Source organism: Podarcis bocagei (assembly GCF_964188305.1).
Source record: "Podarcis bocagei genome assembly, chromosome: 6".
NCBI lineage: Eukaryota > Metazoa > Chordata > Lepidosauria > Squamata > Lacertidae > Podarcis > Podarcis bocagei.
The window spans coordinates 96,382,612-96,525,583 of NC_138130.1; the positions used below are offsets into that span (position 1 = coordinate 96,382,612).

Sequence of the window (142,972 nt, forward strand, 5' to 3'; positions counted from 1 at the left end):
CTACCGCTCTTAACCACTACACCACACTGGCTCTCTGGAAAGAATACTACTGTATCTGCTTCTACGGCACGAGGATGGCATCAGGCTTTCTAGAGGACTGTGGTAAGGAGCATTCAGCATATGGAAAACTGTGGAAAGAAAGCATCATTACTTGATAGTTATCCATGTTTTCTGCACATTAAAATCAAACCCTTCTAGTATGAAATTGTTGAGCATTAAATTAGCCACCAGGTTAAAATCTATCTTGTGTGTCAAGGAAGGGGAACCTATTGCCCCCCAGACTTCAGAGGGAAGCCAAATCCCATCGGACCAAGCCAGAATGGTCCATCAGCAGGGATGCTGGCAACTGTAGCTGAGTAAAGTCTGCAGGGACAAAGCCTCTTCACTCCTGATGTGCATAATGGGTGCAATGAAGCCTCTCCCTCCAGCAGTGTCAAACCCTTGTAAGCGGATAGGTCAGCAGCAGCACTGAATTGCTCCATTCTAAAAAAAGCAGCATCAGTGGCATGGATAATGCTAAGCAAAAGTATTGCTTTGGAAACCTGAAGGAGAGACTGAAAGAAGGTCCACCTGGAAATCAAATTCAACACGTATTTGGTTCCAAGGGATAAAATAGTTAAAGGTATATGTAAACATAGCTTAAGAAAAGAAATCAAAGTCATTTGACTAGGCGGTTTATAAGATCTGGCCACAAAAGCCATTTGAATTGTCTAATAAAATAGACCCAAGAAAATCTCAACTGGCCACTTCCTTGTACCTGGTAAACAGACCACTTTTAGGAGCAGGAACCAAGTCCCACTGTGCAACCAACTGGATTTACTTCTACGTAAGCTTGTTATGATCACCGCATGAGGCTGCAGCTCTTAACTACACCTGGACTTAAGCGATTCCAAGTTGAGAATAAGTAGAAAATATGAAGCGTGCAAAAAAAATTCAATCTCCAGTATGTCAACCCCTCTTGAGTTTATATCATCTTGCTGATCCACATACTATGTAGGTGCTTTTCACAGTATCGAGACCAAAGTGCAACCAGACTCATTTTTACCTGGTTCCTGCTGTCTCCTTTTGTAGAAGAAATCCTAAAAGTCCCGTCTCTAGGTCACAGGCAATTGCTGTGCAATTGGATCGGCAGTTCACACACTCCACTGTGCTCCTGTCCAAGTCAGAGCTTTAGTAATTGAGGTTAGAGGGCCATCTCTCCAAGCTGATGCCCCTATTCTGTGTAGACAGACCTGAACTCGTGGTCTGCAACTTACTGTGGGCTCAATTTGGTGCAGTCTTCAGTTGCAGATTCCTAGCACAATCCTTCCCCTCTTTAGATTTTTTGCCTTTCCTCCAAACCCACCCACAGCTGAAATTTGCTTTGCAAACTCTTTGGGGGTAAGCATCTGGCTGTTATTTTTTGCGAAGTCTCCTGTATAGTGCATCACTCTGCAGCAGACCGATGGGACTATTTATAATAGCACCATCCCAAAAATGTCGGAACAAAGTAACTCGGTTGTACAGGACATGCTTTGCATGCCCGAGGGTCCTGGGTTCATCTCTGGCATCCCCATTTCAAAGATCTCACACTGAAGGTTTTGTAAATACCTCTTAACCAGAGACCCTGGAGAACAACTGGCAGCCAGAGTAAACAATACACAGATCAAGGTTTGACTCTATAGAAGGCAGCAAAAAGCACCTAATTTGTCTGTAATAACATTTTGGTCAACGTTCAGTGAAACCTCTGTCAGATGCAGCTTTACAGAGACAAGATCCTGGCAGGGCTTTTCAAAATACTTACTGCCTTTTACCTATGAATGGATTTGTTGCTGTGGAGGAGATTCAATTTGACAAGTCTTAAAAACAGGATGTTCTGACACCCAGAAGAGAACATCCTGAGCCTACTCAGATTTTAAAGCCCTCAATAAACCATTTTCTTCAGGTGCTACAGATCTACCTGCTGTGAAGGGAAAGGGATTGAGGAGGAACGAACAAGGTTTGAGTGAAGTGTTTGCAGAAGGAAGAACTTTGAATACATTACCTCCACCCTCCCCTCCCAACTAGCCATGATAAAATGAATGCACTGTTGCTTCAATTCTTGCTGGGTCATGGGATAAGCAGCACGCCCTCGTCTTTCCAAGACATTGCCCAGAAACGGCAGATAAAGCCCAGATCACAGAAATCTCTAGTATGACCCCATTAAGAGACGAAGAGGAGGCGTAGAAGTCACATTCTCTGCGCTGGCAGCTCCTGAAAGAGAACGCAGAACTGAACATTAAGCACTTTGCATTTCTCATTAGTTGCTTACTTTACAAGGGATGGGGAGACTGTGGCCTACTACAAGCCATCATCCCTATGGTCCACTCTGGCTGGGGATGATCGGAGCTAGAGGCCAGCAACACCTGGTAGGCCACAGGTTTCCCATCATTGCTTTGACAGGGGCCAGCAAACTTGCTGCGTCTCGGGCTGGTGTCTCCAGCGCTGATCACACGGCGGGCAGAAGCACGTGCCCATATGCATGCGCACACGCTATTTCCGGCGCACTTCAGGGTCAGAGCAGCACAGAAAATAGCTTGTGCGCATGTGCAGGGGCCTCCTCCGACCCGGATGTGCACCGGAAATAACACTTGCACATGCGCAAATAACACTTGTGCATGCTCACAAGCTATTTCTGGTGCTCCTCTGGAAGTGGACAGCCGCACAGCGCAGGTAAGAGCGGGCGGCAGCAGTGGGAGTTGCCACGGGCTGGATAAACGAGTCCCTTGGGCCTTATCCGGCCCACGACCTTAGTTTGGGGACCCCTGCTTTATGTCCTCCCCAAGCCACTCACCTGGAAATAAACTTTTGCAAGTCGAAGCTGTCCACTCTGTCCCCCAACAGTGTCTGCCAATGTGTTGCAGCTAAATATTCCTAGATAGGCTGACTAGTAATTTTGGTGGGCTTAAGCTCAGCACCAACCCAGTGTCAATTCACTACTACATGCTTACTCAGAAGTAAGCCTCACTAAGGAAGCTTTCAGCATAAGGCTGAAACCCCAAGCACATCGATTTAGGAGAAAAGTCCCTTGGGACACAGCAGGGATTACTTCTGAGCAGTGCTTTTTCCTGGGGGTACGCATACCCCTAAACATTTTGTGAATGTAAGTTTGGCCTCATTGCGGGGAAATATTTCAACACGAGTAGGAAAATGAGAGTACCCCTAAGCATTTTTTTTAAAGAAAAAAAGCACTGCTTCTGAGTAAACACACATAAGACTGGGCTGCATTTCTGGTTTTATGTTTAGAACTAGGGTTTCCAACATGGCACCTGTAGGCACCAAGCAAAGGCTTTCACCTGGGCACATGCCCCAGACTTCACACTTTCATTCTTCTTTTTAGGCGTGTTTCCAGGCCTCCTAGAAATAATGTTATGGAGCAAAATGTTCAGCAGCAGGATCAGTGTACAGCATGTTTAAAATCAGTGCTGTTTGCATGGAGGTAGCCAGGATTCTTGTTGTGGGGGGAGAACTTTTGTTGAGGGGGGCAGAACAGATGTGATTGGTCAGTTAGTTAAGTATTCCTTTTGTTTTACTTGATCCAGGCTTGGGGGGGGGGAGTCCCCTTCCCGGCTACACCCATGGCTGTGTATCTCTACAATTGGGACAGGTAAGACTTCCCATGGAAAGCATAAAATTGTTGTGGGTGGCTGTGTCTCTAATTTTGCATGTCGCCACACTCCCTGTGGCAACCATTTCAGGTTATCCTCCACAATCACGTCCCCCTCAATTGCAATAGCAGCTATTTTGTGACTGGTGGCCTCAAACGTTAGAAATGGGCCCACTGGTCCAAAAGGAAGGCAACCTCTGGTTTAGAATGACCGTAACAAATGTTTATGTGACCAGATCAGAAGCCTTACCCCTGCTCCCATTTATTGACTCAGCCTGTGTATTAATATAATCTCAAACCCCAAATGTACGTTCAGGTGAAATTGCTTGGTGTGAACAAGGAACAGCTAGTCTTTTCTGGTCCAAGGGACACACTGACAGCCACACTTTTCTGAAGGCCACATGCCAGTGGTGAAAGTGGTCAGTGTACACATGCATGGACACACACACAGAGCTCAAACACTAGACACACTCTTACATAAATTTATCACACACAAAAGACAGGTGCTGATGCACACACAACCATCATTTCCAGCCCCCTCCCCACTACCCAGCACTTTGGAGGGCAATATCTGTGAAAAGTAAAATGCAAACTTTCTGATCTCAGCACTGTGGTGCTTAGCGCTAAGATCAGAGATAAAATAGCCCCCTGCCTGCTCTTTATAATGGCCCTTTCTAAAGATACGGTAATGCAGTACGCTTCATCTCCCTATAAAGCTGTGCTGGGGTAAGAACATTTCCTGGTGTTAGGAATATAAAAGGAATTAAAAAGTGGTCAAGCAGTGAGTTTTTCCCCTCCCTAAAATATACATGTGTGGGCAAAGCTGATTTTTCAAACACACACACTTATATTTCACAATGCTATATATGAAGAGTGAGTTTAACAATCCTTTTTTCCAGGGAACTCTGGGAATTGTAGTTCTGCAAAGCAAAGCAGTGGCCTAAATGTAGCATTTTGTAGTTCCACAGCAGCGATAGGAAAGCCAATGGACTCAAACTCTCTGAAGGATACACAGAACATGGTTAACACCAAAACTGGTAAGAGAACACAGCATGGAAATGCTTCTGAAGAGGCCCCTGTCCGTTTATTTATCCTCTGTTCAACAGCCCAGTCCTTCTGGTCTAGACAAACACTCACCTGCCCCAGGTAGCATGGCCATTGGTGAGGAATGATGGGAACTGAAGCCCAGCAAGATCTGCAGGGCCAAACCTCCCCCATTCCTGCTCTGGAAGAAGTATTCCCCCCATCAAAAGGGAACTAGCTTAACATCCACACATTGAGCTCCTTGACATCCGTCAATGATGCTCCATTTTTAGCCAACAATTCCCACAGAATAAGACCAATATCATAGAATCGTAGACTTGGGAGACCAAGAGTCATCTATTTCCTGCAACGCAATAATATCTTCGAGGCTTGATGGTTAAAGATGTGATTCTGCTGAATGCAAAACGAGGATGACCCTTATCGTTAATTTGTCCTTATACTTTCAGCTACTGCCCTGATGTGATATCTGTTTTCACCAGGGCTTTTATAACGCTTTGTAAACAAACTTTTTAGCCACCTGGAATGTTTGTTGTAGAACAAACAAACAGGCAGGATACTAGCATAATAGTATATGTAGCAGATTAAAACAGGAACGTTGAAACCTCGCCATTTTAGGACTATGCAAACTAGCACAATGGAGCTCCATAATATTGCTCTGAAATTCCAACACAATCTAAACTATCATAGGTATGATTTATTTGTTACAGAGATTTCTACCTCACCTTTCAAAGAAGATCCCACAGATCTTGTCAAGAAGGAGAAAATTATTTTTAAAGCTGCTGTCCTATACCCACTTACCTGCAAGTAAGCCCCACTGAACTCAGTGGGACCTTTTGAGTAAAGATTTACAGAGTTGCATTGTTAAGATATATCTTGAGTAGACCACAAAGTGCTTGGAAACAAGGGAAATCTGTAGTAGGAATTTTGGGCAGGGGCGGGGGAAGGGATTCCCAAAGTTAAAACTATTATAATTCTGCTGTCTTTCATCAACTTTATCGGGGAATTTGTCTAGATTAGGAAGCTGCCTTACCCTGAACTGCAATATTGGTTCTTCCAGCTCAACACTGTCTACACTGTCAGCAGATCCCCTGGGGATTCAACCTGGGGACTCCCTGCACGCAAGTAAGTGCTCTTATCACTTTGCTGTAATATTACAGCCGCAAGCTGGACAGATTCTCAGTACTACATGCCACTAGGACCAGCTCTCCTAGTTTTACGAAAAGCAGGATTTCCAGGCAGTGTGATGGTTTTGCAAGCAGGAGGGTTTGTAGGCTGCATTGGGGGAGAGGGAGAGAAATAAAAACCTGGTCATTCCCTAAACTCAGTGAAACTCTAGTCCACCCACCCCAAACAAAGCCACTCAACTCAAAAGTAAAATCCCATTACATTCAAGGGCTGAAAGCTCAGTCCTGGCCCGCTGCCAGCCAGTACAGACAATACTGAGCTAGATGGACCTAAAGTAAGTGTCTGGGGCAGCTTCCTATCCATGCCCAGTTTAAGTAGCAGGCGACACTAATGGGATTTCATGGCTCACGGCTTGCGCTCTGCACTGGCGCCGCAGCAACAGATTGCTTCGGTGTTCAAACTGCCATTAGGGGAACCCGGCCCGAGAGAGGCGCCCGGGAACCGAACGCGGGGCTCCCGGAGACGCCCGCAACGAGCGCTCTAACCTCTGCGCCACCCGCGGCAAAGCGCGGAACGCTGCGGTCTGGGGACACCTATGAAGGGGCGGGGAAGGCGCAGCCGCGCTCCGGTCGGGGGTTCCCAAGGCAACACGCCGCCCCCCGTCACTTAGCACGAAGGGGAGGGGAGGGGAGAGAGGCTCGCCAAACGCACCCCAGGACTTTTGACCTCCTCGCGCCCACCGTCGCTCCCCCCCCCTCCAGGTTGAAAAGCTCTCCTCAACCGCTCCGGTTCGCTTTATTCCCACCCACCCCCACTCGCTTCCTCAACCCCCTCCTCTCCCACCGCACCGCCACTTTAAACCCGGCTTCCTTAGGGCCGCTCCTCCTCTCCGCAGGGCGCCCGTCGAGAACCGCACTGCCACTGCCGCCGCCGCCGTCATCACCGCCGCCAATATGGCCGCTCTGAGGGAGCGAGCGGGCTCGGCTCCCGAAGCCTTAAGCCCCTCCCTCTTCTCCCTCAGCTCCTTTCTGAGGCCCCGCCGCGCGGGGCTTCACGGGAGTTGTAGTGCCGCGAACGACCAGACGCGACTGTAGTAGCCCGGGGCGGAACCGCGCCCCGGGACTACGTTTCCCAGGGACCCAAGGGACGCCTGCCCGGAGGGGCCAATGGGAAGGCTCTGTCTTTCCTTTTCCCCGCCCCCCTCCGCCTCCGCCCCCTACCGAGCCACAGAAGGATGATGTAATTGCAAAGCGGCTGAAGGGCGGGGCGGTCCTGCGCTGCAATTCATTGTGCCAGACCCAGATCGGTGTGCAGCCTCCTCCTCCCTCCCCCTGCTGTTGCTGCTTCCAGCAACCAGAGCAGCAGCAGCACCAGTGACTGAATCCCAAGCAAAAGGGGGCGGGAGTGGGTGGCTTGGTTGGTTGGGGAGGAAGCGGCGCACACACACGACCTTCTACAGTTTGCATCCCAAGGGAACTGCTTCGCAAGCTTTGCCCCGCTCATGTCTAATTAAGTGACTTGGTTTCCAACCTGGCCTCTTGGCTTATGTTCTTTGTAAAGGGCAGGGAGCAGCCGTCCCAAACCAGGTGAGTTGCGCGATGCTTTTTTAAAATTTTATTTAAAGCATGATTTCCCCTTCTTCATATATATCAGCTTGCTAGTCTGTCTAAAATCCGGAACGTGTTGTGGATGTATGCATCGGCGGCGGCGTGGGGAAGGAGGGGTGGGGGGTGAAAACACGCTTTGTCTCCTGGTTTCTCTCCCCTCCCTGCTGTTTGAATGCAACATCGCCCAAAGCAAAGTGATAATGATAATGAGCCGCCCTCCTAACTCCGAAGATTATTGATGAGCCCCAGCAACAAAGCCTTGGAGTTGTCTGCAAACCCGGTGTTTCCCCATCCTCCTCCTCCTGTCTTTTTTCTTTTTCTTTTTGGGAAAGGAAAGGTTACATGTGCGGAATCCCTACAGAGACGGGCTTGCTTGCTGAATGCTTATCAGACAGTGTTTCTGCCTGCCTCTCCTCTTTCTTCCCCTTACCAGATGTTGGGGTGTGAGTGCCTGGGACGGTTGAAGCACCTAATTGTGGCATTGACTGAACATAGCCGGGTGTGTTCGTGTTTTGGGGGGCTGCGGTGGAGAGTCTTTGGCACGTTGAACAATTACTGGGTGCGAAAGAGATGATTTAATGCAAGCTTCGAAGACTTGAGTCAGCTCCTTCCCCATCACTCTTTCTGCCTCCTTGTTTTGCAAGATCAGTAGAGGATATAAATGTGTGTGTGTGTTTAAATGTCAGATATGTTTACTATTGGAAATGGCTCTCGTCTTTTTTTAAAAAAATAATAATGACATAAGCAATAGTCATAGGGGTAGGCGAGTGGTGTTTAAAATAGAGAAAAGATAACAGTCCTCCAGGAACCCCACGCCCTGGATACATTTACTCAGAAGTAAGCTCCACTGAGTTTGATGGGGCTTAGGCTGCAGTCCTAAGCACCCTTGGACTTAGTGGAATTTACTTCTGAGCAAAGTGCATAGGATCACACTGCAATTTCCTATAGGGAGGGTGCAGTCCTGCTCTCACTTGGAAGTTTATCCTGTTGAATAAAATGGGACTTGCTTCCACCAAAAGTATTTGAAAAGATTGGTCTATAAGACGTACTTTTGCATGCATGTATGGTAAGGCTGAGATCCTAAGCGTGCTTACTAAGAAGTAAGTTTCATTCAGCTTGGTGGGACTTGTTTCTGAGGAAGCCTGCATCCTATCCCGCTACATAACCAATATGTTGCAATGAGTATTCCCACCTCCCAAAAAAGCCCACCCCATTCCCTACTCCTGTTTTTGCTTTTCCTTAGGATGGTTGCTAACAGGATTGGAATCTCTCTCTCTCTGTGTGCGTGTGTGCGTGTGTGTGTTTTCAACTCTGTAAAAACTTTGGCCACACACTAACGACAAATTCCAAATGACCATATGCAAGCCATAAATTGTCAGGGAAGCGGCTGTACTGGTCCAGTTTTATTCTCTTGGCAACCAGAATCAGTCACTCACTGTTCTGAATGCTGCCAAGATGCTCAGAGAGATGGAAGGCCCTGGGAATGTCGGGAGAAATGCCTGATTGGCGAGGAGGAAAGCAAACATTGACACAGCAAGGACTTGGGCTGTTCAGCTCTTTCTCCTGGGATGACTGGCGTCTTAAAATAGTCCGAAAGACTCCTATTGGTCCTCTTCATTTTTTTCAGGAGCCATCCTTAGTTTTGCGAAGGTGGGTCTATGTAGCCCGAGCCTCTGAATGTCAACTTGGGAAGTAAGCATCACTGAGTTCAGCAAGTTTGCATAGCTTGCAGCTGTGTTTCGGATGCTTGGGCACCCTGATGAATTGAGTGCAGTCTTGTCAAAAGCCATACAAGTTGCAATACTTGCGTTTCTGATAAGGCTGAATTTTAGTTGAAGGGTCATCATTGCTCACTCCCCCACCCCCAAATATTAATTTTGCGGACTGTGTGGGAATCTGCAAAACTAGATGTGACAGCTCTTTCTCTTCTTGAGGACTGAGAATCCAGTGTGTGGGGAGGAGATTAGAAGAGGCAAGTCACCTTCCCCCCATCCCCAGTATGAAGTTGTGTGTGGGTAAGGGAGAATGAGTTAGGTCTGCTCAGCCCAGCAGCTTAACATATGACAAATCAGTGTCTTAGTCCCAGCCCTACTACATTATAGCGATTGTGAGGGTTTATTATTCTAACTTGCAAGAAGTCCTGACTGCACATTCTGTGCTACCACCGGCAGAAATATGCTGCGCCGCAGGCGGATAAATGCTCCATGCACTGGGAAGGAGCTTTAAAAACATTGCGTTCCCTGCATACAGCGTTGTTCCTTAGGGAAGGGCTTTTCTACAGCCTACGTGCAGGGAGAGTAGCACCTCTATCAGCCCCATCACCTGTTGTTCCAGTGCAATCCGAAGGGGCTTATTTCCAAATAAACCTGCTTCGGATTGAGCCGTCAGTGCATTTGAGATGCGCTGGCTGCAGTGGGATTCTGCAGAACTGGCTCCAGGTTTCAGGGAGCTCTTGGCATAGTGCCCTCTGGGGGAACGCCTCATGTGTCATTAGCTTCCCCCTCACCTGGAGTGCTTCCCTCGCAGGGGTGGGCAGCCATGGCAATTTGGGCTGCTGCTTTTGAATTTCCCACAATGCTCCTGATGCAGCATCAGTCATAGGCAATGTGGGAAATTAAAATGGCAGCTCCCCACATCCAGCTGCCCAGCTGGGAGCAAAGGCATCCTGCTGGGGCCCTCTGAGCTACCCAGGACTTGACACTGGCTCTGGAGCCCTTATCCTAACTTGCGCTCTCACAATTTATTTGAGAGCAATCATAGGGGTTTTTTTTGGGGGGGGGGGTTATATGTTGCAAACATATACTCTGGCAGTATAAAATCCAAACCTATGATTGCTCCCAGATAAGGATAGCTCAGCATGAGACTTTTAATCTCAGGGTTGTGGGTTTGAGCCTTACATTGGGCGATTCCTGCAGTGCAGGGGGTTGGACTAGATGACCCTCAGGGTCCCTTCCAATTCTGCAGTACTGTGGTTCCATGGTTTAAGTGTATTCTGGACTGTGGTTGGAAGCAAGCTCACTGACAAGCAGCAGGACTTTCTATTCAGTGCCTCACCCCAATAGCTATTGGGTTTACAATGCCTTTGGGGAGGGTGTTAAGGGATTTGGCTAAAGAGTCAGGCAGTGGGGCTTGTGGCTTTTATTAAGAGACCCTTCCCTCCCCATCGCCTATAATTAATGCAATTGATGAAAGCACTATGTGGAAGAACAGTGGGATCCCAAGTTAAATCCCACTGATTTCAGCAGCTTGTCCAAGTAAAAACATACAGAGGAGAAAAACTGGTGCGTGTGTGTGAGTGAGTGAGTGAGTGAGTGAGTGAGACAGATAGTGTGAGTGTGATCTGTCTTAAGTGGTTTGTGGATTATAGGCCTGGCGTCATTGTGTTGGTTCCTGTACAGAGTTCCTTCCCTGGAAGGGAACGGCTCGAATTGAATCCATATGGCCGGCTAGCTGCCTCTCCTCCGCCGCTACTGCATAGATTTGTTCCTGTGCTTCCCTTGTGTAACTGACACTGTTTTGTCCTCTGGCAAACTTTCATTGGAATCGCATTGCCCTGCGTGACATGAGTTCGGGATGAACAATGAAACCCCCTGTTCCTTGAGATCAACGCGTTTGTAAACACTGACACAATGGCCACAAAAGCCGATATTGCAGCACATCCTATTTGATATCATTTTCTTTAATCTTGCAAGGGCCATTCCCTTCCCGAGGGATTGACATTCCTCAGCTCAACCGCCTTGCATTTATATTTTATCTGATCTCTTTTCCTTCCTTTCTTATTGTTGTCAAAGGAGAGCAACAATGCAGCCACAGCCCAGGTCCCTTCTGCTTGCCATAGATTTCTTTATTTCTTCTTTTATTTTACCCTCCTCATCTTCTCCACCCCCACCCCTTTTTCTTGGCAAGTTGGGGGTAAAGAAATATGCAGTTTCCTGCACTGGCTATAAAAGCGGAGGTTTTTCTAGGAGCGGTTTGCCTTGGCCCAGAAGGACGAGCTTTGAAAGTTCAGCCTGATAAGTTTGTGCTGGGGGCTTCCTTGGTGAACTGGTGATATGTGAGCTATGAGAAAACTATGCAAGGACTTTAGGAAAAAGGGCGTGTTGGAGTCTCCAATCCAAACATAGCGCTTTTGGAGCATATGTTGTTCATATAGTTGTTAAAGTCATTTGTGTTACTGTGGGCTTGTTCATTGTTGTTGCTGTTTTTATTTTTAAATGCCCTACAAACCATTGTTCCTAAGGTTTGGGATGGGTGGGGTAACAATGCCATTATCCAAAATACAAATTGTAAACAATAACAACAACCCTTCATAGTTTCAGTTCTGTGCACACTTAATTGGGGCAAATCACTTTTGGCCCCACGAAGTTCAATGTGATTTACCCAAAATATAAGCATGCAAACTTAATTTTAATAATGGTGTTGTCACCCAGCCACTGTAGCACTTTCCTGAACTTTGCAGTCTAGTCCAATGCCTGTTTGTTCCAAACAGCCATTGGACTGGACTGCAAAGTTCAGGAAAGCACTGTGTTGCTGTAAGGTAAAGGACCCCTGACCGTTAGGTCCAGTCGTGGCTGACTCTGGGGTTGCGGCGCTCATCTCGCTTTATTGGCCGAGGGAGCCGGCATACAGCTTCCGGGTCATGTGGCCAGCATGACTAAGCCGCTTCTGGCGAACCAGAGCAGCGCACGGAAACTCTGTTTACCTTCCCGTAGGAGTGGTACCTATTTATCTACTTGCACTTTGGCATGCTTTCGAACTGCTAGGTTGGCAGGAGCAGGAACCGAGCAACGGGAGCTCACCCCGTCACGGGGATTTGAACTGCCGACCTTCTGATCGGCAAGTCCTAGGCTCTGTGGTTTAACCCACAGCGCCAACCGCGTCCCGTGTGTTGCTGTAGGTAGTGCTTTATTCCAAGTGGAAAATCCACCCACTTAGATTCTGTAGAGAAGAAGAGCCCGTGAGGAAATAAGCTTTTGCAAGTGCAGCTGCTGTGGAGATACTTCTGGATGCTCATTTGGGCCCCATTGGATGGCACTTTGGGGTGTAGATGTGCTTCTCCATCTGGGCCTGCTGTTTATTGCAAGCTCATAGAGCTTGGTCAGAGACATGGGATTGCTGGTGATCTCCTTTATCTTAGGGCCATCTCAGTGATTTCAAGTGGACAGCAGATTTGCAGAATGGACCCTTTCCAAGCTGCTTCAGAAGTCAATTGAGCTGACTCACTGGGATTCAAACCAGCATGCCCACCCTGACATCTCAAAGACCAGACTCAGATTGCCTGATTCAATTATTTGTGGAACAGCCTAGTAGTCTTTTATTTTCTACCACTAAATAATTAGTATGGCAGTAATTGCTCTTTTTGGAGGGCCTTTAAAGCAGGCATAGGCAAACTCGGCCCTCCAGATGTTTTAGGACTACAACTCCCATCATCCCTGACCACTGGTCCTGTTAGCTAGGGATGATGGGAGTTGTAGTCCCAAAACATCTGGGGGGCTGAGTTTGCCTATGCCTGCTTTAAAGCATTTGAAGCAAAATATGTTATAAAGAATGGGTGGGGTGAGAACCTTTGCAATTCCTAAAGGTAGAGAGAGCTATAACTACAGACCCTCCAAGTGTCCCTATTTCCCCAGGACAGACCCGGATTTACAGAAGCTGTCCTAGTTTCCAATTTGATTCTGAAAGGTCCCACTTTTCCTTAGAACGTCCCTATTTTCGTCAAAGAAATATTGGAGGGTATGGTGTTAGGGAATCACCAAGCCAAGGAGATAAGTAATTATACATACAACCTTTAGAAGACATCTGTATAGGAAAGTTTTTTAATGTTTAATATTTTATTTTGTTTTTATACGTGTTGGAAGCCGCCCTGATTGGCTGGGGCAACCCAGTCAGATGGACGGGGTATGATGATGATTATTATTATGAAATAGGACGTCCCTATGTTCATCAAAGAAATGTTGGAGGGTATATAACTATAGCCAGCAAAAAATACATGCAAGTCATAGAGGAAATATGTTTATAGTTTGCGTTTAAAAGATATCCCAGACATTGAGTTGCCTAGGCATCTAAACTTGTTATTTTTCTTCTTCCCTGCACAGCACTAGCATATTGATTTTTGGTCTTGAGACTGGGGAATAAAAGGTTGTTTTTTAAAAAAATCAGTTCTTACCATCTTATGTGCAAAATAATATGGCTAGCCCTGATTAAAAAGCAGCCAGGAGATCCAGGACTGAATTCACTTTCAGTGAAACTAGAATGTTTGTGACATGGAACTGTTTGGCCAGCTAGGTTTAGACCGGGGAGGCCCTTTCCCATACAGCTGCCTGCTGGGTTGGTGGAACGTAGGTAGCACTCAGACCATTGGTCCATCTTGATTAGTATCGTCTACAGCACTAACTGTGAGACGCGGGTGGTGCTGTGGGTTAAACCACAGAGCCTAGGACTTGCCGATCAGATGGTCGGCGGTTCGAACCCCCCACGACGGAGTGAGCTCCCGTTGCTCGGTCCCAGTTCCTGCCAACCTAGCAGTTCGAAAGCACGTCAAAGTGCAATTAGATAAATAGGTACTGCTCCGGTGGGAAGGTAAACGGCATTTCCGTGCACTGCTCTGGTTCGCCAGAAGCAGCTTAGTCATGCTGGCCACATGGCCCGGAAGCTGTACGCTGGCTCCCTCAGCCAATAAAGCGAGATGAGCACCGCAACCCCAGAGTCGGCCACGACTGGACCTAATGGTCAGGGGTCCCTTTACCTTTACAGCACTAACTGTCAGCAGATCTCCAGAGTTTCAGGTAGGGATCTCTTCCAGCTTGTTCCTGGAGATGCTGGGGACTGAATCTGAGGCCTTTCTGCATGCAATGTAGATGTCTACTGCTGAACTACATCTGTTCCCCGGCAGTTCTAAGGCTTGCTTCATCTTCTGAGATGGTTGTTGGGTGGGATGGAAGCTGTATGTTGATCTATATCATAGAATCAGAGTTGGGACAGATCATCTAGTCCAACCCCCTGCAATGCAGTTGTCCCATACAGGGATTGAACTTGCAACCTTGGCGTTATCAGCACCACGCTCTTACCAACTGAGCTATCCAGGCTGATATAAGCCGCTGCATGTGAAGCCAGAGATTCTAGCCCTGTAGGCTTCTGTACCTGACTAACACATCAACTACTCACACTGTAAGCAAATTAACAGACAAGCAGTTTGGAAATAAATGTGGGAATTAGCAGCACCCTGGAGGATTCTGCGGTGGCCTTTCTTGATGAATAAGGAGTCTTCTTTGTTGTGCTGCCTCCTTTTAGTGCGATGATTTAAATGGCGAAACGATCCCTTTGCAGTAACTGTACCTTGTTGACAATCCTATGTAATTTTAACTGAAACCGGGGTTGCGGACTGCCAGTTTTGTTCAAGCGGCATAATGGGAAAGTTAAGCTATATGTAAGGTCTAATTTTGTCACTCACTGCCAGCACTGGGTTGTAGGCTTCAGCAGCAGGAACTAACACGAGCACCTGCTGGATTTTGGGGTGACGGGGCTGGCATTGGAGCTGTTGGCCTGAGGTTCATGCAGAACATTCATGGTTTGGGGTCTATGCTGCAGTGTCCTGAAGTGAGCAGGAGGCAGCTGCACGGAGATGGTCAGCCAGACAGGCATGGCTTAAAATAGGCCATTGGCACAGGCAACACTGCAGCCGTGACCTGGGAGTATTTATGGCTCAGCTAGGTTAGGGAAGGCCGTAGGCTGTCTGGTGAGGACCTGAGCAGGATAGTCCCACCCCTATTTATTCACTTGTCTGAGAAAACGTTTGGTCTGCTTAATACTAGGAGGGAAAGACTCTAAGCAGTGTACATATAAACTATAGAAATAGCATAAAATCATTAAAAACGTCAGGGGAATATTGGAAACGCAGAGGCACAGAATCCAGGGGATCAGGGAAGTCTGAGCACAGTCATGTTTTCAAGAGGAGATAAGTAGTCTTCAAGAACGTGCTGTAAGGAATGCCAAAATGCAGTCCATACCCAACCTGCTTCAAATCCTATTGCTAGTCATAAGGGCCGTATTGACCTCCAGGCTTGGGTAGTTTAAAATGTGTGCAATCTGTCCTTGATATACCCGCCTAAACATTTCACCCTCCAGAGGTTGCTGAGCTACAGTTCCCATCAGCCCCTGCAAGCATGGCCAATGGCTTGGGATGATGGGAGCCCAGCAACATCTGGCGGACCAAAGCTTCCCCACACATATCCTGAAAGGACCTGGGGCTTTAGAGCTCAGCACCAGCGTTGGCTGCAAGTTTGTTTCTGAAGATGCCAACAGTTTTGCTCCTACGCGGCAGACACCGTTTGAGCTGATTGCACTTGGTGAACTGTGTTTAAAGGCACTTCCAAGTGAAGCACTGTAATTGGATGTAGCAAGTTTGTGAGTCACTGATGGAATTTGACTCAGATAGGAAAGAAATGGTGTGTTCGTGAGGGAGTGGGTGATGCGTATTGGGGGCATAGTTGTCAACTTTTCCCTTTTCTTGCGAGGAATCCTATTCGGAATAAGGGAATTTCCCTTTAAAAATGGGAAACGTCGACAGCTATGATGGGGGGGGGTGTTGGTTGGGCAAAGGGGTAGATGGGGCCAGCGAGCGGAGCCCTTAGTGTGGGGCATGCGTGTAAAATCTTGGTGCAGTGGTTAACCACTGCTTCTTTCAAGGGGCCTTTAAATATGATGAACTTTATGATTAGTTGTGTTCAGTGCCTTGGGAAATCATCTGAAGCAGAGAACAAAGGACAAAGTACTTGCAGAGCGCCATATTTTTTGCATTAGCATAGGAAAGGGTGCCCTGAGTTCATTTTTTCCTCCCATCCTTCTCAACAGTTCATGAAATTTCATCCTGCAGTAAATAAGCAGTTCAGTTAGTGGCGCAACTGTGTTGACACGAAGTGAACACTTTAGTTTTATTTGTAGCAACGCCTGCAGTTCTAATAGCTGAGCTTTCTGCTTTAACACTTTCTTTAGACATCATTTCTCCCTAACAAGCTTGGCGTTATTCACCAACGGAGCTATCCCTGGTCATTCAAAATAGGAAGAGTCTTTCTGGTAGTTCTCCCATCCTGTGGGTCAGGGGTAGGGAACCTGCAACCCATGGGCCAGATCAGGCCCGTCAAGGTGTTTGGGATGGTCTGCCCGCCCCTTTGTAGTTGTGCCTCTTCCTTTCCTTGCAAAGAGACCTCCTCTTCCTCTTGTGCACTGGCATCGCTAACAGATTGACATGCTCTGGAAACAGAAAGGGCAAGGATGAGTAAGCAAGAGGAAGAAGAGGAGATTTTGCAAGGTTAGAATGGAAGACGTGGTTCTCTGAAATTTACACCCATTGGTTCCACTCCTACCCCCTGCAGCAACAATGCAAATCTGCCTCCTCTTCTATGTGGAATCCTTTTAGGTATTTGGAGGTCGCTATCTTGCCTCTCCTGAATCTTCTCTTCTCCCTGCTAAATGTACTCTTTCAGCTGTGCTTTGTAGGACTTGGTTTGCACACCCCTTACCATTCGGGTATCTCTCCTTTGAACACACTCCAGTTTGTCAATCTCCTCCTAAAAATGTGGCATCTAGAACGAGACACAGTACCCAGAGTGTCTCAGGAACTGCAGTTTGTGAAATGGCCTGTGGTGTGCTGTTTGGTATCCTATGGCTCATTGACGCCAGTGTTTGAAATTAGCCACGCGCCAGGTGCATTTTGCGCCCTGGCTGTCGCCCACTTGCAGCCAAGTGAAGATGCCCGGGTACCAGGATGGTGCCTAACATCTCCACCGTCTGGAGATGCATGCCTGGGGATCACTGGATCTTGGCTGATTTCACACACTAACACCACATCCTGTAGAATTCTATCAGTTATATTTTACCTGCACAATCGGAATGAATTTCAGGAACCAAAAAGCTTTTTCCTGTACATTCTGAGCAGAATTAGTCACCATTAAGAAAAAGAGGCTGGAATAGGCCAATATATATGTGGACTGTCCCGCTATCAAGTGACCTTTCTTTTTTAAGTTCCCAAAGTTCTTAACCTAGCTCATGGTTGTCATCTGAACTAGCCAACTGCTTTTAACTGATAATCACAGTCGGTCCATCATTGCAGTTAAGTCTGCAACAGGGAAATGCATGTATTGGGTCCTCCTGATGGCATTTGAGATTGAATTCATTTTCTTCTCCTTCCGCCATGCTGTTCCTGTGGCCTCCCTGCTGCTGCTTCTTTTTAAATAATCTTTTTAAAGAACCCAAACTTTTTGTGCTGCTTGCAGTCAGCAATTGCGACCACGCTTCAGCAGAGCAAATCTGTTGAGTAAGGCTGCGCTGTTTGTACATGGTTGCCCCCCACTGTGCTTTTTCAAACAGAACAGGTAAGGGAGGTCACACTTTTAACAGTTGTGGTTCCTTGTCATGAGTTGCTTGAGTGCCCTGTGAAACTTTTTTTGGCAGCAGAACCAGGAGGCCTAACTGCACCTCTGTTACATACAGCAGAGCTGCAGCTGGGCACCTTATCAATTGGAAGACCTGGTTTTGTTTACTTTTTGTTTTTGGCACATCCGCTATCTGTCAGTGAAAACTGGCTCCAAGTTATGGTACATGAACTTGCCTATTACATACAGGCCAGGAAATAGCAGACATGCCCCCAGGGAGCCGTCTCGCACCCATCAGACCCAATCCATTTCCTAATGAACCAGCCATCTGATAAGTGTCCATCTAAATGGATGTCATTAAGAAACTTCCCTCTCCTGATAGAACCATTTGCCTTGAGTCATTAACAACTCTTACCATCCCCATTGGCTGGGCCAGGAACAGCTTGTGATGTGGAAATCCCAGTTAAAAAGCAAAGGAAGCCTGATTGGCCCAAAAGAAAAATGACCATAGTATTGCAATACTTTGATCAGCTGAATATTCACAAAATTATGTGCAAGCTTTTGAGTTCTCCAGAACTCTTCGCATAGCTGTCAACTTTCAGATTTGAAAATAAGGGATCAGCAGCCTTGAAAATAATGGATCAGCAGCCTCACCTGTCCCGGGGACAGTCTACAGGAATATCTAACAATCCGGGATAGCAGCAGGAAGCAGCGGGGAAACAGCGCTGGAATAAGGGAATTTCCCACAAAAAAAGGGAAGGTTGACAGCTATGTCTTCAGTAGTAGATAGGTAGCCGTGTTGGTCTGCCATAGTCAAAATAAAAAAATTCCTTCCAGTAGCACCTTAAAGACCAACTAAGTTAGTTCTTGGTATGAGCTTTCGTGTGCATGCACACTTCTGAAGAAGTATCTGTCTTCATCAGGCTAGGCAGTAAACAAAAGGGGGAAAGCAGGGGATGAGAAGTTTATTAGTGCTTGTATGCCTATCATGTGGGACGTGGGTGGCGCTGTGGGTTAAACCACAGAGCCTAGGACTTGCCGATCAGAAGGTCGGCGGTTCGAATCCCCACAACAGGGTGAGCTCCCGTTGCTCGGTCTCTGATCCTGCCACCTAGCAGTTCGAAAGCACGTCAAAGTGCAAGAGATAAATAGGTATCACTCCGGCGGGAAGGTAAATGGCGTTTCCATGCACTGCTCTGGTTCGCCAGAAGCGGCTTAGTCCTGCTGGCCACATGACCCGGAAGCCAATAAACTGAGATGAGCGCCGCAACCCGAGAGTCGGTCATGACTGGACCTAATGGTCAGGGGTCCCTTTACCTTTATGCCTATCATATTTACACGATGGCACAAGTGACTACCTGCCAGACTAGCTGGCATGTATCGTATTTGCATGGCGCAATAGATATCTATCCTCTCCCATCTTGGTGAAGAGTTCTGGAGAACTCAAAAGCTTGCGCATGATTTAGAGACCTTTTAATTAGCCAGATAATGGCATTGCGCTGATACTGTATAAACGCTTAAACCCCAGTTGGTAATGCCTGAGGGCAGAGTCAGAAACTGGTCAACCTAAGATGATGTTGTCCACCATGATCCAGGTTTAAATAAGCTCATGATGATAGTACAATGATTTTTAATATAAAAAAATCTAGTCACTTCTATAGAGCGTGTACAGCTACAATCAGTGCAGTGCCAGTGTAGAGCTCGATGGACCAGCGGTTTGAGACAGCTTTGTAGGCTCAAAATCGGAAGAAGTCTGGCTGCCAATTAGCTGCCAGGCTAAGTTTAGGGTGCTGGTTTTGGCATATAAATCCCTATGTTTGTGTAATGGGTATGAGTTACTTGTGCGTAAACTGGTGCCTTTCTCGGTTAATTTGCCTTGTTAAACCTTTCTGACTACACAGCCCCTTCTCATGGTGGCTGCCTCAGTCACTGGCAGAATCCGTCAGTGGGCGTTTCTTGAACCTCTTCCAGCATAAAAGTTGTTTGACACCCAGTCTCCTCCTCCTCTCACTGCGCGGGAGTCTTCTGCGCAGGGTAGGCGTGGGTAGCGGAGGACCTGGGCTCTCCTCACTGATGTCCAGTGAAGAGTCCCTGAGCCCTCTCTCCACTTCCCCCGTCTGCCTCCCTTTATCCCTGGTGTTGCGCTGATTGGCTTCCCCCTCTACTGAGCTGTTTCTCCCCCTGCTGCTAGGTCCTTCGCCAGCATCATCTGGGAGCCTCCCCTTCGCCTCTCGCTTCGATGTCAGTTCCCTGACAGTTTGGGTACAGGATACCTGAAAGACCATCTCATATATCCCACTGATCACTGCACCCTGCAGATGAGGGCTCCCTCAGGTACCATCTTACCTAGAGGACCTTTAGTGTTGTGATATCTACCCTTTGAAATTCCGCTCCCCTTGAATATTAGCCAGGCGCTGTCTCTGTTGCTGTTTCGGTGCCCTACTAAAGACCTTCCTCTTTACCACAAGCCTTTTCGGTCGAGATTTATCCCAGTCTGCAGCTGCCTTGGAATTGTTTTTGGATGTTTTAAACCAGGGGTCAGCAACCTTTTTCAGCCCTGGGCTGGTCCAGCATCCCTCAGACCATGTGGTGGGCCGGACTATATTTTGGGGTGAAAAAATAATGAACGAATTCTTATGCCCCACAAATAACCCAGAGATGCATTTTAAATAAAAGCAAACATTCTACTCATGTAAGAACACCAGGCAGGCCCCACAAAGAACCCAGAGATGCATTTTAAATAAAAGGACACACTCTACTCATGTAAAAACGCGCTGATTCCCGGACCGTCCGTGGGCTGGATTGAGAAGGCGATTGGACCGCATCCGGCCCATGGGCCTTAGGTTGCCTACCCCTGTTTTAAATGGTTTTTAATAATTGAATTTATACTGTGCCCTTCCTCCCAGAGGAGTCCAGGGCAGCGTTTGTGCGTTTGCCTTCCTGGACCGCTTTTCGGGAGGGAAGGTGGGGGATATAAAATAAGTTAAGTAGGTAGTTTTTGCCTGGCAAGGGTTTGAAGGAACAGAAGCAACCGGGTGTGTGTGTGTGTGTGTGTGTGTGTGTGTGTAAGAATTGGGATTCCACATGTGTCTCATTCTGCCCATTTCTTCTCTCCCCCTAAACCCACCCTGCCAATGGAAGTTGACAGCTCTCAATTTTGATGCGCGAGGCAGCCAGCTGGGAGAGGCCTGGCATGCGCAGGGCTGCCTGGTTCTAGCGGGGGCCGGAGTAGCAGCTCTCTGGCCGGATCTTTGATTCTCTGTTCTCTGGGGTTGCAATTTAGCTGCTGCAGGAGCTGTCACGTGGTTCTGCTCCGTGTGGAATATATCGGTGGGCCGGTCTCCTGCCCCTTGAGCGGCAGGCGAAAGATGGGGAGCGGAGAGTGATTGTGTTTCCAGCACAAAGAGGGAAATCAAGAAATGGGCCGAGGAGCAGGGAGGACGTGGGAGAAAAGCTAAGAAGCAGCAAGCTGCACCCAGCTCTAGGGTTTTGTTTTGTGGGGTGGGGGGTGGCGGGCTGTATTTATTTAATAAATGTATATGCTTCCCATTGTTCCAGAGGCCGCAAAAGGCAGTTTGCAGTATGATGATTTAGTAAAACATGAGCTGCTTTGGGAGCAGAGGCAGGATATAAATTCTGCTAATAATGGGAATGATAAACACTGCACGTTCATAGGGTTGTGTTAAACGTAAATTCAGCTCAAAGTAGACCCACTGAAATAAAAGGATGTGAGTTCATCCTGCTGATTCATTTCGACAGCTATCCTGTGACTGGAGACGGCTCTCCATAACTCAAATAAAATTCAAACATTTAAAACACTTTTCATAAATACAGTTTGTAATAACGTGCAACACATAATAAGCATTTTAGCAAGGTGTTGTTGGGGAACCTTTTCCCCCTGATTTTCTACTGTCAAGGTTGTTACTAGCATATTTATATCCTTCTTTTTCCCCAGATGGAGACTCGAGGGGGCTTTAGCTGGGGCGGGTGCAGATTCTGTGGGATGTGTTTTTTATTTGTATAGGTATGGTTCTTAGGTTTTATTTTTCATCTGTATTGCAGCTGGCATTAGTGTTGACAGTTGTGTTTGTAAAGTCACTTTATGTCACTTTGTTGTGAGCGGTACCTCCGAAGGGGAGGCCAACAAATTCTGAAAAGAAATATTCTCCCTTATGTGCTGCATAGCTTGGGAAGCACAACTCTGGTTTCTAGTAGAAGGAATAGGATCTTGCAGCCTGGTGTGTGGGTTTATTTTTATTTTATTTTTTAAAGAAAAATTGGTTTTCCATTCACATGCTTCTAGCACTGTGAGTTCTTGTAAGCCTCTTCTGATTATTCAGCAATATTGTCCCATTACGGCTTTGAAACCTCATTTCAGCACAATCTTTTCAGCCTCGGGGTTTTCACATGCCATGAAAGCACAAGACAGTTTATTACATGTTTCTGTGCATCTGTGGAAGATTCCCCCCCCCCCTATTTTTTTCCTTTTCGGGACAGGCTGTAGCTATTGAATTTCAAGCAGTCCTGCATGAAGTCTAACTGATCCAGGAGAAAGAAGAGAAGCGTGTGTGTGTGTGTGTGTGTGTGCGCGTGCGCGTGTAACTATTTAGGAAGAAGAGGTTTAGAGCCTTGAGGATCACCTTTCAGCATGAGGCCAGATTTTATTTGTTTATTGATGTCTTATCCCTCTCTGCCTGGCAATGTATGGGGTGTTAGGGGAGAGGTAGTACCCCTGATGGGGGACACGTCGTGCTCCTTCTGGGGTAGTTTGTCTGGTCCCCATGCTGCACACAGCTCTCTCTTGCGACTCCTGGAAGCTGTCAGCATGTGACAGTGGCCATACCCCAGGAACAGCTTCTAAAAAAGGTAAAGGAACCCTAAGTTAAGTCCAGTCGTGAACGACTCTGGGGTTGCGGCGCTCGTCTCGCTTTACTGACTGAGGGAGCCGACGTTTGTCCGCAGACAGTTTTTCTGGGTCATGTGGCCAGCATGACTAAGCTGCTTCTGGCGAACCAGAGCAGCGCACGGAAACGCCTTTTACCTTCCCGCCGGAGCGGTATCTATTTATCTACTTGCACTTTGACGTGCTTTTGAACTGCTAGGTTGGCAGGAGCAGGGACCAAACAATGGGAGCTCATCCCGTCGTGGGGATTCGAACCGCCGACTTTCTGATCGGCAAGTCCTAGGCTCTGTGGTTTAGACCCCAGCTAAACCAGGTGAGGGTAGCCAAAGGGTCTCAAACTCTTAGTGAGTTAGGGGCTTCCCTTGCTTGTGAAGACAGGCTTCAGTGGATGGAGCAGATGAGATCTGTAGTGGGTCCAATGGTCAATAAGACAGTTTCTGTAAACTGTGGCAAGAGAAAGTGATGGACTATGCGGAATTGGCGAAACTGACACACAAACTACCACACACAGTTGTGACAAGGACAACTGTGACTTCAAAGAAGAATGGGAACCTTTTACAAAGTATTTAAAGAAACAACAAAATGAACTGGACTCCTTGGCAGGTTTTGAATAAACATTCACAAATTTTTCTTTATTGGCAATATATAGATAGATAAATCAAGGATTTATACATTTCTGTAATATGCAGAGAACAATATTGTTGAGAAATCAGAAAGAGGAGCTGAGGGAAGTCTAGGGGGTGGGCCTTTCTTTGGGGAGGGGGAAGGGGGGAAAGAAGATGATGATGTATTTTTGATAAATTCTTATGTTGAAATTCCTAATTTTTTTTTTTTAAAAAAAAGACCGTTTCTGCACATGCTGTAGAAGGAAGTGGGGGGCAGATGCAGCTCGCCCACCTGGCATGGGAGCCCATTTTAGAGAAGGGAAACTCTGACCCTAAACCTCCACTGCCTTGCGGGATATCTTTGGTAGAAGTAAAGGCCAAGGAGTAAACCCTACACAAATGCGGTGGAGTCCATCAGATGGTTGGATGGCATCTTGTACGCCTCCTTCCAGCAACTCCTGCAGCCAAGCTGGTGCCAAACGTCTTGCTTTGCTTTCCTTTGGACCAAGGTCGAGAGGGGGGTCTTGTTGACTGGGCAGCCCAGGACTTCCATACACACTGCCCAGGCTTGTGCCCCAGGGAGGTCACTTGGGTGCTGCTAATACAGCAGTTTGACGTCACCCCCAGAGGCACACTCCGTTGTCTCTTGAGACAGATACCAACAGTCCCTCTCTGCCTCCTCTCGGGGCAGTGCTGCTGGGTCTCTTGAGGTCTAGATTCAGGTTTCCAGAACCTCCTTGCTAAAGTGTCCCACTATTGGGCTGCCTGGCCTTTGCCTCACCTGGCAGCAGCAGGCCTCTGTTTAAATTTCCCATTATGCCCTAAGCTCAGCTGATTTCAAACCGTGCGCTGTTGTGAAGTCAGGCCATTGACAGGTTGGCAGACCTGCCGGCCTCTCAGATTTTGCCAGCAGAGGTGATGGGCGTGAAGAGGGGAAAGAGAAGCACCTGGCCAGCAGGCAAGATTCAAATTCCCACAATGCCCTAGAGCAACACTATGCCCCTGGCATTGTGGGAAATCAAAATGGCTGTGTGCTGCTGTTGCTGCCATCAGGTAAGCTGAAGGCAGGCATCGGTGCCAGTGCACCCTGCAGGTTGCAAGAAGGTGCAAGGGACTGATATCAGGCACAGCTGGTTGGCTGGAGTGCTGCACTTAACACTACAGCTGTCGGGAACACTGACCAGTAGCTCGGCTGAAAACAAAATGCTGGTTTAGGTGGACTGTGTATCTGAACCGGCAAAGATTCTTAAACCCACAAAACCATTTTTATTTTTTTTAACCAAAGAGAGATTGTGGTATCTATCTCCAAGGCAGTGCCTGTTTCCCCCCATTTTTTATCAGAAGGACTCCTTCCAAGTCCCTTAAAACTTATGGTCTGTAGCAGAGCTGGGATTAGACGTTGATGCCAGCCTTGATTTCCGCTTCCAAGAGCAGCGTGTGAGCCATGAAATGCTGCACGTTCCCTGTGTGCCAGAATGCAGTTGCATTAACACCTGTGCGTTTAATAGAGCTCTGCGGAGAAAAATTCCCCAGGGGGGTTGTCCTGCTTGCTTGCTCTGCGCTGGGCAGAGGCGTAAAATAAGCTCCGCCATGCATCCTAATTAAAGGGCCCGAGTCTGCTCCTTTTGAAGCCAGCGACATAATCAGACCAAGGACACTGAGCTAACACCTGCCACCCTATATTGCTGCCTATAAAATGCAACTTGCACCCACAGGGTTGGTAATGTGCTGGGTTTTGCCATCGAGGCATCAATTTTTTATGTCTTCCCTCACCCCGCCCCCTCTTGTTCTCATTCTTTCTTCCTCGTTTTTGTATCTATTTGCATTGCAAGTCTGCAGGAAGGAACTTTGGCTTTGAAATGAAAATACAGCCATTTATTTCAATTCAAAGGAAGTGACCACAAATCCCTTCCTTCACTCATTCACCACAGGCAAGCCTCGCTCCCTTCTCTTTCGTCTGCTGTCTGGGGATAAAACTGACCTTCCTCACAGGGCTGTTGTGAAAGATTGATGGGCGGGTTAAAAAGTAGGTGGGGGGGTTGTCTAGGGGGCATGGGGGCACGCATGCAATTGTCCCTTCTAACATCCCTGCCCTGCATGCAAACTCCTAACCTTCTTGGCCCGAAAGGGTCTTCTAAGAATGTTCATCTGAGTGCACTTGGAAGCTCCTTTCCAACCTTCATGATTCCATGTGCCAATATCTTCTGTGAGAGTAATGTGTGCCTGACTCCGCAGCTGTCTTCACACATTCACTTTGAACATGTATGTGCATGTAGAGGGCTTTGCTTCTCTGCATATCTGCTCACAATTAAGCCTCCTTTCCAGCTGTTGGCCTGTTGAGCAAGAATGCCTGGAGGGGAATTCTAAGCACATTGGGCTGGATGCACTTATGAGCCTCTCCGTACCTGAGCACCCCTGTTATGCTGGGTTCCCAATTGTGGGGAACGTTCAGACTTTTCTGCTCAATCTGGGGAGGTTGGTAGTACAGGGGGCAGGCTGGCATGTGTGTGGGGACATTTGGGGTAGGGCTGGCGCCTGGGGTCCTACACCACATGATTTGACATACCACCATAGCTCTGTTCCTGAGCAGAGCATTGCCATAGTGTGTGCTGCCAAATACAGCAGTTCTTTCCAAGGATATCAGGACAAAAGGAATGAGGAGGTGGAAGGGGAACCAAAACAGTTTTATTAACAAATAAACAGCAGGCATACAAAGCATAACATAAAACATACCCGACAGGGGCTACCCAATCTTCCCTTCAGCTGCCTGGAGCCCCAGGTAGAGCAGCAGGAGAAAGACCCTGCCCTTCGGTCTCCCAGCATCAGGTCCTTTGATCTGGGCAGAAGCTCCCCAGGCCCCTCCCACCTGTGGCTTTTATAGCTTGCCTTAATGTAATCAAGTGCACCTGGCATTACTCATGATTAGCCCAGGACCCTGAGATGGAATTAATACAGAGCGGCTGAGAGTCTCCCACTACCTGCAGCCGGGCATCCAGCCAGCACTTGCAACACGGAAGAACCCAAGAAACTCCCGACAGGTGTGCGAAACACAAGAATCAAACTGGGGGTGTTAAAGGGAAAGGGACATGCCACCTAACTCCTCGAAATACAGTCGTCTTCCGCATTTCCACTACATTGTGTCACATGTATCTTGAAGCCGATGCTGGAGAACGTGGATTCAGCATTTAAGTTGAAATGTGACTGCATTTGCTTGCACTCTTCCATAGCTACTCTCGCCCCTCCTGTTCCTCTCTGCTCTTCGTTGTTTTCTCCTAAGATTGTAAACTCCTTGAGGGCAGACAGCTTTTTGCATGCACACAAAACTTTGCCAACAACCCAGAATGCTTTGCATATTGACTGCGAGTGAGATTTGTATGTCAATAGTTCTGGCACTACCTTGTCCACAAAGATGCAGATGTTTTCTTGCTTTGGCTTTGCCCGCTAACAAGGAACATCTGCACAGCTTGCGGCCCACCAAGCGAGACAAGTCCACCACCCACAAATGGTGACCCAGAGGCTGTTTTTCCTGTCTGCTTTGGATTTCTAAAATCAGGATTGCAGGGGAGAAGGTGTTGGCAAGCACCTGGCCAGTCAAAATTGCGTGCACGCCTTGGTGCATCGCAAATTATGGCAGCCCACTTTAAGAGTCTAGCATTCAGCAGCACAATCCTATATTACATTACTTTCTGAAGACATCACACATTGAAAACTTCCCAATACAGGGCTGCCTTCAGATGTCTTTGGAAAGTAATGTAATTGGTTATCACTTGTGATTTCTCTTTGCGTTCTTATGTGGAAGCAAGTCCATTGAGATCATTGCTTCTTCCTTCCAGCACTGCAGGCTTGATCATGGTTTTTTGGCTGGTGGGTGGTGACCCACAACAGGGTCCAGCGGCCCCCAACCCAAGGTGGGTCAGGCCACTAGCTCCAGGACCATTTTCATTCTCACTTTCTTCAAATTGTTCCAAGGAGGAGGGGGGTAGCAGAAGGAGAGGGATGCAGAGGATGAGTTAAAAAGGTCTGGGAGTGGATTGGAAGAGATGGGAGAAAGACAAACATACAACTTAAAATCTTAAATGGGTCCCTTTTTGAATGTTAGGGGTAAAGATGAGGTCTTTGCCTGAAAAGGTTGAAGATGGCTATAACTGCATTCCTCAGTCTTTTACAGTGCAATCTTGGGTTTACTTTTCAGTAAGCCTTTCATCTCTCTCTCCTTTGAGAGCTAAAGACAGCCTCAGAGCCAGACTACATTTAGGATCCAAGTCGGGAGATATGGCGACTACAGAGAGAGCAGCTATCTCGATGTTTTAAGTTAATGGCTAGACCGTGTAATGGGTGGTTGCAGACATCTCATCTCTGATGTCCTTGGCTATGAGAGAACACATCTAGGCAGCATCTGTATCTGCTTGGCTGCCTTTTTGCTCCTGGCAAGGCTCCTGAGCTCAGGTAGAACGGCATCTACATTTTGAGAAAGGGACTATATTGCTCTTTGAGGAGGTGGGGTCATGCAGGAGCACAGCTAGATGATGAACAAACAGAGAGAAGAGCCACAGAGTCCTTGCAGGTTTGGAACCTGCAAATGCTGGGATGGGTGGCTGCGCAAGCAGGCTGGGACTTGTATATTGGGGGCGACTGAGGAGGAGGAAGAGGCAGGTGCCCAAACTCAAAGCCTGACTTGACAGTGAAGCTCACAAGGTGACTTTGGACTATCCTAGTCTACCTCCCAGGACTGTTGTGAGGATAAAATGGCGGGGGGTGGGGCCGATGGAAAGGACATAACCTCTTGGATATAAATCATGCAAACTGAGCAACTTTCCATCATTTCTCTTATTTTTGCATAAATTATGCTTTAATTTTTAACTAGTTTCCATGATTTATTCTGCATAACTTTGAACTCTCTTTCCCCTGCCTGTTGGAAAGCGCCACCAGTTACTTTAGACATCTTTGAAGATGCAACTTCATGGGTTTCTTTGATTATTAAGCTGTGCCCTGTCTTTTTATATAACAATGCTTTATTGCATTTTTGTATTTTGTCCTACTGTTTCTGTAGTTTGCACAGATGGTTTATATATAGCCAAGGCTGTGGCAATGGTTGAATCAAGACCCTCTTGGGGTACTAATGCTGTGAACCTCTCCATTGTAAGCTCAGGTTGTATATATGTGTAAATAAACCATATATCATAAAGACACCGCAGTCTCTACTGTCCCTTATTCTAATGGAAATACGAACCCTGGGTAAAAGCACCTGGAACCCCTGGAATTTTGCACCGCTTGGAGATTGGGATGGCATGCAGTAATATAAATCTCTAGTGTCAAAGGCCACAATAAAGATAAAGTGTCTTCAGCTGAAAGCTGTGTAGTGACGAAACCATAATTCCACAACTTTGGGGCTACCACAGAGAATGCCCTCTCTCTGCAGATGCCAAGGTTAAGAGGGTCTAAGAGGGTCCATAGGGAAGGAGATGCTTTTTTCAGATACTTGGGGGTCTTAGTTGTTTAAGGTTTTAAACGCTAATGTGAGCATATTGAATTGGCCCCGGGAACAAGCTGGGTTTCACTGTTGCTGTTTCAAAACTGGGGTTATGCGAATTCTAAACAGAACTCCAGCCAGGAATCTGGCTGCTCCATTTTGGACCCGTTGAAGTTTCTCGTTCTTAGGCTTCTCCCAATACAAACTCAGCCCGGCCATCCCTTCCAACAGACGACAGTCCTCTCTAAAGTTGGACATGTGGCCTCTCCTTGGCCCATGCCCAACTCTAACCACTGCACTGTGTTGGCTCTGTAAATAATCACTACCGTACGGGAGGAGATGTGGGTCAGTGGTGACCGTGTACTCCCCCCCTTTCCTGGACGTGTGTAGTTGGCCTTTAGCCTTGTGTTGGAACCAGGCCTGAGCTGATGATGCTCAGAAGCCAAGATTGAGGCTTGCAGTTTGCATTTTTCATTTTTCTGGCGGCTCAGACTGTGGAAGTGCCTCCTGTCACAGTATTTTTTTCCATTTTACTTTAAGACAGCAATGCACTCTTGGCTTCTCTTTCTGTGTGAAAAGGGCAAGATGGTTTTAGCTTTCACCTGGCTCTCTCTTCCCCTCTGTGCCGAGGCTAAATTGTCCTTCTGGGGTTTAAAAGATGTTTCCTCCTGTGGTTTTCTGCTGCTTCAGAAAATGGCTCCTCTGAGGCGTCTGTGGGTTGTCTCAAGCCACCCAGAGGAGGGGTCTGGCAACACTTCTCTCCTTTCAAGAAGTGAGTAGCAACTTTGCAAGTGATGCTTGTGAAGATGCAGGTGAGAATCAGGAATCCTGGAGACTGATGGAATTGTAGCATCATTTTGCCGTCCAGATGTTATCTGTCATTCAGTCTTCACACCAGCAAAATAATACTTTATTAGCTTAACTTAGGGTGTTGCAGAGCATTCACAGTGCTTCATCCTAGGGGTGTGGAGAAGATTTGGAGGGGTCCCAAATAAAGAACGGAAGCAGACATGCTTTGGACACAGATTCAGCGCTTGTCCCGGCCAAAGCACCATCTCTCCACAGGGCTTTGAACTGAAACAGAGACCTCCAAAGCACTTGCGACACTTGGAAATTCAGGTGCTGAAGAAACCCACACACACTACCTGTCTGCAAAACCTGGAACATTTCTCCCCAAGCTTGCTACACAGGCATCTCCCCATTTAAAGTGGTAAAGAGACCCCTGACCATTAGGTCCAGTCGTGGTCAACTCTGGGGTTGCGATGCTCATCTCACTTTACTGGCCAAGGGAGCTTCTGGGTCATGTGGCCAGCATGACTAAGCCGCTTTTGGCGAACCAGAGCAGTGCACGGAAACGCCATTTACTTTCCCACCGGAGCAGTACCTATTTATCTACTTGCACTTTGAGGTGCTTTCAAACTGCTAGGTTGGCAGGAGCAGGGACCGAGCAACGGGAGCTCACCCCGTTGCGGGGATTCGAACCGCCAACCTTCTGATCGTCAAGTCCTAGGCTCTGTGGTTTAACCCACAGCGCCACCCATGTCCCTAACTCCCCATTTACGTTCGCCCAATTGACGCACAACCCATGCATGCGTGCATCACGTCAAACCCAGAAGTGACTTTTAAAATGGTAGAAACCGCCCTAAAAGAGCCCAGAAAGGGCAAAAATAAAAAAATAAAAAAAATCATGTGTGGGTTGGGGAGAACCCTGTGTTCTGAGCGGAGCTCTTTGGAGTAAGTGTTGGGAGAGATGTAATAAATGAGTAAAAAAAGTTAAAGCCTGGCTAGTGTGTAGCCATAAAACCCCCCACAATTCTGCAAGAGATGTCCTCCCTCAGCAAAAAAAGCCACATTCCCATGGTGCTGCCGGCCCCCTTCCCTCTCTATCCCAGTGTTTCCCAACCTTTTTTGGGCAAAGGCACACTTGTTTGATGAAAAAAATCTCGAGGCACACCACCATTACAGCCCCGTGACGTCAGCGCGCAGCATCACGCCGGGAGGGACACACGAAAGTGTAAGTTTCAATTTTTTCCCCTCCCCCTTGCCGGGGAACCTCCAAGCTTTGGGGGTGGGGGGGGGAGGAGGCAGCAAAGCGAGGCAGGAAGGAGAGCGCGGCTTGGCTGGGTGAGCTTTGGCAGGGGCAGGGAATGAGAGCCGCGGGGCGGGCGCTGCGGACGGAGGCGCTGCCCGCCGAGCTCGCAGGCAGCCAGGCAGGCAGACGGCGAGAGCCCCGCGCTGGGCGGCCTCTCCTCGCCGCCGCCGCCCCGCCTCTCGCCGCCCGACTCGCCCGCCTCCCTCCAGGCAACATCTCGCGGCACACCAGGCAACATCTCGTGGCACACTAGTGTGCCGCGGAACAGTGGTTGGGAAACACTGCTCTATCCCACACACATAGTGAGTTAGCATTGCAGGCTCTATTACAGTGGTACCTCGGGTTAAGTACTTAATTCGTTCCGGAGGTCCGTACTTAACCTGAAACTGTTCTTAACCTGAAGCACCACTTTAGCTAATGGGGCCTCCTGCCGCCGCTGCGCCGCTGGAGCACGATTTCTGTTCTCATCCTGAAGCAAAGTTCTTAACCTGAAGCACTATTTCTGGGTTAGTGGAGTCTGTAACCTGAAGCGTATGTAACCTGAGGTACCACTCTACATCTGAAAACTTTATTTTCTACATTTCCCCCTCTCCTCCCTTTTCTGCAGCCAGCCACCTCAGAGCAGAATCAGAGATGCTCTGATGCTGCCTTTTCTCCACAAGCAGCATGCATGCTCTGGCTGACCGACAGCCTGGCTGCTCCCTCTGACTCCTCCTCTTTGCGTTCCTGTTCCTGGGCAGATATTTTGCACGCCGGCGTGTAGCCTGGTGAGGGACACGGAGCCCAGGTTCCTTCCTTCCCTGTACACGCCTGGGGTGCAAAGAGAGAGGGGAGGCATTCTGTTCCTTTGTCTAGACAACATCCTGGAGTAAGTCTGCCCAAACCGGGGAAATGTTTTGAGACGTGCTTTTTCTGACACCCTTGAGCCTCGGAGCTGCTGTGGTGGTTTGGAAGAGGCAAGGAGCAAGACTGCTCTGTTGTGTCCTGTTAGCAGCTGTTCATAGCCAAACATCTGGCCTCCTGACAACAGCAACATTCCAGGTGAAAGCTAGAAGAGATGGGGTTAGTCACTGCAGAGATCTCTGCAGCATAAGATCCCAGGGTGTGGTCTGAAGGCAGAGGAGGTGAACACCTTGCAGATGCTAAGAAGGTCCGGGTTGGGTCAGTGCCTGGATGGGAGACTGCATGGGAGAAACATGTACGTTGCCTTGGGTTCTTTGCTGGGAGAAACACGGTTTGCAAATGCAACAAAACGTACACAATCATAAATGGAGAGTGATGCTTACACTTTTCTGCAAGCACAGAATTTGACAGAGAGCGAGAGGGCACAAGTTCCTGGTCCTCACGACTGAAAACAAACTAATGAAAATCGAATGCTGAATCTGACCCCCAGCACTCAGCAGGTGGGATTCTATTGCTCTGCATAGCCAAACAGGGGGCAATAGCAGAATAATGGATTTCTGGAACAGCACATAATTTGGCTCTTATTGCAGAATTTTATGGCCATGTGATAGGGCTTATATTTATATAGCTTGAATTCGTCTAGTCCCTGACTTGCTTTGTAGGGGAGAAGAAATCTAAACTTGGCAGGGCCTTGCTCTTTCTTGCCCTCCCACCCCCGTTTTCTGAAGCAGTGCTTCAGCTGTTTTTATAGTATTCCCAAAAGCCAGTCTTTTCATCAGTATGCTTTGTAGCAATTGTCCAGCTGGGTCAAAGGGTCTGTTGGTTTTCTATTTGCCCTGGACCTTTGGCAATTTTTTCCAAGGGAGCTGATTGTTCTGGCCAGCTGTGAGCATTTGTAACAACCCTGACACCACACTCCAGAGGCCAGAAATGCGTCTGCAGCAGCCAGAAAGATTTCCAAGAAATATTTAGACTTTGCAGATGGGTGTTTCCATCTCTCTCTCTCTCTCTCTCTCTCTCTCTCTCTCTCTCTCTCTCTCCTCCCTTCTCCTTTTCAGAATGTGTTTTGGCTGCTCTTTGCCTTCTGCTTCCAATAAAACCAGCTTAGTCCTCCCACACCCCCTTAGTATTTTTGTTCTGGGTGTCCTTCCCCCCTGTGTCTGCACAGACAGGGACAAAGGATCATCCTTATCTGTGTGGCCCTGACACATGCAATAGCTGAAGAGAAGTCAGTCACGCACAGTCAAGGGGAAGGGTGGGAAAAAGCGCAAAGAGGCTCACGCGCAGCTGATGTAACATCCACATCAGATGTAAATTGTTGCCTGCATGCCATTCCTGTTCACCTTTGGCTACCAGTGCTGATAACGCCAAGGTTGCAAGTTCAATCCCTGTATGGGACAACTGCATTGCAGGGGACTAGATGATCTGTCCCAATTCTATGATTCAGATTCAGTCCCCAGCATCTCCAGGAACAAGCTGGAAGAGATCCCTGCCTGAAACTCTGGAGATTTGCTGACAGTTAGTGCTGTAAAGGTAAAGGTACCCCTGATCATTAGGTCCAGTCATGGCCGACTCTGGGGTTGCGGCGCTCATCTCGTTTTATTGGCCAAGGGAGCCGGCGTACAGCTTCTGGGTCATGTGGCCAGCATGACTAAGCCGCTTCTGGTGAACCAGAGCAGTGCACGGAAACGCCGTTTACCTTCCCGCCAGAGCGGTACCTATCTATCTACTTGCACTTTGATGTGCTTTTGAACTGCTAGGTTGGCAGGAGCAGGGACCGAGCAACGGGAGCTCACCCCGTCGTGGGGGATTCGAACCACTGACCTTCTGATCGGCAAGTCCTAGGCTCTGTGGTTTAACCCACAGCGCCACCCACATCCCATTTGGCTACCAGGCTAGTGCTTAAATGCAAGGCCAGTTCACAGAGGACAAGGCTCTCAATGGCTACTCAACATGGATGGCTGTGCTCTGCCCACTTGGCTGGAGGTAGTAATGCTTCTGAATGCAAGTTGCTGGAAACCACAGGAGGAGAGAGGGCTTTGGTGGGGCATCTGGTTGGCCACCGTGAGAACAGGACGCTGGAGTAGCTGGGCCATTGGTCCGATCCAGCAGGCTCTTCTTACCTTCTTAAGGCTTCTGCAAGCTATAATGATCTCTAATGTGATGCCCTGCAAATCCAGCTTTTGGCTTCAAAGGGTTGGGATTTTGCTGTACCCTAAGGCAGTGTTTCCCAACCTTTTTTGGGCAAAGGCACACTTGTTTGATGAAAAAAATCTCGAGGCACACCACCATTACAGCCCCGTGACGTCAGCGCGCAGCGTCACGCCGGGAGGGACGCACGGAAGTGTAAGTTTCAATTTTTTCCCCTCCCCCTTGCCGGGGAACCTCCAAGCTTTGGGGGTGGGGGGGGAGGAGGCAGCAAAGCGAGGCAGGAAGGAGAGCGCGGCTTGGCTGGGTGAGCTTTGGCAGGGAATGAGAGCCGCGAGGCGGGCGCTGCGGACGAGCTCGCAGGCAGCCAGGCAGGCAGACGGCGAGAGCCCCACGCTGGGTGGCCTCTCCTCGCCGCCGCCGCCCTGCCTCTCGCCGCCCGACTCGCCCGCCTCCCTCCAGGCAACATCTCGCGGCACACTAGTGTGCCGCGGAACAGTGGTTGGGAAACACTGCCCTAAGGACTTCTCCACCCTTGCTAATTTAATCTTGTTTACTGCAGTTGATTAACTCAGGCACAGCACTGCTGCTAGCAGTATGCTTCTACAGTGGTACCTTGGGTTACATATGCTTCAGGTTACAGACGCTTCAGGTTACAGACTCCGCTAACCCAGAAATAGTACCTCGGGTTAAGAACTTTGCTTCAGGATGAGAACAGAAATTGTGCTCCGGCGGCCCGGCGGCAGCATGAGGCCCCATGAGCTAAAGTGGTGCTTCAGGTTAAGAACAGTTTCAGGTTAAGTACGGACCTCTGGAACAAATTAAGTACTTAACCCGAGGTACCACTGTAAAAGCTTTTCCTCGCACATGATTGAATCTTCTTCACTATAGTTGATGGACTCACGGATGTTACCTGTGTTTATTTTTTGAAATCCCAGACCACGCTGAATTAGATCATTTCCCAAGTGCGCAAGACCCTATTGTTTTTATTTGTTAAAGCGGACTGGAAGTGGAGACAGGAAAGAGCAGTGAGGTTTTTTTGGTTTGTGGATAGCCCTAAATTATATGAAACTGTGAAGATCCAAGCAGACCACAGAGAGCTCCCAAAGGATCTCTCCAAAGTGGGCAAACGGGCCACGAAATGTCAAATGAGATTCGTTCTGTGTTCCAAGTGATTGTTTTTAGTAAAATAAAATAAATCCCTAATTTCACATGGCATTGATGGGGGGTCTGACCAGGAAAGAGATTTTGGCATCATGGTAGATTGCTCAATGAAAAAGTTGATCCAGTATGCAGGAACCGTGTGATGTCTTTCTATACATCTGTGGTCCTGACCTATTTGGAATATTGTGTCGTTCTGGTTCCCGCTTTTCCAATATATGCAGTGTTGGAAAAGGTGAAGAGAAGAGCAACCGAAATTCAGTTTAATTTATTGCATTTATGTTCCATGTTTTTCTCCAAAGATCTCAAAGCGGTCTGCATGGTTCTCCCCCATCCCATTTAAAGTTCTCAAGGGGTCAGAGCACATCATCCCAGAGCTATGGTTCCCAATTGGTGGTCTGTGGAGGCACGTCCCCATCAATGGGGACATCCTATTTTGGGGGGCTGTGATCTCGCACGGGTCATGTGACTCGCATGGGAACATGGCCCAGTTTTGCACTGGGGAATGTTGGAAGGTATGGTGGCACCATTCACATGATAAAAACTGGCAAAGAGATGTCAAGATTTTCAAAAGTAGGGGCTCCATAACCTGGCTTTTGAAAAACAGTGCTTAGCTAATTGAGAGCCGTTACCCTAGAGGAAACACTAAAGGCATTTGGTTTTTTCTAGTTTTGGGCTGACTAAGGCAGGGTTCACAGAGGGCTGGTATACAGTATATTGATATTTTACAATATTTATTTAACATTTTTTTAACACTCTGAGTGGTTTACATATTCATAATCTTTCTTATTTATTTTATTCATTCATAAAAGCATTCCTTTACTGCTGTATCATGAATTATCAGGGTGGTGTACAACAAATAATAATAGTAATAGTAATAATACTACAAATAATCATTAAAGTGACTGGCTAATTAAACAGCCACAAAGGCCTGCTGCCATTTAAATAAAAAATATTCAGGAGATGCCTAAAAGTCAAAAGTGATGTTGGCTTCTGGTTGAGGCTGTTATGACTGCAATACCAATAAAATCAAACAAGTAGACATAATAAAACAGAACATTCAAGATAATGGGCAGAGTGGATGAAGCGAACAGAGAGATTTCTTTTACAATATTAGAGCCCAGGGTCATTCAGTGATGCTGAACGTTGGCGGGAGTTCGGGATAGACCAAGAAGGAGGTGATCTTTACGCAGCCCATATGGAATTTGCTACCACAAGGTATGCGTGAACATCTCTGGGCTGCTTTGAACAGGGATTTAAGACATGGTTCTCACAATAACCCTGCAAGGTACCGTATTTTTTGCTCTATAAGACTCACTTTTTCCCTCCTAAAAAGTAAGGGGAAATGTGTGTGCGTCTTATGGAGCGAATGCAGGCTGCGCAGCTATCCCAGAAGCCAGAACAGCAAGAGGGATTGCTGCTTTCACTGCGCAGCGATCCCTCTTGCTGTTCTGGCTTCTGAGATTCAGAATATTTTTTTTCTTGTTTTCCTCCAGCAAAAACTAGGTGCCTCTTGTGGTCTGGTGCGTCTTATAGAGCGAAAAATACGGTAGTTTAGGCTGAGAGACAGTGGGTGGCCCAAGGTCACCCAGGGAGCTTCATGGTTGAGTGGGGATTTGAACCCTAATCTCTCAGGTCATAGCCAAACACTCTAACCATGATACCGTGCTGACTGTGCAGAATACTACTTCCAGAATCAGAGGCCGCATGCTTCCAAGTACTAAATGCTGGAGAAGAACAGCGAGAGAGGGTTTGCACCACTTCCTGCTTTTGGTCTTCCTGGAGGCATCTGGTTGGGGGCTGCTGTGGGAAGCAGACTAGATAGACCTTCAGCCTGAGCCACCAGGGTTCTTCTTACCGCTTTAAACACTGAATTCACTTCCTGTGTTTAGCAGAGGGAAACCGAAGGCCTTCTTCCAAAACTATCCCGTGGCTTCTGTGCAATTATAGACAGAAAGTTGAACGGCACCCAGGAGCTGCCGTCTGAGGTTTTATACCTCGAGCTGCCCGAGGGTCACTGAGCACTGAGTGTGACACAGGGCTGCATCTGTATTGCAGCACTGTTACTGAAGGATAGAAACAGCAACAGGCGAGAAGTGAGTTGGCTGTAGCCAAAGTCCAGTTGCAGTCATGTTCGTATGACGAGGTTGAGATGACAAAGTTGGCTCCAGAGGGGGGCTACCACGTGCTTTCCACATCCACCCCAGGGTTCGAAATTAGCAGGGCGCCAGGCGCATTTCACACCTAAAGATTCTTCATTTGCGAGCACCTCAAAAAGCCTGGGTGCCATTTTTTGCACCTGGCTGACAGTCAAGGATTACTGAAACGTATGTGCTTTGAAGCCTCAAAGTACCGTGGTACCTCGGGTTAAGAACTTAATTTGTTCTGGAGGTCCGTTCTTAACCTGAAGCACCACTTTAGCTAATGGGGCCTCCCACTGCCGCCACGTCGCCGCTGTGTGATTTCTGTTCCCATCCTGAAGCAAAGTTCTTAACCTGAGGTACTATTTCTGGGTTAGTGGAGTCTGTAACCTGAAGTGTCTGTAACCTGAAGCGTCTGTAACCCAAGGTACCACTGTATATGTTAAGGAGTTTAACAACAGAGAGTAGAGTGTTTTGGAAACTAAAGCATGGTACCAATATTTTTTGTGGTAAACACATTAAACATGTATTAACAATTTCTGTTAAAAATGTGATATTAACAATGTGTCACTTAGGTGAATTGCGTATTAGTTCATGCTTATCAAAATAATAAATAAAGCGTTGCTGACTCTCTCCCCCCTCCCAAAATGGCAACTAGACATTCTGTTTTGGTGCCCACAACCCAGCTCCCAGGAGCCATTTGGCTCCTAGCTTTTCTACAGTGGTGTCCCGCAAGACAAATGCCTCGCAAGATGGAAAACTCGCTAGACGAAAGAGTTTTCCGTTTTGGAGGTGCTTCGCAAAACGAATCTCCTATGGGCTTGCTTCGCAAGACGACAATGTCTTGCGAGTTCCTGCTGGTTTTTTCCCCTCCCCCCTTTTTCTAAGCCGCTAATCCGCTTATCAGCTGATCCGATCAGCAGATAAGCCGCTATAAGCCGCTATAAGCCGCTAATAGCGCTAATAGCGCTAATCCGCTAATCCGTCAATTGGCTTGCTTCGCAAGACGAAAAAACCGCTAGACAAAGAGAATCACAGAACGGATTCTTTTCATCTTGCGAGGCACCACTGTATTCCAGTTTCTAATACTGATCCATCCATGGGAACCTTTATAAATGTGTGATATGGCCCTTCGTACCACCTTCTCTCCCAGCATCTCTAGGTAAAAAGATCTCTGGTACCCTTGTACGCCTCCTTCTGGGAAATCCTGCATCCCAGCTGGTGCCAGACATCTTGCTCTGCTTTCCTTTGGACCATATCAGCGAGTCTGGGGTGTGTGTGGGTCTTGTCATCCGGGCTGCCCAGGACCTCCATACTCAATGCCCAGGCTTGTGCCCCGGGGAAATCACTTAGATGCTGCTAACGCAGTGGTTTGACTTCACCTCTGGAGGCGGACTCCATTGTCTGTTGAGGCAGTTGGAGGCCAACATAACCAGAGCTGTCAAAGACCTCTCTCTCCCTGAGAACCTGGGGCAGATTGAGGAGCCATTGCTGGCTAGGTGGCCCAATGGTCTGAATCAATGGTTCTCAAAGTGGGTGGGTGGGGATTACCTAGGGGGACGCTGGAGTTGTAAATGACTATCAGGCTTTGAAAAACTGGTATCAATGGATCAAGTTCACCAGTGTTGTTGAATTAATTAAACTTAGTAGTTTTAATTGGATTTTGAATAAAATGTGCAATCGCTTGTTACTGTTTTAATTTTTTAAAAATTGTGTTATCATCTTCCTTAGCAGGTTGTTCAGACTGCTATTCTGAATAATGCTTTTTGCAGGCTAGGGGGAACTGGGGATAGGTTCATGAAACCAAAGGGTTGGTGGCCCAAAGGAGTTTGGGAACTGTTGCTCTGATTGCTGTATAAGGGAACTATATTATTGTTTATTAGATTTGCATACCATCCCTCATCCACAGATCTCAGGGCAGTTCAAAATATAAAATTACAATACAGAAACCACGAAATTCGTAGTGAAAATAAGAACAACAAACAGCAATCCCTGCTCCCACAACACATTTAAAAGGGCATCGAATGTCATTTACTCAAGGCCATGTTGAAGAGGAACGTTTTCACCTGGAGCCTAAAGATGTATAATGAAGGCTGCAGACGAACCTCCCTGGGGAGCCACCACAGAAAAGACCCCGTTCTCGTGTTGCCACCCTCTGGACGTCATGTGGAGGAGACACACAAAGAAGGGTCTCAACACAATCTGGGTCGCTTTATATGGGGAGAGGCGGTCCTTGAGGTATTGCAGTTCTGAGCCCTTTAAGGCTTTATAGGTCAAAACCAGCACTTTGAATTGGACCTGGAAGCTAATTGGCAGCCAGTAAAGTCAGGCCAAGATTAGTGTGGTATTCTCAAACCGTTTTGGCCCAGTGAGCAACCTGGTTGCCAAATTCAGGTGCAGTCCTACATACAAGACGTTGCAGTAATCTAACCTAGAGGTTACCAGATCACAGGCAACAGTAGTTCCTGGGTTCACGTGCTGCCATGACTTCTGTGTTCTGGTGAGAAATTGCCAATACCGCAGTGACCTTTGCCTTGAATACCTGGAGGATCAAAGTCCGTCAATAATGAAATAAGTCACTGGGTCTTCTAACGTCCCTCCTTTATGTATTTTGCTTCTGATTCTGAGTCGCCGGTGGATTCCAGGGAGCTTAACTGGAAACCTGGTGCTCTTTTAACCAGCAGGAGTTAAAGCCCTTTGGAGAAGACTGGCTGCAACGGAAGCCCTTTGGGGATTTCTTTTTTAATTCCTTGTTTTCCTTTCCCTTGCAGCTGTGTAAATGAGTATGGAAGATTATGACTTTCTCTTCAAGATAGTTTTAATTGGGAACGCTGGCGTGGGGAAGACCTGCTTAGTGCGGCGGTTTACTCAGGTAAGGTGGCATTTCAGGGTTGTTGATGCTTTGGGCGTACGAGAAGGACAGGACAGATGTGTACGCAGTACATTCATATATGTGTTAGTTAGTGCACAGGAGGAAGGAGCTAGGACCCAGGAGAACCTCAGCCATCTTCTCCTGGTATGAGACAGGACTGTACCATCATATAGTAAGAGAGGGCATCAGCCAACGCAGGAGTGGCTTGCCTGTGACCTTCCGGGTGTTCCCATATTCTTGTATCAGGGTGGCCAGTCTGGCGATCTCCATATGTTTCTGGATTCCAACTCCCATCATCCCCAGCCAGATTGGCCTCTTGTCCGGGATGATGGGAGTTGGAGTCCAACCGCATTTGAAGGGCTGCAGGCTCTCCATCTTTGAACTGCAGTCTCTGCTGCTGCTTGTACTGCTGCTGCTGGGTTTTGGGGCAGGATGAGCTTCATGGGTGAAGACAGGCTGGGGAAATCCTGTTGGACCATGCACCTCATTTGAGGATTGCAGCATCAAACAGGAACTTGGAGGTTTTTAAACAGAGGATGGATGGGGATCCACTGGAGATTCTTTAGCTGTGGTTCCTGCATCGCTGGGGGGTTGCAGGGGCTTGCAGAGCCAGGCAGAGGCCCGGGCCAGGTAGATAATGTGCCCCCCTTTTTTTTACCCTGGGGATAGCTGAAGTCTTATAAATAAGTAAGTACAGTGGTATCTTGGGATGCGAACAGGATCCGTTCCAGAGCCCCGTTCGCATCCAGAAGCAAACGTAACTGGTGACGGCACATTTGCGCACATGTGCGTCTCTTTTCGCCGCTTCTGCGCATGCATGTGACGTCATTTTGAGCGTCTGCGCATGGCGAGCGACGAAACCCGGAAGTAACACGCTCCGTTACTTCCGGGTTGCCGCGGAGCGCAACTCGAACATGCTCAACATGAAGCGTATTCAGCCCGAGGTATGACTGTATATAAATACTTTTCACAAAAGTTATGCTGACAAATAATTTTATTTCAAGGCTTTAACCATATCTGCATATAAAGACAAAATGGAAAATATAGTTATTGCGATTGTGAATATGCTGACTAAGGCCCCCTTTGGAATCGGAGGCCCGGGCCAAGTGGCCCATATGGCCCCCCCCCTGTCTGGGCCTGGGGGGTGGGACTAGATGACCAAGTTGCAGGGGAGTGTTCTGTTGTGCTGCAGACTTCCTATCGGATGCAGACCCAGATGGGCTCTTGTTATATTTCTATGAGCAGGTGATGCCACTTTGGGGGAAGGAAAGTAATACAGTGGTGCCCCGCAAGACGAATGCCTCGCAAGACGGAAAACTCGCTAGATGAAAGAGTTTTCCGTTTTGGAGGTGCTTCGCAAAACGAATTTCCTATGGGCTTGCTTCGCAAGACGACAATGTCTTGCGAGTTCCTGCTGGTTTTTTTCCTTCCCCCCTTTTTCTAAGCCGCTAAGCCGCTTATCAGCAGATCCGATCAGCAGATAAGCCGCTAATAGCGCTAATAGCGCTAATCCGCTAATCCTTCAATGGGCTTGCTTCGCAAGACAAAAAAACCGCTAGACGAAGAGAATCACAGAACGGATTCTTTTCGTCTTGCGAGGCACCACTGTAACAGAAAACTGGCTTTCCCCTTCCCTTTCTGTGCAAGAAGACATTGAAAGGGTCAGCGGCGACATTGCATTTGCCTGGTAGAAAGGAAGTTCTTGCCGAGTGGTTGCGTAACGCACAGAATGTTTCTTGGCAGTTCTGCATTTTAAACAGTCAGCACTTCTTCCCCGTGGAGACCTTTCAAAGAATGTGCCTGGAAATATTCTCTTTTCTATGGGCAGCCTGCCATGGGGGATGGAGCGAAGTTGACCCCCCACCCCTGGGGAAGTGGGGGTGGGGAATCAAAACACCAGCTTATCCACTCCACAGCCCGTCCCTGTAAGTGTTCCGAGGGATGGAGGTGTCCAACAAAACAAGAGGAACAAGTTGTGGTGCAGAGCTAACAAAAGAGGCAGCTGGGGCTTTGCTTGCTTGCTTGCTCTGTTCCAACAGTGCCGACTTAAAATTCTGCTGGGAGCACTGCAGACTGACCGAACTCGCTGTGATTTGGTGGTTTCTGGGAGACATCTCCAGGTGATTTGTGTTCCTTTGCAAGGAACATAAATCTTGCTTGCTGCGCACACGGGGGGGGGGGGGGGAACAAAACCACCCAAACATCTCTTCTGTATAAAAAGTTGGGGGGAGGTGAGAGAGAATCTGCACATATTTCACTTTTGAGAAATACTGGGCTTTTCAGCTACCTCTCATAGCTTCCAAACATTATTATTCTTTTGCTCCATTGGGCTGGTCCTCCATGTCAGATGGGATTTGCACAACTTGGTCCCCCATCTTCTGAAAAACCGGCCGCAGAACAGTAGCTTGGGGTGGTGGTGGTTGTGAAGTGGTTTATCTGAGCTGGACGAGGGAAAACAGTGTACGAGAAATCCAAATGAAATCCAAAGTGTGCAGCTCAGGAGAGTATTGGCCATGCGTTTTACGAAGGGAGGACAGTGTCCCCAAGGGACTCTGGAGACCATCTGTGCACGGAACTGCAGATGCCAATTCCTTGGCCACGTTCCCCAGCCACTGAATGATGCCTCCTTGCCTGCAAAAAACCTAGAATTGGACCTGTTGGTGGTGCCTCATTGATTGCTATTACGCTGCAGGGCTGTTGCCTTGAGCAAAATTCTACTGTTGCAGGAAATCTGAAAATTTCCCTCTAGCCTTCCGTAAAGAAGAGATTCAGAAGAGGCATGTAATGACACAGAGCCTCAAGTCAGAACATTGATCGGTGTTCACAAGATTCTCCCACTAGGACAACGACAGTGTGAAATGTCCAACATTCCTTATGCTGAAAATGTTTTATGAACAATGTTTGTTTTCCCTTCTCAAGGGTCTTTTTCCACCAGGGCAAGGTGCCACAATCGGCGTTGACTTTATGATTAAGACAGTGGAGATCAATGGTGAAAAAGTAAAGGTAAGGGTTTGCTTGGTTTTTTTCCTCCACTTTGAGTTGATTTGACATAAGGAAAAACAGTTTTCTCTGTTAAAATATATGACCACTCAGGGAAATACCTGGGATCTTGGGATTGGAACTCTCATATTGGCGCCATTGTTGTGTGATGTATGAAAACTCTGCATCCTATGAGTTTCCCCTTCATATGGAACTTCCCTGTGGCAGCAGTGTGGATTCCCATAGAAGGATCTCATTTCCCCTGTCTTTCACTTTGCCTCATCCTCTGCCCCCCACCTCCTATGAACCAAAGATCAGGTTTCCCAATCAATTGGGAGAAAGCAACTAAGAAAGAGATTGTAGAGGAAAGTGGCTGGGAGGCTAGGGGTTAAGCATCTCACTCTCCCACCTGTGGCTTCTCTCTACTGAAAATCCCTCCTGGCGCTTGCTTTGCATGTTGGAGGTGAACGTTGGCGATCCAGAGTCTAACAAATGGCCTCTACTACTGGGCTTAGCTGGCAACCTATAAGTATATTGGCGGCTTTGGAAGGGGTATTGTGAATGGTTGCTATAGCATGGCAAGTGCAGATTGCCTAAGGGCCCCTCCAGACACTCTTTTTATTGTGCATTCAATATTATTTGTGCCTATTATGCTGTTAGGTTGGTTATACATGCTCTCACTTTCAGCAATATTTGCACCTGCAAAGGTTTTCAGAAGGACACCCTGCTTTGCTTCAGATTGGTGCATGTCCCTTAACTTCCTGCTGAAATATCTTATATTCTAGGGTTGCCATATTTAAAACACTGTAACTATGGACAGAAAAGTTGTTAAGCTTTTTGGGAGGGGAGGGGGCCAAACTCGTTGAGCTTTTTGGGCAAAATTGCTTTATGGGCTCCCATACGTCTCCCATACGTCTAAGACATTTTCCCGATTTCCGTATGGACGTATGGCAAGTTTTCTGGGGGAGCATTGTAGAGCAACTAATAGAGTAGAGTGATATCTCGAGGCGGGTAGGGGCTGCTGATTCTTCTAGACCTGTCAGCAGCCTTCGACATGGTCGATCATGAACTCCTGGACCACCGCCTTGCCGACGTGGGGATCCAGGGCACAGTTGGATTATTTGATTGTTTGATTATTTGATTGTTGTTAGCCGCCCTGAGCCTGGCTTTGGCTGGGGAGGGCGGGATATAAAATTTATTATTATTATTATTATTATTATTATTATTATTATTATTATTAGTGGACTGTGCAGTATAAATCCAGCACTAATGCAATATTGTTGGATTCAATGACATGTTGCAGAATACACTGGGGGGGGGGGGCTACCAGTCTGGAGGGGCCCTAAGTTGTTGTAGGGGAAGGGTAGGGAACCTTTTCTGGTGGGCAGCCCGTTCCTTATCCCAGTCCCGGAAGGGCTGCCCACCTGCCCAGTTATGGTATATTCCCCCATCACTTTGCATGCATATGCAGTATCCACATGAGGCTGGTTCCAAGGAGAATCACCAGGGATGTCATGCATACATACATACATACATAATTTTATTTGTATGTCGCTTTTCCATAGATGAAACCATGCTCAAGGTGGCTTTAAAAGAATTACATAATTACAGACATAACAAAAGTAGTAAAATGCGGTCTTGACTCTGCTACCACTCAGTGGATTTGTAACTGGCTGACTGACCGAACCCAAAGGGTGCTCATCAATGGTTCCTCTTCATCCTGGAGAAGAGTGACTAGTGGGGTGCCACAGGGTTCTGTCTTGGGCCCGGTCTTATTTAACATCTTTATCAACGACTTGGATGATGGACTCAAGGGCATCCTGATCAAATTTGCAGATGACACCAAACTGGGAGGGGTGGCTAACACCCCAGAGGACAGGATCACACTTCAAAACGACCTTGACAGATTAGAGAACTGGGCCAAAACAAACAAGATGAATTTTAACAGGGAGAAATGTAAAGTATTGCACTTGGGCAAAAAAAATGAGAGGCACAAATACAAGATGGGTGACACCTGGCTTGAGAGCACTACATGTGAAAAGGATCTAGGAGTCTTGGTTGACCACAAACTTGACATGAGCCAACAGTGTGACGCGGCAGCTAAAAAAGCCAATGCAATTCTGGGCTGCATCAATAGGAGTATAGCATCTAGATCAAGGGAAGTAATAGTGCCACTGTATTCTGCTCTAGTCAGACCACACCTGGAGTACTGTGTCCAGTTCTGGGCACCACAATTCAAGAAGGACACTGACAAACTGGAACGTGTCCAGAGGAGGGCAACCAAAATGGTCAAAGGCCTGGAAACGATGCCTTATGAGGAACGGTTAAGGGAGCTGGGCATGTTTAGCCTGGAGAAGAGGAGGTTAAGGGGTGATATGATAGCCATGTTCAAATATATAAAAGGATGTCACATAGAGGAGGGAGAAAGGTTGTTTTCTGCTGCTCCAGAGAAGAGGACACGGAGCAATGGATCCAAACTACAAGAAAGAAGATTCCACCTAAACATTAGGAAGAACTTCCTGACAGTAAGAGCTGTTCGACAGTGGAATTTGCTGCCAAGGAGTGTGGTGGAGTCTCCTACTTTGGAGGTCTTTAAGCAGAGGCTTGACAACCATATGTCAGGAGTGCTCTGATGGTGTTTCCTGCTTGGCAGGGGGTTGGACTCGATGGCCCTTGTGGTCTCTTCCAACTCTATGATTCTATGATTCTATGATTCTATGATTCTATGATTCTAGTAATAAACAATAAAGTATCAAAAATACACAACCAAAATTAATCAATTTCCCCATAAAATTCAGAAGATCTAAAATAAAGATACAAAAATTAGTATCATTAACAGCGACAGCCCCCCTCTCAACAACCCCCCCAAATACCCCAGCCCAAGAGTCATCTCAGCTTCATGCCTCCTGTTGTAAATCTCAAAATGCAGAAAGGGTTGTGTCTGTGTCATAAAGTAGACAGGGCACGAGAGAAGTTTATATCATCACGAATCATGGAAGGAGCTAAGAGAGAGCGATCCATCCCTTCCGTTTCTCCTAATAAAATTCAGGGTGAAGCCGTGGGCCTTTTGACATGTAATACAACCTTGTTTTAAACAGATCCAGCAAGGCACTTTTCAACATTCTTAAAACAGGGTTGGGTTTATCGGGTGGCATACGGAAGAAATATTGCCTACGTTGAGACATTCTCGGGAAGGAAATTGGGGTCAATGAGACATTCTAATTGAGGATTTTGTACTAATGCAGTCGCTTTCTCCTTCCCACTCACCCACCCCAATCATTTTTCCTCCCTTGTTATGGGAAAAAAAGCTGCAGATCTGGGACACGGCAGGACAAGAGCGATTTCGGTCCATTACTCAAAGTTACTATCGCAGTGCTAATGCATTAATACTGACCTATGACATCACCTGCGAAGAGTCCTTCCGATGCCTCCCAGAGTGGCTGCGGGAGATAGAGCAGTACGCCAGCAATAAGGTCATCACCGTCCTAGTGGGTAAGAGGCATTGATGCAAAGGGAGCCTTAATAGCAAATCCATGGGTGGCAGAGTTGGGCAGGGGGAGTCGGAGCACAGGGCCATTGGAAGCATTGGCAGAAGGGAGATATGTGTGGCCTGCCTTCTTTGGACGCAGCTATGCGCTGCGCTAGGCTTAATGCCAGCGATTTTTAGCAAGGATATGGAGGCCCAAGGTCTCAAAACGGCTCCCGGAGCAGTTTTATAGAGCTGTTGATTGCCGTTGGCAGATTTTATTGGAGTAGTAAAGAGGCTGCATGCAGACAGGGCTGGTCACTTCCAAGGAGAGCAGGGAAGGAAGGAGAAGAGAGTCCAGACTTCCATGCTTCACCTCTCTTAGGAGTTTTGTATGTCATGATGGCAAGCCCACAAATTGCAGCGCTTTCTTAACCGAGCAGCTTGCTCCCCATGCCCGTTTTCTTGGACGCAAGCCCCTCATTTAAGGGGACTCCCTCCCCAGTCTCAGGATTGCAGCTGAGCTGCATTTCATCTGTTATCAATCAATTGGAGAAACCGCACGAGACCACGTCTTCAGTTTCCAGCATGCAGAGGTGACTGACGTTGCTTATGCAGGCAAAACACCAGTATCTGTGCACAGGAAGGAAGCAACTGCAGGCTCAGGGAAACCCCAAGATTTGCCCGTACCCCAAAAACCCACACCACCCTTTAGGGAAACAGTGCAAAAGGGGAAGGGAGAAACAGCTTCCCCAAAAACATAGCTGAATGAGAGCCGAATCAGTGGCCATGGGATGCTTTTCTTTGTGAGGACCGAGGGAGCAGATGGGGAGGGAGGATCAAATGGAGTCTCCAGAACTGGAGTATCCTGCAAGGCAATATTTTGTTGCAGCCCCCACTAGTAGCTCAGAAACCCATGGTTGCATCTACATGCTCTTTTTGCACTGAAATTTTATTCTGAATACCCAGAAAAGTAATGTGGTTCTCCCACACACACACATACCCCCCCCCACTGCTCCTAGGAGGGCTTACTGGCTAGACAATTCCCCATGCTGGGTCGCATCTTCTCCTCTGGCTCCTTTTCAAATGGAAACTCTTCCAGTCATTTAAGTGTCTTGGGACAGGGGTACAAAATGGGCACCAGGGATTGTACAGATATATTGACCACTTTGTTATTAAAAACAAACTACAACAAAACTTAAGGCTTTCCTTCCTGTTTGAAATAATTGGACTTGATGATAGAAGGCAGATGCTTTAGTTGAGATTCCTGCATTGCAGAGGGTGACCCTCAGGGTCCCTTCCAACTGTACCCTCAGGGTCCCTTCCAACTCTACAGTTCTACCACTCCAAGATGAGCTAGTTATCAACTTTTTGGGTTTAGTTAGGGCAGCTGGCCAGCTGCAATGGCACCGCGGCTGCTTCTTATTGGCTTTGTGCCTGCAGCCTAACAGTGTGAAACACATTTACTCCTTGAATACGGACAAGGGACAGGGAGAGAAAATGGGAGGTGTGCAGAGCTGCTGCCCACCCCCTTTGGGTTGCGGTAGTGCCCATACCTGGGAAGGTGGGGTGTGGATGACAAATCTGGAAGTGGGAGATATAAATTCTGGTTTTGTGCCCCCCTCCTTCCTGCTGAGTTCTGCAAAGGCGATGCTGAGAGGGGTCAGCAAACTTTTTCAGCAGGGGTCTGGTCCACTATCCCTTAGACTTTGTGGGTGCCGGACTATATTTTGGAAAAATAAATAAATGAACGGATTCCTGTGCTCCACAAATAACCCAGAGATGCATTTTAAATAAAAGGACACATTCTACTCATGTAAAAACATGTTGATTCCTGGACCGTCCGTGGGTCGGATTTAGAAGGCGATTAGGCGAGATCCGGCCCCTGGGCCTTAGTTTGCCAACCCATGGCTGAGACTAAGGAGGAAGCCAGCAACCTGAGCTGGTTATAAGAAGGCAAGCAAGGTGGGGGGTAGTTGAGGGTTGGTAGGTCAGTGCCCCATTCATCCTAATGGACCAGCCTCCCCTGCTCTGTAGGGTGGGGTTTTTAGTTTTCGTTGGCTTCTGCTCCTTGCAGTCAAGCTAATCTCCTCCGTCTGCTTTGTTTACGCAGGGAACAAGATTGATTTAGCGGATAAAAGAGAAGTCTCCCAACAAAGAGCGGAGGAATTTTCCGAAGCCCAAGACATGTACTATCTGGAGACTTCGGCTAAAGAATCGGATAACGTGGAAAAACTCTTTCTCGACTTGGCTTGCCGGCTGATCAGCGAAGCGCGGCAAAACACGCTTGTGAACAATGTGGAATCCCCGTTGCCCGGGGAAGGGAAAAGTATCAGCTATTTGACTTGCTGCAATTTCAACTGATAACCAGTCGAGCCCCCGAGGGTTATGACTCTTCCTTTTCGCCAAGGCCTGTCTTGACAAAGGCCGCTCCTGCCACCTCAACCCAATCTGACTGGCGGATGTCGTCAGGTTCACAACTTTGAAGCATGGCAGGCTGGCCACTTCGCCTGCGGGGTCAGCGTAGCAGAAATATAACCTGGTTTAATTTTTTAAAGATATATATACACACACACACACAAATATATATAAAAATGTAATTCCCCTGTAATCTGGAGGTGGTGAGGATTCACAAGGGTGCTCTAGGTATCCGATGGCAAGCGGAAGCCAGGTCTTCGTTTCACTTCCAGGAAGCAACTAGGGAAACTTCCTTGGAATTGCTGAGTAATGCAAGTTCTCTCTTGCACCATTTCTCCCCCCCCCCGACCTTTTAATAAGTGTAATGCACATTAGCCATCATGCAGCTGTCATGGCCTGCCAGCTAAGCAATGACCTGTGTATATAGATATGGCCCAAATCATTTGGTTTCTAGGGCACAGCCCCTGAAAATATGTTTCTTTTGGGGGGTGGGAAATAAGTGTTAATGCCTCTCATGTCCATACACTTTCATCGACATGGAAGTTAAAAATAGAAATGCCAATATTTTGAAACCAACAAGAGTGGAGATTGGCTCTCTCACTTCTTTGGGTACTAATAGTTTGGCTAACTTTTACCCCAGGCGAAATTTTAGATGCGATCCATAACTGCCCGCTCTGTTTTGTACAGAAGCCAGGAACTGTTCACTAGGAAGCACCAATTGTAAAAAAACAAAAAAACCCTTTTTGCTGGTAGAAACAAATACACCACAGGCCTCGTTTTGCCTGGATGCCGTTTCTGTGGGTTGAAAGAGTTGGTTTTAGCTTATTAAAGAGGTGTATTAAAAATCCTCTGCAAACTTGACCTGAACAAATAAGTGTTCTGAAGTTTGCAATTAAAATCAGAGTTCTTGCACCGTCCTGGCATATAGTGGAGCTTTCTGTTCCCACTTTCCCTCTTACGGAAGTGACCCAATGAAGGTGTTTTGAATATAGTTAATTATTTCGGGAGTTAGCAGAAATAGCTCCAGGACTGGTTCACTGGAGTGCTGGGTAACTTAGGAATTTGGACAGCAATATAGAGTTGTCTGTTTAAAGGCATATTACAACACAAGGATTCTGAGATTTTGGGGGGGCTGGCCAAATGTATCCATGTGTCCACTTTAAGCACAGATGCCACACGTGGTGTGCACTGCTAAATGTAAAAAAGAAAGTGTGAGGAAGACCTTACCAAAGGAGTAAAACCCCAAGATCAGTCCTGATAATAGCTGTCCAAAACAGCAGTACAGTCTGCAGAAGGATCGATACTGAGCGTGCTTTTAATTAAAGCAGAAGCAGCCGCCGCCACGGTACTGGACTCAAATCCATTTGTGGAAATGTATTTCTCATTGGGAAGCGAGCGCACAATTTCATAGGGTTTTTATATGCTTTAGGAATAAAACAGATAATGGCAGCGCATGTTCTGATCTTTACTGAGGCTGCGACCATCTTGCAAAGCTGTAGCTCCTGAGAAGCAAATTCAAATTGCATTGTCAAAAAGCCTTCCTTTATAATGTAGTCGCTTGCAGGCTCACGACTGTAGTTCATCTAATTTGTCCGCTGCGCTCTCCTGGGCTCAACTGTGTGCGCGTGTGTGTATCTGTATGTAAAACTCTTGGCTTGGGCATTCCCCTCAGTCCCAAACCACGAAAGTTGGAAGCAGTGTGAAATGTGTCCTGCCCTCATCTCCATTGTTACTGCACCTCTTGTGCCATGCTCAAAGAACGCACCAGATTCTGCAAATTGGATGCTGGAAGAAGAATCACAGGGGCAGAGATGGGCAGCTTTTTTCCTCAGATCTTGGTGTTGACTCGCTTACCCTGCAAGGAAGGGCGAACTGTCTGGTTCATGATGGACCTGCAATGGATTGTAATTTTAGTATTAATTCGCTGGTTATTCTGTATTTAGTATTATTTAGTTCAATTATGTGCAGAAGAAGGATGGGCACTGTTTGCTGGGGACTGGACGGGTGCATCTCCCCTGGTGAAAGGGGAACATGTGAAAAGGCATGGATACATGATGCGCTCTGTGTATCAACCCTTTGTTTAAAGAGGGCTTGCTTTTACTCGAGGTGCTTCTAGGAGGCTGTGCCCGATCACCGACAAGGCGATCTCTTCTGCATTGAAAAAGAAGCTGCTAAAGTTTTAGCCTTTTTTTGAGAATAAAGTCAACATTTTAAAAAGTGTGTGTCTTCCCTCTGCCCCCTGATAAATCACAGGCAAGAGGCTCATTCTGTGGTATCTCCTGTGAGAAAGAGCAGGTAGCAAGTGATGGAAAAGACCTCTGTGTTGAGACCCTGGTTGGCTCCTGCCAGCCAGAAACTAGATGGAAGGCAATTTCCTATTTTCCTTTCACTGCAGCAGAAACACACAATAGATGAGATTTTAAAAGAATGTTACATGGTCAAACCACATGTGGCATGATCAAATATACCCCTAGGGTTTTTATTTTTATGTGGAGAGTAGCATAATACAGACAGACAATGAGAGTAGCCATGAAATGAAGAATGCATAGGGTGGTATTCAACTCAGAGTAGACCTATTTATATTAACGAACATGACCCAGTTAAACTTGACTGGGTAAAACTTTAGTTTGGCCCTTAACTCAGCTTTCTAAACTTTTCATGTCTGTGACACACTTTTTAGACCAGCATTATTTCATGTCACAGTAATTCAGTTTTACTACCAAATGAAGTTAAACTAACCCCTTTCCAGCCCTGGGAGGATTGTGGAGAGCGCTTGTACGACATACCTACACACTGCAGCTGACACGCTAATGTGTCGCGACACACTGTTTGGACACACCGTTAACTCTTCCTCTACTGCCCCTCTCAAGCTGTACACATGCAGAACCCATGGTAAAAAGTATTTGCAAACAGTCAGAGAGAGTACTTGCAGGAATACTAAAAAAGCTTTCTGGACACATTTGGATACCCAAAAGATGTGCTTTTGGAATGCCACAAGGCAAACTGGAAGCAAGTAGCCCATTGTGTCAAGGCATCCATTTTTAACCGTACACATTGGATGGATTAATCAGCGGTGTATTGTTCCATATTCCTGGGTTTTTATAAGAGCTGCATTCCAGATGTTGCTTTCATTTCCCACAGCTGCACACCAAGGCCCAAAAAACTCCTTTCTGGTAGAGCAGAACAGCTACAATTATTTCCATTTTAGTAGTTTCCCCTCGATTGTTCAAAGCAGCTTTTCTCTCCCCCTCCCCCAATTTTGTACAGAAAATCCTGTACAAGTTAGTGGCGTGCTACAGAAACTTGTGCATACTGTAAATGGTCATCCTGTGTATACTATAAATGGGCATCCTAGATTTCATCCCCAATAAACAATCTGTATATTCATGACTGTAGGTACACAAAACTTAGCAGTGCTTTTCCTCTTAATGCTCATAGGAAGCAGTGCTGATGGGAGATACAGCTCAGTTCACAAGGATTTTGTGAACCCTCTTCCTTTGGACAGAAATGAAGGGAATGCCTCTGCATTCTCTCAAACAAGGATGAGAAATCTGTGGTCCTCCAGGTCTTGTTGGACTATCAACTCCCATCGGTCCCCAAAAGCATAGCCAGTGTTATGTATCCTAAGAACATCAGGAAGTGGCACAGGTTCCCTACCACTCATTTACACGACCAGATTGCATAGAAAAAAAACATGTGGAATTGATTTCAGGTGTCAGTTCAGATGTACATCTGAGTTCAATGGCACAGGACCTATTTCCATGTAAGTGGATGCAGAAGGGCAACCTTACCAATCCTCTAGAACAGATACACTTCCCAACAGGGCAAAGCCTATCTTCTGCCCTATTCGATGCAAGCAGCATTTAGAGCATGAGATTCTTAATCTCGCAATCTTGGGTTCAAGCCTCACGTTGGGCAAAAGATTGGGGTTGGACTAGATGACCCTGTGGACCCTTCCAGCCCTACAATTCTATCACAGGGGTGTAAATAAAGGTTCTGGTGGAGCGGCCACTGAAGGTGGGCCCCAGAGTGAACACAGCTTGGCATAAGCTTGCCTGTAAGCACTGGAGGGGCTACCCAAATCACCTCTCCTTTGTGTGCCACGCCGGCACTCTGTACCCTTCTGCTGCCCTCTATATTACACAGCAATAGAGCAGTCACCAGTTCAAAGCTATTGATAAAAAATACCCAGAGATAGAGGCAACATTTTATTTTGTCTTCCAGCAAATAGTGACTTAATGCTCAGTCCAACAGACATAATTCATTGTTTAAAAGTGCCAAGAGGAATAGCAAACAATAGTGGTTTTTTTCCTTCAAAATAGCCCTTTCCCATTTCACAATCACTTCAGAAAACTACTCGTAACTGAGAACATGTCAAAAGGCACAACGCTGACCAAAAAGGATGTTTTGAAAGGAAACTTATGTACAAGCAGATGAATTTGACAAAGTGGCCTCCAAGCTGGCTGTTTTATTACACGAACAGTTCAGAAGACCAATCTGCAGTGTTATGCATGCTGCCAGGCGTGGAAGAAGGGCCTGGCCTGTTGACGTCTGAAGAAGCAGAGGAGCTGAGGGATTCATTCATGAGCTGTCTGAGATGAACACCATCTTCAGGAACAGGTCCATCCTCAAATCTAGTCTCTGTCGGCTGTTGCCTTTTATGAATGAATTCTACCTTCCTTAAGCTAACATTAGACTTTGGAATCATAAACCTTACTTTGTTTTCAGAAAGAGGAGACTTCTCTGCAACTTGGCAACTGGCATCGCTCCTCAAAGTTTTTCCATTCTGGAAAGCAAGTGGATGTATCCCTTTTTTATCCGACGGCGGAATCCATTCCTCATCATCGTTTTCAGACAGCCTCTGGGCTGGACTTACTTTGATAGATAGCTGCTGAGGACCAGATACATTGATGCTAACAGAATTTGCATCGCTCGACCTTCTAGATTGCGGGAACTTGCTGACAAGCTGTTTCGCTAAATAATTTTTCAAGGAAGGCCGGGGTCTTTTGCATCTGGCATTGATCCAAGACAATTTATTCCGTGGCAATTTGGTAAGAATGGATTCTCTCCCTCTAGGGAGGCTTACTTGTCGACAAGGTCTGGAAAGGGGAGTCGACTGGGAATCAGGAACAAAGCCTGGAGTACCTGCAAGGCTGTGCTCAAACTCAGATATGGAACCAGAAACTGGGGTGCTTGTTTTCTGATGAGGTGTAGTGAACGTTTTATGTAAGGACAGTCCATGCCAAGAAGTATTCCAGCTAGCATCTTGCTCACTCAGCATGGCTTCAGATCTTATACACTTCTTGTTCAGTGTGCCCTCCTGTGGAGAGAAAGCTGGTGCCAAGTTGAACATTCGTACAGTGGCTTCTGACTGCCTGGTACTAGCAGCAAAGAGATCAGCTGAAGCATTGTAACTGCCCTCAGGGGAACTGGAACCGCTGACCTCAGCCTCTCTAAAATTATAATTTTGCAGCTCTGAGAGCAACTCTCTCCCTTTTTCACAAACTTTGTCTGTTTTTTCACAAGTTGCCAGGGTGAAACCCTGTTCCTGGGTGTTTGTGAGATCAGCCATTTGGTTTAGCTGATCGCTAACACTTCCTTTATTTTCCCATTTGTCTAAATTACCATCACCATTACAGTTTAAGTGGGTAGTCTTCCTGGTTTGTAAACAAGGGCTTTTGAGACAGTTGTTGGTAGATGAGCAGGAATTGAGACTCTTACAACTACTGACATCTTGGCCAACTCCTTCCTTGGATGACAGACAGCTTCCCTTTGAATGAGAACGTTTAATTCCAGTTGGGGTGGACCAAGGTGAAAGATCTGGGTGCTGGTTGGACCAACACCCCAAATTTTCCTTTTCTTCAGTGGGTAAAGAGGTGTAAGAGGCTTCTTGGTGATATCTGTTGCTAATGAAGCATGGAAGATTCAGCTGGTGGCAAGGGAAATTATCTTCTTTGCACATTTCCATCTTCCCAGCTAGCTTCTTCAGTTTCTCACCTGACTCTTCAGTAATGAAATTGGCACTGCAAATGCCTGGATTGGGAGACGACTGCTTAAAAGGTCCATGGAATTCATCAGCCTCCTGACTGGGGAAATGCTCCAAAACATCAGCTTTTGTTGGCAACACCATGGCTTTGTCATTTTCAATTTTGGCAATGAATTCATTGAAACTTTCAGATGATGGCAGCTCATCCCAAAGCCATGGAGCTTCTTGAGTGTTTTCACCTGCTCTAATGCGACTGGAAGATGGACCAAGGGAGGAAAGAGATCCATCGTATGTCTGGGGTGGGAATGAGGTCCATGATTTTTCCAGTCCATCGCTGCACTGGATGGTAATTTTTCTCAGCAGAGAGTCTCTCTCCTCTAATTCTAAGGGGCTAAGCAATGATCTGCAGTCTTTTTTTCTTAATGAGGAATAGCCTTCTGCTTCACTCTTTTCAGTGACATCGTGCAAATGACATTTCTTATCTTTCTGTTCTTTTTTCGTATTCACAGTCAGGTTACGGTCCTGGGGCTTGAAGACTGACAGTCTATGCAAAGAAACTGGACTACCATCCGAGTTTGGCTCATCCTGGGCAGCCTTGCTTGTACTTAGAGCTACAAGATCAGCGGTTGTTTCTGAAGAAACGCAGGAGGAAGTCAGTCCAAATGATTGAGGCCAGAGGCTTGAAAGAACATCCATGCAACTTGATGGAACTACACCCAAGGTGCCAGAGCCATGCAGGCCACTGAGTTCTCTGCTTGGTTGATCAACTGCTGCAAAGCAGTCAGGAGGCCAGAAGCCCCCATGGTTATGCTTGGAGTAAGAACTTCGCAGCTCCTTGAGGTATTGTATAACAGTGCAGCCCACAAGTCCAGAGTTTGGTACAACCATCTGACAGGCAGTGAGAGCTCTGGAGTTCTTGTCAATTTGGCAGCCATTTTGCATGGAGCCGGTGCCATCCTGCTTATCAGAATCCTGCAAGATAATAGAAGGTGCTCTATCAGCTAGCATACTTTATAAGAAGGTACTCTACTTCATAACTCAAAACCTTAAGAGGTTTACCTGGACCAATCACTTTCATGAAGCTGATTACTTTAGATCAGGAACCTATGGGCCTCTAGATGTTGCTGGATTACAACCCCCATCAGCCCCAGCCAGTATTTCCAATAGCCAAGGATGATGAGAGTTGTAGTCCAGCAGAATTGCACCAGGACGAAATGCTTCAGTTCTGAAGCAAACATTCCCATTTTCATCATCATCTATGGCAGTTGTACACCTGGGTTCTGCATATGCACGTCTATCAGCAAGGTACACCTGGGTACACCTGGGTTTCCTTTAAAGTTATGTTATTGGGGAACAACATTATAGTTTTATTTGGTATCCGCATGTCAATAAGGAGGATATTTATTGTTGTAGACAGACTGCACCGGAAACTGAGTTGCAGGACTGTGATTGAGTAAGGACTTGGGCTAGATCTGTGGGGTTGCAGTCATAGCCAGTTAGACAAGAACAGGTGAAACCTATTAGGATTTCAGGTAAGGAGGACAAAGAGGAAGGCCCGAAAGCTACTCTTGCATATTAGCAAGCAGAGTTGATGAAACTGTCAGGAACAGCAAAAGGAGTGTCTAAACTGAGACAAGACCACAATCTGTGCAGAAAGACACTGCTGTTCTCTCTTGGGAACCTACAGCTACTCTTTGATATTGGACTTTTGCTTCTTAAGACAGACAAGGTTCTCATTAACTTCAATTTCTATCACAAATTTTGCACAGATCGTTGCACCCATGGGACTACGGGAAACAATCCCTTGCTCCAAAACTCCAGATACACAGGAGTGAAATTTCAAGTTCCTGTAACTCCATACTATAAGTTATCTAGTAAGCATCTGTTAAGCACTCAAGGGCCAAGAGGTTGTTTATACAGAAACACTTTCTCCTAACTACAACCAGTGGACGGTTCTTTTCAATAACAGAATAGCAGGAGAGGCTAGCTGGCTGGATTCACTTGGAAGTTGTATTGTAAGGCAGAGGTGCTGTCTTGTGCCCAATATTAGGGGGACCTGGCATGCGACATGTGTCTGACGTCATATGTGTGATGTCGTGTGCACAATGCACAAGAATGTTGCAGAGCGGCTTCCTCTCGTGCTCAGGGGGAGACAGCCACAAAAGCACTCCGCACTTAGCCTCCGCCGCCCCTTAACATGGAGGGAGCCCATCCCCATCAGGAGATTTTGAGGAGTCTGAAGACACCTACGCCCTTTGGAGTTGGTGTGCCTGCTGTAAGGGGATTCCATGTTTTGAACCCAAATGCTTAGGTTTACAAGGTTTACAAGGACTCTCTCCTGTCTATAATACAAGGAGGGTCAATCCAAATTGCAAACTGATGAGGGCACTAAAGCAAGCCCAGCACCAAATCTCTTCAACCACAACAAGTGTAAGGGGCAAATTCAGTTCAAAACGACTCCTCCCTCATATTAAAAAGTATTTGCATATAGGAAACTAGCATGTTAGGAAAACAATTATGTAGACCCCCCCACAGTCACATGAGGACGCATCTGCACCCTCAGGTGGTGTACCCCAGACACAGATTTACTTCGGTGAGAAGGAAGCCTTGGTTTTTTGCTCTTCCTAGAATCTAAAAGTCACAAAATAGATATTCTGAGGAAGAGACCCTTCCTCATAAGCAGCTTTATTCTCATTAATACTGCTCATTATAATTCCTCACATGTAAGGCGTCTGGAGGCAGATGCCCAAACTCAGAGGATATCTGTGCAAACTGACAGTAATCTCTCTCTCTCTCTCTGATCACAAACAGTCTACCTATTTCCAACTCTAGGTTGTTGAACAGAGATTGAAAATGAAAAAAATAAAATCAGCAAGCTTAGAGTAGGATTATTGTTGCAGTGATTTGATTTTGTATCTCTCCCGGGAGCTGTGCCTTTGATTGAAGGGGGAGCGGGAAAATATCCAAACATGCTTCAAGGAGCTGTTGATGGCACATGTTTACTTTTAGCAGTTGGAACTGGATGGTCTCATAGCCATCACTTGGAAAAGTCAGAACGCTGGAGGCATATATATTATTAGTTCGCACCTTATGGATCAAGAAATTCAAGCTTCATTTTTGGTAACTGCCTCTATGTTCCTGTTTGGAGGCAAAGCAATCTGAACACAAATTCCCACTCCTCTTCTAATTCTGAAATGCAGCCAGACTGATTTCCTGGTGCAGACGTTAATGTTTTGCCGTAGGAAATACTAGTCATGTTTGGTGTCTTAATTTTAGTTAAAATACCAATTGTGAAGTAACTAGTGCAGAACGAAAAAATGTTTTCCAATTCTTCACCCCGTTCACATGTAGACATTTTTTTGGAGTGTGTGTGGATTTTGGTGATGAGTGATTTTTTCTGGGTGGGGGACGGGGTAGGGCTTGCCATTGATATAATGCAGAAGCAAGTTATTTCTCTTTCTACATTTCAAACAATTCAGTTTCTTGGGCCAGCTATTCCACACCCTCTAGAATGCCCCAGATGCTAAAAAGGTTCCAGGGCATCTGAGGGGTGGGGGTGGGTTAGGGTGAAATATAGAAATAAGGCAGTCATGCACAAAATTTGGCAGCTTTCGTCCCCTCCCCCCCCCCCGCCCTTGAATGATGCTCATCTCCCCCAAGAATGGGTTGTGCATTTTTTGAACAAAACATGCTGGTGGGGTGGGGGTGAGTTACCTTAACTCCAAAGACAAATTTCTTCCCAAGGAAGCACGTTTCAACTGCTTGAAATACCAAACCCGGAACTGAATCCCTGTCTGGTTCCCTTGTTTCTTGTTTCAGTTCTTCAATGTACCTTGAATAAAAGTGTTACAAAAAAATTACTGACTGGATACTGCTTGGCTTCTGAGACCTATAAGGAATTTAAGGTCCAAGTGTCAAAATAATATTGCTGCGTTACACGTTGCAGCAAGCTGCGAAGAGAGAATTTAGCAAAATGCACTTCCATTCAAATAGCCAGGACATCACTAACTGTGCTATGGGGTGCAACCTTACCTGGGAGTAAGCCTTAATGAACACAGTGGGACTTACTTCGCAGTAAACACACCCAGGATTGTTTGTGCACATGTATTAGCAAGTTGAAAATGTGACCTGGAAATGTCTGCTTGCGTATCAGAAAAGGACAGCATCCATCGTATTCAAATTTTAATGCCTCCCTCAATCCCTCTACAGTGGTACCTCGGGTTAAGTACTTAATTCGTTCTGGAGGTCCGTTCTTAACCTGAAACTGTTCTTAACCTGAGGTACCACTTTAGCTAATGGGGCCTCCCACTGCCGTAGCGCGATTTCTGTTCTCATCCTGAAGCAAAGTTCTTAACCTGAGGTACTATTTCTGGGTTAGAGGAGTCTGTAACCTGAAGCATCTGTAACCCGAGGTACCACTGTACAATAGAATATGCTGAACTCAGGTTTTCCAGGCCTGCCATGAAAAAGGAAACAGATTCCCTCCTTCCTTCCATCTTCTTTGTATGTATCAGGTTTCTTGGGACAGTCTCCCAGGTTTATCAAAGATCTTTACCTGGGGCCTTTGAGAGCTGTTCTCAGTTACAGCAGATACTTGTAAATACTGGACAAGATGAACCAAAAGCCTGAATACACTGAAACCTGAAAAAGGCTTGAAAATTATGAATTAGGGAGCTGTTGTTGTTGGCATCTGTCCGTTTCGGGAGACGATGGGAGGATTATGCCTTTGGGGGTGAACTCAAGCTTTTGGAAGGACGCAACGCCTACTGTGCTGTAGAGACCGATGTGGGAGAGACATGTTTTGTTGCAGCTGGGGCAGATGATGGTGTCTGGTTGTGCTGCTGCAGATGCACCATGGCGTTTCTTCTCCCTGTGCTTCTCCCAGCGAAGGGGGGAATGTTACCATGCCTATCCCCATATGAAGAGGGTCTTTTTGAATTGCACGGAGAGAGAATTCTACAAGTTGTTGCTTCTGTTATAATCTGGCTACCTTTAATGGCGTACTGGAATAAGGTATCAAAGTCCACATATGAATTTGAGCAACTCAGTCAATTCTTTCGTTATCATTTCTTTCACTTGCACCCTGCTGTTCCCAAAAGAGCTCTGAAGAGCTTTAAATGGCTCCCAGGTGGCTAAAAAGCCTGGCTTAGTATCAGAAATAGAAGTGAGTCATATGACAACAGACTGCTATCTGGGCTTAGTTAGCATCAATCAGGGCTCCTGAGAATCTTTACTTTGCTTCTTTTTTAAAAATACAGTTTTGGCCCCCCGCCCCCCGGCCACTGTTTCAAACCTTGGTCCAAATCATCATTCTCTTATAAAGCATAGAAGTTTGAAAACACAAAAGCATTTTCTCATGGCCTCTGTTATCAGAACCCTTCATTTTTGTCCATCAGTGGCTCATCTCCTTCTGCAAATCTGCAAGACAGTTTAACTTAAGTGTGCTACATTATGCTGTACCTGCTTTGCTCTAGCTTACCTCAGTGTTACTCACTGGTACACATGCAGCGTAGAGCTTGAATTTTCTGGACAAAGACTGATTATTGCCATTTTTTAAAATGCAGGGCATGAAGCAATCATGCTCCCTTTTTCTTAGAAACTGAAATCAGGGTTAGGTGGCAAGATGTAGTCATTGTTTGCCCTTCTTTCATCTTACAGATGGATGTTTATATACAAAACATCAATTTAAAAAAAATGTTTTAAGGAAAGCTGAGAGGGGATTTGAGTCCAGATTTGTCCAGGGATCCACCCCACTAGAATATGCTGGGCTTGCTGAATGTCCACAAATTTCATAGCTGCACAGATTTAATTGCCCCTATTAATAAATACCAGCTTGGTATCCAAGCAGCAAAATGTGCCGCAACTGTTTTTAGAGACATAATTACATCACATACAGTCTGGGATGTACTGGGGAGGGGGGGGAGGGGGACACACTCATTTTCAGCAGAGAAATGATGTTGCATTCCTTACCTCTGCAGTCCCTTTGCTGTCACTCCAAAGAAAGTATCCAAACAGCTTCCAAATACTGTCACCTCAAATACATCACGAGTGTCAGCTACCTCTAGTGAGAGTCGATACCTGTAGTTCGCTTCCCTAGAGTCACCTGAGCAGCCACACTTCAGGCAACTGTACCTGTTAAAAGACCAGATGAAAAAGCTACTGGAAGCTGACAAATATTGCAGGTGCATACCAGCTTCCCAACCTAAGTCTTTAATCACCTGTCATTTTAATAATCTAACAGCACAATCCTTTGCATATTTGCTCGGAAACAAGTTCCTCTGAGTCCCATTAGATTTACTCCCCAGGAAGTGTACTTGGGATTGTTGCCTTAGGAAAAAATGAATGAAAATGGCAAAAGCGACCTGCTTTCACAGGTTCTGAGCGGAGGAAACCTGGATTCAAACCTCGGCTCAGATTTGAACTCACAGAAGTGGTTAGGAAAAGGCAGTCCCCATCTGCAACAGACAATTTAATTTCATAAGTGAGAAGCGGTGGGAAACAATCCTGTATGTGAGACTCACTCTGTGACCTCCTGGGGGGACAGAACTGGTTGCAGTTATATACTCTGTGTGCGCTCTTTGTCATTTTGTATGTTCTAAAAGAGAGAGCTGACTCTTTAGAGGCCAGAACTATGCCCTGCTTCAGATTAAGCCCTAAAGGGGGAATTAAACCTGGCAATGCATCACAATGAAAGGTGGGCTACTCAGTGAACAATTGAAAAATGAGAATTAATCTATATTGTGTTAGAAGAATTACAGATTACTGGAAACGATGTTGACATACTTCAGAGTGTAAATGTTAACAGATTTATGAAAGCAGAAGCTTTTCCGGACTAGGCTTCACTTATCACGTACCGCTGAACCATGCAGCTCCCCTGTGTGGCGAATCTTTCAACTGCAGTTCCAAATACTCAAGTTTTTCACCGCAGTTTAAACTATGGCATTTGCCTTCTGCTGCCCCATGTGATGAACTTCCAAGCCTGAGGATCGAATGAGGCCCCGCTATCTGGCCCTTAGGACTTTCTCTATTCCACTCTCTCAAGGCCACACTCCCCCACTGACCCTGCTCCATGTCCTTGGATGCTTTGCCTGTCTGGAAGGTGTCCTTGAACTGTGACAAGTCCTCTTACTTGCCTGCTTGAAGGCTGTGTGTGTGGTCATTTAAAGGAACATCTCTGGCTTTTGTATGGCTGGAATGTAGCCCCCAGCTGAGAATGCCCACCCAACTTTAGAGAATGCCCACAAACTGCCATTTACTTAATATGGCCAGATAAATTTATCTCAGATAAATAAACGTCTTAAAATGATAAACTACATGGTGTTAGCCTCACAGTGCATAATGCTCAAATGGGTGATGGAAGTCTTGTACTTCTGTAATGCCATGGCCTGGTCTCCACTACAGCAAAGCAAGCCTCAGTTGCATGACAAGCAGACTGAGACCTCCGGGTATAGGGCGGTATATAAATTCAATCAATCAATAATAAAAGTTCATGTGAATTTTGTATGCAAATTACCCATTGCCATATAGCTCCAAATGTCAAGCAAGTGGGGAAACAATGTTGTTTCACACTGACCCCAGGCCTAGAGAATTCATTGCACACTTTTTGAACTGTGACTCCCCAGCTGTTATTAGACTATAACTCCCATAATCTGTGATCACTAGCTATGCTGGATGGATCTTATGGGAGTTGAAGCTCAACATTCGAAGGGCCACAGCTTTCCTGTTTGTGCTGTGCTAGATGGTAGTCCAAATTTATCAGTGCTCTGGAGTGGACTTACCTCTTTAAATCTAGGATTAGCCTGGAAAAGCAGTTTTGACATGAAGGATATACAAAATTGGAGTTCTGGACAGAAATTATAGAAGCAGCCAGGAGATGTCTGCCATTCATGTGCTCCCAGGGTTAGCTACCAAGAGACAACATAGTTTATTGTTAGTCATACCAAGTCTGCTCACATTCCTACAGTGAATGTTTCTTAAGCTAGACATGCATCACACAATGCGATTTGTAGTATAGCAGCCACCAATTCTGACTCTCTGTTATTTTCATTGACAAAAAGCTTTATTGTTTGCACTTTACCCTGGCCTTTCCTTTGACACTTGATACACACACACACACACACACACACACACACACATATATCAGGACCCTATTCTCTTGAATATAATTTATTTCAAACTGGTTTTAATATTGTATTTTTTATTGCTGTAATCCACCCTGTGATCTCACAGTGGAAGGCTGGTAAGAAATAAAATAAAAAATAAAAACTACTTGGACTGTTAAGAGTCTCTGATATGTAGTAATTTAGGTTGTGTGGCCCATGGAGTGCAACAGGTAATTAGCTCCACTGCCAAAACCAGGGGTTGGCAACTTCCAGATAATAGGCTTAATTAGGTCCAGCACCTGACATAAGATGTAATGTGAGGTGCGAAGCAGGTAAGGACATGGTTACAAAGGGGTAATCAAAGTTAGCTCTGTATTGTTCCTTTGCAAGCAAGAGCTTGCTGACATCAACGGCCGGCTGATCAACATTGACAGCAAACATGGATGGGACTGGCTACACTAGAGCTCCCCATCGAAACTCTCTAGTGAATTGTGACAGCTCATTCACCAATAACCTTATCCATTGTATCTCTGCCTAACTCATTGTTCAGAACTTGCTTCCTTCCAGTGAGCAGGTGAATACAGAAAGCATACTTCTCTGAGGGTAGGTATTATTATTGGGATTCTTTAAAAATGGGAAAGTTTTTCAGATACAAGAGTAAAGGTTCCGATTTTAAATTATGGAATTGGGGAGAGCAGGGGTCTGAAGTTGGGAAAGCACTAACCAAAACATTTCAGCAAGATATGCTCTTGGGTTTCAAAGCAGAAGGCAAAACAAACTGGCACATGTATTTACTCATCTACAGGACTGGCTAATGCCTTAGTGACTCATTTGCTGGAGCAGAATGCAAGATCAGCACCTGGAGTGTAGAAATGCAAAAGAAAAGCAGTTTTGGTTAGAAAGGGCCTCTGTACAGCAATAACCTAGGGAAGATATAATAGTTAGCCTTAATATCTACTTTCTGACTACTTTCATTGCTTTTCAGGGTAACCTAAATTTTCAGAAATCATGCTGCACATTTACATTTACAGTGGTGCCTCGCAAGACGAAATTAATTCATTCCGCGAATTTTTTCGTCTAGCGAATTTTTTGTCTTGCGAAGCACGGTTTCCCATAGGAATGCATTGAAAATCAATTAATGCGTTCCTATGGTCAAAAAAAGTCCAAACAAAGCCAAATTTGGTACAACAAGAGTTTATTAAGTGCTCTTTAAAGTCACACATACTGTAACGAGCATTTCAAAATTCAAACCCAGAATTTTTTTAAAAAAACAGCAGAGTGGCCCAATGGTCACAGAAAATCATAAAAATGCAGGAAAAAACCCACAAGCTTCCAGATTCTTGCAAACCCCTCCCCAACTGTTCCCCCAGCCACCCAGCACACAGAAATTCAAATCCAGAATTTTTTTTAAAAAACAGCAGAGTGGCCCAATGGTCACAGAAAATCATAAAAATGCAGAAAAAAACCACAAGCTTCCAGATTCTTGCAAACCCCTTCCCAACACCAAGTCCTTGAATTCCAAACACCCCAACCCAAAATCCAAAACCCCCCAAAAAAGTTTTAAAAGCTTAACTTACCAAATGGCTGCAAAAGAAGTTTTGGAAAAGCTTCAAAAATACCAAAGTCTTTAAAAACCTCAAAAAAGGCTACTATGTACACTGCGTTCTATGAGTTGCTCCTCAAAGTCAAGTCGCAACTGTATTAACGGTGTTAAGAAAAAGGAAACAAACTTGCAAGACGTTTTCGTCTTGCGAAGCAAGCCCATAGGGAAAATCATCTTGCGAAGCAGCTCAAAAACGGAAAACCCTTTCGTTTAGCGAGTTTTCCGTCTTGCGAGGCATTCGTCTTGCGGGGCACCACTGTACCAGGAAAGTTTCCCCACTCTATTTTGTTAATCTCATCTCTCTTCCCCACTCTTGCTTCTACATATTTTGTATTCTCTGCCTTCTTTTCCTTTTTCCTGGTTTTTTATTTATAAAAAAAGACTTAAGTGACTAATTCATGCATCGTGGTGGAAGTGGGTTCTGAACACAAAACATTGTTGGCACAGATCTGTATCAATGGACAATGGAATGTGCCTCTGGGGGTGAAGTCAAACCACTGTGCTAGCAGCACTGAAGTGACCTCTCTGGGCACAAGGCTGGCCAGTGTGTATGGTGGGCCTAGGCTGCCCAGATGACAAGACTCCCCTTTTGGCCTTGCTGATAAGGCCCAAAGGAAAGCAGAGCAATATGTCTGGCACCAGCTTGGCTACAGGAGTTGCTGGAAGGAGGTGTACAAGTTGCCATCCATCTTAGGAACTCCATTCTGGATTTGTGTAGGGTTTACTTCTTAGCCTTTTCTTCTGAAGATATCACACAAGGCAGAGGAGGTTTAGGATCAGAGATTCAACGCTATGCTAAAAGTGTTAGTTCTTACAATGGCACTAGAATCTTCCTTGGTTTTGTCTTGTTGGTTTCTGCATTTACATGTTCCCCATACAAATCTCAGTGAAGTATGAAATTTTCAGCTGCTGGAGCAGTAGGCGGATTTCAGCCCTCTAGTTTTGAAGCAGACTTACTTAATTCAAATACCACATCACAAGGAGAATTTCCTCCTCAAAAAATTCCACAGAAGTATATATGAACACAAGAAAAATCCTGCAGGTGGATCAATGACCAGGTTCTCCCTTTACTGTCAGAGACTGTAAGTTTCTGAGTACCAGAAACCGCAGAGGTGAAGGGTGCAGTTGTGTTCAGAAATCTGGTTGGTCACTGTGAGATCTGGATACTGCACTACATGGGCCTTTAGCCTGATTCAGGAGGTTCTTTTTATGTTCTTACCAGGCCAAATTTCCACCAAGCCCAGCATCCTGTTCTCACAGTGGCAAACCAGGTGCCTATGGTAAGTCCACAGGCAGGACAGGAGCGCAACGTTCTTCCCACTTGTGGTCCTCATAAACTGGTCTTCAAAGATGTACAGTGCTGCTATCATGGCTAGTAGCCTTATTCTCCATAAATGTATTCATTCATTTAGAAAAATGTACGGGCTGCTTAATAATAAAAAACCATCTAAGTATACACAATTATATAAAACAATTATCAATGATTCACAGATAGACTGAACTAATATATATGGCTAAATGATATACAGTGGTGCCTCGCAAGACGAAAAAAATCCGTTCTGTGATTCTCTTCGTCTAGCAGTTTTTTCGTCTTGCAAAGCAAGCCCAATGACGGATTAGCGGATTAGCGCTATTAGCAGCTTATCGGATCAGCTGATAAGCGGCTTAGCAGCTTAGAAAAAGGGGGGGAAGGGGAAAAACCCCGCAGGAACTCGCAAGACATTTTCGTCTTGCGAAGCAAGCCCATAGGAGATTCGTTTTGCGAAGCACCTCCAAAATGGAAAACTCTTTCGTCTAGCGAGTTTTCCGTCTTGCGAGGCATTCGTCTTGCAGGGCACCACTGTATATGGCTAAATTATTTGTCTGGGTAGGCTGGCTGGAAGCTTTTTCTTTTTTGTCTAACCCTATTTTAATATGAACAATCATCTTCACCCATTTTGCTTACAACTGGGGCCCTGGGGATGATACTAGCATTCTAGCACCTGGTTTGTTATGAAAGGCAACCTATCAATACAATACAATAAAAATGAGGGTTGCAACTCAAGCACTTTAACCCTGGACTGTACAGCAGCAAAGATTACCAAAGGACCAATACCACTTCAGCTCGGGTCAAGAGCAAAATTAAACTTAATTTTAATGTTACAAGAATAAAGCTAATGAGAGTCCTGGGCGCAAGCATCTGCTAAGATGTAGCTTGCAGGTGCAGCAACTTAAATCTAGTACTTCTGGAGCAATCATATTTCTGCCTAATTTACCTCAGGGTGCTAATGCACCTTATTGCATGTGACTGCACAACCAGCTGTGTTTGAGTAATTTTGGATTAATTAACACTCAATAAACTGGTAGGGTGACTTGTAAGAAATATGTGGCTTGGGAGATGTTATGAGGAAGGTGCACACAAGAACAGCAGAGAAGCAAAATGTTAGGCAAGAAATTACTCTCTTCTTTTTTCCTGACATGGCTTCTACATTTTTATAAACTGCTCAGTACTGTGTGTGCTAAAGAGACAGTATGGTGGAGTGGACAGAATAGCACACAACTTAGAACACAGAGACCTGGGTTCAAATCCTTATTCAGCCATGAAGCTCTCTGGGTATTTTTTGACAAGTTGCTATTCCTCAACTTATAGGAAGGAGGAAAAGATGACGTATGCCAATCATTCTGAGCTCCTTGGAGGAAAGGTGCGATATAAATATAAAAATAAGCTTTGGGACCCACCACAACAATCCAGTCAGTGTGGAATAAAAAGCATTCATACTAAACAAACATTCTGGCCCCTAAGCTACAAAATCCATTTCAAAATAAAAATACAATAATATGTTGATTGTTTGCAATACGTTCCAATAAACCATAGTTTGTCAGAGGTTCCCTGAAAAAAAGCTTGTACACTTCCACTGTGTGTACAACCACAAGATGGTGTTGTGTATGCTTTAATGAGCATGTAGTGAGGTCCAACAGCTATACCTTAAAACACAGGCAGAGGGAATATAGATTTAGATGCACTGGTGGATTGCTACATGATTTTCTGATGAGGTACAATGGTTTCAAATTTCCAGTTATTTCACAGCAGCAGCAACAAAAATGCTGTCACCCCCATTTTAGCATACCCTCCAACATTTCTCTGACAAAAATAGAGATGAAGAAGAAGAAGAAGAGGAGGAGTTTGGATTTGATATCCCGCCTTTCACTCCCTTTAAGGAGTCTCAAAGCAGCTAATATTCTCCTTTCCCTTCCTCCCCCACAACAAACACTCTGTGAGGTGAATGGGGCTGAGAGACTTCAAAGAAGTGTGACTGGCCCAAGGTCACCCAGCAGCTGCATGTGGAAGAGCGGAGACGCGAACCCGGTTCCCCAGATTACGAGTCTACCGCTCTTAACCACTACACCACACTGGCTCATCCTACTGGATGTCCTACCGTACCCTCCAACACTTCTCTGATGAAAAGTAGGGACGTTCTAAGGAACAGAGGAACATTCTGGGATCAAATCAGAGACTGGGACGGTTTCTGTCCCTGGAAAATACACTTGGAGGGTCTGCCTTAAGCTATTGAAATCCTTGGTCTGTGGTAATGCAGGTGCCGATTGTAGTTATACTGCAAATTTCCTAGTGTATAAAACCCATGGGGTAGGTAACTGGCTCAATGCCAAGCCATTATTTTGTACAGTACCTGTTTTAAGGCAGATGCCTGCCTTAAAACATGTCGCAGAGTCCTTTGCAATGAGCCAGGGGATCCATAGCAGAATGTGCACATCAGGATTTTCTTGGCCAGAGGAGTCAATCTGGAAAAGGGTGCTGGGAGGATAACACATTAAATGGGGGAAGCTCTGTGCTTTATATGTTTTTAACTAGTACAACTTAATCTTTGCCCTTTTAAATAGCAAGCAAGCACAAGTGGTTGTAAAATTGTTTTGATGTACAGTACGCTCACAACTTACGCACATTTAGCTTGTGTACATTCTGTTTTGCCTGCTTGGCAATTTAAAAAAAAATTTTTAAGGGGTGAAAAAAGAACAGGCATCCAGGAAAAAATCCCAACGGCCATGATGCCTGGAATGTAACCTCACATATATTGAAGGCTTACTGTATTTTGCTACTGGTTTTGTTACTTTACATTTTACACATTTTGAAAAATAATAATAATGAATGCCATCATGGGAGAATGACAGAATACAAATACGTTAAAGAAACAAAATGAAACCATGTGGCTAAAGGAAGGGCAAAGCCCCTTTTCTTTTTTTACATGGTACAGTGACCATTTGTATCTCACTTGAGACAGGAAGAGCAAACAAGGACTCCTGCCATTCCCAGTCATGGTGGACTATTGGAGAGTTCTCCTTGAGTAGAGTTTATACTCTTTCTTTGTATGCCATTTGTGTGATGTGATAATGTATTTTCCTTTTCATTCACAATACAGTGGTACCTTGGTTTACAACCATAATCCGTTCCAGAGGTCTGTTTGTAAACCAAAATAGGTTGTAACCCAAGGTGCGCTTTTGCCAATGGGGCCTCCAAAAAAAATCTGTTCATAATCCCAAAAAAGGGGGGGTTGTAATAAAAAAAAAAGGTTACAAACCACGACACACACTTCCGGGCTTGACGTGTTTGTAATCCAAGACGTGTACCACTGTATCCTGAAAGCTCTTATGGGTGAATAACGCAAAGGCATTCAAGATGTTTGCAACAGTCCTCCTTTGCTGCATGTTGCAAAATGAAATAAAAACATTTAAAAAGAAATAAATAGAATAAAATGGTAACACGGGGGTTTGGGAGCTGCCTAGTGACAAGGAAGGGTGGCAACAAGAGTGGTGGCTCCCCGATTGTAGAATGGTGCCTTCATTACATGTCCTTAGGCGCCAGGCAAAAGCATTCCTCTTTACCCATGCCTATGGCTATTAAATAATCTATGGCCTGTGAAATTGTAGGGGAGAGGACTGCTATTATGATGACTATTTTATTATCTGTCAGTATGCTTTTTATGTTTTTATCATTGATGTTCTGTAATTTTTTTTAACGCTGTACAGTGGTACCTCTGGACACGAGCGGGATCCGTTATGGAGCCCCGTTCGCATCTTAGAAGCAAACGTAACTAGAGATGGCACGTCTGCACACGCACACATCACTTTTCACTGCTTCTGCGCATGTGACGTCATTTTGAGCATCTGCGCATGCGCAAGTGGCGAAACCCGGAAGTAACGTGCTCTGTTACTTCTGGGTTGCCGCGGAGTGCAACTCAAACACGCTCAACCTGAAGCGCATTCAACCCAAGGTATGACTGTATACTACCCTGGGGTCTTTTGATAAAGGGTGGTATATAAATTGAATTAATGGTAGTAACAATGGCAGTAGTAGTCCAACCACAGGGACTGGTTTTGATCTCTAAAGCCTTAAACGGCTCAGGACCACAATACCTCAAGGATCACCTCTCTCCATATGAACTGACCTGGAGCCTGAAATCATCCTGAGGCCCTTCTTTGGGTGCCTCCTCCACCTGAGGTCCGGAGGGTGTCACCACAAGAACGGGGTCTTTGCTGTGGTGGATCCCTATTTGGGAAATGCTCTCCCCAGGGAGGCTCACCTGACACCTTCATTATGTATATATTTAGGAGAAAATATTCCTCTTCTCTCAGGCATTTGTCTGATTAAACCAGGGTTTCCCAATCTTGGTTCTCCAGCTGTTTTTGGACTACAATTCCCATCATCCCTAGCTAGAAGGACCAGTGGTGAGGGATGATGGGAATTGTAGTCCCAAAAAGGAAGAGACCCAAGTTTAGGAAACTCTGGATTAAACAATCTATGGATTTTCAAACTGTTTTTTGTCTGTTACTACGGTATGTATGTCGAGGTTTTTATAGTGTAAACCGCCCTGTGAACCCCAGATTAAGGGCGGCACAGAAATTTAATAATATTTTTCGGGGGTGGGTGTTTCGGGCGTAGCATTAAGGGGCCAGTGGGAGGGGACACGAAGGAAGATTACAATGAGGAAAAAAGAGACATTGGTTAGAAAAATGGGTAGGGAAACGGGGGAAGGAGCGCCTCACTCACCACAGACTTTCAAGTTCCCTCAAGCCCCCTACCACACATTCTCCTCACGCTCCAGAGGAAGTGACGATACCAGAGCCCCGCACCAATCAGAGAGGGGGAGAGAGAGCCCCGCGCGAGACCCAAGACACCGCCGGCAATGCCAACAAGGTCTGTTTTTCCCGCCTCGGCCGAAGGCAGCCAATCGCCGCTCAAGCCCCGCCCGGCCTCCCTTCGCTACCGCGCCCAGCGACCAATCGGCGGGCGTCCTTCGCGGCTTCCAACCGTCAGACCCGCGCGCCCGCATCCACAGCAGGTCTTGACAAGCTAGCCAATCGCGGGAAGCCTCGGCAGCCGACCTCCCGCTCTTTAATGAGGGGGGCCCCCTCCGCCAGCCAATCGCCTTGGAGGAGGGCGGGGTTTAGCGCGAGCTGGGACCTCCCGCCGCTCCTCCTCCTCCCCTCACCCCTCACCGCCCAACGGATTTGGTTTTGGTTTCCCTCCCGGCAATGGGCGGAGCCAGGAGCCGCCTCGCGCCCTGCTCCCTCCGTTCCCCCGGCCCCGCCCTCACGATGCTCAGCAATAAAAAGGGCGGCGCGCGACTGAGGCTGAGGTAGTCTTATCATGAGGCTTCCGGCGATACTTGGGTTGTTGGAGGCTGTGTGCCTTGTTTCAGGGGGCGTCGTCGTCCGCGGACCCCCTTCTCTCCGCCCGGCGTCCCGCCCCGACCCCGGCGTCCTCTATGACTCCCGTACTTACCGCACCTGCTATGTCACCCAGAAGGTAAGGCGGGGAAGAGCGGGTTCCCCTCAGCGGAGGGGAAAAAGCTGATAGGCATATATTTAAAAGTAGTCATTGGCTAAGGTGTTCTCGCTTCAGGTGGGGCAAGGCAAGGGTCCCTGTCCCCCCAGTGCAACAGAGCCACGTTTCAAAAGTATAAAATGTTTTTTACCAATTTGGAAAGTGTCGGGAAATAAGGACAAAAGTTTACATGCATATATTTAAAAGTAATAATAATAGCAATAATTTTCTTATTAATAGTCATTCATTAATAATAATTAGTAACATCGATGGTTTGCTATTGGTAATAAATGAATTAATATTAAATCAATGACAATTGTTTGAAGAATTTGTTAATAAGTTTCCCATTAACAATGAATTAAGTTAAATATTAAACTATTAAATTTATTATTGGTAATTTATTAATAGGAATTTACAATATAACTGCAGTTCAGGTGGGTCAATGGTCCCTGCCTCCCTAGTGCAACAGAGCCGCGTTTAAAAATAAGTTTGGAAAGTGACAGGCATTGAAAAGTGTGGGGCAAATGAGTGAGCCATGGGAAAACATATAAATCAGGATGGAGATGGGTTGAATGCTCAGTAGTGTCTAATTGCCCCATAAACAAATTGGAATATATGGTCAGCAAAGATGGAAGACTAAGTGAAAATGGGATATAATCTAATCTCTGCGACAATGTTTGTGCAAGGAGGTCAGGATGAGTGTGACTGGAGGGGCCCAGTGTCAAGTTAAGAATTCTTACATACTTAAAAAGTACCGGTACAGTGGTACCTCGGCTTACATACACTTCAGGTTATAGACTCCGCTAACCCAGAAATAGTACCTTGGGTTAAGAACTTTGCTTCAGGATGAGAACAGAAATCACGCAGCGGCGGCAGTGGGAGGCTCCATTAGCTAAAGTGGTGCTTCAGGTTAAGAACAGTTTCAGGTTAAGAACAGACCTCCGGAACGAATTAAGTACTTAACCCGAGGTACCACTGTACCTGCCTTTTTAAGAAGACTCCCAGAGTGACTCTCAAGGATCAGTAATAAGACTGCTCGTGTCTTCAAGTTCACAGTCCTAAAAAAAGAGATACAGTACGTAAGAGGAAAAAGATTTGAAGGGAGGAGGAAAAATGCATACATACTCTTGACACTAGTGTTTCGTTTGGAAGGTGCTTAATTTCATTTCTGGCAGGGAGGGGGTGAAGCAAGCTTCTTGCAACTGCTCATCTTTGGGTGGCCAATGGAGCCACGTCGACTTCACCCTTGTGCATCATGTTCTTCCAGGAAAGCGGGTGGTGTAATCTCCCAGTGGTGCTTGGTCCCTGTTTGAATGACAGAATGTGCTTTCTCACAACTCTGTCGCCCCAGGCTGTTGCTTTCTTACATTAAACTTAGATGAACTCATGGTTATTCTGTTTTTCAGCAGTGACTAGACAAGTGCACTCCAGAAACCCACAAGTAGGGCACGAAAGGAAAAGCCAGGAACTGGGTTTCAGCTAACTATGGTGTTTCTCTTTGGCTAGGAGGTGTCTTCAGTTAGCCCAGCCAATTTTCCTTGACACAATTGCCACCCTCTGCTAATGGAGCCTTATGCCCTTCTGCTCTTGTGCAAACTCTGGTCTCTCCCTTCTACTTAGTCAGTTGTCTTTGTAAGTACATAAGAGGGATCACACCACAGGCTTACCTGGTCCAGCACTCTGTTTTCACTGTGTCCAGCCTGATGCACAAGGCATATCGTAAGCACAATAGCGCGCTCTCTCCTTGATTTTCCCAGCAACTGGTGTTTAGAGACAGAACCATTGTGCCTTATTAAACTTTTTGCCTATGAGTTCATCTAATTTTAACCTATCCTGTTATTATTAGTTTGCAGGTTTCTTGGGCTTTTCCTATTAACCAACATCCTCTGGTTGTAGCTCTTATATACACTTGCCTGAGAGTAAGCCCAATTGAACATGTTGCATGCTTGCTTAGAAGAAAGTCCCAGAGAATTGTGCTGTAAACTGTTGGTTGATTCATAGGAGGGGGAGATTCAAAACTCAGTGCCAAAAACACTAAAATTTCGTGAGTTTCATCAATAATAGCCTTGTAAAGATTGATGAGATTATAATGTATGTGAAGTACTTTTGAACATAAAACCCAGCGATTGGCTGTGACTGTTAAGTGAACTTTGGGTGCCCGGAAAAACCTTTTCTTTTTTGCCAGGTCTTTGGTATTTAATTATCTGTGGCCCTCAGTGGGTGGGATGTGCCTTTTTAGAAATAGGAATGTGTTTTTAGCTTGTACTCTTTTAGTTCCGTGGTGGTTTTAATGCACATGCTATTTTTTGTAAGTCACTTTCAGATGCATTTTGTAAAACAAAACTAATAAGTTCATGGAAAAAAATGAAGTTGGGGGAGTGACAGGTGGCTTAACCTGTTCATTTGTCAAAGTTTCCCTATAGAGTGGGACAAGATGCTGCCCTATAAAGATTGAGCTCCCTGTGCATCACTTCAACATTTTTTTGGGGGGGGGGTCACTTTTTTTCTCTTCCCCATGTGTCTGGTTTTGGGCAGATGGGTGTGGCTTGGGAAAAATGTTCTCATGAGCTGAATGAGGAGGGCCGGTGGGCCACATTTGGCCCCTTCCCCTGGGCTAAAACTCAATAATTTATGTCGGGAGATCATGCAGAATCTGATTCATGTTTATCTTCATGGAAATCACATGCCACCGGAAAATGAGGACGTGATTTGGAGAAGTCATGGGAACAGCACATAACTTGAAACTTGGTATTTAAATGCATTCTGCTTGCCTTGAGACAATCAATGTAATGACCTGTCCCATGACTGATAATTAAGATACCGTATGTCTCTTGTCAGTATGGAAGTCTGTTCTATTAACTAGTCTGAGGTGCTGAGATTGGAGTGATCAAACTAGTCAGAGGGTCAGGACAAAGCTTGAATTACAACTTGTACTTTTGTCTTAGAATGAAGCAGCACAAAGCCCAAGCTATTGTAGCTGTGCCACAGGGGAGGCAGTTGCGTGGCAGAATACCAGATGATCACCTGACTGAAGAGAGTTAATGTGTAAATCACATATAAATATGCTAAGTCTGAGAGCCAGTGTGGCATAATGCTTAGAGTGTTGGACTTTGACCTGGGAGACATGGTGACCTTGGGTTAGTCACCATCTCTCAGCCTAACCTACCTCACAGGGTTGTTGTGAATATGAAATGGAAAGGAGGGGAACCATGTTCACCACTTTGAGCTCCTTGGAAGAAAAGGTGGTATAGAAATGTAGCAAATAAATAAATGGCTGCACATGTAGACTTGGAACAGACACACTCAGATGGTGTATGCATATATTGGGAACCTTTGATTGCTGTGAGAAGAGTTGTATTATGACATAACCATATTGGCCTTGCAAATGAGCACTGAAGGTGTGTGTAGTTTCCCAACTCCAAAATCCAGTTGTGTGCAGTTCCTCTTCCTCATAGCTCCGAGAAGGGCTTGCATAGTAGCTGGAATTTATTATGGTGGCTGCCTGTTATGCACTAAGAGAATGTGACCAGCTCATCAGCAGTGGGTGGGATAGACCAGTTTGCTGTCTGGAGACAGTTGCTCCTTACTTCAAAAGTGCAGGAAGTTGGCATGGCTCTTCCATTAACAACATCTGAAGCAGACAGTGATCTAGGGTTGGTCTACCTTTCAGAGCTACTATTTATTAGTAGAGTGAGACCTGCAAACATTTTTTCCTTTGGTTTTTAAGGTGTGTTCTGGGGTGGGGGGGTGGGGGATGGATTTTGCATTTTAACAGTTCTTCAGATTATCCTTGCCTGACAACTTGTATTTAGCCAACATTTTCTCCCCTAGAGGTCCAGTAACATGCCCTCCTTTGTGTCTGGTTGCTTAGGAGAAAGCTTTGCTATTTTAATAAGGCTAAAGGCAAGTTACAGGTTTTAAGTAGAAGGGGCAACTGTTTGGATCATGTGGAATTAGCCTTATAATAATTTTATTATTTGTACTCTGCCGATTTGACTGGGTGCCCCAGCTACTCTGGGTGGCTTCCAACAGATATAAAAACATAATAAAACCCTAACCCTTCTTGTAATATAGCCCAACAAACTAAGAAAGCCTTTCAAGTAGAAGCATGTATCTTTGTGTTTCTGTAGATGTAGTAATGCCTTGTCCCTGGGTGGCTCAGTAAAAATAACTCTAGGGTGGAAGGAAAGATGTTGCAAGCCAAATTGCTTATTGATTTAATAGGTGTCTTGGACTGCCTGCAGAAGGGAGGAGAGCACATGACAGTTTCGCTTGCCATCAATTTGTTTTGACGGATGTGTAATTAGTGTTTTTCCTGGTTTCATACATGAAAGTACTGTAATTATGCACAGGTGCAAATGCAGTCTTCCATTCTCCCAGGCAGTTAAAACAGATGGCGCAGATCACCTTCATCAGAATGCTGTAGACTCAACTGTTCAGTGCAATGTCTTAAAAACTGCACCCATGAACCATGAAGAACCTTGAAATTTCATTGTGGATTTTTCAAAAGAAGAATAGTAGTGGCAAGTATGCCGCCGCATTAGTGTTGCCAGCTTTCCCTTGCAATGTTTCGCTGCAACAATTTCTAAGGTAGTGCTCTTAATCCTTGAGTCCTTGGATGTTATTGGACTACAACTCCCAACATCCCCTGCTACCTTAGCCAAGCTTGAAGAACACTGTTCTAGGGCATGCATAAATAGCTAGGCGTGAATGGAGTAGATCCAGGAGTATTACTTTTTAAAATTTCTGTATTGTATTTCATAACTCTCTTACCTTTCAGAGTCATTGCCTCCATCATACACCAGTTGAAAGAGGTGTCCGATTCTCTCTAGCATGTTCTTAAAATAAGTGATTGTCTCTTAGAGGTTGCTAGCCAGCATTGCTCATATGAGTCCTTTTGGGCAGATGTTTGCATAGTGAGGATGCAGTAAGGGACAAAAGAAACTGTGAGTGAAACAATAGGCCTTTGAACAATAGTCCTCGGAAATAGTGGAAGTAGTTGCTTGTGTTTTCTCAGTGAAACTTTATTTTTATGCACTTAATCTGTAGGTCAGACTGCAGACATGACTCTTTAAGGATGTCTGTAATTGAAGAGTTTCCTTTTCATAATTTCCAGCTTTTTCCTTCACTGCAGTGCTTAATGCAGTAACAAGGGCTTAGATATGTGCATTCCCCACTTCATCAACCCCTCCCTTCACACATTCTCACACAAAAAGATTAGCATTGCAGGATCCCTTATACCCAGTGGAGGAAAACCTGTGGCTTTTCAGATGTAGGTGGTCCTTGACCATTAGTTCAATTGTGTTAGGGCGTTCTCAAATCCAGGTGCCATAATGAAGAGTCCTCTCCTGCATATTCATCAGCTGCACTTCGGCTAGTGGTGAGATAGAGCATGCTACCCCTCTTTTCATTTCCCTCCCATCTGAGTAGACAAGTAGAATCCTCCAGCTGAAGATAATATGTTCCCTAGTTAAGAACCCATGAAGGTGGTGCATCAGCAGACAATTGCAGGATCAAAATTTTTTTGATTATAACCAAATTTTCATTACTACTAATGATCCTCAGCATCACTGGCATGCAAGATAATAATATATTTCTAGTGGGAAGTTGACCCCCCCCCCCCGCAAAAACATATTTTCCCTGGTATTCCCCTGTGGCTTGATCTGCTCAGCTGACTTGTGAATTTGTAACTGCCCTGTGAGTCCTCTTCGATTGCTTTTCTTTCAACCATTTCATGGTGTTCCATTTTGGCTTGCCTAGGATAGACCTGTGGAGAAAGGAGCTGTCTTCTTCTTTTTTAAAAAAAATGATATTTATTGAAAATTTAAAATTACAGAGAAAAAAAGGAAAAGGAAAAAAATATACCAAAAAAAGGAATTAAACAATACAAGTCAATAAAAAGAAATAAAAAACAAAACACACAATACATCAAAACCAAAAACAAAAGCAAACAAAAAATTTAAAAACAAATCCAATATTCCCAAATCTTTATCTTTCGTTAACTTGTTTCATCGACCTCCTCACACCTCCCTTTTTTGTATTCTAGTTATTATTTATCTCAGCAAATCCTTTCCATCTTTCCCTATATTCTGTCATTAAATTACCTTAATTTATTTTAACCTTATCTTACCATAAAAAGCCCTAAAGCTTAAAACTTAAAACTTATTTATACATAATTCCTTATAGCATTTCTACTAAAGCCAAATAGTTTCATTCCAGCATTTTTTCTAACACTCATTAATTTTACAATAATTCTCTAAATGAATTTTTAAACTTTCTTCCAATCTTCATCCATCGTCTCTTCTTCCTGGTCTCGGGTTTTGTCAGTCCTTTCTATCCCTTCCATCTAGTCCATCAACCTGGTGACCTTCTATCCGAGGCTCTTAAGCCTTTTCCATGTCCCTTCTGCAGGTCTTCTTCGTGTTTATACCTGCACTTTACTTTGTCTTCTGCTGATCTTATTCTTAATTTCCTTCCTTTCTCACTGAGGGGTAGATCTCGGGGAGACTCCAACTTGACAATATCTTTATCCCTTCTCGACAGGTCAGCCCATTCTCCAGCACTGAAATCCAAAAAATATTTGAAGGCATGTTTCAAAGTCCCTCCAAGGTTAAGGGCCCCCACAACTCCAAACTCCCCCCAGCCCAAAACCAGATCCCAAAAGTCAAAACATCCCTGCATAGGGGGATCTATCCAACTTCCCATCTCCAAACCAAACAGTACTCCATCTCTCCAAATCTGACTTTCTCCAGGTTCAGTCGTCAGAAACAACAACTTATGTTCCTGCAAGGCCGCGGCTCTCTCCATTTCTATTACTCGAGGTTCAGCAACAACCTCCTCCTTTGTCTTCTGCACAGTTTGCCCTGTCAAAGCAAATTCCTGGGTTGGTTCCTGAGTGGTTTCTATATAGGTATTCACTGTTTGTCCAAAATTGCTAACTGCAACAGTCATCAAATCCATCTTCTCATGTAGCTGTTCCAGTAGAAGCGCTTGTCTTGCAAAAAGCAAGCACTAAGGCTTCTTCTGGGCACATTCTTGTTCAAGGTCAATGTCTGCTTCCCACGATCTTTAATCTCTACAGCTGTAGAATTCCCCAGATCGACTCCAGCAACAGTTTCACAAGCTCCCTCTAGAGGAAACAATTTCTGTTTGTATCCGTCTTTTTGAAAGCAGATCCAGCAACAAAATTACTTTCGTTTTTCAGATATTTTGTTCCTTTTAAATGCAAAAGGAAACATTGGAATCAATGTTTCTCTTTTTTAGCTATCTGTCAAAAGACGTTTTATTCACAGTCAATGAACTTCCCCAAAGCGTCAAAAGACGTTTTATTCACAGTCAATGAACTTCCTGAAAGTGTCTGTCTCTGACACCCCGTTCCCAGGTTCAAGACGGTGGAAATTTATCTTTCTTTACTCTCTCTCCTGCAGGTTTAAACAATCTAAGATTTCCCCCCTCTTCTCCTGCTTCCAAGGGGGGGTTGGTAGTTTTAGCTGATGGAAATTTAGTTCTTTACAAACGACTTTCCAGACTTTAGCTTGCAATGTCTTTGCTTCAATCTATTTACAAAAGCGGAAGGCGGACTTCCTGTTTAGACTTTCCCGCTTCGGTGCCAAATTAAGATGTTTCATAGTCCAATTTTCCATTCTACTCACGGGTTGTTTAAAGTCCAATTGTCCACAGGAAAAAGTCAGCGCTCTCCGGCAACAGCAATGCGGCTTCACTCCATGAAAAGAGCAGTCGATTCGAAGCACCGCGCCACTCACCCCACGTCGCTCCGGATCCCCGAAACCGGGTTTCCCCACGAGTAGGGGAGGCGCAAAAGGTGCCAGCCGAATCCCACGTCCACAGGCTTCTCCTGCCTGTGGTTTTTGGTGGGTCTCCGCCTCGCCGTGGCGGTCCAGACCCTAATTTCCACGAAGCGGATTCCTCCCGGTCAGAGGAAATCCGCCATTGCCGGAGGCGCTAACCCGGAAGTCCGAAAGGAGCTGTCTTCTTACCGCTGGGTTTTACTATATAGCCTTCATAATCTTAGTATAAGTGCCTCACAGGGCAGAGAATGCAAGCCTTCATTTAAAACTGTAGCTTCAAGCAAGCTATACTGTGTAAGATTACAGGTCTTGGGCAATCACTCTACGTTGCTTTCTAGTTGAGGTTCAGTCAGGTACATAATCACCTTTCCAAAAGCCACAAGGGCTTGGGGAGCCAAGCAAACTTTTGAAGGATCAAGATTGTGAAATATAGTCATACCTTGGTTCTTGAATGCTTTGGTACTTGGACGTTTTGGCTCCCGAACGCCGCAAACCTGGCAGCTTCCAATTGAGTGCAGGGAGTTCCTGCAGCCAATCGGAAGTCATGCCTTGGTTTTTGAACTGTTTCGGGAGTCGAACGGACTCCCGGAATGGATTAAGTTCAACGAAGGTGCGACTGTAAACTCTGTAGGGCAAAAGCATGTGTCTGGGCACTCGACACATAAGTGTGTCACTAATGTGACTGACAAGCTAGTGCTTTGAAAACACGTCCTTTAAGTGCATCTCTTAAAAGAGCAAAGGTTGACTGCAACTTCCTACTGAATGTATGCTTGGAAGCAAGCCCATGTTGGTTATTGTATAACTTGTGGAATGGCCCCCCAATAGTGAAGAAGTCACAATATGGGCAAGTTAACTAGTGGTATTTTATTTTTATTCTTTTTATTTTTTTTGGAAAAAAAGTTTATTGAAGTTTTCACAATACAATAAAAGAAACAAACTAATCTACAGGAAATATAGAAAAGAAAGAAACGAAAGAAAGAAGGAACAGATAAAGAAACTACAAGATCCTCCCTCATCACTGTATCTTAACTTTCATCCTCTACAGAGGAAGGTGTGCCCTCCTAGCTCTACTTGGGCTCATTCCACTCTTATGCAGTGGTATTTTAGTAAGTAAAGGGTCAAAACAGCAAGTAGCATTTTAGGATAATTAACGGGGTAAGAGTAGCAATGGAGGGAGAGCTTTGCTGTTCTTTCCTCTACTGTAGTTCCGAGGGAAGCCCCCCTCTGAAGCTGGAATGGGGAGGAAATCCTGCCACCCATTGGTGACAATACAGGCATGCATATGTCTATTTCAGCCCTAATCATGTCTTCTTTGACCCTAATTCAACATGAGCTGAACTCCTTACTGGAATTATTTCAATCAGCTTTCATATCCATATACCGAATTAGGATTGTTTCTGTCTGGTTTATATAATATAGGATTATCTATCCTTATTATCCTATCCTTATTTAGCACCTGACATTCCAAGAGAAGGCTGTCATATCACATTGACTAAGCAATACCTTCTTAACAATGGAGTATCATGGTTGCTTAAATGTTGTCGAGCCCTAAAACTCATTAGAATGGAAAGGTGTGACTAGTAGTGGCTTTCCACCACACCCAAGGACGGAACTCCCAAATACACCCATTTTCAGTTTGGTTGGAACTGCCCTATGAATCTGACTCTAGAAGAGCTGCCCTTGTAGATATAGCCTACTAGATAATAGCTTCTTTGGGTGGCAGAACTAAAAACAACATTAAAGGATAGTAAACTTTGAATGTACATTGTCAAATGTTGAAATCAAACTGCACAAAAGCAAAATTTAGCCGGTGTTTGAAACTCCCATTGTGCTAGGCACATTTTGCGACAGGGAATTTCATTAGCGTGAGCAGTTTCTGAGCTCAAAAACAGCTCACATTAGTGAAATTCCCTGTTGCAAAATGCGCCTAGAACAAAGGGATCTTTGAACGCTGGTTGTGTGTACCAGGCTGTCACAGGAAGCGGTGTAGGAGTTCAGACACCTATTTTGAGGGGAGGAAGGCAAACATATTGTCTCTTAAGAAATTAATGATGTGAGGTCGCATCTTTTGACACTGCTGTGTAAAGAAGCTGTAACCTGAATAAAGTGAAAGCTTGTGGTTTGTAGAACATGATATGGAAGTGTACATTGTGTTCCTCTGTGGAACATCTACTTGGACTTCTTGTTCAGAACAACAGCATGTATTTATTAGCAAGTTCCTGGCCTATTGTTTATCTTTCAATGCACCTCTGTATTTTTCTATGTAAAATGATGATCGTGTTAGGGTTGGCAGGAGGCTCCCACTTTGGATGAAATGAGTGCCTCTATAGACTTAGGTAGGCTTGATCATGTTTACGGCAGTCGCGGACGACTCTGGGGTTGCAGCACTCATCTCGCTTTATTGGCCGAGGGAGCCGGCGTACAGCTTCTGGGTCATGTGGCCAGCATGACTGGCCACATGTACCCGCTGGAGCAGTACCTATTTATCTACTTGCACTTTGACGTGCTTTTGAACTGCTAGGTGGGCAGGAGCAGGGACCGAACAACGGGAGCTCACCCCGTCGCGGGGATTCGAAACGCCGACCTTCTGATTGGCAAGTCCTAGGATCTGTGGTTTAACCCACAGCGCCACCCATGCTTAGGTTATAATAGCCTTTAAAGTCAAGATCTTAATGCCAGTGCTGCAATACTATGCAATAATTGACCTTGGGAGTATTAAGTGATGTGCTTCATGAAATACTGAATTATATACAGTGGAACCTCGGTTGTTGGAACACTTCGGAAGCTGAACAATTCGGAACCTGAACACTGACAATCCAGAAGTGAATGCTTCCATTTCTGAACATGCCTCGGAAGCCGAACGGCTTCCTAGGCACGTTTCTCCATTTATTTATTTTTTAAAATGTCAATCAGCAATTGTGCCTTGGTTGTCAAACGTTTTGGAAGTCAAACGGTCTTCAGGAATGGATTGCGTTCGACAACCGAGGTTCCACTTTAGTAAAAAAAAAATCAGGCAGGTGCAGGGATGGCTGCATTTGTAATTAAAATACAAGTGATCCCAAGCAAACGGAAACCAGTATCAAACTCTCATTGAAAAACATCCTTGGTTAATCAAAATTTTAGGATGGAAAGAGTTGGTATATTGTAAGAGTTGTTTAAAAATAGTCATGTATTGTGAACAAATCACTGGGGGATTTATTTGACAATAGAAGACTTTATTATTGTCCTGTAGGGTCAAAGGACTTTGTAGAAGTTCCTATTGGACTTCCCTCCTCCCACTGCCATCTGGGTATCTTTATCAGTGGATTGTGTGCCAAGAGCTCTGCATGACTTCATCAAAGCATTGGAACTGATAAAGCAGCAAAATTATACCATAAAACTAGCAAAAGTAATTTTCCTGTCTTCTAATTCACTCTTTTCTCTCACATCACCTTATCTCACTAAAATTAAATTATGTAGGTAAGTGACATCAGTGGCAGACTCCTGTAAAAGAAAAAGAAAGGTGGTTTAGTTTTACTTAATTATTTTTGGGAAGTGACATATTCTCAAGCCTTATCAGGGCACAAAGAGTTTCATGAAGGTCACTCAGCTGCTAATGAGTCTTGCATCTTCTTCACCTGGCACATGATCTCAGTTCAACTGAAGCCTTCTGTTCCTCATGTTCCACGAAGGGGTCAAGGTAGACATGGGATTTTCTGCCCTTAAAGCTTATAGCAGGCTTCCTCAACCTTGGCCCGCCAGATGTTTTGAGACTACAATTCCCATCATCCCTGACCACTGGTTCTGCTAGCCTAGGGATCATGGGAGTTGTAGGCCAAAAACATCTGGAGGGCTGAGGTTGAGGAAGCCTGGCTTATAGCATCCAAGCCTGCTTAAACCATGAGCCACAGTCTTATAATGACCAAAGTCTGCTTCTGTTCCACAGCTTCTGGCATGATCACTTTAGTCATGCACACAGATTCACACCCTGAAATGAGCTAATAACATACTCTGAGTGGCGGTAGCTGTCCAGGATTTGGGGCAGAAGTTTCCCCATCCCTTGCTACCTGATACTTTCAATTCCTGTGTTGAGTGTCCGGAGCACATGCTTGCTGATGAAAATAAATCAAGCCATAAAATCTAATTACTCAGCTATCTATATAAAAGTGCTCACATTTTATGGTCAGTTTTAAGATTATATATATTCTGGGAATAAGTTTCAAGCAAACGTTAAGCTTGCAGTGTGTATTAAAGGGAAGTTATGATTGGGAAGATGCAGAGGGAAGCAAGAGTCAATTTGCATTTTGAATCCAATATAAACACCATGATGCAATATCTCCTTTTAAAAAAACATAGACTGAAGATTATCTTTGGAAAAGCAGAAGTAGAGCAAAATTTCCAAAGGTGAAGAGGCTTACCAAAGGTGAAAAGGGAGGAGGAAATATGAATGTGTTAGTTTTAGACAAGGATTTATTGAAAGATTGAATCATAGAATTGTTGAGTTGGAAGGGACCCTGAGGGTCATCTGGTCCTCAGGGGGCTGATCCTGTCTGATTGAGGCAGAGGTTTGACAAATCATGGTTTACAAAATGGGAAGGGTCCTGAAGAATTTATATTCCTCATTCCATGTTACCTATCCTTCGGACCAGATTCCCCCCCCCCTTGCCCCAGTAGCTGCGACTTCACATGAGATGTATACAGACATAAATCTCAGTTCCCTTATAAATCTGCAATTGATGGATTGGCAAACCAGGTTTTGTCCTAAAATATGACAAATACGGTTTAGGCCAGGATTGGAATAGATAATCCCTTTGGAGGGCACACAGTCTCAAGTCTCTTGGAATACAGTCTCTTGGAATAGATAATCCCTTTGGAGGGCACACAGTCTCAAGGCTTGCTTCCATCTCTCAAATTATGGATTGTAGGGAGCTGTTGCCATATCTTCATCCAGCCACACTGGGTGTCAGAAACGCAGTTGAAATGGCATCTCTCAGACAGCTGAGAATATGTGGCGCCAGCATGAAGCATCTCCATGTATTGCAATAAAACATGGTGATTGACTTTGCATCAGGGCTTGGCAACTTTTTTTTATGGCCAGTGGGCACACTTTGCATTTTGGTAGATTGTTGTGGGTGCCAGTCACGAAACAACTGCTGAGGGGCATGACATAATACATGCATACCTTGAATAAAACAATTAAATCTTTTGAAACACTGCAGTTTCATTCCCCACAACATTATTTTCCCATGGTGCTTTGAAGCCTCTTGCTGACTCCTTTCTCTGTCAGCTTAACTATGAAGGTTGGTTCTGCCACGTAGTTATTCTGCACCCCTTAGCCACTGCAACAAGGGTGGATTGATTCCAAGTTTTTCCTCTACTGCACTGCAAGGGAGGGGTGGTAAGTTGTTCCTTGTCTTATTTAAGGGAGGTAGGGACTTTTCTGTCTGTAGGTGGTTCTTATATAGTAGAGAAGGGTGGTTGTATGTGTTTGTAGTTTATGTGGATACCTGAGCACTGATCTTTTCCCTTTCTTCAGTTCTTGAGTCTGGGCTGGGGAGTTCATGCAGTTCTTTGAGTAAACCACTGTTTTCACCTGGGTGTGTGAGCTAAGATTTGGAGTGGTAGCTTGGAAATCCTCTGCAGGAGTTTCATGTTCCTTTTCATGATGCTCAGTACATCACTGACAAAGCAGAAGTTCTCCTGGGGCGAGGGAAATGCCTGTGCAAAATAAGATTCTGAATAAAAACTACATGTAGAATAACCACCAGAATTTCCGGAATAAGTCCTCCCTTCAATTAGTCATATTCTGTCTCTTCCATCCTTCCTTCTTGCCCCTCACTTCTGCTTTTTGAAACTTCCTGCTTTTACTTTAATGTGACTACAGTGACGAAGGTGTTGATCTTTCTTCAGTATCTGGGCCAGGAACTAAAGATGCTTTGTGAAACTGCTTCCAGGCTGGCTTCCATTTTTGTACGTGTTTTTAACTTTCTTCCTCCTTAGCTTTTAAAAACTGGCATGTGGTAAAACTCCACTGATCTAATTCTAGCAAAGGAGTTGCGACCATCTTAGTGTAGCAAACGGAACCAGCTGTTTTGAGACACTTTGAAGAAGAACTAACAAATAGCTTTCAGAATAAGGTTTGTTTCTTTGTTTTGCTAGTACCTGTGAGAGCTTGTGCCACAACATTTGCCTTTAGGGTGCCCTGGAACTATGTGTCACTTGATCCAATTTTGTTGCTGTGATGCAGAACGGACACAAATACAGCAACCTTGCAAAGGTCTACCTAGTTAATACCCTGCTATAATGATGGTGATAATCTGGTTGCCTCCAGGCTCTGAAATGTAACCTCCCCTTTCATCTTGCACTAATACTGTAGGCCATTAACAGGTAAAGATGCATCTATATGTATTGCATTTTATGTAGGTAACTTACCTTAGGACCAATGAATGAAAGGCACTGAACAAGCTTTCTTGGTAGATCCACATCTGATGAGTCTTGTGTATAAGGATCTTTGGACATTTGTAATAGTGTGTCTTGACCGACTTTCCCCGTAACTCTCGCTCACACATGTCTTTTCCCAAACAAAGTCTTGTTATGGGTTTGTGGGTGCCCTGACCCCCTCTAGGTTCCCGTGGGCTAGGGTTTGATCAATTCTTTGAGAATTATGATGAGCTGACAGACATTTGATTCAGCAGTGTAAAAATGCTGAATTAACCCTAAACATGCTTCCTAGGGAGTAGTCCTATTGAACACAGTGAGACTTCTGAATTAATATACATAGGATTGCTATGTTTAGCTTTGCCACTGTACCTACTCCTGCCCTTCTTGATGTTAAAAAACTTTGATTACATATTTTTAAAGGTAATACTTCATTTAAAACTGAGATTTAAGAAGGCTTGGCTTGTTGACATGGGCTGGTAAGCTGCAGGAGGATATCCTGTGACTTCCCTGATTCTTTTTACAAGGAGACAATAATATAGACAGGATGTGCCCTGTTGCCCTCTACCGTGTCTTGTTTGGGACTAGTGTGAATTCTTAAAGCTTTCCCCCATGATCAGAAAACTGTACTTGTTACATTTTGTCCATAGAGTGATACTCCTTTACGCTTGGTTCCAGCACCAGCACCAGTACCTAAATTGCAGTGTGTGAGAGTAATTCAGTGGTACCTCAGGTTACATACGCTTCAGGTAACAGACTCTGCTAACCCAGAAATAGTGCTTCAGGTTAAGAACTTTGCTTCAGGATGAGAACAGAAATCGTGCTCCGGCAGTACGGCAGCAGGAGGCTCCATTAGCTAAAGTGGTGCTTCAGGTTAAGAACAGTTTCAGGTTAAGACTGGACCTCTGGAACGAATTAAGTACTTAACTCGAGGTACCACTGTATCCTATTTTGCTCTGGCTTTTGAAAAAAAGCAAGGGATGAAAGTTCCAACATTAGCTATGCTCCACAGAGGGATAATATAGCCACCAAGGGAAATTCAATAGATGAACAAAATGGAGTGTTACATTCTGCAACCTAGGTTTGTTCTTTGCTTACCAAGAAAACAATCTGCATTGCTTGATTCAGTTTAAAACCTTGTATTGAGCAGGGGTCTGGACTCCTGCCTCAGAAGTCCTGCCATTGCAGCACCACTGCTGTTCTGCACAAGTAAGCCTGCAACTTATGCACAATTAACTTGTGTGCATTCAACTTTACATGCCTGGCAAATAAATAAATAGGCAGAAAGGGGGTGAGCATCCATGAAAAAAGACTTTGGCAACCCCACCTGCCAGTGAACCCAATGTGTTTTGACTATACAGGATTTTGGCTTTAGGTGTAACCGCTGCGTTAAGGGGCCGGCTTACTGTACTGAATAACTTCTCTGAGTATCTAGTACGGTTTAGTTTTGCTCATGTGAACATAGCCTGGAACTAAAAACAATAGGATCCTCAAAGGTGAACCACTTCCTCAGCACTGTTACTGTTTGTAGCCTTTCTTGAAACATTTATGGGCTCCCACCTGAGTTGTCCAAATGCACAAAGCTTCAGATCGCATCTTTTGCTTTGACTGGAAGAAGGTTTTAGTTTATGCAACAGCTCCATCTACTGTCTTTCTCCCATCCCAATCTTCTTTGCTGAGTTTGTTTACTTGAGTCTGTTTCTACTGTGATAGGTTCTGCATGTCTGAATAGCACATGAGCCAGTTGGTGTAGTGGTTACGGTGTCAGATTAGGACCAGGATTCAAATCCCCACTCAGCCATGAAGTTCACTGGGTAACCTAGGGCCAGTCAGACTCTGCCTAACCTACCTCACGGGGTTATTTTCGGGATAAAATGAGAAGGAGAGCTATGTATGCCACCTTGAGCTCCTTGTGGGGGAAAGGTGCGGTATGAAATGTAAGAAATAAATTAGCTTGTGAATCTCATTACTCGGAGAGTTGCAGATAGAATGGTCTAAAATTAGGAAATTCCTTATTGATGAGTTTTACCTGCTTTCCATATCATGAGCTCCCTTCTGTTCCTGCAGATCGACCACTTTGGTTTTTCCGAAGATGGCACATTCAAGCAACGCTACCTCATTGCAGACCAGCACTGGAAGAGAAATATCGGGTCGATGCTCTTCTATACTGGCAATGAAGGAGATATCACTTGGTTTGCCAATAATACGGTAAGGGAGAGTCTAGGATTCTAGGTAGGAACTCTCTTGTCATTTATTATCTGTACAGCTCTTAGAAGACGGTTGGCATTCTGATTTCCTACATATATTTCAGGATTGCAGTATAATAATGGAAATAACTGGATAATCCCAGGAGCCAAAAATATCACATTTGTATTATTTAAATAACTTTGTTATAGATGGCTTGGAAGTGGTGACAAATCTTGCTGCTGCAAAAATGTATAAAGCAAAAAACTGGAAAAAATACTGCTCCATCAGTTTCAGAATGGTAGAACAGAATATGTCTAACAATCCTAATTATAGGAAGCTGACAAAAGTTGCTTGAAATATGCCAGCGTACATTTTGCTTATATCACCCTTTTTGCCAGCTTATGCTCTCCCTGGTTGCCAGGTCATGTGATTGATCTGAATGGAGTTAGGATCCAATGCAAGGCACCCTGCCCAGTCCTGCTCACCCCCCTGGAATGTCCTCCCCCCCCGGGTTTATGCCAGCATAATATCCACTGGCCTCAGCTCAGGCAGAGCTTACCCTAGCTGATCTGGGGCAAGGGAGTTAGCCTGGTATATTTCCAGCCAAGCTGGGATGTGGTACTTTTACCGGCATAGCTTTGGTGTGCTGGGCATTAACTAACTGAGCCAGAAATCTTCTGGATCTCAACTTGCTTGTCGTGACTGATCTTGAGTTTGCTTTGCTCCCTAAATTAACATATTACAGAAGAGTAATGAGTAATATGAACTTTATTTGAGACTAACAACCTAGTACCTGGTATTGCTCATGAATTCTGAGAACATGCCCCCCTCCCCCCCAACCCCCCCCCTGTGCTTAAATTCAGGACAGTTTTCAAAGGCTCAGTTTTCATGTTGATTCAAAAGGGCATCTGAGTGTATCCAGACATAGGCGAAAGCTTGGTCCTTGATCTCAGGAACCATTATGCAAAATTTGGGTATCATATCTTAAGATATTTCCAAATGCATAGTGAACAAACAACTTTACAAAATATATAGTAGATGAATTGGAATGATAAATTTCAGAATATACAACCTTACAACTCTTTTGATTTATAGTAATTATGTATGCATAGGATGTTTTATAACTTAAAATTATGTTTAAATGGTTTAGTGGTTGGCAGTTTGTAAATAGACAACATTTATTATGCTGGGTTTTCTCTTTACTTCCTTCCAGGGTCTTATGTGGAACATAGCGGAAGAGCTTGATGCCATATTGGTATTTGCTGAACACCGATACTATGGAGAGTCTCTGCCCTTTGGAAACAAATCATTCAGTGTAAGTAGCCCGTTGCATTCAGGTTAGTCATTGGTTCAACAGAGAATTTAGAATTTTAGAGGACAACTAGAATGGGAGATACGGGTGTGGTAATAGCAAAAACCAATAAGCAATTTATATGTAAATAATAGAAAGCTCTGGAGCAATTGCAAAATGGTAATTTAAAGTACAGTGGTGCCTCGCAAGACAAAAAGAATCCGTTCTGTGATTCTCTTTGTCTAGCTGTTTTTTCGTCTTGCGAAGCAAGCCCATTGACGGATTAGCGGATTAGCGCTATTAGCGGCTTTTAGTGGCTTTTAGCGGCTTATCTGCTGATTGGATCAGCTGATAAGCGGCTTAGCGGCTTAGAAAAAAGGGGGGGAAAGGAAAAAAAAACCAGCAGGAACTCGCAAGACATTGTCGTCTTGCGAAGCAAGCCCATAGGAAATTCGTTTTGCGAAGCATCTCCAAAACGGAAAACCCTTTCGTCTAGCGGGTTTTCCGTCTTGCGAGGCATTCGTCTTGCGGGGCACCACTGTATAGGGATGAGTTGTTTCAGCAAGGGTAGTCAGTTAAATACAGCTAAAACTCAGTGTCTTCCCTCATAGTCCTGCTACATTGGAGGTGACAGTCTTGCCGTGTGACTTTTGCAAGGGTTCCTTTGGTAAAAGTAGACAGGGTTTCACCCACTGTCATAGCTTTACTATGGCATAATCCCTCCCACAACACACAATTTCTATGGCATAATCCCTCCCATAATAGCATAATTCCTATGGCATAATCCCTCCCACAACACACAATTTCAGGGTGCAGTTGTATCACATGTTCATATAGGTAGAGCTTGTGCTACCCAAAGTGGTTGGGAACATCCCAGACACAGTCCTGTTCCTTTGCAGTAGAAACCATGTGAGCTGCTGTGCAGTGAGTGGCCAATTCTGCTGCCGTGTGTGGATTCTTCTGTACCTTTTTGCTGAACTCCCACATCATTGTTTCAGGTGCTCTCTCCATTGAGCCATGTGAGAAATGAATAGCATTTTCACCTCCTGCATTGGGGTAGCAAAGACTAAGAGTTTTCTGTTGTTAAATGCAAATGTCATGCAATCTTGTTTCAGGATGCCAAGCATCTGAATTACCTGTCTTCAGAGCAAGCTCTGGCTGATTTTGCAGTGCTCATTCAACACCTGAAGCATACTATCCCTGGGACCCAGGACACTCCTGTCATTGCCATAGGGGGATCTTACGGAGGGATGCTTGCTGCATGGTTTCGAATGAAATATCCTCATATAGTAATTGGGTGAGTGTGGTACCAAAAAATGATCTTGTCTGATAGGAAATTCTGCATATTTCCGAGAACTAGCTATCACTAACATACAAACATAACACATACTTAACCTGGAAGTTAATCCACGTTGAACCCAGTGGGACTTGTTTCTGGGCAGACCTGCATAGGTTTGCTTGTAAGTCGAGCAGTGCCTACATGTGCAATCATTTCTATAATGCTTCTCTGTGCAAATATTTTTTTACTCCTCCAGAGGCGCAGGCAGGGGGGTGCGGTGGGTGTGGTCCTCTCCGGGTGTCATGACTGAGGGGGGTGACAAAATGGCAGGCGAGTGGGTGGCACACCTCACACCCGGCGGCAGCTGCTCTTCTGACCTGACGGCAGAGAGCAGCCCTCCCCAGCTGTGGTGAATTGCACCCGGCTGCAGCAGCCCCATTGCTGGGTCATGTCTGACCCGGCTGCGGAGAGCAGGAGGAGAGTGAGCAGCAGCTACCTTGCCCCTCTCCTACCCTGAACTGTGGCGCGTGGGAGGGCACCCTCCATGCCCCGCCCCCCTCGAGAGCACACCCGCCCTGGGCAACGCGCGCATATGCTTCGCCGCTGGACTCCTCATCGCTTATTCCTAAGTCACCTTGGCTGCTTTTGAGAAGGCAGGGCAGAACTGAATTAACAAAAGCTCCAGCCTTTTTCCCGCCTGGAAATTCACCACACATTTATCTAATATCTTTATTTTTAACTCCATCCTGCAGCTTAAGACACATTTTAATTTTGTCTCGTGACCTTTCTTCACTACCCTTTCTCCTTTTTTAAAAGCAGTGCTGTTGCCACTGTCAAGTCCTCCCTTTTAAGATTGGCACAAGCAAGTCATGGGTTGCAACCCCCATGTTGAAGAACAACCAAGCAACAGCTCTGTGAGGAAGGCTATTAATTGAAGGGGAAAGCTTACAAATAACAAGCCAAGACTGAATGGCTTTGGGGGATGATTCAGTTGGCTCACTGCTAGGGTTTGGATCCATGGCAAAAGCTCTTGTTGCCACAAGTTCTCAGTTAGACCTCCTTATTCATTAATCTCCTCTTTTTTCCCCTTGGCTCACAGAGCTCTTGCGGCTTCAGCCCCCATCTGGCAGTTCGATAACCTGGTTCCCTGTGGCAGCTTTTATCGTATCGTAACCGAAGATTTCAAAAAGAGTGGAAACTGTTGCTCAGAAAGCATCAGGAACTCCTGGGCAGCCATTGACCGTCTTGCTTCCACAGGTAGGCAGCTCATGAAGAGACTCATCTAGAGCCTTCTCTAGGCCTTTGATCTCTGCTGTGATGTGCTCCTAGCAGTTCTTATAAAGCCTGCCTGCCTTGGGGGTGGGGCTGCCCCGGTGGGGCCAACACCAAAGGGGGTCATCCCTTTGGAGGCAGCGCTTTGGTGGTGGAATGAGGGCGTGGACCAGCCTTCTTGTTGTAAGATTAATGTATTTAAGGGGTTTTCAGCATTAAGTGTGTGTTTTTATTAGTTTGGAGAAATTGGTACAGTGGTACGGGTTAAGTATTTAATTCGTTCTGGAGGTCCGTTCTTAACCTGAAACTGTTCTTAACCTGAAGCACCACTTTAGCTAATGGGGCCTCCTGCTGCCGCACTGCCGGAGCACGATTTCTGTTCTCATCCTGAAGCAAAGTTCTTAACCCAAGGTACTATTTCTGGGTTAGCGGCATTTGTAACCTGAAGCATATGTAACCTGAAGCATATGTAACCTGAGGTACCACTGTATTGTTTCATGTTTTATGTATTTCATGCTTTGTTTTATATTGCAACTTTAGGTTGGGAACCTCCCTGAGACCTATGGGTGTCGGGTGGTATACAGATTTAATAAACAACATCCAGGCTACCACTTCATTCACTCTCCAGAGATTGCACTTTCCTTTATTCCCTTCCTTCGCACATACCTCACACATTATAATGACCAGGTACTTTCTTCCCAGCTTGGCTTTAAGAAGCACAAATGCTGGGGTTGGTGGGAGTTGTCATCTGTAGCCTATTGGGCCACAGGCAGTATCCAGTAGATGCTCATGATTCTGCCCAAATACATTTCACACACATATTTTTTGCTTGTGTAATCCCTGTTGGAAGCGGCCATAGGATCTCACTCAGGGCTCTCCCGAGATGTTAAGAGCCTCCTTTCTGCACTCTTTGTACTGACAGTGGGGAGGAGCCATATCTAGGTGTTCAGAGGCTGCTCTGTCTAGCACTCGGAGCTCACCTCACTAACCCTACTCGATGCCCTCCTTCAGGTTTTCTGCCGGGGTGAAATGTGCCCTTAAACCCGGGTAATGCCTCTTCCTTCCCTGAAGAGGGTTGTGTTGTGTGACTTTTGTATGGCTTGAATGTAACCTCCTGGAAAAAGAGTTGCATTTGTTCCCCTGCCCACTTTTTGTCTATGGCCTCACCCACCAATGTTAGTCCAGCCCCCAAGAAGTTGGCAGTGAGGAAATTTGCCCCTTGAGCTAAAAAAAGGTTTCCTACCCAGTATGCCTGGCGTGCTGTGGTCCATGGGGTCACGAAGTGTCGGAAACGACTACACAACAACAACAACTCAGTATAGAAGTTCAGTTGCCAACATCTCCAGTTTTTGTTTTTTAAAAAAGACTCCTGGATAGGAGAACTTGGAAAAGACCCCAAGAAGAGCCACTGCCCAGAGAGGAGAAACAACTGGACTAGAGGGAGCAGTGGTTTGACTTGGCATAAGGCAGCTTAATATGTGTTAACTGAATCTCTGTATTTTCTCCTTTCTAGAGGAAGGCTTGCATTGGCTTTCGTGTACATTTCGCCTGTGTAGCCCACTGAAAACTGTGACAGATGCTGCTGCTTTCAAAGGATGGCTAAGTGAGACTTGGGTTAATTTGGCAATGGTTGACTACCCATATAAGGCTGACTTCTTGCAACCTCTCCCTGCCTGGCCTATTAAGGTAACTGAACAAAGGCATCTTTTCATTTGCTCCCCATCCCCTCTTTTAGCCAACACTTTTTAAAGACTCTAGGAGGTCAAACATGAATAAATAGCAGTGACACAAGATACCCAAGCATTCCATAATAAGAGAATTCTAAGCATAATTTGGTTGATCGCACAACCTCCAGATGATTTTCCTTTATTGATGAGGTTGTAGTTCAATAATAACTGAGCACTAAATGGATTTTTATTCTGCCTCTTGGCTCCACAGTGGTACTCCCAAGGTAGCAAATAATTTCAGTTAAAAACATCAATGTACAAAAGCAGCCAGCACATTAGGCATCAGACATAAATTGTGCCTTTCAGCATTGTGAGTTGTTTCTAAGCAATTGCTTTTAATTGATGCCTGAAGATAGAGGAGATGAATACTTTTTTAATAAGGGGGTTAGCAGAATTTCTAGAGCCAAGATGTGATGTAACCTAAGCAGGGAGAGGGGAACACCCCTGCCCAAACACACACACACACACACACACACACACACACACACACACACACACCATAGAAGAGCAAAAGGAGTGAGCTACAAGCTAGTAGTTGAAAGCAGTAGCTTTATTGTAGGGGATGTGTATTCCTAGGTGAGCTGTGTTTCCTATGCTAGAATACTAGAATATGGCACATAGAGGCAAAAGGCTTCTAGAAGTCCCTGCAGTCATAGTTCAGGTACCACTACCAAGAAGGCCCTGCCCTTTGTACCTGCCAAGTCTACCTCCAGTCGAGCAGTGACACAATAACCTCCCCTAAAGATCCAAGTGCATGAACACTTTTTTATGGGCAGAGGTGATTCTTCAGGTACCTAAAAGGCCAGGGAGGACACAGATTGGTGGGAAGATGCTGCAATGGTCACATCCCAGAGATTCTTCAAGCCCAGTCTAGGACTTTGGGACAGTTTAATGGCCTTTTATTGGGGGGTGGGGAGAAATGAGGGAAGATACGTGGAAATCCAGGTTTGGTAAAACTTTGAAACCAAATTTGTTTTGTTCGTTACTGCTTGCTTTAGAGGGTTTTTTATGGCTAGAAGCCATTTAGGGAGGAGGCGGCTTTCTTTGAGAGCCTTTTGACAAAGCACTTCAGTTCCCCAACACCTAAAACCAAGAGATTTCCTTCTCTTTTGTTGCAAAACATTTTTTTAAAAGGGAAAAATGTATGCAGCCTCTCTGGGTGGCATAAGCTGTTGCAGTTTCCTCCCTTCCTTTCTTTTCAAACGGGGGGGGGGGGGATGGGACTTCAGTGACAAAACTAATGTGATTATCCTGAGTGAGACTTAGAGGTGTATTGAGAGCTTAGGGGAAAGAATCCGTTCGAACAGTTGAATGTATCTGCTTAATCCTCCTCTGTAATGGGGCCCATGGTCCTCTGGGGGAAGTGCAGGCTTTCCCTCTTTCCCCCAAACCTACCCCCTTTCCCCGCTGCCCTTCATAAAAGGTTGCCGCCTCTTAAAGCCGCTCTTTAACTTCCGTATGGCACATCTGTGCTAGCAAAGGAGTTTTCAGGAATCCTTGGTCTTCCAGCCGAGAAGCTGCTCAGTAGGCTGGAAAAGGCTAGAAGTCGTCTTAATAAGTGATTAACTCCCCCCACCCCTTCGCTCAGCGAACTAGCTCCTGCCAAGAGCTGAATACCGAAGCTGCTGGAACTCTCCCCCTCCTCCCCTCGCACCTTACTAAGGCACCAGATCATCAGTGTCTCTCAGTAATGTAAAACAGATTGTTACCTTATCCTCAGCCTGTTTGCAGTAGCATCCACAGTTATGCTGCAAAGAAGCCATCTTAAACTAGAATGAATCTTCTTGGAGAGACCAAACAGCTCAGCAGGAGCTGCACCTAAGATCATAAGAGGCTGCTTGATCTGCTCTAGCATCCTGCCCTCACAGTGGCCAGCCACACGCCTATGGGAAGCAGGATCTGAGCATAACAGTTCTCTTCCCATTTAGAATCCCCAGGAAACCTGTATTCAGTAACGTACTGCCTTCAACCGTAGATGATTTCCCTCTGTGAAAATCATTTGGGGTTAGTAAGCTTAAACTCTCAAAGTTCTTTGAAGCAAAGGTGGCTAACCTGTGACTCTCCAGATGTTGCTGGACTTTTAACTCCCGTCAGCCCTGGCCAAGGGATAATGGGAAATGAAGTCCAGCAACATTTTGAGGACCATAGGTCCATCGCCCCTATTTTTATTAAAGTATAATGAAGGAAATCCTCTCGCTGCAGATTTGTGGTAATGATTTTGTTTATTGGTAGAATAACAAATGTTTTGGCCACGCCAAGATTCAAAGTTAATTTGCTGATCTGTAGTTTAGAGGTGGCTTATCTGCTATCACTAACCAGAGTGGACAAACTGAGTCTACAGAAAACGCAGCATCTCCTGTCTGCAGGTTTAGTCTGTTGCTCATTTCTTTGCACTCTCTCTTTTTAAAAAAACTTCCCCTTTTCTGTATTTCTATAGGCAGTTTGTAAGTACTTGAGGAATCCCAAACTGCCAGACAAATTGCTGCTGCAAAACATCTTACAGGCAGTAGACGTCTACTATAACTACACGGGACGTGCTTCATGCCTTAATTTAACTCAGACTGCCACAAAAAGCCTTGGGATTCAGGGCTGGTATTATCAGGTATGTATGCAGCATCATTTGCTCTGTGAGACTGTGGCACAAAGTGGGGCTCTTGAGACCCATATGTGAATGCAGAATGTCCTATGTTTGATCTCCGACAGCTACAATTAAAAAAATATAGGATCAGGAGGTCGCAGGTAATAGGAAAGATAAGGTTACAGGCGCAACTGGTCTAACCTGGTATGAAACACAATAAAGACCATCTACGTTATAGATCCATCTATGTTTAAGTCCTTTTACAATATGTTCTATTTAATCCTGAGTCATTGGAAAAGGTATATCTACTCATTTCTGTGATCTAATTCATCATATTTAAATGTCTAAATTGTAATATCTTTTAAGTAAACATCAATTCTTTTTGTATTTCCGCTAACCATTCTGCTTTATCTTGTCATATGCAATTAAATTCCAGCTCAGTTTCACTGTCCCGAGTATCCTTAGCTATCATCTCCATTTTCACATTTGAGAGTTCAATTAACCATTGTGCTTCTATACAAATGGGCATCTATTCTGAACATACATTCTATGGATTTAATGTTCTTCCTAACTGAACGTTCAAATGTGGAAACGGAAGACAGATAAAAACTACTCAGTATTGTGAAACCAAGCTGGAATTCGATAGTATATCACAAGATAAAGCACAGTAGTTAGAGAAAATGCAAAACATTTTGGATGTTTTCTTAAAGGATTTAAAAGCTATTAGAATTAAGAAATATCAACATGATTATGGGATTACAGAAATGTGAAAGCAAACCTTTGGTTGAGTCCTTTTAAAAGGCCCATTAGATTTCAAGAACCATGGAGTCTCCATTCAGATCCTCAGAGTAGCAATAGTTATTGGGATACCTCAAATGGGGAGGAATATAACAGAGATAGAGAATGCTTTTTGAGGCATTGCCCCAAATTAAGACAGTTGAGGTGTTGGAGGGTTCAACATACTCCCCAGTATTCCTGAAGGAAACTGATCTAATAGGCAAAATATCCCTTGAACTGAACATTGACGAGAACTCAGTTCTGAATAAAGGTTTGCCCATTTGTGCCTATTCCTAAACACAACTGTGAGGGGCAGAATTGATGGAGAGAAGGTGCAATCCATCTTTCCTCTACATCTAGCAGAGAAATGGGAGGGGCAGTGTTTTCCACCCCTCCTCTGCCAGCCAAGCAGGCTAGTGAAAAACAAATTGTAATCTGGTAGCTTTTTGGGTGGTGGGTATATTTACAGTGCCAATTATTTATACAGAACACGGTTGGCAAACTAGCACAGCCTTTGGTCCTAGCCTGTGGCCTTCCCTACCCAAGCATGGCAATTAGGATAAAGGGGGGAACCCTCTCACTTCAGGGGCAGGTGGCAGGTATGTGGGGGACTAAGCACATTTTTGCTTTGACCCCACCCATCTCTGGCATGCAGCTCCCAGAAGATTCTCCATGGAGAAATGTAGCTCTTGGGTGGGAAAGGGTTCTTCATCCATGATGTGATGCTATCAGTCTGCCTGGTGCTTAACAGAGCACAGAAGGCCAGGTAGGTCCCTGCTCTTTAAGAAGAGTGTGCTGTCCAAACTGCTGGAGGAGGCGGGGTAAAACAGGGTCACATTATGAAAGTTGCTTTAGTTATACACACCTGAGGGTTGGTGAAAAGCCGCCAAATTGTGACAGAATGTCTAGACGTTGAGGTCAAACTAGTTGAACTGGACCTCCTGTAGCCTTGTGAAATATGTCCAGGGAATACAACAGTGAAGTTGGGCAACTTGGAAGAAAAAAGTTTAAAATACTGACCAGGGGCGGGGGCGGGTTCAAATGCAATTTCAAGAAGAGTGCCCATTCCGGATATACACTGAGCCTCAGGAATTTAGAACAATGAAGCAATTAAAGCTGAATAGTCACACTTTTGTATTGTCCTCATGTTATGGTGAACTTGTACTGTAAAAAATTGAAGTAGAAAACTCGATTGTTTTAGAAGTGGACTGGCTGCCTTACTTATACAGCAATCTTGATGTACCTGCCTGTTGCTTTACAGAGGATTATAAGTTGGTTCATTCCCCCCCCCCTTAAAAAAAGGCAGTCTACTTCTCTAAACTAATTTCATTGTTTTCCTCTTCACCCTTCTGCTCTAGGCTTGCACTGAAATGGTGATGCCCATGTGTTCAGATGGCATCAACGACATGTTTGAGCCCGAAAATTGGGACTTGAAAACCTACTCGGATGAATGCTTCAAAACCTGGGGGGTGAGACCTCGTCCTGACTGGATCTCCACTCTCTATGGGGGGAAGAACATCAGTGCTCACAGCAACATCATCTTCAGGTGAGGTGTTGGTGTGTCTGTCAATCATAAGTGGTGGGCATGGCTGGAATGTGAGCTTTGTCACTAGCTGATGGCGTTTGGTGCTGTTCTGGAGCCGCATAGAATTCCACCCGTGACTGTATTGTGACTCTCTGTCCGCCAACAGAAGCTACTCTAATAACAGACAGCTTCTCTCGTCTACGTTTTCCATTTTATGCAAGGTAGTAGTACTTGAATAGACAGCAAATGATGCAAACCTGATGCCGAGCCAGTGGTGGGGATGATAACATAATTGCATATTGGAATTGCATGAGTAAGAGATTTATGTGGTCAGCCTTGCACTCAATTCGCATAGCTTGTTAAAAGTAGGAATGACTTTTGTGGGAATGGGTGTCTTAGACATGCATGCACAGAAGTAAACAGCAGGTGTCAGCTTGAATTTTTGCTGGAATCTTACATTCATGGCCCACTTTTCAGCCAAGATTACTTTCCACAATGGCTTGCAAGTAGAATTGGTGCAAATGTACAATATAATCAGGGGCATGTTGGTGTGATGGGGAGACACACACACACACACACACACACACACACACGTGACCTTCGGGATCCCTGACAGTTGCTTTACAGTTGACACGCTGATCCAGTTTCCAGGGTGATAACACAAAACGAGCCTTTCCATTGACCTGCAGAGATTGCTGGGATGGGATGCAAACCTTTTGTTAATTGGGATGTTCCTAACATGCAGATAGATGTTCATTTCTCCCCCTCCCCTTCCCTTCCAGCAATGGTGGGCTCGACCCCTGGTCTGGGGGCGGAGTAACACGGAATATCACGGACACTCTAGTTGCGATATTGATCCCAGAAGGTGCTCATCATTTGGACCTGCGCTCCAACAGCCCTTATGATCCAGACTCTGTGTTGCAAGCCCGTCTTTTGGAAGTTCACTACATGAGACTCTGGTTGCAGAACTATCATCGTAATGGTTCGAAGTAACTGAAAGAGCTGGTTTTTGTGTTTTCCGCTTTCTCCTGTCAACGCCGAGGGAGGATCTGCTGGCTGGATGGCTGGCTTCACACAAGTGTTTCCCCCCTCATTGTTTCATGCCTGCTTTCCTCTTTCTCTCCTAACCAAAGCATCTTATTTGTATAGCAGATAACTGGCTGTGCAAAGGATCTTTTGAGGTGGCAAACCTAAACCTTGCCGTGTATGGCTCCAGACTGGTGGCTCTTCCTTGATGTTCTTCTGGCGCTTCACAATTTTGGCAGAGTTCAAATGGCATTGTCGGCGTTTAGGTTTAGCCCACTCCATCATGTCTTATGGAAGAAAGCTGCTTTAGAGGAATTTCCCACTGCTCCTGGTTGAGCACTGGAACCCAAACTTGGGAGTGTAGGGTATCTTTGTGGGGGGGGGGGTTGGGGGGGAGAGGCTTTCCTTTCTTGTCCCACAAGCATCCCTCGTGTGTGGGAAGCTGGCACATAAGTAACTTATAATATCCACTGGGTTTAAAGCTGTATCGTGTAAATTCACAGATGACAAATCAGTGGCTATAAGGCATTATGGCTCAAAGTTCCTGATCATGGAATTTCTATCTGAATTCCTGTTGCTGGGATTCACAAGAATGGCAGAAGGTTGGTGCTTTCAAGAAGCCCCCAAGCAGGGCATGAAAGCATCTCACTGGCTGTGGTTAGAAAACAGGATGCTGAACTAGATGGATCCTTGGCCTGATGCAGCAATGCACTTGTGTTAAGCTAAACAGTTTATGACATAGGTGTAAACTTTTTCAGGGGCGCTGTTGGGCTCAAGGTGCCCCCCCCCCCGGAATTCCCCCAGCAGACAGTGCCAGGCATATTGAAAGGCTCACCTGATAGACTCAGTTACAGTAGTAGCTGCTGCAGCACAGGACCGCCCCATATCTCTGTGTTGTACCACATTTGCCATGATTCTTTGGGGCTTTGTTCCTATCTGCCAGAATTTTGTTTGTGTGTTTGTTTGCTAAGAATTTATACCCTGCCTTAAACAGGGTGGCTTAGGCTGGCTTCACCTTTTCATTGGACCATGAACTGCAAGGCCTCAGTCGGTCCCAACAGATTGCAAAGCTGTTAAGAAAAAAAAGGCCAGATAAGCTATGAGCCTCCATAATATTAAACAAAAATAAAACCTTCAACATATTTTACAGGGATAATAACTGTTTTGTTGCAGTTGGGCGTGAGTGTGTCTTAGTCACCATGAAAAACAACAGGAAAGAGTCTGTGGGATATGAATGACTGTTTTTATTATGGTATCAGTTTTTGTAGGCTAAAGCTTATATATGTGTGTTCGTGTGTTACTGAGTTTTAAATCATAGCAGATTTTACAACAAACAAAACTATAAACAATCATGGTTACTTATTTTAGTCTAACATGAGTCATATGCCATCTTGAGGTTGTTTTGAAGTTAAGATCTTGTGTTCCTGAGCTTAATGACCCTGTAATTGGATAGGTAAGAAGTTGAGTCGACTGTCTATCCACCCAGTCTGATTCTTCATGTATGCATCTGAGGAAGTAGGTGCTGGCCCATGAAAGCTTATGCCCTCTTAAAATAATTGCAGTTAGTCCATGGTATCAGGGGTGAAAAACCCAGTCTGTGGCACTTTGAAGACTAACACAACTACTCTCCTATTTCTTTATATGCCATTTAGACCAAAAGAAACAACGTCAAACTGCTTAAAAGAGTAGGTATGAGAGAGACTTTTTGTCCACTAATGTGAACCGGCCAGCTTGAGGCAATATGACAAAGCCTTATCCCTCATCTTAAACTGGCAGATGTTTTAAATGAAGGGATATTCTGGGGTCTAGAGTGGTTGCAACACTGATGTTTTCCTTTGAATTGCGTTCCGTTCACCATTCTCACCAATTTGCCATGCATAGATTTGTTGTTAGAAGCATAAAGCCCGTTCTAATGCTCCCACTATGGACAAGCGCATCTGCAGTATTCTGCAGTGGAGACCTGAATGCGGCAGCAGCGGTGGGGTGTGTGTGTGTGGATCTACTACTTATTCCTTAAAAAAACAAAACAAAAAACCATCAATTTTTGTATTGGTTTTCAATGAATCAAGTAACAATAAAAAACAAGGAACAAATAATTTTGCAATAAATAAAGAGAACTCTATACACAGAGAGGGTTCTAAACACATGCATATGCACAAAACATGAAAAAGGATATAGGGAATCTAGGTACAATGAGAAAAGAAAATATATTGGCCCACACAACAAAAGGGAGGTACAGCAGCTTAGGGTTGAGATAAACAGTTAGATCAGAAAGCCAAGTGGCAGCCTGGATGATGTCTCATACATTCTGGTTGCATAGGATAACTAAAAAAGGGCCACCGCATAATCTCATATTTGTTGGATTTTATTGCTCTCCTGCCAAGCCTCCTTCATTGGGTGAGTCGTTCTGGTTGCACCAAATTCCAAACTTCACTGCACCATCCTTCCGGAGGTAATGTAAAATTAGGTTTCCAGTGGCGAGCTTTCTGCATCTTGGCAGCTGCAGGAGAGATTAGAACCAAGTTTGGGTGGCCGCTGCGAGAGCTGGACAAGATGGACCATTGGCCTGATACACCAGGCTCTTCCCATTTATTTCATCATTAATTAGAAGGGAATTGTAAATAAATGAATGAATGAATGGAGGAAGCTCTTGCCAACAGCGCTAGTTTGTGCAGATCCAGAAATGTGACCCCCTAGAAACATGTTATTCAAGGTGCTAACTGAAGAGGGTGCCATTGTTTTTCAGATACCACCCCATCTTCTGCATAACTGTCTCCCTCTGGTTTCCATTGCTTCCTCTCTCCCACCCCAGCAGCCCCCAGTTTCCATTTGCAAAGGGGGAAAAAATATTTTAGTTCGATCTCCTGGCTGTGAAAAAAATAAAGGGCTGTCCTGAAACATGGAGCTGCAGGATGGCAAATCCCTTCCGTTTGTCTCGTTTCCCTCATCTATGCAACCCCTTTGGGTGGTGGGTAAGCAGTTTAGGTATTTGCCATAGAAGGGGAGGTGGTGTGCCCTCCTTTCTTAGCGACAAAACTAATGTGATTATCCAAGTGAATGTGAGAGTGGGGTATTGAAGGCGTAAAGGAAATCTGTTAGAATAGCTGAATGTATCGGCTTAATCCTTTTCTCTAATGTGCTGGACAATGCTATTGGGAGGCGGTTGCTCTTTCCATACAGGAGCAAATGCTTAGTCTGCAGAGGTTATGAGTAGCTGGCAGCTTTTTAAAATACTTTTTCTAATGCCTCTCTTTTTTTAAAGAAAAGAAAATGAAAAACACAACCGCCAAAGCTGCTGGAAGTAGCTAAGGAGCACTCTGAAAAGCATTAAAAAACAAAACAAAAACCAACCCCTCACAAAAGCTACATAGTGGAACTTGGAGCAAGATGAGCATTTGTTTTGCCTCCAGCTGCCCAAAACGTTTTGGAACTAGATAAAAATCATCATTATTATTATATTTCTGCTTTTCACTCACACGAGTCACAAGGCGGCTTACATACCATAAATAATAACATAGTAGAACACCACAACATAACATTAACAAATCATCAGTAAAACAACCACCTTCCATAAAACACCAGTAACAAAACAACTTTAAAAATAGGCTAAACAGCACAACTACGAGAAAAGTCATATTGCAAAATTCACAAAGCATTACAGCTCTTGTACAGTGGTGCCCCGCAAGACGAATGCCTCCCAAGACGAAAAACTCGCTAGACGAAAGAGTTTTCCGTTTTTTGAGTCGTTCCGCAATACGAATTTCCCTATGGGCTTGCTTCACAAGACGAAACGTCTTGTGAGTTTGTTTCCTTTTTCTTTAAGCCGCTAATAGCCACTAAGCCGCTAATAGCTGTGCTTCGCAAGACGAAAAAACCGCAAGACGAAGAGACTCGCGGAACGGATTAATTTCGTCTTGCGAGGCACCACAAAACAATATTAGCAACATTAGCAAACTAACAACCAAAAACAAACCAAGCATTGCTGAATTTTCTTTCATTGTAGAAACAGATCCTTACCACCCCATTCAATGCATAATACTGAATGGGAAAGAGGGTTTGTCTTCAAGAACGTGTCATGTAAGACAGCAGCAAATTACCTAAAATATTCTGAGTGCTGTACATGCCTGCATATATCAAAGCAGTGGTTCCCAGATGTTTTGGGGCCATTTCCCCAATAGTTCCATAAATTCATCCACTGTGCCCACCGCCAAAAGAATAGCTGTCTGCAAGACCCACTAAGGGAGATAACACAATAAAATCCAAAGTGGGAACAATTAGTTGCATGTTTATTCAAAATTCAGTTAAAACCAATTAGCTGAATTAATGCAACAAAACTGCTGAACTTGATCCAGTGGTACCAGCTTTTCAAAGCCATTTGCACCTACAGTGTCTCCTTGCTGCACTTCCCTCTAAGCACCCCAAGCACCTGCAGGGGGCAGTACTACCCACTTCAGGATCCACTGATTTATGCCATCATTGTGGCTAAAGGGACGCGGGTGGCGCTGTGGGTTAAACCACAGAGCCTAGGACTTGCCGGTCAGAAGGTCGGTGGTTCGAATCCCTGTGACGGGGTGAGCTCCCGTTGCTCGGTCCCTGCTCCTGCCAACCTAGCAGTTTGAAAGCACGTCAAAGTGCAAGTAGATAAATAGGTACCGCTGCGGCGGGAAGGTAAACGGCATTTCCGTGCGCTGCTCTGGTTCACCAGAAGCGGCTTAGTCATGCTGTCCACGTGACCCGGAAGCTGTACGCTGGCTCCCTCAGCCAATAAAGTGAGATGAGCGCCACAACCCCAGAGTCGGTCACGACTCGACCTAATGGTCAGGGGTCCCTTTACCTTTACCATTATGGCTAAGCCAGGTGAGGGTAGCCAATGGGTCTCGAACCCTCTGTGAGTTAGGGTCTTCCCGTGCATGTGAAGACAGGCTCTGGTGTGTTGAGCAGACGAGACCAGTAGTGGGTTCATTGGTCAAGAAGGCAGTTTCTGCACCTGCTGTTGAGAAGTGGACAGATAGGGCTTGCCAACCTGGGAAGGGAGCCCATCTAGAAGGAATACACTGATCCCTAACCTCTGTTGCCTTGTGAGATATCTTCTAGAGAAGAAAAGGCCAAGGAGTAAACCCTACACAAATCCAGAGAGATGTCCCTAAAATGGTTAGGTTGTGTATTGTACGCCTCCCTCCAGCAACTCCTGCTGCCAAGCTGGTGCCAAATATCTTGCTCTGCTTTCTGTTGGACCCACTCAGTGAGGCTGAGAGGGGGGCGTCTTGTCGCCTGGGCAGCCCAGTGCCTCTATACACACTGCCCAAGCTTGTGTCCTGGGGAGGTCATTTCGGTTTGATGTCACCCCCAGAGGCACACTCCATTGTCTTTCAAGACAGATGGATGCCAACAGCAGCCACATTTATTAAAGGAGAAGTCCCTGCCTACACGTTCACAATCTCAGACATGACACAAAAGGAAAATCAAACAGGGAAGGGAAAGGAAAGTGAGTCTTCATCTACAGATGGATGGTGCCATATTGGTTGGTTGACCCCCTGTCCATGGGAAGCAGGGGCTGCAGTTGTCATCCTAGATTTCCTAGACTGTTCCTCCCTGCAGCTCTGCAGTTGCGGGTACATGGCAGTTTGAGCAGAGTATTCTTATATTTCAGGGAAGCAGTACAACAGCACTGTGAGGCGATTCAGAATTTACTCCCTATTGCAGAGAGAGTGCTCTTAAGTGGTAGGAGACGGCCTTGTCTCAAGAACTTCCAGTGATTTCCTAACTGCAGCAAGACTAGAACACAAGCCTGGAACATTTTAGCCAATAGCTGTAGCCCAGTCGTTGGGCAACCTTTTCTGGAATGAGGGCCAAATTCCCTCGGCCAAATGTCTTGAGGCTACATGCAAGCCCAGAAGTAAAAGGGGGCAGAGAAATAGACAGGACTCTTTTGCATTCACACACATCTCTTAATCTGCTACCCAAGAAAGTAAGATGAATATTCACAACACAAGGAAGCATTACAGCCAGGTGGAGCCGGCCTGCCCATAAGGCAGAATGAGACGGCTGCCTCAGGCGGCACTCTCTAAGGGGCATCACCCATGTTCTGCTGCCCAACTTTGCCACTGATCTCCCCAGCCTCTGGGGGCACAGAGGGACCAGCAACAAAGCTCTGCGGAACGCCTTCCCTTCTGCCAAGTTGGCATGAGGGGAGGTGTTCTACCACCCAACATTGCTGCTGGGCAGGGGGCAGGGAGATTCCCCACCCTGGCAGTGTGGCAGGGCTTTGCTCCAGCTTTTCCTGAAGGGAGGAGCCACTGCAAAGCCATGTTGTCAGGTGGGGAAGGAGTTCCAGAAAGTATGCTTCTCCCTGTCTGGCGCGGAGGTGAGGTCAGGTAATCAATATGCTTGCTGTGTGAAGTGAAGGACATGAGGCAGGAGTTGGTAATGCAGGTGAGCTGCTAGCAAGCAAGCTGCCGGCCAGCTCTGTGAGGGCTCCTTTTATTGACACAATATGCAAACCCAGGTAGATACATTTTGGGCTGTGAGTTTTGCACATCTTCCAGTCCCAAGATCGTGGGGTGGCACAAAGTTATTTTGGCACCTGTTTCCACCATGTCATTTCCCCCTTGCACAATGTATGACAAAAGAGACAAAGGTCACAGACAGGACATGGCAGAGTACTGAGATCGCAGAAGGTTAGACAGAGGGCAAGATGTTCAGACAGCTGTGGCTTTATCTGTGAGGGGGAGTGTGCTCCGCACCCCAAGGTCATGCGTTCAGGCAGCTGAGGCTGCCCATGGGCGGGAGTGTGCTCTGCAACCCAGCGATCATTCCTACATTGTGTCACCTCAGGCAGCAAAGGTTCTTGGGCCAGCACAAGCCAGGCACAAGCTTGAATCCTGCTTCCCAAAGATATCTGGTTGCCCGCCATGAGAATGGTATCCTGGCCTAGATGGCTTTTCTTGCGTTCTAATGCAGACACGCCTCTTCCAAAAACGAACAGGCATGACTGGCCTCCTTCGCCTTTGAGTCGGGCAAAACCATTTCCACGAGAAGCGACATCTCTCGGTCTCAGGCCCTCCCTTTAATTTCCTGAGCTCCGTGCTTGAGGCTTTTGTCGAAACAATGGCACAAGACCTTTGTGAGACACCGCTTCCAAGGTCTCTCTCCCAAAGTGACGGGGCCTGCCACCTCCTCATGTCGAGAAGAGGCCAATAAGCAGGAAGGCAGCAGGAGGCAAACGCAATAACCGCAGGCCCTTGAGTTATAGTGGTAACCTGCCGAAATCCCAGGTCGCTGAGTAATTTACAGAGGCGGCCCGATGTCATCCGAGAACAATTCCCGCAGCCTAGGCCCCAAACGTCTATGGACTCCTGCTGCTCATATTATTAATACTATCAACAAACAGCAGGGCGTTTATACCGCAGAGAAAAGAAACCCGACTCAGGCAACTGAGCTAAAGGATCACCAGTGGCCTGGATTCAGTGGGAAACCTGAATTAGGGTTTAATAAGGGCGTGATGGGAAAATAGAGCTTTTGCTAACATTTTCTCCAATAGGGCTTTTTTGTGTGAGCTGCATCAGTGTGTGTGTGTGTGTTTGTTTGTTTGCAGGGTGGGGGGCTGACTATGAAGGAACAGGTGCTCAGTAGTGGCAACAGCGGAGGGGAGGAATTATAGACAGGGGCGCAGAAGGGGCAAAGTATATTTCTAGGTGGGTGAGTTGCTTCTCACATGCAAGATCTCAAAGAAAAATAACAGTACAGTGGTACCTCGGGATGCGAACGGGATCCGTTCCGGAGTCCCATTCGCATCCTGAACAGAACATAAGACGCGATGGCACATCTGCGCATGTGCAGGTCGCGTTTTGCCGCTTCTGCGCATGTGTGTGATGTCATTTTGAGCGTCTGCGCAAGCGGCGAAACCTGGACGTAACGTGCTCTGTTACTTCCGGGTTGCCGCGGAGCGCAACCCAAAAGCGCTCAACCTGAAGCACATTCAACCTGAGGTATGACTGTAAACGTTAATGAGGGGGGGCAAGCTCCTTGTTCGTAGTTGTGAGTGGCGATTGTCCCTCCTGCCCCCACACTGTTGCCACCCTTGTGCTCCAGATTGGCATCTTAGCATTCCAAAAAGTCTCAGGTCACTTCCATCCTTGCATGTTCCCAACCGTTAGAACCCGATCTATTAATATCTGTGAATTATTCATCTGATAAATCTCTTATCGGTTAATGAGAAAATCATCACATTTTTCACTTGGCTTAGATTTGCAGAGGGGTGTCACATTTGGCCATGGTGCATGCAGGAAAGAAGTTGTCAAACTAATGAAATCTCCTCCCCACCCCCTGCAAAAAATGAACCAGTGTCTAAATTTGATGGCCTCTTTTGAGCTGAAGGCCAAATGGCACCCCCCTCATTGGTCCTGGTCTTGTCCATGTATCATCCCAGCGATCTCCTCAATACCCACCTGTGGAGATGAGATGAGTTGGGAGCAAAGAGTTTTCCTGGCACCCCAGAATCATTTTAAATTAATAACCAGCAAGCAACGTAAACCTTTTCTGCTTTTTTTTTACACTTACTACACACAGCGTGGGAATAAGCCGTCATGGCAATGTAACCGGGTCACTTGAAACAGAAAGGTGAAGCCAAGTCCCTTTTGGATGAGATGGTCTTTTTTAAAAAAAACAAAACAAGCCAACCTCTTCTCTGTTGCTTTCTCTGCTGTCCCTGCTTCCTTGCACTTTTCCTGCTTCTGTGTCATTTTCTAATCCTTGGAATTTCTGTAGTTTTACCTCTCCTTCCCTCAGCTACCAGCACACATCTTTCTTGTGGTGGTGCCCTGCTGAGATCTGGTACTTCCTTGAAGTTATTTTCTGCAAATGCCACTGCACACAATAAGTATTAAAGAATCCCCGCTCCCAAATGCAAAATATGAAAACTTTGGAAGCAAGAGTTAAAGACCTAGCATTAATTAAGAATTCACTGTATAAAGTTATGGTATACAGTGGTACCTCGGATTACATATGTTTCAGGTTACATACGCTTCAGGTTACAGATTCCGCTAACCCAGAAATAGTGCTTCAGGTTAAGAACTTTGCTTCAGGATGAGAACAGAAATTGTGCTCTGGCGGCGCGGCGGCAGCAGGAGGCCCCATTAGCTAAAGTGGTGCTTCAGGTTAAGAACAGTATCAGGTTAAGTACGGACCTCCGGAACGAATTAAGTACTTAACCCGAGGTACCACTGTAATGATATACAAGTCCGCTCAGAAGTCAGTCTCTTTGCTGCAGACTCTAGGACTGCAGTCTAGACTTTGCTTTTACGGCGGGCATTAGAGAAAAGCCAGGGCTCTTGTGCCATTAGCAGCTGGGTTGCAGGCAGAAATCCAGCAGGTCAAGCCTTTATCCTTACAGAAATACCATTACAGGGAACGCTTCGCCTGTTGACTGTCTGCCAGGCATTATATCAAGTGTGATAAGAGACTATCGATTTATTTTGGGGGGCTCTCTGCTTGCAAAGAGGGACGCGGGTGGCGCTGTGGGTTAAACCACAGAGCCTAGGACTTGCCGATCAGAAGGTCGGTGGTTCGAATCCCCACAACAGAGTGAGCTCCCATTGCTCAGTTCCTGCTCTTGCCAGCCTAGCAGTTCGAAAGCACGTCAAAGTGCAAGTAGATAAATAGGTACTGCTCTGGCAGGAAGGTAAACGGTGTTTCCGTGCGCTGCTCTGGTTCGCCAGAAGCGGCTTAGTCATGCTGGCCACATGACCCGGAAGCTGTACGCCGGCTCCCTTGGCCAATAAAGCCAGATGAGTGCCGCAACCCCAGAGTCGTCTGCGACTGGACCTAATGGTCAGGGGTCCCTTTACCTTTACCTGCTTGCAAAAGAGGGCACAGATTTGCATGTGACAAGAAGCATGCGCAAATTTTATGCATCCTCTTTTGCCAGTGGGTTGGAGGGCTCTATCCACTGGGCCCAAAGAAAACCCTATTTGCGTCTCTGGGGAAAGGCAGGATTAAAACAAATATTAACAATGCTGCATCTGGTCCGTCCCCGTCCTCCCCCCTCCCCCAATACAAAAGAAATGGAAGGATAACTGGAGGCTTATCTTTCCCCTTTGCCTTCAGCTCCCAGCCAAATCGGCAGCAATGGAGCAACTGGGACTTGGCAAACGGCTTCTCGGCTCCTCTCCCCCAGCATCAGGATAAATGTCCCAGTCATCTAAATGTTTTGACACTTCTCCTACTGCTCCCCCCACCCCACGACCATTGCTTTAACTGTGGCCCGAGTTATCTTCTAGAGCCACGTTTCCCCAGAAACCGACGCTTTTGTTGTGTGTCCTTCCAGCCCCTATCTCCGCTTCTCCTTTTTGCAGTGATCACAGCAGAAAGCTGGCAAATTGGCTCGAAAGAGAGAAAAAGCTTTCCGTTGCCATGCCTGCCTCTTGTTCTGCCTTAATTTCCCCTTGCCTTCTCCAAAATAGGGGCAAGGCTTAAATCCTGCTGACAGCCACCTGATCCAGAAAGCATGTTTAGTCAAAAGCAAGTCCTGCTGATTTTGGTGGGGCTTACTTCTAAGTAAGCAGACTGCATGCACACACTTACCTGGGTGTAGGAACGGACAGTTTCTCCTTTTTCCAATCTCATGCTCAGTTCTCCACATTCCCACATTAGGTTGTTGTTGTTGTTGTTCTCACTGAAATTCTTAGTGCAAATTTCTTGTAACTTTGGTATGCAATTTTGTCTAATACGTACTGTATTTTTTGCTCTATAACACGCACTCGACCATAACACACATGTAGTTTTTAGAGGAGGAAAATCTGTAGGCATGCCACCCGTAGGCATTCCCTCCATAACACGCACAGACATTTCCCCTTACTTTTTAGGAGGAAAAAAGTGAGTGTTATGGTGCAAAAAATACGGTATATACATTTTCTTTTGCAAAGCAATTTTCCTGTGATAAATTTTGTATGTTAATTTCACAAACATAGGCATTTCTGTGCATGCTTTATCCTATCCTAGTATGTGCGTTTTTGAGCATGTTACAGTGGTACCTCTGGTTACAGATGCTTCGTTACACACGCTTCAGGTTACAGACTCCGCTAACCCAGAAATATTACCTCTGGTTAAGAACTTTGATTCAGGATGAGAACAGAAATTGTGCGGCAGCGGGAGGCCCCATTAGCTAAAGTGGTACCTCAGGTTAAGAACAGTTTCAGGTTAAGAACGGACCTCCCGAACAAATTAAGTTCTTAACCCGAGGTACCACTGTACTTGGTTGGAGAACTACATTGCAATATTTGGTAATGTGAAAAATTTCTAAGAAAGGCTGTGTTTAGGTTTGCATATTGTTTTGTAAACTATGGCTCACATAGGTTCACCTTTCAATGGGGACAGAATCTAATTTCTCACCCCACCTAGGCCTACTAGGGAGTAAGCCACACTGGATGCAGTAGTACTTGTTTCTGAGTAGTCACACATTTAGATACACTGTACACTCCACAATTTTGTATCACAGAGCACTCATTGAGCTGTGCAATCACGACAGCACAACTTGGCCTCCCCCACAACCCATCCACAGACAGTATTTTTCTCAGTTTGATCTTCTTGCAGATAATAAGATCATCCAAAATCCAAATTGGTGCCTAACTGCTAGATATTAAAGTGATTTTTTAAAAGGAGTCTGTTTTCATTTTATGGTGCATTTGTGCTAAACTTAAAGACAACTGGGGGGGAGGGGTTGGGTAGGGTAAAGGGATAAATAAAGATCATATCCTGTAATGAATCCTATTCTGCAGTATCATCAAATCCATTGTGAGGATACGTTTAAAATGCTGTTAGCAGAAATACAGATTTAATTTTATTTGGGTAATTATCATTTCGAGACACTCAGCAAAACCATCCAATCAGAATAATGTCATGTCACGCAAACCATAATAAAGTTCAATTAAATATGGCTGCTTACTTAGTAAAAAACAAAGATGTATCAATTTTTCATCATCATAATCCAAGATTTTGGCCTGGATCTCGCTGAGATAATCAAAACCCTGATTCTGGACCCTTCTACGCCAGAGTGAAGGTTAGGGTTGTTTCTTGCAAAAATAAATGCATTCCCTGCATCTAGAGAATAAGCGTGTCCAAAGGAAAGGCTTTCTAGCTTAGCCTTTTCCCTGAGATACTTGCTTCTTATATGTGTGGGGGATTCTTTTGTATGAACAGTGCTGCATTTACGTATAAGCTAAACAAGCTATAGCTTAGGGCCCCACTCTCTTGGGGGCTGCAGAAAAATATAAAGGAAAAAATACCTGGATGTACATTTCCAAAATATAAGACAAAAAACAAATAAAATAAAACCTACATACAACAATAGTGTTTTGTGTTGTGTAGGCTCCTATGATGTAAGCAATGGGCCCCGCCTGCTAGCCTGCTCCTTAAAATATCACTGGTTTGCTTCTTTCTATATATAGGGCGCCTACGTTCTGCATGGACTGTTTTCATGGCAACATGTGCAAATGGCTTTAGCTACCTATAAGGTCCATAAATTACCGTACAGCATACAGTGGTACCTCGGGTTAAGTACTTAATTCGTTCTGGAGGTCTGTTCTTAACCTGAAACTGTTCTTAACCTGAAGCACCACTTTAGCTAATGGGGCCTCCTGCTGCCGCCGCGCCACCAGAGCACGATTTCTGTTCTCATCCTGAAGCAAAGTTCGTAACCCGAGGTAATATTTCTGGGTTAGCGGAGTCTGTAACCTGAAGTGTATGTAACCTGAAGTGTATGTTACCCGAGGTACCACTGTATATTCAACACAAAAAGCAGCGACAATTTGTTGTTTACAAAGGGCAGCTGGACCTATAAAGGACCCCATTACCTTCAGTAGCTTAGGGCCACAACAAACCTAAATCTGGCCCTGTGTATGGAGGTACATCAGGTGAACCCCCAGTTACAGTCACGGGAAGAACACAAGATCCCTGCTGGATCAGATCAAAGGCTCATCTCGTCTAGCTTCCTCTTCTCACAGTGGCCAGACAGCTGCCCATGGCAAGCCCATGAGCAGGACCTGAGCCCAAGCACACTGTGGCTTCCAGCCACGGGCATTCAGAGACATGCTGACTCCAGCATGGAAGGTAGAACATAGACATGGCTAGCAGCCATTGATTATACGATTGTCTATCACATCAAGTGATATAGTCCAAATAGGTAGGTATACCACCTCAGTGGGACTAAGCCTTTTTTAAAAAAAACAACAACTGTGGAATGGGGCAGAGGAGGGCAACCAAGATGATCAAGGGTCTAGAAACCAAGCCTGAATAGGAATGGCTGAGGGAATTGGGTATGTTTAGCCTGGAGAAGTACTTTATTGGGCTCCGTGATCACTGCAGATGGTGACAGCAGTCACGAAATTAAAAGACGCCCGCTTCTTGCGATGACAAATCTAGACAGCATCTTAAAAAGAAGAGACAACCTTGCCAACAAAGGTCTGTGTAGTTAAAGCCATGGTTTTCCCAGTAGTGATGTATGGAAGTCAGAGCTGGACCATAAAGAAGGCCGATAGCCGAAGAATTGATGCTTTTGAATTCTGGTGCTGGAGGAGACTCTTGAGAGTCCCATGGACTGCAAGAAGATCAAACACATTCATTCTTAAGGAAATCAGCCCTGAGTGCTCACTGGAAGGACAGATCCTGAAGCTGAGGCTCCAATACTTTGGCCACCTCATGAGAAGAGAAGACTCCCTGGAAAAGACCCTGATGCTGGGAAAGATGGAGGGCACAAGGAGAAGGGGACGACAGAGGACGAGATGGTTGGACAGTGTTCTTGAAGCTACCAGCATGAGTTTGACCAAACTGCGGGAGGCAGTGGAAGACAGGAGTGCCTGGCATGCTCTGGTCCATGGGGTCATGAAGAGTCGGACACGACTAAACAACTAAACAACAACAGCCTGGAGAAGATTTGAGAGGTGATATGAGAGCCATCTTCAAATATCTGAAAGGCTTCATGTGGAAGGTGGAGCAATCTTGTTTTCTCCTGCTTTGGAGGGCAGGACCTGAATGAATGGATTCAAGTTACAGGAAAGCAGATTCCACCTAAACATCAGGGAGAACTTTCTGATGGTAAGAGCTGTTCAGCAGTGGAATGGACACCGTCAGAAGGTGGTGGACTCTCCTTCCTTGGAGGTTTTTAAGCAGATGTTGGAAGGTCATGTGTCTGGGGTTCTTTAGCTGTGATTCCTGCATGGCAGAAGGTTGGACAAGGAGACCCTGGGAGTCCCTTCCAACTCTACAATTCTATGCTTTGGTTTGTAGTTATCTTTATATAGATATCCATAGATTATTAAAATTAAGATGGCCGTTTCAGCCATTGAAAGTTACCAAAATAAAGGTGGCCATTTCAGACATGGGGAAGTGTGGGAGAGCGAAGCTTCAGGCACATTCCCAGCTCTGTGGCTCAGAAATAATTCGTTGGCAATGCGTTCTGGCCCTCTAGCTTTCCAGGAAAGGGAACAGGAGCCGCCTCCATGTCCCCATTTTCATTGTCGGCAGGATCGAGAGATAAGAGCTGCACAGATCTACACGCACACATGAGTCTGACATTGTCACTCGTGCGATGGTCTCGGAGCTGAAACGCTGCAACAACGCCGATGTTCCCTTTTGTGTCTATGCACAGATGTTGTGGGTGAGATTTCCTGAATTCTGCTGAAAAATAAAGCCAGTTTTATCAGCATTTCCCAAGTGCCCAATAGACATGCAAATGTGTTGTTAACGTCCGTTCTGCCCCCCTTTATTAGCTGTCCTGCATTAACTAGCTAGTCTTTTCTCAGTCTTTTTCCCCTCCCCGTTTCCTTTAAGCGCTCTATGTTTGATGTGAGATTTTCTCCTTCGCTCTTTCTCGGTTCCCATACTTTCGTTCCTCGTTCTCCCCCTTCCCCCCTATTTTGGTCAATGCATTTGTTTAAAGTTGTTTGTTTATTAACCCTTCCAAAGGTCTCCCGTGCCTTCAGTATGGTGGGAGCCGGGGGGGGGGGGGAAGACCATAGTTGCTGGCGACAGTGGAGACCAAATCAGGTTCTTTTAAAAGAAAAAGAAAGAGACCCTCAAGAAATAGTGATTGAGCACACAGCCCAATCAACGAAATACAAGCTGACAAGCCGAAAAGAGCCTTCTTCTGCAATGAAAGAACACCATCAATATGCTTTTGTTTCTTAAAAGAGACCACAGGAGAGCCTGTGTGGTGCAGTGGTTAGAGTGTCGGGCTTGGACCCGGGAGAGACTAGGGTTCAAATCCCGACTTGGCCATGAAGCTCATGGGGTGTGATCCTGCGCCATTTGCTACCTCTGAGCCTAACCCACCTTGATTGGGGATTGAATGAGGAGGGGGAAGAACCATGTTGGCCGAGTAGCAAAACTGCAGTTAGGAAGCCAAATCATGTGCAATACTGACTCTTTCCTTGACATTAAAACAATATCCAAACACTTAAAATATTCGAAAGCTTTTGCTTGCAGAACATATAGCTAAAGAAGAATATAAGGTAAAGGTAAAGGGACCCCTGACCATTAGGTCCAGTCGTGGCCGACTCTGGGGTTGCGCCAGACTAAGCTGCTTCTGGCGAACCAGAGCAGCGCACGGAAACGCCGTTAACCTTCCCGCCGGAGTGGTACCTATTTATCTACTTGCACTGGCATGCTTTCGAACTGCTAGGTTGGCAGGAGCAGGGACCGAGCAACGGGAGCTCACCCTGTCACGGGGATTTGAACCGCCGACCTTCTGATCGGCAAGTCCTAGGCTCTGTGGTTTAACCCACAACGCCACCCGTGTCCCTTGCAAAGAAGAATATATGCAAAGTATTTGCATTCGCATGCTTATCCAAGCATGGGCTTGTTTTTTCTAAGTTGAAGATTACAGCTTCTTCCTTAAACGTTCAAACAAAACCCTGTCTTTCTCTCCTTCCAGTATTTGCATTTGGCCTTCTGCACATGACCCAGCTAGGCCATGCAGATGCTTCTGAGAAGTTCCACTATCTCCTTCCAGCAGACTTCTCCTTCATGCTTCTTTGGGAGAACATTAACTTCTGTACTTCTTTCTGTCACGCATGTTGACACAGAAACATTAGCAATCTTCTCCTCTATTATGTTGAGAGATAGAGTTATCTGACATGATCTCTTCTCCAGTGTTCATGGAGATGCAGCCATTACAGTCAAGTCACTCGCGCACAAAACAAAATGGAGAATGTAATAAGATACTTCCCATGTGGCCAAAGTTAACCAATCACACAAGAGTTACTGGGGAACATTCCAGAATTAAATACACAGCAATACATTTAAGCACCCCCAATTTCAGTAAATTAAATCACCATACTTAACAAACTGTGCATGACACAGAACAATGTAATAAATACCTAAATATAATATTTATCGGTGAGACCCATTTATGAAGTGGCTTTAGCTGTCCCCATGCACACAGAAAGTCAATATGGTGTCCTCCAGCTGTTGCTGGGACTACAAGTCCCATCTTGGCCATGATGGCTGGGATGATGGGAGTTGTAGTCCAACAACGTCTGGAAGGCACCACGTTGTCTAAAATCCTTAGTTGCCAACTACTGCCTGGCAAATCACTTTGAATGGAAAGTGAAAGTCCAAGCTCCTCCTCTCCCTCACGAAAGTGGCAAATATGTAAATTCAATTGCTCCCAATTCCCGCCTTTCCTTCTCTGCCTTCCAAAGCCACCAGCTGCTAAAGCAGCTCACTTCAGAGGGGGAAACAGTAAGCTTTTTGCTGCATGCATCCTTTATAAATCCAGAACTTAAGTAGTTAATTGTCCCACTGTGGAGAGGATTTTTTTTAAAACTATCCCAGTTCTCATTGAACAAGATGTCCTTTTATTTTTCGGCTTTGGATGTGGGCCTGACTGCTCTTCTAAACAAAGAGAGAACCAACAAACCAAGCTAAAGTTTTAAAAAACCCAGCCATGTCTGTCTTTGAAGTTCTCTCTGTGTTGTTTGGAAAACTTTGGGATGGGTAGGGGTTTTTTTGGGGGGGCGGTAAAAAACAGAGCAGCGGGGAAAGAACCAGGAATTAAGGGGAACTCGCTTTCCCAAAGAGCAGGAGACATTAATTAAATATCCTATTCATTTCTTTGGCACATAGTCGTCAAATTAAATATCCCATTCACTTCTCTGGCACACAATCATCAATCGGATTTCTTATTAGCATTCTGATGACCTGTCTGACCTTGCTACTGTCTGCATGACAGAGCCCAAAATAAGACCACACAGTGGAGAGGCGAGGATTATTCAACAGTGTCTCTTGCATGGGAGCTGGAATGAGTTGTAGCGAGTCAATGGATGAAGTTGGCACTGTTTCTGTTTTAGCATGGATGCAGCAACATCAGGGAGTTTGACCGCGGAGGGTCTGGCAGCAAATTTTAAGGGCACAGGAAATATTAAGCTTTCGAATTGAAATAAGCACAAAACCTCAGTAACGGCACAGTTAATCTCTGCACGTACAACGAACATTGCTTCCCTACGATTCCCCTCTGTAAATTTTGATGCCAAATGCTTATCAGATATTCTCCAAATAGTCAACTATTTGAAAGCATTCACTGAGCATTTTTTATAACCTGCATTTGCACCTGATGAGGATTTTTTATTTCAACAGTTGACAGCGCCTGATAGGCGACATCTAATAGATCTGCATTGGCTGCAGGAGTTGCCAGAATACCTGAAGGTTGCCCAGTATACCTGAAGGAGCGTCTCCACCCCCATCGTTCAGCCCGGACACTGAGATCCAGCACCGAGGGCCTTCTGGTGGTTCCCTCATTGCAAGAAGTGAGGTTACAGGGAACCAGACAGAGCCTTCTCGGTAGTGGCACCCGCCCTGTGGAATGCCCTCCCCTCACATGTCAAGGAAATAAGCAGCTATCTTCTTTTTAAAAGACATCTGAAGGCAGCCCTGTTTAGGGAAGTTTTTAATATTTTATGCTGTATTGTTTTTAACACTTGATTGGAAGCCGTCCAGAGTGGCTGGGGAAACTCAGCCAGATGGGCAGGGTATAAATAATAAATTATTATTATTATTATTATTATTATTATTATTATTATTATTATTATTATTAACATTTGACTGTATTGGGCAGCTGACCTTGGTATTTGAGAACATTGGAGACATGAACTATTGAATGCCTACCAAAATCGTAGACGTGCCTACAGTTCTAAAGCACTGCATATCTCAAAGATTTCACTCCCAACTTGCATGGATATGTGTTCCATCATCATTTGAACCCCCGTCTGCACTCTGAAATGGTACAGTCCAGACAGGTTTATTGTCTCATTGAGAACTGGGCCATATGCCTCGTGATCACACCTGCTGTCATCCGTGTGTTTTGATGCACATGAGAAAGGGCTGTTTACCTATATCGACATATACACACCGGGAGAGGGAGATTGGGCCTGTCAGAATTCTGACCATTACCATATTGGCAGGGCTTGCCTGCATAGCCCCAACGTCACTTGAGTATGGGTGAACCTGTCTGCTTCCATTTTTATCATTTTCTCTGATTTTCCCAATCTTAAACTCTGTTATTCACATATCCACATCATTCGGTGCTTTGTTGGGAAAAAAAAAAGTTATTGTGAAAATTCACCAGCATTTGAGTGCGAATTTCTCATATCATATACACATTCGTGTGCAATCTTGCTTCATATACACATTTTTGCAGAGCGTTGTTTCCTAATGCAGTGGTACCTCGGTTTATGAACTTAATCCGTTCCTGAAGTCCATTCTTAAACCAAGGCATGCTTTCCATAATGAGGCCTCCCGCCGTTGGTGCCCTTCCACCATTTGTAGATGGAGGTAAAGTTCGCAAATCAGAACACTACTTCCGGTTTTGTGGAGTTTGTAAACCGAATAGTACGTAAACAGGGCTGTTCATAAACTGAGGTACCTCAGGTTGAATGTGCTTCAGGTTGAGCGCTTTCAGGGTGCGCTCCAGAACGGGGCTCCGGAACAGATCCCATTCGCGTCCCGAGGTATCACTGTATAATAATTTTTTGTACGTTGTTCTTCAGCAATATGTGTTTTTCAAAATACACCTCCACTGAGTGCTTTTTTTCCGGTACACCCTACTTGGCTGAAAAAAATGAACCGCAAAATTCAGAGATGTACAAATTTTGAAAGATGGATGTGTTTCGGTTGTGTATTGCCTTGGAAAGTGTGGATGAAGTTGACGCATACCCCTTCCTGGTTGGGTACCTGTTGTGGCACCTTGTGCTCAGCCGCCATTCCCGGGCAGTGAGAACGGAGCGCACATGGTCATTAGGGTGTGATGGTGCAACAACAATTCCCCCCCTGGTGCCGTTGGGCCTGTTTTCACCTGAATACAGAGCCCCCACCGCACAGTACACCAATGACAAGAATTTCTATAAATTACCCCAGATTATCTAGTGGGAGACTTGTGTGAGGGAAAGTTAATGATTTGGAGTCTCAGGCAGGATTCGATCAAATAAACAAGAAATATTTTATTAAGCAAAGGAAGTTTATGACACAAAGTGGGTAAAACGTAGGATACTTCAGATTATAATGTTATTTCACTTCAGTTCTTTCTCAGTTGTTGCCGCTTAATACTTTGGTTCTTAAACAAGGTGGTACTTCCTGTCAGTAACACACCCCTTTGACAAGCCTACTCCTGAGGTACTCCAAGTAACAGACCCAAGGGATCACCACACCCCTCTTCACTGGTTAGGGAGTCTTCTCTTTTTTGTAGAAGAAGCTCTCCCCTCCTGACTGGAATGAGACCTAAGGAGACCGTATCCACACATCTTCTACTTCTCCTGGCTCAGCCTCAGCCTCCCAGTTAATTCCTGGCCTATTACTCTTACAGGACACCACACACTGTCCTTCACACTAAGCTCAGAGACTTCTTTCTCTAGCTTGTGATATATTCCTCAGAGTGGATGTTTCTACCCAGAACCAACTCTCTCTCCTCACACTCCCTATCTCCCAACCTATTCTCCCAACCTCTATCCCAACCTCCAAAACTGTCTCCCCAAAACCCCTCCTTTTCAACTCCCCCTCCTGGAACCCCGGCCAATCATAAGCTGCCATCCATTAACCATTTGCTGGCAGGGGAAAAAACAACAACACTTGTTGACCCAACCTGCCCAGCAAAAACAAACTTTTCCGTCACATAGGGCAATTCCCCTTGGCCACCTGGACAGCTGGCTCAAGTTCCCACCAGCTAGTAAAAGGTAAAGGGGCCCCTGACCATTAGGTCCAGTCGTGACCGACTCTGGGGTTGCGGTGCTCATCTCACTTTATTGGCCGAGGGAGCAGGCGTACAGCTTCCGGGTCATGTGGCCAGCATGACTAAGCCGCTTCTGGCGAACCAGAGCAGCACACGGAAATGCCATTTACCTTCCCACTGGAGCGGTACCTATTTATCTACTTGCACTTTGATGTGCTTTCGAACTGCTAGGTTGGCAGGAGCGGGGACTGAGCAACGGGAGCTCACCCCGTCGTGGGGATTCAAACCGCCGACCTTCTGATCGGCAAGTCCTAGGCTCTGTGGTTTAACCCACATCCCCTTCCCACCAGCTAGTGTAGCCCAAATTGGCCAATCAGTGGCCTCGCCTGGGGGGGGGGGTGCCTTGCAAGATCAGAGGGCATTGGCTGCAAACATGCCCTCACAGCTGGCGTGGCATAAAAGCCAATAGCGCTGTCCCGCCTCACCATAGGCTTATCTTGAAACACAAACTGAATTGAATTTCTGATCCATCCCTCGGTCACCTTATGCGTTCTTTGAATGCAAGGAGGGGTGGGGTGGGTCACCCAACCTTCCTTCTCTTAGACCAGTTTTGAATTTAAGTTCAAGAACATATGACGAGTCTGCTGGATCAGGCCCATGCCCCATCTAAGCCAGCATCCCGTTTTCACAGTGGCCAACCAGGTGCCTGTGGTTTTCAGCAATTCAGAAGCATTACTGTATCCAGCTGTGGATCATAGCTGTCAACGTTTCCCCTTTTTTAAAGGGAAATTTCCTTATTCCTAATAGGATTCCTTGCAAGAAAGGGGGGGGGGGGAGAAAGACAGCTATGCTGTGGATGCCATCAATGGCATGGTAGTGCTAGGGCACCCCAGATTCTGTTTAGAAAAACATATTGGATGATACGATTCTCTGTAAATGGGCACAGGACCACAACTTCAAAGTATTGCACTTGGATTTGCAAAACATTTTGACCATCCTTGAGTAACATGTACAGTGGTACCTTGGTTCTCAAACGCCTTGGTACTCAAACAACTTGGAACTCAAACACTGCAAACTCGGAAGTAAGTGTTCCGGTTTGTGGACTTTTTTCAGAAGCCGAACGTGCTCTGTTTTGAGTGCCACACTTCCGATTTGAGTGTTAACGCTGAGATCTGTCTGGCTTTGCTATTTATTTTGCATTTTTGTGGCTCTTTTTTGTTTTCTTTTTGTGACTGCCTGGAACCCAGTTCAGCCACTGATTGATTGTGTGACTGCAGTACATTGTTTATTGCTTTCATTTTATGAATCAATGGTCTCGTTAGATAATAAAATTCATGTTAAATTGTTGTTTTAGGGGTTGTTTTTAAAAGTCTGGAACAGATTGATCCATTTTGCATTACTTTCTATGGGAAAACACACCTTGGTTTTGGAACGGACTTCTGGAATGGATTAAGTTTGAGAACCAAGGTACCACTGTACCTTGATTCAGAGGACGAGAATTTGCTGCTCCACCTTGAGGCAGCAAAATGTCTTGGGACAGTCCGGTGGTTCGGCCATTCTGGAATATCCAGGAACTGTCTTTCATAGAGTTGGGGTTTCTTTAAAAAAGTTAAAAATCTAAATTCATATTGGACTGCCTCCCGCCTTTAAAAAAACCATGTTTTTTGGTTAGGCATATTGTCTGCTTCAGAATATAGCAAGGACCTGGTATTGCTAACATTCCTAGAGTGAACCAACTTCTGCAAACGGTAGCTGGAGAACTTCTGCAAACTAGTGAAGAGCACAACATGAGTGGCCGCAAGCTCCCATTTTCCTGCACTTGCTTCCTATTTTATTGTGGGAAGGGGAAGTTGCAGATATTGCCCCTTCCTCTACCACCTTGGAAGAACTTTCAGGCAGGGGGAGGAACATGTGACTATCACATCTCATGTGATCCATCACCCCATGTCTGGAAAGTGGAAGCCATATGCATTATATAGGATACCCTTCACTGTATTATTTCCTGTTTGCATTGCAGCTCTTTAGGAGCAAAATGGGTCAGGAAAAAAGGGAGGGCACATTCTGATGCAAATAAAGCCCGACTGGGACAGTGGTTGGGGGTGGGAGGAAGAGAAGAGTGAAAATGATAGCCGTGATCTAATTATCTGCAGACCCAAATAGCCAAATTCACTGAAAGAGGCCCATAATAAAGGCTGCCCTCCAACCACAAAACACAGACTTGAAAACAAAAAGGAACATAGCAACAGTATAACACACACACACACACCCTAACCCTGCAAATTCTTCCCATGCACAAAGAGCCATTTTATGAGCATTTTTCTTGCTCTCAGTTCAAGGGAAAAAAGAAAGGAGGGGAGAAAAGATTAGAGCTCTCTGTTTCAGTCTCAATAATGGTTTTCTACCAAAAGGGCGATCTCTAGCTTTTCTGATCTACAAGACTTCTGCAGTCCATAGGCCAGCTCTTGCAGAAAATGGCTGAAGAAGAAAAAAAATCTGTCTGAAAGCTCATCCAGAGTTTCTTTATCACAAATCACATGCGGCTCGACAGTTTCACTAGCCAGAAGCACTTGGCTGCTGATGGGGAACTTGGGATGAGCAAATCTGTCAATTCCAGTTCCTAATTTTCCAAACTTTAAATTTCAGTTTTCTCCATTTCCACAACAGTTTGTTATACGTAATGGATGATATTCCACCCACCACAATTTGCACTGTGTATTAAATAACATATTTTGTATCATGTAGAATGACATAGCAATAACTTCATTCTGTAAAATTCCACTGGAGTGGGCAGTGAGATAAACAATGTAGGTTTTTGGAAGAAGCACCGCAGCAGAACAGAAACAGCTGTACATGTGATGAATACAGGTTAGAATGGAAATCAATGCCTTTTTACATCTCTTAACACCTTTCACTCCGCACCCCACTCTCAGACCCATCCATGCTCCTTTCAGAGTTGGAGAAATTGCAATCTGCAAGGTACATATATACCTATGTGGTGGTCATGCCTTCATGTATCACGGTTTTAGAGCATGGTATTTGCAGAAATGGCAAGCATCAAACTGCATATGCTGCGCCAGCATTCTCTTTCAATAATTTTGGAGGAACAAAATAACAATGCAATATCTAAGGAACTTTAAGCTTTTGTGCTGACAGCTGCTTGCTGGGTAATAACTAAAGATTGGAAAACTGCAGGACTTTTGACATTGACCTTTTTGGTTTGGTAAGCTGTGGCAAACAGCCATGGCAGACAAATGGTCTCATCAACTTAAATTCACTAAAAGCAAAGCTAAAATATTTTTATGGAGCGTAGAGTTTATTTCATATATAGAATAGCTGGGGAACCCCAGCCAGTTGGGCAGCGTATAAACAATAAAATAAAAAAGTATTATATAGAGCAAGGACATATGCAGCAACATTTATCAAAGCATTTCCTCAGGTGATGGGAAAGAGACTAGGTATAAAATGTAATATTGGAATAAAGCGTGCATATAATTATTAATTATTTCAGAAAATCTCCAAGTTATCCATGGATCTTATGTACACTGTTACCTATATGTAAAGGGGCAGGAGTGGTGGAACTTAAATGCACCACCTTCTGCTAGTAATTACTGTAGTTTTTGCTCTGCAAGACTCACTTTTTCCCTTCTAAAAAGTAAGGGGAAATGTGTGTGTGTGTGTTATGGAGCAAATGCAGGCTGCGCAGCTATCCCAGAAGCCAGAACAGGAAGAGGGATCTCTGCTTTCACTGTGCAGCAATCCCTCTTGCTGTTCTGGCTTCTGAGGTTCTTGTTTTCCCCCTCCAAAAACTAGGTGCGCCTTATGGTCTGGTGCGTCTTATAGAGCGAAAAATACGGTACACACTGCAACTTTTTTTTAAAAAAATGATATTTATTAAAATTTCAGAAACAAAAAAATTACATAATTAAAAGTAAAAAAACCAAAGAAAAATATATTGAAAAAAGAGAAAAAACATACAAAATACAAAGTATAGAAAAAATATATAGAAAAAAACACTTAAAAACAAGTTAATCCTTCCGTATCTTACATTTCATTTCCTTGCTTTCCTGACCTCCTCTCACCTCCCTTTTTTGTATTCCAGTTCAATTGGTTAATTCAGCAATTCCTTTCCCTCTTTGTTTTTATCTTAGTCCTTTAACTTAATATATTATAGCTTTAGATTCTCACCTATTAACCATCCATTTTTACATACACCTTTATGACATTGCTGCTAAAACCACTTAACTTCATTTTGACATCATTCTAACATTCATTAATTTTACAATATTTCTGTAAATAGTCTTTAAATTTCTTCCAATCTTCTTCCACCGACTCTTCTCCCTGGTCTCGGATTCTGCCAGTCATTTCCGCCAATTCCATGTAGTCCATCACTTTCATCTGCCATTCTTCCAGAGTGGGTAGATCTTGTGTCTTCCAATACTTTGCAATAAGTATTCTTGCTGCTGTTGTAGCATACATAAAGAAAGTTCTGTCCTTCTTTGGCACCATTTGGCCGACCATGCCCAGGAGAAGGGCCTCTGGTTTCTTAAGGAAGGTATATTTAAATACCCTTTTCATTTCATTATAAATCATCTCCCAGAAAGCCTTAATCCTTGGGCACATCCACCAAAGGTGAAAGAATGTACCTTCAGTTTCTTTACATTTCCAACATTTATTGTCGGGCAAATGATAGATTTTTGCAAGCTTGACTGGTGTCATGTACCACCTGTATATCATTTTCATAATATTCTCTCTTAAGGCATTACATGCCGTGAACTTCATACCTGTGGTCCATAACTGTTCCCAGTCAGCCATCATTATGTTATGTCCAACATCTTGTGCCCATTTAATCATTGCAGATTTCATCGTTTCATCCTGTGTATTCCATTTCAACAGCAAGTTATACATCCTTGACAAAGTCTTAGTTTTGGGTTCTAACAGTTCTGTTTCTAATTTTGATTTTTCCACCTGGAAGCCAATTTTCTTGTCCAGATTGTATGCCTCCATTATCTGATAATAATGAAGCCAATCTCGCACTTTGTTTTTTAATTTCTCAAAACTCTGCAATCTCAGTCTATCTCCCTCTTGTTCCAAAATTTCCCAATATTTCGGCCATTTGACCTCCATATTGAGCTTTTTCTGAGCCTTCGCTTCCATCGGTGACAGCCACCTTGGGGTTTTATTTTTCAATAGGTCCTTATATCTTATCCAAACATTGAACAATGCTTTTCTGACAATATGGTTTTTAAATGCTTTATGTGCTTTGACCTTGTCATACCACAAGTATGCATGCCATCCAAATACATTATTAAAACCTTCTAAATCCAAAATGTCTGCGTTTTCAAGAAGCAGCCATTCTTTCAACCAGCAAAAAGCTGCTGATTCATAATAAAGTTTAAGGTCTGGCAGGGCAAATCCACCTCTTTCCTTTGCATCTGTTAATATTTTAAATTTTATTCTAGGCTTCTTGCCCTGCCAGATAAATCTAGAAATATCTCTCTGCCACTTCTTGAAACAGTCCATTTTGTCCAAAATTTGCAATGTTTGAAACAGAAACAACATTCTAGGCAATACATTCATTTTTATAGCAGCAATACGGCCTAGCAGTGAAAGCTTCAAATTTGACCAGATTTCTAAGTCTTTTTTCACTTCAGTCCAACATTTTTCATAATTGTCTTTAAATAGATTCCCATTTTTAGCTGTCATGTTAATCCCCAGGTATTTCACTTTCTTAACCACTGTTAAACCTGTCTCATTCTGAAATCTCTCTCTCTCCATTTCAGTTAAATTTTTCTCTAAGACCTTTGTTTTTAACTTATTCAGTTTAAACCCTGCAACCTGACCAAATTCTCGAATCAGTTCCAAAACCCTTTTAGTACTAGATTCTGGCTCCTGTAATGTCAATACTAAGTCATCTGCAAATGCTCTCAACTTGTACTGTTTAGCTCCGACTTGTATACCTGCAACGTTTTATTTAGCTTTTCCCCCTGCTGTGGTTTTGCCTACATAAATGCACCTGAGATTGGTATTATTAGATAGATGATGGTTGTATTCAGGGTTTGGACTCTTGGTGTCCCTTCCAACTCAAGACTTCTGTGATTCTATAGCTCTGTTAATGTGCACCACACTTTACAAAGCTCAAAATTAGGGCTGGGGCAATGATGTTTAGCCCAACTCGGAACACTATTACTTTCCCTCCCCGTTTTTTTTCATATTGTCCTGCACATCAGGACTGGAGGTTCTTAAGCAGAGGTTGGATGGTTCATCTGCCAGGGATTCTTTAGCTGTGATTCTTGCATTGTAGAGGGTTGGACTAGATGACCTTTGGTCATTCAGTCCAACTTTAAATCCGACAACAGTACCAGCCTCGGTCCAGTATATCTGAAGGAGCGTCCCCACTCCCATTGTTCTACCAAGACACTGAGGTCCAGCGCCCAGGGCCTTCTGGCAGTTCCCTCACTGCGAGAAGTGAGGTTACAGAGAACCAGGCAGAGGGCCTTCTAGGTAGTGGCACCTGCCCTGTGGAACACCCTCCCACCAGATGTCAAAGAGAACAACAACTACCAGACTTTTAGAAGACATCTGAAGGCAGCCCTGTTTAGGGAAGCTTTTAATGTTTGATGCATTACCATAGTTTAATATTTTGTTGGAAGCTGCCCAGAGTGGCTGGGGAAACCCAACCAGATGGGTGTGGTATAAATAAATTATTATTATTATTATTATTATTATTATTATTATTATTATTATTATTATTATTATTACTACTACTACTACTACTACTACTTTTTAAAAATGCTGCTTCTTTGACTGTTGGTGCCCTCCAACTGGAGATTTGAACACTGGATTTCCCCAATCCCCATGCAAAGGCCTTTAACCACTGCACCGCACTGCCCATTTGCCTGGTCTGCGACGTGAGACACCACACCACGGACTCTCCAAAGCACCGGATTTTGCCAGCTTCTTCGAAGGGGCCTCCCGCGAGCTGGATTGCGAGCATGGCAAGTTCTTGCAAAGTCCAGACTTCCTGTCCGGTTTTTGCAAAGCCCGCACAGACCCTCCCTCCCCTTTTAGGTCACCGAGCGCAAAGCACCAGTTTATTTCCTTTTAATTTAACAGCTCTCGCAGCTTTTCCAGTTAAATCGACTGTTCATTATTGAGAGCCCTCCCCTCCTCCCCTTGGAGGGTTTCTGGAGGCCTGTGTGGTGCAGTTTAATGAAGCTTTGGCACAAAGCTCTCTTTCAGGGAAGGCGAAGAATAGACCGGCCTATTTAGGTCCTGCGAGGCTGTATGTCAAAGCCTCCCCATAATACTTGTCAGGGAAGGGCAGAAATTCCCACTGCTGGAAGAATGCGCCAGGAGTCGACTTGCCGGATTGACGAGCAGATTAAGACGCAAGCAGGAAATGAGAATGTGTGTTTGGAACACCTGTTTGGCCCCTCTCATTTTCCCACCGCTGGGGGGGGGGGGAGAAAACCCACATCACTTTCATCCAAAAGCCAAAACTCTAATCTATTTGCCTTTTCCTTGCTGCAAGGCAAGGTCCCTCTCCTTCCACCCTGACAACCGCAGCAAAACGGAAAGCCAGGGTGGTTCACCGATAGCAAAAAGAGATATGGATGATGCAGTCCACAGCGAAGCACTTTTCAGAGGGAGAGGGCTTATTTATATATATTTTAAAAATCTTTAAAATCTTTTTTAAAAAAAGATTAATAATACAGATTATTAATATGCAATCGTATAATAATATAATTACAGATAGGTAGCCGTGTTGGTCTGCCATAGTCAAAATAAAAAAATTCCTTCCAGTAGCACCTTAAAGACCAACTAAGTTAGTTCTTGGTATGAGCTTTCGTGTGCATGCACACTTCTTCTGACACACCATGGGAAAGGTTTTGAAATTATTGGCATATTATTAAATGATAATAAAATTATTAGAGATTATTGTTGAAATATGAAGCGGTATTTCTGTGATGGTTTGAACAAACCGTTTTTAAAACTGTGTTTCGATCATTGCAACCCACCCTGGGACCTTAGGATGAAGGGTGGGTAATTAGTAACAACAACAACCTAATTAATGCATTTATTTAGGTTGTTGTAGTAGTGCTGGTTGTATAGTTAAAGCTATGGTTTCCCCAGTAGTGATGTATGGAAGTGAGAGCTGGACCATAAAGAAGGCTGATGGCCGAAGTATTGATGCTTTTGAATTATGGTGCTGGAGGAGACTCTTGAGAGTCCCATGGACTGCAAGAAGATCAAACCTCTCCATTCTGAAGGAAATCAGCCCTGAGTGCTCACTGGAAGGACAGATCCTGAAGCTGAGGCTCCAATACTTTGGCCACCTCATGAGAAGAGAAGACTCCCTGGAAAAGACCCTGATGTTGGGAAAGATGGAGGGCACAAGGAGAAGGGGACGACAGAGGACGAGATGGTTGGACAGTGTTCTCGAAGCTACCAGCATGAGTTTGACCAAACAACGGGAGGCAGTGGAAGACAGGAGTGCCTGGCGTGCTCTGGTCCATGGGGTCACGAAGAGTCGGACATGACTAAACGACTAAACAACAACAACAAGAAGTAGTGCTGGTGCTGCAAAGTTTATATAGACCACCTTTCTGAACCATGCTGTCCTGGGAGTTTGCCCCCCAAAACATCCTACAAAGAAAAATTTATTTACAGACCCCTTTTCCTGTACGTACTGCAATGCAATGGTGTACAATCTAACACAGGCTTGTGGGTTTTTAGACTTGGGGGCCGAATGGAGCACTTTGATCCTCTCTGTCTGGCCCTCGGGTGTCTCCCCAGGCCACCACAACCCTCACCTTCCCTGCTCCTTGTACTCCTTGGTTACGTCTTCTGCCTGGCTAGAAGGCACCCTTGAAATCTGATAATGTCTTTTGCTTTCCAGGATGGTGGATGGAGAGGTTTACGTGTGCAAACCTCTGACTTCTGTGTGGCTGGAATGTAGCCTATTGTTCAAGGTCAGATTCGTTGCTCCGCCCACATGCCTCTGGCTCCACCCACCACCCAGGTTATGGCTACCGGAAGTGTGCCTTGAAAGGGAACGGAGGCTGGAAAAGTCAAGTAAGAAAAGACATGATGGAGGCTTACAAAATTATATATGGTGTAGAGAAAGTGGATAAAATTCTGGACCACCCAATAAAGCTGAATGTTGGATAACTCAGGACAAAAGAAGTATTGTTTCACACTCCACCTAGTTGAATTATGAGATTCGCTCCCACCCATGGTTGTAGCCAAGTAAAACTTCATTAACTGACCAATCATGGTGCAGATAGCTTGGTTCTGCTCCCCTAACATAAATCCTGGCTATGCCCATGCTCCCACCAGCAAGGGATTTAGGATAGTGTGGGTAGTTCTCCCCCAGGGTGCTGAGACATTGAGAAGATCCATAATTAAGAAGCTCCATTTGGTATCCATTAGCAATGGGTACCAACTTGGATGGCTCTAAAGACAGATTCATAGAATTATGAAGGCAATGTTTTGGGGGGTGGGCAGGTGTGGGGGACTCCCTGGTCCTGAATGGGGTAACTGTGCCCCTGAAGGATCACGTGTGCAGCCTGGGAGTCATTTTGGACTCACAGCTGTCCTTGGAGGCACAGGTTAATTCTGTGTCCAGGGCAGCTGTCTACCAGCTCCATCTGGTACACAGGCTGAGACCCTACCTACCCGCAGACTGTCTCACCAGAGTGGTGCATACTCTAGTTATCTCCCCTTGGACTACTGCAATACGCTCTACGTGGGGCTACCTTTGAAGGTGACTCAGAAACTACAACTAATCCAGAATGCGGCAGCTAGACTGGTGACTAGGAGTGGCCGCCGAGACCGTATCACACCGGTCCTGAAACACCTACATTGGCTCCCAGTATGTTTCCGAGCATAATTCAAAGTGTTGGTGATGACCTTTAAAGCCTTAAACGGCCTCAGCCCAGTATACCTGAAGGAGCGTCTCCACCCTCATCATTCAGCCCGGACACCGAGGTCCAGCTCCAAGGGCCTTCTGGCGGTTCCCTCACTGCGAGAAGTGAGGTTACAGGGAACCAGGCAGAGGGCCTTCTTGGTGGCGGTGCCCACCCTGTGGAGCGCCCTTCCATTAGATGTCAAGGAAATAAACAACTATCTGACTTTTAGAAGACATCTGAAGGCAGCCCTGTTTATAGAAGGTTTTAATGTTTGATGTTTTACCGTGTTTAAGCTGTTGGTAGTCGCCCAGAATGGCTGGGGAAACCCAGCCAGATGGGTGTGGTATAAATAATAATAATAATAATAATAATAATAATAATAATAATAATAATTAGTCTAACCCCCTGTAATGCAAGGATCTTTTGCCTAATGTCACGAACCCAAACTCTACCAACTGAGTCATCCCAGGTCCAAGGAGGAGAAGGCAATCAATGGCTACTAGCCATGAAGACCACCATCTCTGAATTGCAGTAGCTGGGAATCACAAGCCTGGAGAAAGCTTTTGCACTCAAGTCCTGCTAGTTCTGCTTCGCATTGGGGCTTATCTGGCTGCACAGGGTGAGAGCAGGATGCTAAGACCAAACTGCGGGGATCAGGCCAATGGCCCATGTAGTCTGGCATCCTGTTCTCAACAGGAAAGATGCAGCCCGTGGCAAACCAGCGAGCAGAATTTCCTCTCCCGACCTGCGGTTTCCAACAGTTGGAATTCTGCTGAACTTAGACGTGCCACCAGCCTGATTCAGTATCCAGGTTCTTCTTGAGAAAGGAGGGTTTATTTATTTCAAAGGCACGCCCAATAAAGGGTTAACCCCCCATCTGAAAAGGGTGGTGGTCCCTCCTCCCCACGACGCATCAGCAACCTCTTCCTCCTCCTCCTCCTCCTCTGGGAGCCAAATGTAAAAGCGCGATGGGGCGGGGAGGAGGGAGGATGCCGTCGGAGAGCCGTCGGAGCGAGGCCAAGAGCTGATGTCCAGCCTCTTCCCAGTTTGCATCGGTGACCCAGGCAACGAGATCGAGCCGAGGAGGCTGCTTTGCGCGCGGCTGCGGCTGGACAAAAAGGCTCGGGAGAGGGAGAGAGAAAATGCCACCGCGCTGCGCCGGCTGGTGGCCTCGACGGCCGTTTCCTCCTCCCGGGTACCGAAAGTAGCCACGAGGGGTGTTTACCGGAAAAGCAGTGCTTGCTTTTTATCCCCTGCATTTTTTTTATTTTTGGGAAGAAAAAGCTTTTCGTCTTCTTTAAGGAGCAAAGCACTCGACGGCGATGGCGGTGCAAGCGGCGGCGGTTCACCCGCACCACCATTTCATCCCGTTTTGCTTCCCCGGCGCCGCGGGGCTGGGGGATTTCGTCGACCTGGAAAAGAGCTACGAGGACGGGGGGACCCTCTTGCTAGGAGGCGGAGGAGCCGGAGTAGCAGGAGGGGGCGACCCCGGGGATTTCAAAGAAGCCACCCGGGACCTCCTGAGCTTCATCGACTCGGCTTGCAGCAACATCAAACTAGCCTTGGACAAGCCGGTGAAATCCAAGCGCAAAGTCAACCACCGGAAATATTTGCAGAAGCAGATCAAGCGCTGCACCGGCATGATCGGGGGAGCCCAGACGGCTGCTGCAACGCCCGGGAGCCAGGAGGCGTCTAATAATAATAACAGTAGTAATAGTAGTAATAATATGAGCTCCCAGCAGCAGCCACATCCTGCTAACAAGAGGACTCCGGCTGGGACGGCGCATGGCGCGGCATCGGCGTCCGCCTCGCCCCCCGGCGGCGCCGCGGCGCACTGCAAAGCGCCCCAGAAGCGCGAAGCCAGCGCGCTGCAGAGCAAAAGCCTGGCGGCGCTCTTCGGCTCCGTGCGCCCGTCGGGCTTCGATCGTGCCGTCGGGGCCGCTGCGGGCGGCGGCGTCGGGCCGTCGGGAGAGAAGGAAGGCGGCCCGGGTCCCTCTGCCTCCACCGGCGGGAAGAAAGTGCCTCTCCGCAACCGCAACCTGCCCCTTTCCTTCTTCACCGAGCCGGCCGCGGCGAGCTCCGTCCCGAAAGACGCAGCGGGCCCCGTCCCGTCGGAGGAGCTCTTCGACCTGCTGGCCGTCCCCGACTACAGCGCCCTGCTCCCTCCCGCCGAGCCGGAGCAGCCGGTCTTCCCCAGCAGCCGCCTGCAGCCGCCGGATCTGGGCTTGGAAGCGCCTCTCTACGAGCCCCTGCACCCGCTGCCCCACTTGCTCTTCTCCGACGCCCCCCTGCGGCCCCTCGCCGCCCTCTACGCCGCCCCTTCGGACCCGGCAGCGGCGCCCGAGAGCAGCAGCGGCGCCGCGGCGGGGGCGCACGTCCCGGCCGCGGCCTTTGCTCCCTTCTTCCCCGAGTGCGCGCTCCCGTCTGCGCCGCCGGCCATGCCCTACGATTACGCCTCGGGGTATAGTAGGGGGGTTCCTGCTTATTCCACCCTTTAGACGAGGGAGGCTGAGCTCTGAAAGAGAAGGGGGTTGGAAGGTTTTGGGGACTGGCAGATCCCCCAAATTTCAGCGGCACTGGCGCTTTTTTATTTTGGAGTTTAATGGATCCCATAAAAAATGCCTCGAATAAAGGGCGTCTATTAAGGGCGGAAATGGCTCTGGAGAACTCCCAGTTCCTGCTTAATAGCCCCTGGGCAGATCTACACCTTAGCAGTAAAGGACATCAGGAGAGCTCTGTAGCAGGATCAGGCCAGGGGGACCCCATCCAGTCCAACATTTTGTGGATGCCACCCAGATGCCAGGGGGAAACTCAGTGCAGTGATCCCCACCCAGCAGCTGGCATTTGGGAGGCATGCTGCCAACCCTGTGCATGCCTACTTGGAAGTAAGCCCAGGGTTCAGTGAGGCTTACTCCCAGGTAAGTGGTGCATAGGATTGTAGTCTTTTATCGTTATCCCCTCTTCCCTTGGGCATGTGGGGGACTTACAGTGCAACCCTAGCTGTGTCTACTCAGAAGTAAGCACTGTTTAATTCAGTGGGTCCACTCAGATTGTGATGTTCATTAGAAAGCAGCTCAGGGGGACCACAGAACGCCAGATATCTTTAACCCTTCCTTTCCCTCCCACGATTCTGATGAAAACCATCGCTGCCAGGGATTCTTTCACTGTGATTCTTGCATTGTATGGGGTTGGACTAGATGCCCCTTGGGGGTCCCTTCCAACACTACCACGATACGATTCTACGCTATGAGACTTGGAATGAGGGAGGAAAAATCCCCCCCTAAGGCTAATTGGGGCGGGCGGGATTTTTTTATCAGAATAACAGCCAGGGTGGGAAGGGTTAACCCCCCCCACTGCCGCCCTGCACGTTGTGGTCCCGATGACCCCCCCATGCCCCTATGATTAAATAAAACAAATCCCTGACATGCCTTTTAGCAATGTTAAATTTGGCTCTCGTTAAATTGGCATAGCAACCAATGTCTTTGTCCAAGGAGCCCCTGTGAGAGCGGAAGTCTGGCGAAGAATCCTAGCAAGGATTTGAAACTAAAGTTCCCGGATCCTTTGGGCGGGATGCTGTAAGGGTTGACATATGTCTGGAACTCCCCGGACATAGTCGGAATACGGTAGTCAGTACATGGTGTCTGGGCGGAAAAGTTCAACAGCTTTGCCAAAAAAAAAGCTCAAAAACTTTTGTGTCCGGATTTTCGCCTTAGAAACCAAGGAAGTTCAGTGAGCACAAAAGCCTGTCTTGCCATACTTCTAACCGGCCTCTATATAGTGGTTGAGGATCACAAATTGAGGGAGAGTGCTTTCCTGCAGACATCTGGTTGGCCAACTCTTAGAGCAGGTCTCTGGACTAGATGGCAGGGGCTTGGTCTGATCCAACAGGGCTCTCCTGCTCATCCCAGGGTTATATTTTGACACAAGCACCATCTGGTCCATGGGTTGTCGATAGAGGCAGATGCATGCCAGCACTGAATAACGTTAGAGGTTGTTTAGTGTGTTAACATACATATCTTGCTTGTTGCCATATGGGGTCTGTTCTTAACCATCTCCTGATTGTCTTTGGTCATCCTGCACATAAAAAGGGTTTTGGGTGTTTTTTGGGGGTGAGATTCTGAAATGAAAATGCCAATTGTTCTTGCTTCCCTTGTTTATTATGCCTCTTGGTTTTCGCTCCTGTGAAATCCTGATTCCCAGCGTCCTGCCTGTTTTAAAAGCTCCCTGCAAGCAGAAAGGAAGGTCTGCTGGCCAAAGGCCAAAACAGAAACCTGCAACTCACTTGAAAACCCACCCAAGAGTTTAAGGCTGTGGTTCTCTGCCCGGTTACCTGGGAGTAGGTCTTGATGAACTCCGGGACTTACTTCTGTGTAAACCTATGTAGGATTGGGGTGGCAGAACACCTGCTTTGCATGCAGAATGACCCAGGTTCAATCCGCAACATCTCCAGGTTGCACAGACCCCTGTCTCAAACGCTGGAGAGCTGCTCTCAGTCAGTGTAGACAATATTGATCTAGATGGACCAATGGTCTGACTCTGTGTAAAGCAGCCTCTGGTGTCCAGCACAATCTGATTTATAACATTCTTAGGTTCCCGGTGCTATTCAGGAATATGCAGAATACCTCCCCTCCTGAGCTGACTTGATTTCTACTTACTTAACCCTAACACATGAGTCTGCATGAGAAAGGCGTGCACCCCTGTCGCATGTGGAAATGGTGCGCCACTTTTGCTGCATATTTGCAGTGCAGTTTGGAAGCCACTGTAGGGCCTTGCCGGCACTGTCACATGGCACACATATTTGTAGTGCCTTCACTGGATGGGTGCTATAAATTGTAAGGGGAGATACAGGTCTGTAGACATGTGGAGGACGCTTTGCTCGAAGCTTTGACCAGCTGCAGATCCCTGGCGCATGGCCTGGTGTGTTTACAGATGCACGTCTCTCCACACTCAACTGGTTCATTGGGAGACAACATGGTGTACTCACGGAGAAACCCATTTGCCGTGTGAAGGAGGGCTATAAAATGCCACTTGTCTGGTCACCAGTGGTCAGTTAAGGATTTCCTCCAGGCGACCAGGTTACGAAAGCTGCTTCTTTCCTGTTTTCGGTCGCGACTAACGTAGGTACAAGTGATCGGATGGGAAAGTAAACATTTGGGATGGAAGACTTTGTAACGTGGGAAACCTGTTTCTGAATCTCATGACTTATTTGATTTTCCTTTCTAGCAGGGGTGGGTAACCTGTGTGCCTCTACATGTTACTGAACTACAAGTCCCATGACTCTTGGCTGTTCTGGAAGGGGCTGATGGGAACTGTAGTTCAGCAAAGCATGGGGAGGCACCATTACCCATCCCTGGTTTTACCTAACTGCCCCTGGATTTTCTTTTCCATGGGGCCAACACTAACTGGGTTTGTGTGAGTTGATTTTAGATTTTGGGGGAACGACGCAGGGGAAAGAATGATAAACTCTTCCCACAAAACTGAAACCCCTCTCATCTCTGTATTAGACACCTTAGATTCAGGCTGCACATGACCTAGAATAAAGATGTAGAATTCTGGACTGAACCAATTCAGAGCGCAGGGGTGCAGGTGTGTGAAGTATTACAGTGGTACCTCTGGTTATGAACGCTTCAGGTTACAAGCTCCGCTAGTAGCTGCTCCTGGTTGCAAACTTTGCCCCAGGATGCGAATGGAAATCGTGCACCAGAGGCGCGCGCACATCGGGAGGCCCCACTAGCGAAAGCACGCCTCAAGATAAGAATGGTTTCAGCTTAAGAACAGACCTCCAGAACGAATTAAGTTCAGAGGTACCACTGTATGTACTTTTGAAAGTTTCCCATGCGAAACAAAACCACAATAAGCCCTCTCTGCATAGAGCAAACCAATATCTAAGAGCGAGGTTTAAATTCTTTCTTACCCTGATGTGCTGGTTTATTTCATTTGGGTGCTGTTCTTCCTTCCCCCACAAAGGTGTCCGCCTCCCCCCCCGGGGGGGCAGCTGAAATGGTACATTCCAGGATTTTACTACCTTATTCTGTCCTTAAAGTGTAGATTGGCTGTTATTGCTGTCATAAGGTGTGTATACACCAGGCCGTTTTTCATGCAGGTGTAATGCGCACGGTTAGCTTTCCTCCTATATCCTGTAAGAAAACGGTTCACGTCTGAAGCAGCCATAATTCAGGACCGGGACGTCTTCATTTTGAGTCAGAGATGACCCTGCCAGCTCCAGTTCCCTTGAACTATTCAGGTTGCTAGTGACGCGGCAGGCCCTCTGCCCACACCAGGTCCTTTTAGGGACATCAGTCTGCTAGGAACGCCTGCCATTCAATTGCGCTCCATTGAAATGCATGGGACGGAAGTCCTTTTACGAACGTCTGTTTCAGTGAGCACTTCCCTGTTGGATTGTGCCCAGCGTGGTTTGCCTGGTGCCATAGAACTTGGCAAACGGAACTGGCCTTCACGGAAAAGACGACCAATATGCCCAGTGGCTGCTATTATTTTTTCTGGCACAGCGCTTGCCCTGAAAAGAGAAATAAATGTACTCTTATCGCATTGAGAGAATTGAGAATTATCTGGTCAGGGAGAATGCCCAAGGAACAGAATTAATTGCCAACCGATGGATTGGCACAGCGATGAATGAAATAGTGTTCATATGGGTCTCAGGTGCTCTTAGTAGTGGCATGATGAATGGAATATGCTGGTGAAAGGATGGAGTCCATCAGCCATCCCGTAAGCCGATCTTGTGGTATTCCGCTCTGCCTTCCCACGGTGGCCAGCAACTTTTTAAAAGAGAAATTTGCAAAGTCAAGGAGCAAATACGCTTGCGGGGCCCACCCTGAACCTGGGAGTGTGTGATGAGTTGGCAAAAGTGCCATTGAGGGAGAATTGGGCGTTGGTCAAAAGGGCGGGGCATGTGGCAAGCTGGCATTAAAGAGGACCTTGGGGCGTGTCGCACTTTGTGGATGACCCTTCGCTTGAAGTATCAGGCGTTGAGCGCTTCTGATGCGGCACTTAAGAGAACTCAGGAAACACATCTAACTAGGCGTGCACACCGAGTCCTATGCAACAATGACTGTCCTGGAGAGACAGAGAGAGGTTTCCTTGCATTAAAAGATGCCTCCGGAAGATCAGCAGGGAACCAGGAATGTCTGTGTTGCCATGGTGGGATGCTGCAATTCTCCTCTGCATCTCTTGTTAGATGCATCTACAGTGGTACCTTGGTTCTCAAACTTAATCCGTTCCGGAAGTCCATTCCAAAACCAAAGCGTTCCAAAACCAAGGCGCCTTTTCCCATAGAAAGTAATGCAAAACGGATTAATCCGTTCCAGACTTTCAAAAACAACCCCTAAAACAGCAGTTTAACATGAAATTTACTATCTAACGAGACCACTGATCCACAAAATGAGAGCAGTAATCAATGTACTGTACTATAAAATAAATAAGACCGTATTGTAGATGATAAAAATTAAAATTATTTTTTTTTCTTACTTGCACTGATGATAGGCATTGTTTGAATAGGGGGCTTTTATCCATTTCTGCAGTCACACAATCAATCAATCAATCAATCAATCAGTAGCTGAACTGGGTTCCACACAGTCACAGAAACAAATTAACTGAAGAAGCCTCAAAAACAGAAACGCAAATTACCGTATTTTTTGCACCATAACACTCACTTTTTTCCTCCTAAAAAGTAAGGGGAAATGTCTGTGCGTGTTATGGAGGGAATGCCTACGGGTGGCATGCCTACGGATTTTCCTCCTTTAGAAACTACGTGCGTGTTATGGTCGGGTGCGTGTTATAGAGCGAAAAATACGGTAAATAGCAAAAACAAAAGTGCCAAACCTAATCCGTTCCGGTAGTCTGTTTGACTTCCGAAATGTTCGAAAACCAAGGTGCAGCTTCTGATTGGTGCAGGTGCTCCAGAAACAATAGCCGACAGCCGGATTGGACGTTTGGCTTCCGAAAAATGTTTGAAAACTGGAACACTTCTGGGTTTTCGGCGCTGAGAACCAAGGTACCAATGTACATGGCATCTCCAATGGTACTGGGTAAATGTTGCTTATACTGGTTGGGGGGGAAAATACCACCATATTCAAGAGTGGCTAAATCATGACACCGACTTTACACCTCCTTAATCCTGATGACATTTCTGTGCATTGTAAAACATATTTAATTCATTTGGGCATTATTTTTTACTGAATGTGAGAAGTCCCTGGTTATATTTTTCCTTGGGGCGCAGTGTTTGTTCTAACTCCTAGTACAGTGATCAATTGCTAGATGTGTGTGACGTTAGCCTGTTACGACGGGGGTTGTTCTTTCGACGGCAGCCATGACTAATTGTACGTGACTTTCTGATTTTGTAAGTAACTCTCTTTTCATCCCTGAATTTCGCCGGACCTTTCAATGCGGATCCTTTCCCTTCGCCCCGTGAATCTGTTGAGTGCCGGCCAAGTTCTCCTAATTTAAAGAAACAACATCTACTCACACCTATTGTTACTAAAACGTGGACCGTGAGCCTCAGGCAGGGTTGCTCTTGAGTAGACCCTTTAGCGCACGCTGCCCTAAACACGCTTCCTAGGGAGTGATATCTTCAGGGCTTAAGTACGACCTACTCCTGAGTATACCTGTTTAGGCTTGCCCTGTTAACAACGTATCGGAAGATACTGCAAACAGTAGTACTGAAACAAGTGACTGTCTTGCTCTGCGCAGCAAGACAAAAGCAAGCTTGGACCATCTATGTCAATGGCAACGCGCATGGAAGTCGTCGGACTGCTTTCACGGACTTTCCAAAGGCAGCAAAAGCAAATGTCGTTGCGTTATCTTGCGTGCAAAATATAATTTGACGATTAAGTTATGTTCATTAAAGTCTATGAGATGTCATAAAACTTACATGGCGCACAGTGCTTGAGAGATGGACGGCTGTATTGAGCAACATGGTTTGAATTCTTCCTCAGCGGTGTTTTTGTTTGGATACAGAATAAGAGAAAAACCCTCCTTATTCCCTCTTTCCATACAATCCATAGTTTTATAAATCTCTTCTATGTCTTGTTTTTTGTTTGTTAATCTTTCTCTTCCACCTAGACTAAGAAGGCCCAAATCATTCTAGGTTTCACAGCCTAGTTGTTGCCACTGAAAAAATTCTGCTCTTGAGTGTGACAGAATCCAGGAGCAAGTTCTTAGTCCATATTTTTAATAATAATAATAATAATAATAATAATAATAATAATAATAATAATAATAATAATAATAATAATAATAATATATTTATACCCTGCCCATCTGGCTGGGTTTTCCCAGCCACGCAGGGCGGCTTCCAACAGAATTTTAAAAGAATATTAAACATTAAAAGCTTCCCTAAACAGGGCTGCCTTCAGATGTCTTCTAATGTAATGTAATGTAATTATTTATATACCACCCTATACGCAGAGGCCTCAGAACAAAATCAAAATATAAAACCACAAAATATGTAATAAAATATATAATATTTACTCAGTTCCTCCAGGGTTCTAGATTAGGTAGAATGGAACTTGCGGTTCTGTAGATGATGTTGAACACCCCATCATCCCAGATAATTTATCATGCTGGCTGAGGTTGATGAGAGTTGGGAATCCAACATCTGGGCAGCCATAGGTTTTCCATCCCTGTTCTAGATGCTTTGGTGAAGATAAATCAATATTTGATCATTTCCAGATTCAGCAGTGCCATCTAGTGGTGCTGAAAGGCTCTTTGATATTGAGGGTTTTATAGAGGAGGAATGACCTCTGGGAGGAGTGCAGAGAGAAGAAATGCCATGTTGCGTCACCACAACTGGACACCTTCATCTGCCCCAGCTGCAACAAAATATGTCCCTCACGTATCGGTCTCTACAGCCACAGCAGGCACCGTGATCTTCTAACAGCTTGACTTCACCTCCAAAGGCACACTCCTCCGTTGTCTCCTGAGACAGGCGGATGCCAACACATTTTATGTGTCTGCCCAAATTCAGCAACAATGATCTGAGACCAAACAAAATGACAGAGATCTCTGGATCGCCCATCTCAATTGTCCTCTTGTTTGGTTAAAATGTGACCGTGTGTAGTAAGGTAAATGCAAAGGGACCCCTGCCCATTAGGTCCAGTCATGGCCGACTCTGGGGTTGCGGCGCTCATCTCGCTTTACTGGCCGAGGGAGCCGGCGTACAGCTTCCGGGTTATGTGGCGAACCAGAGCAGCGCATGGAAACGCCGTTTAATTTCCCGCCAGAGCAGTACCTATTTATCTACTTGCACTTTGACATGCTTTCAAACTGCTAGGTTGGCAGGAGCAGGCACCGAGCAACGGGAGCTCACCGCGTCGTGGGGTTCGAATCACCGACCTTTTGATCCGCAAGTCCTAGGCTCTGTGGTTTAACCCACAGCGCCACCTGCGTCCCGGTAGCCATCAGTAGCTTTCCACAAATCCACAATCCTCTGTTCAAGCCATCCGAGTTGGTGGCTATCCCTGCCTCTCGTTGGGGGAAAAAATTGCATAGTTCACACACTGAAGCAGCAAGGCAGCTTTTATTTTAATTTATTTTAAAGACACATGAAATGACACTGGGTTTATCTCCTAGTTTGGCCGCCAGAATAGAGGAGCAGCAATTGAATACATGCTCAGCTCAGGGTTTTGTTTTCGGTACCAAATCCTTTTGCATGAAAACGGATGGCTGTTTCCCCCTCCCAAAGCTTTCCATATTCCTGAAGTCTAATTTTGGGAAGTGGCAGGGATGGCGGGGGCTTTTCATTGTTGCTATACAGTTGGGAGCCAGAACCCCCTCCTTCCAGCTTCTCAGAATATCTTTACCTACCATCTTCCTGTTCAGGCTGTGCCATGGAACAATTGGCTGTTTTTCAGTACAATGGGAGGCAGCCATATACCCCACAGCCGTACGAACCGACCCAGACCCTGCGCTTGTCTTCTGAGGCCCTTCTCTATGTCCCCCACCCTAGGAAAGTTCAGAAGGTGGCAACATGGACCTGGCGAGGCCGGAGTCCATAGATGGGCTTCAGAGGGTCTGTAAACCAGGCACAAAATGATTCAACCCCCCCCCTTCAATCTCCTTCCTGTTTCTTTGGAAATTGCCTTTGTGGGGGGAAAAGAAGTTGGATGTTTGAAGGTTCAGGACAGATAAAAAGAAAGAAAAAAGAAAGCACTTCATACACTACAGAATTAAACCATGGAACTTGTTCCCACAGGAGACAGTGATAGTCACAAACTCAAGTAGCTTTGATAGGGGAGGAGACAAATTCATGGAAGGGAGGGAGATCAGGGACTACTAACCATGATGGCCGTGCTCTGCATCTAAAGCACTGAGCCTCTTGGGCTGGCTGATCAGAAAGCTGCCGGTTCGAATCCCTGCAATGGGGTGAGCTCCCATTGCTCTGTCCCAGCTCCTGCCAACCTAGCAGTTCAAAAGCACACCAGCGCAAGTAGATAAATAGGTACTGCTATGGCGGGAAGGTAAACAGCGTTTGCGTGCGCTCTGGTTTCCGTCACGGTGTCCCGTTGCGCCAGAAGTGGTTTAGTCCTGCTGGCCACATGACCTGGAATAGCTGTCTGTGGAGAAAAGCTGGCTCCCTCGGCCTGAAAGCGAGATGAGAGCTGCAACCCCATAGTCACATCTGACTGGACTTAGCCATCCAGGGGTCCTTTACCTACCCTTACCTTTTGAAGCTGATTGAAATAAACAGGATTTTTTCTGATTGATCTTGCTTTCAGTAACTTAGATCAGCATTCATGAGCACTAGACACATTGGTTTCTAAATGAAACATGGGATTTTAAGGACTCTGGTGGATCCCCTGACATATACTCTTTTAGTGTGGTGGAGTCTCCTACTTTGGGGGTCTTTAAGCAGAGGCTTGACAACCATATGTCAGGAGTGCTCTGATGGTGTTTCCTGCTTGGCAGGGGGTTGGACTCGATGGCCCTTGTGGTCTCTTCCAACTCTATGATTCTATGATTCTAATGTTTAATAGGTTATTGTATTTTGGTGTTCTGTTGGAAGCCGCGCAGAGTGGCTGGGGAAACCCAGCCAGATGGGCGGGGTATAAATAATAAATTATTATTATTATTATTAACCAAAATTGTGCACAATCTGTATAGGAGTAATCATGACCATGCATTAAACTAATCTAATACTCCCCTGACTACATGAAAATGAAAAGTTTGAGAGTTATAGCAAAAGTATTAAAACTTTTGTGGGGGCAGGTATTCTCTCCTGTTTGCTCCAGCTAGGGCAACAAATCAATAATGAGCGCCGCAACCCCATAATCGCCTTTGACTGGACATAACCGTCCATGGGTCCTTGACCTTTTTACCTTTCGCTGCTTCCACGGTTGGAGGCAGCAATTATCCGAGTACCAATCGCTGGGAAACAGGAGGAGAGAGGGATCTTGGGCTCAAATCTTGATTGGAGGCTTCCTGTTGGGGCAATTTGGCTCGACACTGTGAGAACAGAACGCTGGACCAGATGGGCCACTGGCCTGATCCAGCACGCTCTTCTTATGAGCTTATGAGAAGGTTGGTGATGTGGGCAGGAGCGTTCGGAAGGCCAAAGAGGGCAGTTTGGAGAACTGCATTTGCCCCCAACTCAGGACGGAGGTTCTCTATCCATGCCACTGAGGTCTCCATCCGATGAGGCTGATGTGCAGCTGCAGACTCTCAAGGAAAGCAAGAGGTTCTTAAAGGTAAAGGTAAAGGTAAAGGTAAAGGGACCCCTGGCCATTAGGTCCAGTCACGGACGACTCTGGGGTTGCGGCACTCATCTCGCTTTATTGGCCGAGCGAGCCGGCGTACAGCTTCTGGGTCATGTGGCCAGCATGACTAAGCCGCTTCTGGCGAACCAGAGAAGTGTACGGAAACACCGTTTACCTTCCCGCCAGAGCGGTACCTATTTATCTACTTGCACTTTTGACGTGCTTTCGAACTGCTAGGTTGGCAGGAGCTGGGACCGAGCAGCGGGAGCTCACCCCATCACGGGGATTCAAACAGCTAACCTTCTGATCAGCAGGCCCTAGGCTCTGTGGTTTAACCCACAGCGCCACCCGCATCCCGGTAGGAGGTTCTTAGGAAAGTATAATTTCAGAGTTGGCTCTATACTGCCCTCCTCCCTGTTGCCATCCCATTTAACATCCTTTCCTCCTTGCGTGTTTTCTCGTAATCTCTCCAGTGGGTGAGCCAAAGCGGGCCATTAATTAGCCATTTTATCGAGATTCCCTTTCCAGGACGGAAAGGTCAGTGGTCTTATGAAGTGCTTGCGAAAACAAAAGCCAGAGAACAGCAACAAAGCCTGGGATTAAGACAAGCCCTTGAACGGGTCACCTTCCAAGGACAGCAGGAAAGGGAACATCCTGAGCTTGGAAGGATGATCGGTTCTTACAAATGAAAATGAAAATAAATAAAATGGGCTATCTAGGGCCATGAGGTTCACTTAAAACCAGTGGCACAAGCTGTTTCCCCTCCTTCTTTAGATGTTATTTTTGTAGGATCGAAAGAGTGACTCAAATTT

General features: G+C 45.6%; 4 protein-coding genes across 6 annotated transcripts; 3 read left to right on the top strand and 1 right to left on the bottom strand.

Moving 5' to 3' along the window:
* Positions 1 to 6,641: 6,641 nt before the first annotated feature.
* On the top strand, positions 6,642 to 51,146 carry RAB30 (RAB30, member RAS oncogene family). The gene is made up of 5 exons (XM_081197484.1): positions 6,642 to 7,380; positions 39,966 to 40,066; positions 42,986 to 43,069; positions 46,354 to 46,537; positions 48,625 to 51,146. Exons 2-5 carry the CDS (start codon positions 39,974 to 39,976, stop codon positions 48,873 to 48,875), a joined length of 612 nt encoding a protein of 203 aa, XP_081053610.1. The 5' UTR covers positions 6,642 to 7,380; positions 39,966 to 39,973; the 3' UTR covers positions 48,876 to 51,146.
* A 1,978-nt stretch (positions 51,147 to 53,124) lies between these two features.
* Positions 53,125 to 71,027, bottom strand: DDIAS (DNA damage induced apoptosis suppressor). Of its 3 annotated transcripts, XM_081197335.1 has the most exons (7): positions 70,664 to 71,027; positions 68,289 to 68,413; positions 63,742 to 63,876; positions 62,694 to 62,819; positions 60,886 to 61,047; positions 58,630 to 58,747; positions 53,125 to 55,887 (listed from the first exon to the last, which is right to left on the bottom strand). In XM_081197335.1, the coding sequence occupies exons 4-7, from the start codon at positions 62,801 to 62,803 to the stop codon at positions 53,401 to 53,403; spliced, it is 2,877 nt and encodes a 958-aa protein (XP_081053461.1). In that variant the 5' UTR covers positions 62,804 to 62,819; positions 63,742 to 63,876; positions 68,289 to 68,413; positions 70,664 to 71,027; the 3' UTR covers positions 53,125 to 53,400. The 3 variants fall into 3 exon arrangements, with proteins under 3 accessions (XP_081053461.1, XP_081053462.1, XP_081053463.1); XM_081197336.1 differs by lacking the exon at positions 68,289 to 68,413; XM_081197337.1 differs by lacking the exons at positions 63,742 to 63,876; positions 68,289 to 68,413.
* Positions 71,028 to 71,163: 136 nt separating this feature from the next.
* On the top strand, positions 71,164 to 100,474 carry PRCP (prolylcarboxypeptidase). Its single transcript, XM_081197407.1, has 9 exons — positions 71,164 to 71,422; positions 87,733 to 87,873; positions 89,066 to 89,167; positions 90,259 to 90,440; positions 91,522 to 91,679; positions 93,208 to 93,380; positions 95,859 to 96,023; positions 98,135 to 98,322; positions 99,084 to 100,474. Exons 1-9 carry the CDS (start codon positions 71,264 to 71,266, stop codon positions 99,292 to 99,294), a joined length of 1,479 nt encoding a protein of 492 aa, XP_081053533.1. The 5' UTR covers positions 71,164 to 71,263; the 3' UTR covers positions 99,295 to 100,474.
* A 29,409-nt stretch (positions 100,475 to 129,883) lies between these two features.
* FAM181B (family with sequence similarity 181 member B) lies at positions 129,884 to 137,087 on the top strand. The gene has a single exon (XM_081197432.1). The coding sequence runs from the start codon at positions 130,773 to 130,775 to the stop codon at positions 131,946 to 131,948; it is 1,176 nt and encodes a 391-aa protein (XP_081053558.1). The 5' UTR covers positions 129,884 to 130,772; the 3' UTR covers positions 131,949 to 137,087.
* The last annotated feature ends 5,885 nt before the right edge of the window (positions 137,088 to 142,972 follow it).

What these genes read in the sequence shown, in the direction of transcription:
- PRCP (XM_081197407.1), top strand. Translation starts at nt 71,264, where the DNA reads ATGAGGCTTCCGGCGATACTTGGGTTGTTGGAGGCTGTGTGCCTTGTT. An exon ending in CTTGGTTTGCCAATAATACG is followed by an intron (nt 87,874 to 89,065) that starts GTAAGGGAGAGT and finishes ACTTCCTTCCAG; the next exon opens with GGTCTTATGTGGAACATAGC. An exon ending in TCCCTGCCTGGCCTATTAAG is followed by an intron (nt 93,381 to 95,858) that starts GTAACTGAACAA and finishes GTATTTCTATAG; the next exon opens with GCAGTTTGTAAGTACTTGAG.
- RAB30 (XM_081197484.1), top strand. Translation starts at nt 39,974, where the DNA reads ATGAGTATGGAAGATTATGACTTTCTCTTCAAGATAGTTTTAATTGGG. An exon ending in TCAATGGTGAAAAAGTAAAG is followed by an intron (nt 43,070 to 46,353) that starts GTAAGGGTTTGC and finishes TGGGAAAAAAAG; the next exon opens with CTGCAGATCTGGGACACGGC. An exon ending in GGTCATCACCGTCCTAGTGG is followed by an intron (nt 46,538 to 48,624) that starts GTAAGAGGCATT and finishes TTGTTTACGCAG; the next exon opens with GGAACAAGATTGATTTAGCG.
- FAM181B (XM_081197432.1), top strand. Translation starts at nt 130,773, where the DNA reads ATGGCGGTGCAAGCGGCGGCGGTTCACCCGCACCACCATTTCATCCCG.
- DDIAS (XM_081197337.1), bottom strand. Translation starts at nt 62,803, where the DNA reads ATGAATGGCAGACATCTCCTGGCTGCTTCTATAATTTCTGTCCAGAAC. An exon ending in ACAGCAAAGGGACTGCAGAG is followed by an intron (nt 58,748 to 60,885) that starts GTAAGGAATGCA and finishes CTTTTATTCAAG; the next exon opens with GTACATTGAAGAACTGAAAC. An exon ending in AATTTGTCTTTGGAGTTAAG is followed by an intron (nt 55,888 to 58,629) that starts GTAACTCACCCC and finishes ATTATCTTGCAG; the next exon opens with GATTCTGATAAGCAGGATGG.